Below are 143,157 nucleotides of genomic sequence, written 5' to 3' on the forward strand. Positions count from 1 at the left end.
GATTAACGTTTTACATTAACGCAGCTACCTTCACAGAAAAACTGACAAACATGTACATGTGTACTAAGAAATACATACATACAAGGGCATAAAAACATGCATAAGTATAGCCTGTATGTATATATATATATATATATGAAGGAAAACCAGTTTAACTGGTTATAAATAATAATTTTGTTGATAAATGTTAAGCCCCATTTTTATTACCTATTATAATGAGGTTTAATGCAATATTCTTTACCAGACTATTTTAAAAATCTAATTTAAAAAAAAAAAACAATGAAATGGTTAAGTTATCACCTCAGACTTCAGTTAACAGTTCGGCGTGACGAGCCAGCAGCTTGGAGCGCGACAGAACTGCGACCTGGCGTTGCTCGCCAATGAAAGTCGTCTTTTTATCGGCGAAGAAAAGAAAAATGTAACGCCGCTGAACACGTCAGTTCGCAGGAGGGCTCCACGATTAGATAGTGATAAAGCATACCGTATATCCGTCTAGGTTCTCACCCGCAGGGTTAAATGGCAGGAGTTGTAAGCGCGAGGTATCAGCAAAAAGCAGTCGTTTCAAAAGACAAGAAACTGCTTCATAGACCAAATATATCCCGGTTAATGTGCTTATTTTACGATCTCATATTCAACCTCAAAGAGTTTTTCGTTACTGTTCAAATAAAGTCTTTCAATTGTGCGGCTACCGGTCAAAGGTCAAAGTCATCCAAGATGGCCGCCGTGACGTCACAATCCAAGATGGCGGTCGGCTCCCGGCTCAACACTCTGAACCCTGTGCCCGGAGCCCTTTTATATACTACTAATGTCTATTTTCACCAAACTTCAATGAAGAGGAGTCATTTAGTCCCGAATCACCATTGTAGAAGAAGTTTTTTTAAAATTAATTCAAAATTCACTTAAATTGATATGCTGGACTCTAACTGATTGGTAGGCTGTGGGAATAAACGATTTTGTGTGTATTAATTGTGCTGTTACATGACTATCCCGTGCACAGAATGTGTATTGTTTTTATTATAAATAACATTTTTTATAATATTATTATTTGTTTACATTTTCATGTCTATGTTCTATTGTTGTTTATTGGACGTATCTACGAGTGCTACACTCTATGGCGTAGCCCAAGAGACTTTGAGGCCTCGATTGCAAGACCCTTCTAGGGAACTAATGACTTTCACGGCAAATTGAACTCTTTGCACGTAATTTGCATAAAAGAATTTTCATTGTTGAAAATTCACGTTTTAAATTTGAGACATTTTAGTGTTTTAAGATGTATTGTTAAATGTCTGTATTTTGTTTTGATGTGTTAATTAAGTCAACGATATTTGTGTCTCGGCCAATGAGAGGCCATGTTGCTTAAGTTAAGCGTCGTTAATTAAGTTAAGAAAACAGTTTGGAATGACTACGGCGTTGGCTAGACAGCCTGGGTTGCAATCGCCTTAAAAATCTGACAATTCTACGAGCTAAACAGATCATCCAGTTGAAGGGATGTTTTAAATCGCCGTTTAAACATATTTATATGTAATTTATATAGGGCACATCCTATATGATGTGTAATTAGGTGTGAAATTAACGTGAGTAATATTGACTCATAATGCTATTTTGAACGGACCGTATTTCTGCATAAACGTAATTTGATTCTGCTAACACGCATATAAACATTGAATTTTGTGTCGAACACAGTAAAGCCCTGCAAAGACAATCAGTTTTACAACCAATTACCATTCTGATTTACACGTTCTTAGTTCTAACCCAGAGGTGAAATGAGACGGAGTTCTCATGATGTTCTACCATACCTACATACTGAATTCAGCCTAGGTATACTAAAACCAAACTAAAAAATAGAAAATCAAAAAAGTATATTGTTGACAATAATCATAACCCACTCTCACTTTGCATTTAATTAAATTTTACTTTTCATTTAATTAAATGTCACAATATTTAGTAGACTTTGTTTATATCGCGCCAAAGACAAACAGAAAGAAAAGAGTTCGCACATGAGCGAAATGGTTTTCTTTACAATGTGCGAACTCTTTTCTTTCAGTTTGTCTGTGGCGCGATATAAACAAAGCCTACTAAATATTGTGAAATTATATAAATTGACGAAAATCTTATTTTGCAAATGTAATCTATCTATATAAAAAACAAAGTCGGGTTAGTTACACCATTTATAACTCAAGAACGGCTGGGCCTATTTTAATTATCTCTGATTTGTTGGATTCGTCTCCGCCCCGAATAGCAGAATAACTATATAAAATGTTGATAAAATTCACAGAAAAAATAATAACTTTTAAATAAATTAGGTTTTTGACTCCTCCATATTCCGCAATTGACAACTCATGTCACGCAGGTTGGCCATAGACATACAAAGTTACAGACGTACAAAATGTGAAAGTTATTTCTCTATGTCCGCCAAACAATAGCCGCGAAGCTATTCTAACGAATAAAGTAGAGAGAGTAAGAAAAACTAAAGCTCTAAACCTTTTGTCGTTGCCATGTTTGGGACAATTGTTTTTACCCATTTTGTGATTTATTGTTTTCTTTTATCATTAAAATTAATTAAAATGAATCACCCAATCGCATTAACACTACAGCACTACCACATAAAAAAACAGAGTGACAGCACCTGGGATGAATGCACAATGGCGCATAAACGTGCATTGGAAGCACTTAACCGAGCATTGAAAGATCTACGCAATGACTCGAGATGTTTTGGAGGCGCAATGATTTTACTGTCTGGCGATTTCCGTCAAACACTACCAGTAATTCAAAGATCAACTGCTGCCGACGAAATAAACGCTTGCCTCAAATCATCGAATCTATGGCGCTATGTGAAGAAACTTCAGCTGACAACAAACATAAAAGTTGCATTGCTGAACGATACATCTGCTGAAGATTTCTCTGAGCAATTGCTGACTATCGGTAATGACCGTGTTCCTGTCGATGAATCACGCGGATTGATTTCATTTCCTCCGAATATTTGCGTTTTCGTCTCATCGAAAGACGAGCTCATCAACAAAGTTTTCTCGAACATTATTGCTAAACACAAAAATAACAAATGGTTGAGTGAGCTAGCAATTTTGGTGGCTAATAACAAGTATGTGGATGACTTAAACTTCGTAATTCAGAATCAAATCGTTGGTACTCTGCATTCATTCAAATCTATTGATTGTGCAACAAACGAAAATTAAGCCATCAATTATCCAACTGAATTTTTAAACTGCTTGGATGTGCCTGGCTTACCACCGCACAATTTATAACTGAAGGTTGGCTCGGTAGTCATCATGCTTCGAAATCTAAACCAACCAAAACTATGCAATGGAATGCGTTTAGTGATAAGAAAACTGATGATCAATCTGATTCACTCCATGATACTCAAAGAAAAATTCAAAGGTGAGGAAGTTCTCATTCCGAAGATTCCGATGATTCCAACCTATATGCCCTTTGAGTTTAAACGATTTCAATTTCCGATTCGTCTTGCATACGCCATGACGATTAACAAATCACAAGGCCAATCCTTAAGTGTTTGTGGTCTGAATATAGAAAATGCGTGTTTTTCTCATGGTCTATTTTACGTGGCATGTTCACCTGTCGGCATCCCCTCCACTTTATTTGTTCTTGCGTCTGATAACAAAACGAAAAAAATGTCGTATATAACAAGGTGCTTTACTGAAGAGAATCAACCCGAGTGTAACCTATGCAGCAAAATACATAGCTCCAATAAAGCAAATGTCTTGCTGACACACCATTAAAATACTTGATTTTTGAACTTTTATTGAATTTTGAGTATTCATTTTATTATGTTAATAAAATCCTAAATTAGGTTTAGCTAAAAGTTAACACAACATTCATTGAATGTTAGGCGGTACGAAGTTCGCCGGGTCAGCTAGTTAATTTTATAAATGTGTAAAGACAAGCTATCAGTGAATTTACTTTTAGTTCCAATCATAAGAAATTACTTAAACAAAACAATAAAATGATTTGGACTTGATATATATAAATTTGTAAGTTCCTGTTACTTAAGTTCACATCTTCCTATCGGTCCGTAAGCTGACACTCTTAAGCTTGTTTTCACTCACGAATCGTTGACAATTTGGTGGGGGATGGATCAAAAAGGTGGCAATAGGCCTTAGAGGACCAGGGCGGTAGTCTCTAGGTCATCGCAGGAAGCAGCACTGGGAAGACTCCGAAAAATACTACCAAAGCTCCAGGGCTGGCAATAGGAGTGTATCTTGAAACAGTTTCTTGGACTGACTGGTACTTGGGGTTGGTTTCCCGGACTTGGGCTTTTGGATAAGTATCTTGGTCCCTGCCAAAGCAGGGTGGATGATGCCGTCACTCAGGATGGTGTCACTTCTTGGCTGGCTGAATCCCGATACGGTAGATATAAAATAATTTCTTAATTTAATTTACATAAAAGAATAAGTACTGAAAACATAACTCTAAATTTTACTACTCGCTAGCTATATTATACTATCTAGTCCAGGCATCTCATCCCTTGTAGCATGTTGACTACATAATGCGACAATCTCTGCCGGAACCCGCGTCGATGATTACCGTTTACCAGCCAGAAAGAGGTCGCGCGCAGAAGTGACGTGGCGCGCGGAGAGTGTCTTAATTAATTCAGCCCTGGAACAAAGGTTGGGGGGCGGGGGTGTACCGAAGGTACCCGAAGATACCCGAAGGGGCGGGATGAGAACAAAACACAACCCGAGTGGTTAACTCGAAGTTCGCGCGACCACTGTGCTATCTAGAGAGCAACTCCGAAAACAACCGCCTATCGACTCTAGCCAGGTCGAGATGGTGAAGCCTGTGTTCTTATGCTGTAGCCAGTGCTGCGCTCTGGCGGTCTAACTGAGAGAGGGAATGGAAGTACTCATCTCAAGAGCCCAGGGAGCGCTGGGGGCCTTTCTCTGTCAGCCACGAGGTGGTTAGTTCTAAAGGAGCTCGTCAGATGTTGTGGTTGTCTCCAAATCGCACCGCAGCTCTGGAGGCTGAACGGCCTTGACTCAGGCCACTCGCCCTTCTGGGTTCAAGAACTTTCAATGACACTCACTAAGGGGCGGGGTAAGAGGGAGGGACTAAACGACACCACTCGGCATGGGAAAATGCGCCCTAACATTACTTTCTATGAGTGAACCTAAGACGTGTGCGTGACGGGAAGAGCTGCTCTAAGCTGGGCTCTAACAGTGGTAACCACTCATACAGAGCTGTTGTATGCAAATTTAATCATGCAGGGAATTAATGTTACAGGCCCCGGGCGTGACTGCAAGCGGGGGAAATTTCATCCAGGCTGCTAACGTCGTCTTTAGACTGGCAAAATATTAGATTAGCCTCTGTGAAAAGGTGCCTCGGGCCACTGCAGCAAAGTTAAACAAAGTGGAGTACACCAGCCTAACAAAGTGTAACTCACCCTTTTGTAATCAATATACATGGAAAATAAAATTTCCAAATAAAATTTAAATTTATAATAAAAATAACGTGCTTAAATACCTAATTTCCGGCACTTTGTAAATAATTAAATGTTAGAATAAAGTAAAGTATGGAAATAAAAACGTTGATATTCTGAATCGCTTCAAATAAATAAAGTGGAAACGTAAACAAATCGGAAACAATGTTAATTTGGCCATGTTTTGAAAAGTAAAGTTCTGCGTGATGCACAGCTAAGTCATTAGGCTTATATACTTAAACAAAATCACGTACATCATAATTTTTTTGATTACAAAATCAGCATTCATTAAAAGTCAAGATTTTAAAATTTGGTATTCTACAATAGTTTTAATTGACTAATCATATCTCAGAAAATAGACAGAAACCGCATAAGGAATACCTGTACAATATATACATTGGTTTTTTTTGGTCGTACATTTAATTATTTATATTTATACATTTTTGTATAACATACTTGGGGGTAAAGGTTTTTCTTTTGTTATTTTTTTTTTCATTTTTGAACATACATAAAATAAATATTAAGCAGAAGCTCTTTTAATTAAAATTTTACTAATTAATTTTTTGTAAACTTAAAGTTTTCCTCATAAAATCGAATAATAATTACATGTTTCCAAGATGGTGACCGAACCGAAAATCACAATGCTAGGAGTGGGTCATTAGATTTCAAGATGGCGGAACATTATAATCAACAAAGTAGTGAAAAAACAAATTGGAAGATCTGAGATATCCCTATATAAATCTCCATTTTCTCTCTCTCTCTCTCTCTCTATATATATATATATATATATATTTATATATATATTTATATATATATCTTTCCAAATCATAGTATCTTTCGCTATATATCTCTGTGTAATTATATCCCTAAATATCTCTCTATGTCTTTCGCTATATATATATAAATATATATATAAATGTTAATATCTCTCCTTCTCTATATTTTTATTAATCTCTGTCTCTATGCGTATATAGTGTTCTTTATATCTTTACCTTTGTATGTCTATATCTTCCTATGTATACCTTTAACTTTTAAAAACATAAACAATCACACAGGCATTATTTATTTTAAAAAATTATACTTATCTATATTTTTGTCCATATTTTTAACTGTCGCAGTGTGACATATATAAAAACATGGGCGTATTTAAATGCAACGTGTTTCTAAAGTCCAAAGCAAATTGTGAACTTTCTGTGAGTTAAGATTAAGAACGAACATTTACACTGTTATTTATATAGTTATATTGTCTCAAGATTTTAACTACTAACATTATGGTGAACTCCGAACAACTGGAGATGATAACATGTGCTCATATGCCATTGTGGAGGCAGAACCCTACTGGACACTCACCCTTGTGGTCGAGCGCTTTTCCAACAGTCCATCAGACTTCAGCTCTCATTTCTTACGTGTCATAGCACGGCTTTGCGAATCATTTGAAGCAATCATGTAAAGGTAAGTTCGAAAATGAAACGGAGTTGGATCTCATGAAACGAGTACCTGCAATTACACGCATGCCGACACGGACCCGTACAAATAGCTCGTCAATGCTCAGCTCTTCCGCTTACGTTACTCTGTGCGACCATTCGAAGCCGAATATTTCGTCGGGGTGGTAGCCAAGGGTAGTAGGTATAGGTATGGCAGACCGGGGACATGGTTCAGGGTGTGGTTAGTGTTGAAGATCGGCATCTTGGATAAGTGATATCACGGCGGCCATCTTGTATGGCCTTGACCTTCAAACTTTGTCAAAATAGTCCAAAATTTGTCAATGTCCGCCAAACTTTCCAGTTTTTGTTTTGGAAAAACCTTCCTAAAATTAAATCGAAAAATAAAAAAATTCTCTTTTTTGAGAAAAAATTTCCCGTTTTATTCCTCAAAAATTCAAAAATTTAGAATAAAAAACCTCAAAAAAATGTCCTTAGAAATAACACAAATTCGTTATTGAGACTTAAGAATCCATGTCTACAGTCTCCGATAAGCCTCATCTAGGATTATGACGTCACTGTTGCAATTTCCATTACATCCACCATCTTTAAAATCTTTATTTACTACAGGATTTTAATAAAAAAATATGAAATTTATGAAAAATTTAATTAATTAAATTCTTACAAAATATATAATTACTATAAACGACGTTACGCAGATCGTTACGCCTCGCCATCTTGGATTCTAGAAACGTTGCATGTTTCGTTAGACCGCCATTTTAGATGTGTATGACGTCATCATTTAATTTTTCTTTACGGCTGCCATCTTGAAAATCGGTATTTTTAATGTTAGAAAATCGGGAAAAACCTCAAAATGTAAAAAAATTTAATTAATCATTTTTAATAAAGTATTATTTTATAAATGCACTTTCATCATGAAGTCCTAGGTTCAAATCCCGTGAGGGACAAAATTAAAAAATGGTCGCTAGATCCTTCCTCCACGGTAGCCGCCGGCAGACTGACCTCCCACCACTAATGCCAAGGAATATATCACCAGCTAGTATGACGTCAAGCCCGCCATCTGGTTATCGTCTGCTGGAGATCACCATCTTGTTTAAGTCCGCTAGAGAGCGCTACTGCCATTGTAAGTTTAATTTTTACCTGCTAGAGTGCATTAATCATTTACTATTACTGTGGCTCTCGACATCTTGATAATTGGGTGCCATATTGGAATTGTGATATTATTTAGCTATAAATTAAGAAAACATTCCAAAATTCACCAAAACAACTGTATTAAAAATACTGATTTATTCGATGAGATCCTGTCCTCATTTCAATCCCTTGACTATGCAAAAAAAATTGTAAAATATGTCCTTTTCAATAAATATGGTGGAAAGCCATAAAATCAGCTTAAGGTCCTCATATACCAGCCTCTAGTAAGCCGATAATGTCTACCACCTTGGAAAACTGTGATTACAGATCTATAAATTCTGAGAAAAAAAATCTTAATTTCATCAAAAAATCACTCATTAATATACACATTAAATCGACACTTGATTAATACTTGGTCATTACAAAAAATAGGTAATTTAATTTAAAATACTACAAAAGGGACAGATTCATCAAATAAAACACAAGTTCTTTTACATACATAAAAATTATTACATAATTTATATTATACTACAGGAACATTTGCTAAGGTTTTTACTGACACAAATGAAGTATAAGAAGATAACGAGTTCTTTGAAATTATTAATGAATTGGGAATAAACAGTCTAAATATGTACAGTTTTATGTTTGTTTTTTATTTATCTAATTTTTATAAAACTTATGTACTTTTTTTAATAAAACCTTTTCATTCTCAAGTTACTTATTAAAAAACTATGAAGGTAATTTAAATAAATATATTTTTAAAAATTTGTACTATGTAATTATATTTTTAACCTAATTTAACTAATTATGCTAATCAATAAAATGTTACTAATTGAAACTGTATAAATTGATTAAAATTTTATGACATTCGAAGTAAGGGTATTTATTGGTAATTTAGTCTGAATTTTAGTGGATTGTGAAATAGGTTTGGGGGGTGGGGGAAAATTTCAGCCAATTGGCGTCACTGCTTTCACCTTAAACAAATTTATTATTAGGTATTTATAAATATCAGTTGTGCTGAATCAATTTCAATGGAACTAAACGTGAAATATTAATTTATATAATAAATTTGAACATGTCCACGAAAATGAATATCATAAATTTCTTGGTTTAAACAGACCCCTAAAACTATTTCGGTGAAAAAATATATAAAAAACATATTTATGTTTGCTACATAATTTTAGGATCAGTTTTAAGTAGTATGAAAATGGCGGAGCTGGCTGAGGTGCCAGGTGCTGGTGCCTGGTGCCGACTGCTTTTTTTGATTTTTGACGTCACGGAGGCCATCTTGGACTCAAAAATGACTCAAAATGATTTGAAATTTCCCGTTTTCGAGGGAAAAATTCCCGTTTTTAGGGAAAATTTCCAGTTTTTGTCCTGAAAAATTCAAAAATTCGGAATTCGAAAAACCTCAAAATACTTTTGCATTATAAAGAACACATATTCCCCAAGACGGCTTAAATTCCCTATGAACAAGCCGCCCCCAAGCCGCTGGTGGGGAGCATTAAACTTGACCTCGACCATAAAATTAAAATTAATTAATTTTTTACCAAAGAATTACGAAGAAATTCCCAAAAAAAAAAAAAAAAAAAAAACAATTAAAATTGCCTATTTCATATATTTAGTTACTTAATCGAGTGCGGTCATGGGTTCGATTCCCGGCGAGGGTAAACCACTAATTTATTAATATATTAAAAAAATTACCAATAAAAAGTAAGATAATGTCTTACGTCACACACATTATTTTGAATTATGACGAAACCATTGCAACTTCCGTTACGGTCGCAATCTTGTAAATCTTTATTTTTATCCGATTTTAATGAAAAAAAATTAAAATTAATAAAACATTTAATAAAATTTTAATAAATCAACTTTTAAAAAAATACCGTTGCAAATATCGTTACGGCCGCCATCTTGGGCTCAATAAATGTTGCATGTTTATTTACGCATCATCATCTTGGTTCAGTACGATGTCTTCGTTACACTTTTCGTTACGACCGCCCTCTTGAACATAAATAATAAAATGCTAGAAATTTCGAAAAAAAAAATTATTAATTATAATAAAATTTTATTAATAACTTTTAATAAAATACTATATAAAATGCAATTAGGCCATGGAGTCCTTGGCTTGAACCCGGTAAGAGCAAAAAAGTAAACAAAAATTCGATAGATCCTTCTTCCACAGAAGTTGCCCTCAGACTGACCTCCCAAAACCAATTCCAAGGTATATATAATCAGCTGGTATGATGTAATGTCCACCATCTTGTTTAGATCTGTTGGAGGCCAACATCTTGTTTTCGGCTCCTAGAATGCGCTGGCGCAATGTTAGTTTATTCTTAGCCGCTAGAGTACAATAATCATTTATTACTGAGGCACCCGCCATCTGGTCATTTTAGCACCATCTTGGAAATTTATATTTATTGACCTAGCAATTCGGGAAAAATTCCAAAATTAATCAAAAAATCACTCTTTAATTTAAAGTATTTTGACTCGATACGTGGTTCGATCTCTGGATAAAGCAAAACTATTACTTTAATAATAAATACTACAAAAGTGACAGTTCGAGAAATAAAACACCACAAGTTCTTTTATAAATGTAATATTTATTACATAATTTCTATTCTACTATAGGAACACTTGCGAACGTTAACAATCTTATAAACATTTAAGCTTGCATAGGCATGAAATGACTAATTCCTAGCTCCAATCTGTTTATACTAGACAGAGACCAGCCAGAATCTTTACAGACATAGTCTTCCTGTTCTTGATAGGATTTTCTGGATACCGTGATTGATAGTTTGCTTCACATCGTCAGAACTGTAAAATACTGCAACCGATGTCTTGAATGCACACTTCTTCACTTTGTCATCGAAAATATATGACTTTCGATGTTGCTACGTCATCAGTAAGCTTATTTATAATATTCTGCCTGATAACACCAAGAAAAATAAAAATATATTTGGCTTCAAATGCTCCAAATCTCCAAATGCTCCAAAGCTCCAAAAGCTTAAAATGCTCCAAAGCTCCAGAGATCCAACAGCTCGAAAGCTCCAACAGCTCCAAAAGCTCCTATTTTCCAATTACTCCAAAAGCTGATATGTTCCAAATGCTCCAAAGATCGTAGGCTCCAAAGCTCCACAACAGCTCCAAAGCTACAACAAATCCAAAGCTCCAAATCTCCATTAGATTCAAAGTTCCAAAGTTCCAACACCTCCAAAGCCACAACACCTCCTAATCTTCAAATATCAACCAAAACTCCAGTGCTTCAACAGCACCTATGTTCCAATTGTTCCAAAAGTTCCATAGCTCCAAAGCTCCAACTGCTCCAAAGCTCCAAATGCTCCAAAACTCTAAAAGTTCCAACATCTCCAAAGCTTCAATTGTTCCAACAAAAAGATCCCGGGTGTAATTTGAATTATTAGGTGTAACTGTTAAACACCATTGTTCGTTAAAAACGTATTTGAATATTCAACATTACTTTTAACTAACCGTACCGATTGTGCTGAAAATCGGTGGACGATCGTTAAATTACATAATAATAATAATTCAAATGACGAAAACTTGATTGAAAAGTCAAATCGATGGTTGTTCCAATCGAGTGGAAGAGAGATGCCACGCATGCGTACAATGAGCATAACAGGACACATCCGTAGTGGGACATCCGTAGTGGGACAATGCGTTACGGGACACTTTTTCGTGCGTGCAGCCGGCGTTCATCGATTTATTAGACGTTGTCACGTCAAAAAGAGTGATTAAATGACGCCACGTGTGTTTCAAGATAATTCCCGCTGGGAATATAATAGTTTGGCGGACTATTATTAAGTGATTTTACTACGAATTATACGTTTTTCCGATGGGAAAAACGTGAGTTACCACAACTATTGAAGGCAAGTTGTGGGACGCATTTTACCGTGAGTTACGACGGTAATATAACTGGCAACTTTCTACTATCAACCATGTATGGCTGTCGTGGTTAATCACTAGGGACACCAACGTATTTTTGCAGTAATCGGAGCGCCGAGACTGTAAACTTTGACTATCCGACGGTAAATAAGCGATGTGCATTGAGTAAACATTATTTTTAATAATTTTTTTTCTACAACACAAACAGTCTTATTCACACAGGTCCAGAGGTCCTGAGTGCTAGGATCTCATGCTTGAGCTAACTGTAACATTTATAATTAACAATTAGACTCTGACATATTTAAATAAATTAAATAGGTAATTAATTTAATTTTTTTGTTTTCTGAAATATCTGGACTTTCTACAAACTGTTCTATAGATTGTGATCAACATTAGTTAGTTAATATTTGAGCTTAATTTATTCCTATTTATTAACTGGAGACTGATTGTACTTTTGATTTGTTTAATCAATAAAATAAATCTTTCATATTTATTTGTGAATTAACATTTGTTGTATGTAATTTCTATGATTTTCCCAGCTCAGTATTATAGTTGAACAAGCGCCCAGGGTATTTAATTACTTATTTATGTTCAGTCCTTTTAATTTTCTTTTTTTAAGTACGTTTGTGTACAGAAATGTGTACGAAATACACGTTTTCTTTACGAGACCATTCTACCTATTGTCAACAATTTGTGTACTTCAGACGAGAACGGGTATGTAGACCTACTTTCAAGACATCACGCGTATTATAAATAAAGTTTGGAGTCCTCAAATAGTCAAAAACTGTGTTTTCAGACAGCCCTATTTCAAAATATAACAATATTTTCTTGCATTGAACTTTTATACATATTAAGAGAAGGCTATGCCTTAACATCGCCATTCCAAAGACAAATAAATAAATATTTTATTATTTAGTTGCTACTGATAGTCACGTATTAGGCAAGAAAAACACATCGAAAAAACACTAAGTTCAGAGCCTTGCGTGTTGAGGCGAAGGTACACTTGGTGCGGATAACCGTGTCGCCTTATCGCTCCCTCGTCCCAATACCTCGCACGCAAAAAATAAACACATTAACCTCAATTGTGCCGTTTTTTCTCAAATTAAATAATTTACATTCAGCATTTCTTAAACATTACTATCATTAACAGTGGGTCTATAATAATCAATACTAATATTGTAAATGCGAAAGTAACTCTGTCTCTCTGTCTGTCTGTCTGTATGTATGTATGTCTGTTTGTTTGTTTGTTACCTTTTCCCGGCTGAACGGCTGAACGGATCGTAATGAAATTTGGCAAGAAGATAGATTATATCCTGGGAATGGACATAGGCTATCTTTTGTCTAAAATAAATCTTTAAACGGGTTATAGAGGTATTTGAGAAGACCTCAATAGAAAGGAATTTTATTTTTATTATTTTTACTTCTTACCTCTATGACTTTGTCTTAGCCCTGTTATGAATTATATTTACAAGTATTGTTTCTCTATGGTCAGGTCAATTTTGTTTTACTCTTTAATTTTTTTTATGTTTTATCTTGTTTTATCTAAGTACTAACTTTATGAAATGTCTTTGCAAACATTTGTTAAACGGCGACGAATAGTAAATGAGCTTGCACATTTTAATATTGTTTTTGGGTCATGACTGAGTAAAGAGGATATGTGATTGGACGCTTGACTGCGCATGTATTTAATTTAAACAATTTAGTAATTTCCAGTGAGATTTCGGAGTGTGTTCAATACAGTAAACTTTAACTGTTTTAAAAAAAAATTGGAACTTTAGTTTCTGTTCTACTATCATGGGAGAATGATTAGAGAGAGAGAGCTCCGTGATTTAGTCATAAAAGAATGTAAGAATATCACGTAAAACATTGGAACGACGACTGAATAGCTAGAATATACGTGAAAATGATGATTTTGTAAGAAATGCCCGGAACTACGCAATGAAGAAAAGATAGTTACCGATGTTCGGAGCTCTACTTAAGAATCGACGACGACGATAGGTTTTTTGACTAATAGCCTAAATAGAACTAGATCAACGAATAATTAAGAAGAAAAAGGAATTGACTATCAATCTTCGAGATGGAAGGAGTTCAACGGCTGTAGACGGCATCGTAGACGGTGTACCGGAGGGCATCAGCCTTCTGGACGACTCCAGGTGACCGACGCCAGTCCTGCGGGAGTACCAGCAGCACGAGAGGAGGTGCATCGAGACGGAGACCCAACCAGCGACATCGGAGGAGAGACTGAGATCTAACCAGCAACATCGGAGTAGAGACAGAGGTTCGGAGAGGTTTTCCACAGCCTCTTGGTCTTGTAACGACGCGACGAGGTTTGTCTGCCCCATCCCCGAATTAACAAGAACAGCGAGAAGGTACCTGTACTATTCTAATGGCAAGATATCTTAAACCATGATGTTTACGATAAAGACTTAATTTGAAACTCGCAAAACCAACTTAATACGACTTAACTACTTAAAGACTTGTAGATTGTACATACTGGACCTGGTTAACTTACATTGATCAGTAATATGTACGAGATCGAAGTTAAAGTCTGTTAAAGTCATTAATTGTCTTGAATGTTTAAAGAATAGCCCCAGGTCCAGAAGTCTTGAGATAGGTATTGATCTACCGAAAGAAACTGAGCTAGTAGCAACAAAAAAAAAGACTAATTTGCCAGGTAAATGTGTTCTATAAGATTTAAAATATTGACTGATAACCAAACCACTATTCAGTGATTCAATTACGTAAAACGTAATTAATTCTGAAAGACATTTAAGTATGACTGATATTGAAATTTTGTTTAATGAAAAACCTATTTAAATATGAATAATTGTCCCAAAGGTGTTTGGATGTTGCTCGCTAATCATTGACTCTGTCACTTTTCATGTTACATTTGAATATGTTGCAAAAGAGTATTGTCACCCATACAACCATACTTTTGACCCTAGTAAAAAGTTAAATTTTCATTATATCTTTTATTTTTCCGATTGATAACCATACTTGCATATCATGTGTATGTTAAACCAGAGAGAAAGAATTATTTAGCTTTGGCTGTCTTGAAAAGAATAATTAATTTTTATTACACTGAGATCAGCATTCATAGAGAAGTTAATGCTTTTAAGCACACTACCAGTTAAAGAATATTGTTTTAGTCATTATATTTGTTGATTTTAAGGTCAGAAAACTTACACCAAAGAGAAGGAGACATACTGCTAAGAAAATATACGACATTTTATTTTCTAATATTCACACAGAGTCAAACTACACCAGTACATACAACCTGAGAATAATTTATTTTCATTACCAACGTAACAAGACATATTTTATTTAATATTATGTAGAGGTTAGCAGTTGTGCTACATACACAATCACAACACTAGTACTTTATAGAGTTTTACAGGCGCCCAACTATAACACATTTTACATCAGAGATTTTGGCATTTTAGGAAATATACTCAATAGAGTAATTCTGGTCACTCAACGGTGGCGCACCCTTTTAGAAATGTTGGTCACTCATCCTTGGTGTTGTCTGAAAAGAAAAAAAAGGGTAAATTCTGAATACACTTCAGGGTTAAAAAAAATATCTTAAATTTATGTAATGTGTGTCATAGATATACAAACTGTTAGTGCCATTCCTCTATGCCTGCCGAGCAATAGCTTTCAAGCCATTACCTACGTTACGTTTTTCTATTGTAAGGAACTAAGTAGAGAGTAAGAAAAAAAAGATCTTGACAGTTTGCAGTGTCGCCATATTTGTTTCAATTTTCAATAACGTTTTTGTATATTACAATTTAAATTGCAGAAAAAAATAATGTTTCATAAACACATAAATAATGAGTGTGTGTCATTCATTTCTCTATGTCCACGAGGTCTCGCCGCGTCAATTTTCTCCTTGGGGCGAACCCGTCCGCTTAGTTAAATAAACAGCTTTTATCGTTGAAAGATTTCATGATTTATTTCATGAAAATCTGCTCTCATAAAATAAGTTTTATAGACATTTAATAGGTGTCTCTCTCTCTGAAGATCAATCTATGAATCGTTACAAATTTATTTCCTTTATTTTTTTTAGTTTGATTTGAAACAATATGATTTCACTTAAAATCAATGTCTACCCCTTCCTATTTTCATTTCCACATTACGAAGTTTCACTTCTTCCGCGCGGAGGGACTCCACGCAATATTTTTGCATGCAATTAAAAACTATTGTTTAATGATGCCAAAGATGTATAACTTCTCATGCGCGTACCTAAGTACACGCACCCATTTTTTGACGTGACAACGTCTAATAAATCGATGAACGCCGGCTGCACGCACGAAAAAGTGTCCCACTACGGATGTCCCACTACGGAAGTGTCCTTTTTGCTCATTGTACGCATGCGTGGCATCTCTCTTCCACTCGATTGGAACAACCATCGATTTGACTTTTCAACCATATTTTGGTCGTTTGAATTATTAATATTATGTAATTTAACGATCGTCCACCGATTTTCAGCACAATCGGTACGGTTATTTAAAAGTAATGTTGAAAATTCAAATACGTTTTGAACCAACAATGGTGTTTTGCAGTTACACATAATCATTCAAATTACACCCGGGATCTTTTGCACAATGTTTTAAAAAATATTGCAACTCATTATAAATAAGTTTGGTGTATTTGGAATGCGTATTTGTTATAAAATCGTGTTAATATTATTCCCCTACCGTGAACAAAATTTTTATAAATATATATATAACATCTGAAACTATATAACTTTAGTATGGCCTCGTGGGCGTGTGGTTAGCGTACCTAATTCTTTAATTAAAGTTGTCGGTTCAAAACCTGGCAGCTGCGAATTTTTTTTGTACTTGTAAAAATAAATACGGCGCACGCAACATTTCAAAAGTAATAAATATATTTGAATTAATAAATGCAAATAAAAGTAAATTTATTAATTCAATTGCACATTTCATTTTACTCCTTTGTATCCATACAAAATAGTGATAATTCAATAAAAATGATTCAATTTTATTCATAAAAGTATACAGAGGTAGATTTTATCGTGCAAAAGATAGAAAAATTTAAAAAAAAATTCTTCCTCAAAGAATATAATATTTTTAATGCCTAAATGGTTTGGTTGCAAAATCCTATTACGGCCCAGTCTCAGGCCGAACATGATATTTCCTATTCTTCTGGATCAATCATTTCATCAATGTTTGGTTATGACGTTGTCACGTTAAACTATCGTCCGTAAACCGGCTTTACAGACAACCAATTTTTTTAAATTTAATTTCTTCTATATGTATTTTTTCGCCCTACCTAGGACACTCATAATTCTTTTAAATTTCACGTGTATGTTTTCAATGTCATTTCAGTTGTACATTTTTTTGTCAAATTGGTCATTATTTATACTTTGTTTCATTTTGGAAACATACATATTTTTTTAGGTATTATGACAAAAAAAATTAGTTACACTAACATTCTTAGGTTTTTATTGTGTGGATAGTTTCAAGTTTCATATTATGTGGGTATATAAATTCTTAAACATAGAGTTATTTATTAACTTATTTAGAAAATTATTCATAGGTAGGTAATAAGTTTTCCTTTATATCTCTTTCGATTTGGAGTGTTTCCGAGCCATTAGGGGTCCTCAACATCACCACCTCCCACCGCCCCCCCCCCCCACCCCCAGGTGGTTAAAGCCCAAAATTTCGAAAGTTTAAAATTTTTAAAAATCTTTCTCTTTCGATTTTAAGCGTTTTCGAGCCATTCAGGGTCCTCGAACCCCCCGCCCTCTCTGGGAAAGAGCCCCAAAATTTCGATAATTTTAGGAATTTCATATATCTATTCTTTCGAGATGGAGTGTTCCGAAACATTCGAGGACCTGAACCTCCACCCCCCTCCCCCTTCCACAATAGTGAAAGCCACAAAATTTCGAAAAAATTGGAGGAAATTGTATTAAAATTAAGTCATTACGAACTAAAGTGTCCGGGGCATGGTGGAACTTTTACCCAAAGTCGACTTCGCACCCAATTTTGTGGGAAGGGGGGGGGATAGCAAAACCCCAAAATTACGAAAAATTTCAAAAATTTCCTAAATAAAGTATACTTTTTTACTATTTGGAGTGTTTCCGAGCCATTCGGGGTCCTCAAACTACCCTAACCCCACAAGGAGTCAAAGACACAATAATAAAATAGTTTCCCAAACTTTCGAAAACCTATTCTCTTTCGGTTTGGAGTGTTTACGAGCCATTCGGGGTCCTCAAAATCATCCCCCCCCCCCTTTTTCTCAACGGGTCAAAGCCCCAAAATTTAGAAAATTTCAAAAATCATTCGCTTTCGATTTTTAGTGTTTCCCTGCCATTCAGAGTCCTCAAAATCACCCCTCCCCCTCTGGGGACAAAGCCCCAAAATCTCGAAAATCTCAGGAATTTCAAATATTTCTTTCGAGATGGAGTGTTCCGAACCATTCGAGGTCCTGAACCTCCACCCCCCCCCCCCTCCCTTTTCTCAAAAGTGAAAACCATAAAATTTCGAAAAATTGGAGGAAATTGTATTAAATTAAGTCATTACTAACTAAAGTGTCCGGGGGATGGTGGGACGTTTACCCAAAGACGTGTTCTCCAACAAATTTGTGGTAAGGGGATTGGAGGAATGCAAGACCCCAAAATTTCGAAAAATTTCTTAAATTAAAGAATACTTTTTTATTATTTGGATTGTTTCCGAGCCATTCGGGGTCCTCAAACTACCCTCCCCCCACAAGGAGTAAAAAACCCAATAATTAAAAAAATTCCCAAAATTTCCAAAAATCTATTCTTTTTCGATTTGGAGTGTTTACGAGCCATTCGGGGTCCTCAACATAACACCCCCCCCCCCCCCTCAGGGGTCAAAACCCCAAAATTAAAAAAATTCCCAAAATTTCCAAAAATCTATTCTTTTTCGATTTGGAGTGTTTACGAGCCATTCGGGGTCCTCAACATAACACCCCCCCCCCCTCAGGGGTCAAAACCCCAAAATTAAAAAAATTTCAAATATCATTCTTTCGATTTTTTAATGTTTCCCAGCCATTCAGGGTCCTCAAAATTACCCCACCCCCTCTGGGGACAAAGCCCCAAAATTTCGAAAATTTCAGGAATTTCAAATATCATTTCTTTCAAGATGGAGTGTTCCAAACCATTCAAGGTCGTGAACATCCACTTTCCGCAAAAGTGAAAGCCCCAAAATTTCGAAATATATAAATATATATAATTGGATTTTGGTATGTATGACGTCGATAAACTCTTACACCGTTTGACCAATCGCCATGAAAGTTGGCACATCGAAGTGTTTTTATCACGAAGAAGGTTTTTATGCTATCCATTTTTTTTGTAACTCGCCGCTAGATGGCGCTGTAGCGCATCAACTTCTAAACCTTTCAACCGATCGCTATGGGTAAACAGAAAATCATAGGTCACAGATACACAAACAGTAATTATGTGTCATTTCTTAATGTACAACACACTGGACATATCGCTATCCATTTTGCTGTAACTCGCGGACAATATATCACCCGGTGTTCAGCCCGGGCAAAGCCGGGTACTGCAGCTAGTGATACTATAATTAGGCGCTTAGAATTACTTAACTTTGAAACACAAATGGTCATACCGTTCACATTATTGCAAAAAAAAAAAAAAAAACTGGAGTGCGATTAACTTTTGTGTCACTCCCGACTTTTCTTTTTAGCAAAAGAAGTATAGGCTGCTGTTAACTAGTGAATAGATTCGGTTCTTCCATTCCGCCATCCCTTCATTACAACATCAGGTGTCACGATACGTAAATGCCTCGTAGATGAGCATACATGTTAAAATACGAAACACGTGGCGTAGCCCGACTCGTTCTTAGGCGTGTTCTACAATGACACAGACACGTAAAAGCTCCGACACGGATCACGTAGCAAACTAGACGGCTGGGACAAAAATTTCTTTTCTACAACACAAAGGTAATGAATGGCAACCTTTGAAAAACCAAAGATAATTGTTTTGATAACAACCAAAATCCTACGTTTTATAAAATATTCAACGTGCTTCTGAAATTTGTTTATTGTTTTATAATTATAAATAATATTTAATTAATATACTAATGCTTTTACGATTACAAAATACATCAAAAACCATGCATATTACTTTATGTTTTTAATGTGTATATCAAATACTATAACTCTTTGTTTACCTTATTAATATTTAAAAAAAATACAAAGTGCCGAAAACTTACTTTGTTCAGTTGTTTATCTCCACCGTTTTCTTCTAAACCAAAATGGTGCCGAAATACTTGCTTCCTATTGGCTATATACGGATTCACGGGCACGCAATAGTTGGGAGTTGACGAGCTTTCTTCCGCGAATCCGTAAGTTTCCGTGACCGGATACGTCCCACTGTGGAATGAACACAGACTACTTTACGTTTCGGCTTACGTGATCCGTGTTCCGCATCCGTGGAATTGTAGAACGGGCCTTGCAGAGACCGAGATAGATAACGGCAGCCATAACAAAGAAGTCACCCTAACAGATAATTAAAAATGTACAATAAACCATTATATTATTGACTTAGCCATTTCTTAGCTATAGGCTATTCATTTTAAATCGATATAATACTATTACATACACAGTTACTTTACGTGTTAAGTAATTCACATTGTGATTTATTGAAGTTTTATGTTATTGTGATGTTGGTATACGAGGATGTGTTAATGCTAAATAGGAACATTGTAGATTGAGTCTTAGCTGGTCTGCAAACACTAAACAGTCTTTTTGTGCTAGCCAGCAAGTTCACCCCACCTTGTTTTCACTCCACACTCCCAATGCCCTTATTCGCCAACACTTTAAACACGAGGCTGGCAGCGAATTAGTGCAACAATTACGTGACTCATCCCCATCCAGGTGAAATCACAGGTCTGTGTGAGATGCTGACTTCTTGTTTATTTAAGACCCATTGGGGAGGGGGGTGGAGGTAGGAAGAAAAAAAGTCATGCAACGGTTTTGATACTTCAATGGATTATGGATTTCTAAAAGCAAATAAATTACATTTGATTAAAAATTCATATGCAACTGACTTGTGCAAGCGATCGCTCGTGTATAGTTAACACTGCTGCCATCTAACGACGGGAAATGAGTCAACTGCACGCCATCACAGGATAGTTTTCAGGATTATTAAGAGATGTGCACCAGCGGCGAAAACGGGAATTTGTTCACCCCACATAGATTAAAAAAAAAAAAAATAAAAAAATGGGCTTGTTGTATTGTCAAAGAACTTGTATGGATAAAAGTACAACAAGCCCCTTACAAGGCGCAACAGCTTAATCTGAACATTAAATGTAATCTTTAATTCCATTTATCGGAATAAGGGAGAAACCGATGATATTTCGGCATTTTTCAAGTGGAAATGCCATTGAATAAGAAGAGTTGGTTGGTGGTTGAGGTTGTTGCTGAGGGGTGCGACTGGCATTCGGTTGGCTGCTACAAATAACTGAGGCGTGGTTTAAATTCGTATGGGGAACGTCGCTGGCAACTGCTTCCAACAGCCGGAAATGACAATTCGCAAGGTGGGGTCTAGGCAACTAGTCGCACTGTAGAAACTGGTAATATAGTAAGGATGGTAGAGGTAACTAACAGCGACGTTGCCATAATCCCTGGGTGGACATATTGACGAAAGGAAACATGTTTAATCTAACCACAAGTTACAGATTTATTTCAGGTCATTTTAAATTTCCAAATGTTTTTAAGGGAACGACACCAACGAACTGTCTATATCAATTTACCATACGCCTAAAATATTATGAACTAGCGGAAGTCAAGCCAGTTTTCAAAACGCGTTCATATTTTTATCGTTTTCGTGGCATTATTATATTCAAATTTCGTGAAAGAATTTTAACTGTTCCGTTGTGTGCCAAAAACCTTGAACTCTTTTCAGTAACTTACCGGTGAACAAAAAAAAATCAAGCAAGTGGATTGATTGTGAAAACACGCAGAAATATAGTAATAGTGAAATTATAAGACATCCGCCAAAGGTTTGAGAATATTTTATTAAACGTTAATAAATTAGTGTTATAAGATAAAACAAAGATTAAATAACCTACTGATATTAATCAATATTGTTTATTTTTACATTACTTCTTGAAAATGAAATTTAGACAAAAATCTTATTACAATATTAAACTGTTCATTATGTTTATTATGACAAGTAACCATCCCCTGTATCCCCACATTCACCTTTTAAAGCAAACATAAGTTAAGTGAAACGTCAGTTAAGTTACCAATTTCGTTGTGATCATTTGTAGAAGTATTTAATTTTTTTAAAATTTTAATGAAATAAGTAATTGATCATACTAATAATATGGTACATTTTAAAAGTTTGCAAAGGAATACATACACAAGAAGGATAAAAAAGTAATATTATATTGTTGTAGTTTTCCGAAAAACATATTTACGAAAATAAACACCAGAGGAGGTGAAAGTTGGGCGCGGGTGTATCGAAAATTAAAATAATAATAATTTTTTTAACTAATCCTGAAGACTTGTTTGACCTACCAATATCAGGCAATAAGTATTAGTAATTAAGGATACTTTCCAAGATTTTACACACAGAAATCTGATGACAATTAATTTGGAAGCAGTGCTAACGTCAAAAGCACATTAAAATATGTAGTGCTATTGAATTTTTTTCATTACGCAACGTGAAAATATAAACTAAAAAAAAAAATAACCACGTCCAGCAATATATGTGTTAGATTTTCTGTTAAAATTCTTTTTGTTTTTTAAACTATAATTTATTTCTTGATGACAGGTATCCTATGTCATTTTATGCACCTCTGACAACGAGTAAGAAAAATTGATGTTTATCGGTTGAGTAGTTAAGGCGTAAAAGCATAACAAACAAACAAACTCACATTTCCATTTATAGTATTAGTGGGCTAGTAGGATTATCAGTGTTAATGGCAAGCTTTAAACCCAGATTCCACAGCACAGACAACCTTGGTGATAAGACTGCCGATTTACTCATTCCAGACCCAGGTTCAGACCGGTTCCAAGTGTTACAATGTAGGAAGTAATGGTTTTAACGAAAAAAATTGGTTGTCTGTAAAGTCGATTTACGGACGGTAGTTTAACGTGACATCGTCATAACAAAACATTAATGAAATGATTGCATACTTTTATGAATAAAATTTAAACATTTTTATTGAATTATCACTGTTTTGTATGGATACAAGGAGTGAAATGAAATCTACAATTTAAGTGAAAAATTTATCTACTTTTATGTGCACTCATTAATTCAAATATGTTTATTAATTTAACGAACAGATTACTTTAACTATAACTTTTATACATATTTGCTATTTCACTTCTTCCAATCTGTGTTATTCTGTTAAGGATAGGACGATAATAGGAATAGTAGGAAACAAATGGGAGTGTTTCAAGTTTAATGTGCCTCGAAAAAGTCAAATCGATGGTTGTTCCAATCGATTGGAAGAGAGATAGATGCGGCGCAAGCGTACAATGAGCGTAACGGGGCAATGAGTCATACTTTTTCGTGCGTGCAGCCGGCGTTCATCGATTTATAAGACGTTGTCACGTCAAAAATATATTTGTGTTGATGAGCAAGTTGTTATTGAATTCTTTCTATTACCTAGCCTTCAAATGAAATTTTTAAAAATTCGTTGTTAAGTAAACAATAGTTTACATGCTCAGATTTGTGTGTGCTAGCACTGTTATTACATTGATGACCGAAATGTTGGCTGTATCCGAATACCTAGGGATGCGTCCATTAAGTTCACGTCCCTACATCCCTACACAAATGCACCCACAATTTAAAGGTACATTCTAAAGTATTTACGATATCCGAATAGTTATACAGCTAGCACTGCCTGTTGGTTTGTCATTGTACTAATGTGGATTGGCCTTTTATATTCATGACATCTAAAGGTGGGCAAGTAAAACGTAAATGAACATTCAAATTTCTAAACAATTTCAGATGATTTAAATTATTGTTGGGAATTAAAATATAGAAGAAAATTTGAATCGGGCACTTGTTGTTCCTACAAATAAAATTAATTTACTGTTTATGTGAATTATGTAACATATACTTGTAGTATAAGTATTTATAAGTACCATAGTTACATTTTACATGATTATCTTCAAGTTAAAAATCCATTTTTATTAACTGTCTCGTATCACACTCTCGTTTTCAAAGGGTTATGGTCACAATAACAAAGCTAAGGGATGTATGGACATATCAGTGGATGTGAGGGTCGCGTCCCTTTAAAATCTCGAACTAGTGGACGCATGAGAGGATGCATCGACATCCCTTGTGAGAATTCGGATATAACTTAAAGATGGCCGCGTCCATTACGATGCACTATCTATGGATCCCTTAGCTAAGGGATCCATTAAGCCACTATTCGGATACAGCTATTATCACTTATGTACTTTCTGCCATTGCCCAAACAAAATTGATTTTAAGAACTCCATTAGTGTAGATATTTTTGTATTCATGAACACTCAAGTATAATTTGCCAGTACGCATATTATTTATGAAAATTAAAATTAAATTTAAACTACGTACAATGTTTTTAATTGCGTGTTTTTAGAATAAAGACAAGTCCAGTCCGGTAAATCAAAATACATTTTCAGAGATATTTTAAAAAACATATTGATCACACTATATATTTATTTTCAGTTGACATCCAGTTATTCGCAACACAGATATTATCTAACAGAAAATATATTATAATTGATCATAAATGCATATATACAAATTTTTTATGCACGCCATCTCTCGTGTACAGATAACACTGCTGCCATCTAGCAACGGGTAAATTAGTCAACTGCACGCCCTTAGTGAATACTTTTCCAAATGGATAGTTTTCAGGATTATTATGAGATGTGCAACAGCGGCGAAAATGGGAATGGTAACCATTCAGGCTGCGGGTATTTTTCAGGATTTTTAAAGTAAGTGCATTGTCAAATAAACCCGGAATGGTACCCATTTACACTGCGGGAACTTTTCAGTATTTTTAAATTAAGTGCATTGGCAAGGAAAACCGGAATGGTTACCATTCAGGATTTTAGGAGCTCCTTTTATATCAGCGCACACAAAACTGGAATGGTTACCATTCCGACAGCGGATACTTTTCCGTATTTTGCAGACGAACACGGAAAACTATCCAATCCGGAATGGTAACCATTCACACTGCAGACACTTTTCCGGATTTTTTCTAGCAGCACATTTGCAGTAAAAGCCGGAACGGTAACCATTCATACAGTGGATACTTTTCAGGATTTGCAATTATACGATATTAGCCAGTAAATCCTGAATGGTAACCATTCCAGATTGTTCTGGGCACATGAGGATGTATAATTTACGGAATTGTAACCATTCCGATTGGATACTTTTCAGTCGCCCCATCGAAGGCACAGGTCAACGCTCCATTGCCTCTTCAAACCAAATCCTGAGGAGGAATACATCGGCAACCTCTCACTCGACCCTCATGGTCAACTCGGCATTGAAACGTGCAGCAATGAACTTTGAGTGGAGATAGAACCGTCGGTATTTTTCGCGTTTGTTTAGTGTTTGAATTCCACCCAGATTTTAAATTGTTTAAACATATACATTATTTTTAAATTCAGTAGTAGAAAATCAGTTTTATTATCTTCTGAATGCTTTCAATAGCTAAACTGTTTTACTAATAATGTTTTAGACATTTTCAACACTTGAGCTACTTCTGAATTTAATCATTTAAACGGTTTTTTTAATTTTATATTTTGCAGTAGCTATCCAGTTTTTAAATTGCTTTAAACAACACACAATTTAAATTCTACACTATAACACTTCAAGTATGCTGGGAAAGGATGCTTGAATTTTGTGAAGTTTTAAATTACCATAATGGATACGTTTTCAGAGCACCTGGCTTCTTCATTCTCTGAGGAGTTGGTAATGGAAAGCATTACTACCAAAATAGCAGCGTCATTCATCGAAGTGGATTTTCGGGAAGCGACGCCGGTAACGTGCCCCCCCCCCCCCCCCCAGTCCTTTTTTTAAAAACCGCTGACAGGCCACCGCCACGCCACTGCCGTCGAAGATTACGTTGATGTGTTGGTATTGAACAGGTTGTTGCCAGGCCCATGGCATGATCTCCCGGGGGCATGGGAGAGTTTATGGACTACGCCTTGTATATTACCTTCCTCCCCTTAGCCAAAAAAAAGAATAACTATATTTATATATTTAAAGATGAATGGGTGTTGCCTATCTAATTTCAAGTACCTACGAGATTTTAAAGTTTTTTTTTTTTAACCTGACAGCTTACTCACTGCAGACAGAGTGTCATCCACCGCTTCGGGAAGAAGTGATTGTATACATAACACAATTATCATATATATTTTAAATATTAATAACAATATAAGAGAAAAAAATACTAAGTAACATATTATTTTAAAAGCCAACACTACAAATAATTATCTATGTTCAAAATGAACATATAATATTCTTATAGGAGCGCACCAGAGTTTTCTTTACAGGGCGTGACGTCACCTCAGGGCAGAGGCAACAGCAGGATTGCCAAACAGGGTCAACCCGGGGTGCTACCAAAGCTCTACAATGACAGACGTGGTTCAGTTACCAGTGGCTTTATTGCATGAAACTGATTTACAAAACTCTTACGCGTTCATGCTAATACTAAAACAAATTGGTGCACAGCCCATAGGGCGAATATCCTGTTACGTAACTCATCAGTTAAATGCAGCCACCAACCAACCTCATAAACTAGTATCCAAAACAACTGTCTCAGTCTCAGGCCTCGTAAAGTTCTGTTTGATATAGTTTCCTACAACTCTCCCTGATGTACCAAGACCCAGGAAACAGCAAGCAGGATAAATAACTGTGCAATGTCGTGTCATCTAGTTCCACTAGTCAGGTGTCCATATTTACTTTGGACAGGTGCTTTACCTAACACTGGGGACACGAGTGGTTGATGATCATACCACTTGCCTTCCACCAATGCTATCCGAGTTCTATTCCTAGCAGGGTTGAATCCGGATATTTTACAAGCTGGGAAACAAGATGTCATTCACGCCATGAGCCCGTGGTTTTCCTCAAGGTACTCCCGTGTTTCCCACCCATCAGTTCTGACAATGCTGCATTTCTATATCATCAACCCTCGTCATCTGTAGTGTCATAGATGTCGGCGAGATGTTAGACCATTGTTCATTTATTTATTCACTCCTTAACTAAGATTATTAAGGAAAGTAACAATTAATTAAAAAAAACTTCCAGTTTAATAAATCACCAGTTGGTTAAAATAATTTAACTCGCCGTAGACATTTACGTCTCTCTACAGCCTTGTCACTTATTCCAACTTACAGCATACTTCAAATTTATTTGGGTAATGTGGATATGTGCATCTGTTTAAGAAGAAACTACACGCTTCTAGGTTTTATATTAAAATTTCAATGATGTTAATAATGAGAAAATATAAATAATTGATTCATATTTCTACTTTTTCAAAGAAATCAGCTAAAAAATTTGTAGGTTTTTTAATACTACTGAGACCTAGCTATGAAATACTTAATGATAGAGGTTCCAAATCACATGAAAAAAATACTCTTAAGATAAGCCTATCTTTATAGTTTTGGCACTAAGCCGTCTGCATTTTGTGAGAAGGTAAAAGAAAAAGGTGATTTATTAATGCTATATAAATGGAATGGCTATTTTCCATTGTCTAACATTATCTAATAAGAAACAAATGGCAGGCCACTACAAATAAAACTACAGGACAACTTAACGATGAAGGCTTAAGAATAAAAAAGACTATAGTAGTTAAATATGCATAAATAAATGGTAGTAAACAAGAAAATACAATAAAATCAGTTAAATTCACATTACAAGTAAATTAGGGCAATAAATCATTTTCAAAGAAATAATATCGAAAGAATACATTAAGCAGTCTTGTGTTGTCTCTTCTGTCATACTTCTATTTTCTCTGCATATTCGGTAATTAAAAGTTGTTTATCATGTTGTTTAAAGGTTTTTCGTTTTTTATTTGTTTACTGTATTAGGATACTTTTTTGGCCACAATCACCATTTATTGGTTAACAATTTTTCTTAATTCATTGCTATTATTCTTTGACATTGATCTTCTGTCTAATCCATATTTCATGTGAATGCAGCTGGTTTGTATAGCATTGTGTTAGTCTGCTATTATTTCAAAGGGTATACCTATAAATGTTTTAAAATTAAGTTTTATTTAATAGTCTCTTTCCATCGTTTGCTATATGTGTTGTACTCAGTACAACAAACTGAAAAGCTGGAATCTTAAACGTTCACGGTATATTTAAAGTTATATACTAAATAAATAAGTAATTATCATGCTTCAATGTGCATTTATTCGTAGTGCAAAAAGTAAACATACAATCTATATTAGAGTCATTTAAATTTCAGCTATGATTAATGATTACATCCCATAACCTGAATTTTTCTCTCAGAAATAGCATATGCTGTAAGCTGTAGTCAATCTTGTAAAATTTCATAATTTCTAGCACGAACTACAATTCCTGAAACACAAGAAAGTAGTATTATATTATGGTGTATTCACCAAAAAACTAGCTTACCTTTTTATCTCAAGCTGTTATATTGCTTGTCATGGATAATACACTACAACACCTTATCAGAAATAAAAAATTATGAAAAATATTTACATTTATCAAGTCATACCAAGGAATAAACTAAATATTGTGACAAAATGTTTACCTTTTATTTCGGAAGATAGACAGATATATATATGTGAATTTAATATTTTTAATTTAGCACAAGTTTTTTTACTAGGTATGTTTTCTTTAAAAGTAAATATTTAATATTTACTTCCTAACAATATTCAACATTTTTTCCCGGGTTCCTGGTCTGTCAATTGTGATACATATTCGGGGTCTGTAAACCTCACTGTCAAAGAGACAAAACTTAACCGAAGTAGAAGCCCGTATACCTTGGAAGGTTTCTTATATGCTCCGATAAAAAGCTTTCAACATTTAAGTATATAAGCATCTAAGGAGTTATGAAGATTTATATTAAGAACCCTAAGAGCTCAAGAAGCCAAATATTTCACTGTGGTAATTGGTTCTTAAAAATATAATAAATTGAGAAAACTAACCAGAGATTCCGGATTGAAATTTTACTTTACAAACAAATTAAGCTCTGTAGTATTTAAATTCACATTAACGACATATCTTATCAATTGGAGCATCACACAGACAGTATAGAATTCGTAAAAAAATCAGTGTAGAAAATCTGTTATAAAATCACACAGACGATTAATGACCGAAACTTCCATAAAAAATGTGTTTTGTCAGCGTAACCTATCACGTAACCTTCAATGTAACACTTAACATTAGCAGTGGCTAGGGTTGGCAGGTAAATTCAGTAATTGTAAAAAACACATTATGTATGTATACATAAATACATTTATATATAAAGGAACATCTGATGCTGTGAAAAATAATACGTTTTCTTAGAATTTCTGTTGGGAAAATAACAAAGAAGAATTATTTATCTAACTTACTGGATACATTTGATGTAGTTTTTCGCCATATTGCAGTTGGAAGAATCCATATTCTTTGCTGGAAACATAATAAAACAAAATAAACCTTCAAATACAGCTCTTTAAATTATGTCGATGAATTTGGAGATGAATATAAAGAATACTAAAATTTTAATCAGAAGATATGAATTAGATGTTTGTAACTAAAACTAGGATTTTATATAAGAACATGAAGATAAAGAGTAAAACAAGATGTTGATAATAATGACAAAGATTAAGGTTACGACAAAGATGAAGATTAAGTTAATATGAAGAAGTTAATGATTATTAAGTGATAAGTTCCGAATTCTTGCTTGTCAAGATGGCCATGGTGTGGCTAGGGCGGACTAAAGTGAGGGGAAGCTGCAACGTTTCACCTTTACCTTCTGCAATATTGGGGTGGTGAAGATACAAACAACTCACAATCCTGGACACAAGAAAGAAACCAAACCCTGTCAGGAACCAAACCCGAGACCCTTGGGCACTATAAACATTTAACAGTACACAGATATAAGAAAACTGTGTGAATCAGTAAGGAGGTATATTTTATAATTAAGTTTCAGTGAAACAACTACATTCAATTTGTTTTTCGTACTATTGTGTACAACGGGTCAATATCAATTTATTTTAATTATATCAATAAATACATGCATGTGTTCGTATAACTGGATGTTATAGTGATATAATTTTTTCTAAATTTAAATAACTATCACTTGTATTAAAACTGTTTTTGACGTGCGTTGACGGTAGTTTATGTGTTTTATATTATTGTGCAAAATTGGACAATGTCATAGTTTAATGCATGCATTTCTATTTAAAAAATTTGTTATATGAATGTAGAATCTGTATATAGTGTTAATGTATTTTTTGTATGTTTGACATATCTTACATCTTACAGAGTCTACGATATCTTTTTTTACAAACGTTGCATATAAAAGTAAAACAATCATTATTTTTTTCTTGTATAATCATTGATTAAATTATCTTTTAAATATAATTTATTCATATTTATACTTATCTCAAATTAAAGGTTCACGAGAATATCATTTGATACATGTCACATCTTCTTTGCACACGATTATTCTTACCTCGATCTGCACATTCTAAATGCTGTTTGGAAGACACGCACTCTGGTTTCGAAATATACCGATGGATAAAATCATCCACCGCATCCAAGTCGATTATCCCGTTCTTTTTGATCATACCTAGAGCGGTGGCGTAACAGAAGAGAGCGCACTGCAATGCAAAAAAATTACACAGATATATATTTGTAGAGTTAAGTTTACCTGTAAGAAAAATATAACAATTCGAGGGCACATCAAAGTAGGACACAATTATTACATGGACCAAATTTTATTAGATATGATACATATACTTAATTGAATCGGCAAATGAAATATTTGTGAGTCAAGAATGTAAAATTTTCTGTGTTCTCCTGAAATCAAAACTGCTGAGGTCAATCATAATATTTTATATTACCAAAAACAGATTGTTACATCAATAAACAATGCTTGTTCTGAAAAATGTTGGTAACTGTAGGTCAGTAATCGATAAGTCCCTTATATTACGGCACTTTTTTTGCTTTATTTATGAATAGCTTGGAAATATAGGGAGAAAGTGTTATTGGATCTGTGCCAAGTTATATCATTATGATTAAAACTATCTGCAAACTGGAGGTTGAAAAGGTAACTCTCTTATTTTTGCACCTCCTCAAAACGTTTTGGGATGGAAGTATCGGTGTGTTAGAGCTCTCACACACTATTAAACTCTCCGTAAAATTGCTTTAATTCAGACTACGAGAAATTCCGACGACTGTAAAGCCATTGAACATTTTTTTTTCATTTTAAGAGTATACCTTAAATTTTTTATTTCATGTTTTAGCCCATGTCTGGCGCAGAGCACTGCTGCAAGGGAATGTCATGGAACTGTGTCCCACGGTGCGTCAGCTGCACGCGCGGCCAGTCCGTTAGAAATTGTTCCAAAAGTTTATAATTTCCTTGCATGTTCCTTTACGACGTTTGTTCACAGCTACAAGAACCAAAATGTAGGAAGATAAAAAGCGATATTTGTGTATAGACGAGGATTCGAAAAGTAAATAGTGTTCTAAGATAGCCATGTGTTAAAAAGTTTATTATTAGCAGCAGAGTTCTTAGTTATTTTTTTAAAATAATAATAAATAATACGCTAAGTGAAATTCATAAACCAATAAAAATATATTTTTGGGGGATACAACATCAAAAAATCACTGTATTATTTTTACTTTGTTAGATAATTTATGATTTTGATGCTATTAAATAGAAAGTATTTTCAAATGTTTAACCTTTAACAAGAGTTATTTAATTTGATGTTTAAAACAACCTTATATAGCGAATATTTTGAAAAATCAAGTGTTGATTCAAGATATTTTCCATGCATAGTTTCAGTATATTTTCTTTTAATTATATTTCTAATACTTACATAAAGCAGCAAACCGAGCACAGTCATCCTTCCAGTACCAGGACCGGACGGAGACTGACGCTATATAGGATCTCCATCCATGTGTCAGCCGTGCTGCGTCAGACGCACTACGTCTGATGATTGCATCAGGGGCTGCTTTGGAATCGCACGTTAAGTGAGGAACAAAATGATGGAAGGATGGGGACAATCATGAAGGAGTGGATGTCTGTTCTGAAGTTGAAGTTCCTCTGTTTAGCAATTGGTTAACATAACAAAATAAAGACTAATGTTAGAAGTTGGTTTAATAGCTGTAGTGGAACTCTCTATAGGAAGAATCTAAAAAAAAATACCAACATGAAGTTAGTATTGTTAAACAAAGATGTTAACAACATATCAGCAAGTAAATACCGCTAAACTTTCGTTACAAACAAACATGTTTTCTATCCAATTGGGAGAAAAAAATTAATTATTAACACTAATTTGCACACACCCACGCTGTAAATTCTTAACTCCATAGGCACAATATTATAATAGAACAGTACACATAAAACGTTTTTCAAACCTCACTAAAGTAGAGAGAGCTAAGAAATTATTCGTAGCAAAATATTTACACTATAGCCATTATTAACTTAAAAAATTACTTTCATGAAGTTTTTTTACTTACATTTGATTGGTTATTGTTTGGATCCGCCCTTAAGATTATCGGTGTGTATTTGGCTCTGAACTGATCGGCAGCTAGAAAAAAGCAAATCAAAGTGTTCAATTTCGGTATATAATTGCATCACTACTTAGCTACTAGTAAGCTCGATTCATGGTGGGAAGGAAAATTTAACTGTTTTCCGTCTTTAAAGTTCTCAAACCATTAACCACACTTTTAGGAGTAAAATAATTCTTTAACATTCAACTAGAGTTAAATAATTGACTTTATTTACATAACCAGCCAAAATTCAAAATTGCATATACAAAATCATTTTTGGAAGATACCCTCTTGATAGTTAGTGGCAGATATCCAATATACACGTTTTAGGCCTTGTGCCGAATCAGTGCTACTTTAGGCACGGATTTTTTTTATTTTCTTAGTTTTACAAAATTTTAAATTTTTTTATATCTTTAATTTTCCTCTTTCGCCCGCTGCTTTCACCCCATCCAAACTTGTTCGGTCGAGTGTACCGGCAGGTTAGCTTGTTGAGCAGTTTAGTGCTCTCACCGCCGTTTCCCACCAAATTTGCTGGGTCTAGCCGACTACAGGGCTATCATCAGCAACGGTATCCACTGGCCGTCGCGTCTCGTCACGAGTTTAGTGCTACGCGTGACGAAAGTAGCCGCCCTAAGCATCCCATGGTCACCTCCACCCCTTCTCGGAGGTGTGCTGAAGTTTGCGGTCTCTAACACGTTTTGGTGTCCTTTTTTCAAGCTCCGCCGCACGTCCCAACGTCTGGACGGCGAACTCTCCCAGGGCAGGTCATTCACCAGGTGTTCCCCCCTCCCCCCCATTGCAAAATGGCGGCCACCAAGTGCCGCAATGGTCTCTGCGAGACTCCGATCCGCATGCCCACACCATCTATCGGCGAAAGGACGAACCAGCTGAGAGCGAGAGCGCACTACTGACCATCCTATCCCCACCAGGAGAAACAGTCGACCTCACACTCAGTCGATAGGTCGCAGAAGCCCTTTCTTTCTTTCGGAGCCCTTCGGAGCACTTCGGGTTTCCCGATACCCTCCTCCAGAGGAACAGACGACCGGGCTTAATTTTAAGTTAGCGTCCCCGCGCCATTTCAGGGATTTTTAGGGCAGCTCTCGTCCAGCGCGCATCTTCGCAACAGGTCGCAGTAACGACCAGAAGCTATCGTGATCCGCTTTCGGCATGTCCATGTCGCCTAGATTTTTTTAGTTTTTCTTCGTAGCTGCCCAAATAGTTAAGCTTAACTTTAGTTTTTTTTTTTTTTTTTTGGTTTTCGGCATAATTATTTCTTCTATGGCTACCGCGTACTCCCGCGCCGCGCGTCCCCGGATCACCCCCAGGGACAGCCACTATCTACTTCACCCTGCCAGCTAAGGTAAGCTGCACTTCGTCCCACACAAACCTGTTAGGTTGCCTTTTTTTGGGCTTAACTTCGCCTGGCATATACTGCCTGCTAACCAAGCTAATCCAGGTGGATTATTGGTTATAGGCAGGGTTCCATAATCCCAGAGGGTTCCAGAATCCCAGAGTACTCAAGAATTCCAGAGTGCTTCAAGGACCCCAGACCAGTTCAAGATGGCGGCCCAGTTCCGGCGCCACATTTTGCACCTCAAAATGTAACTCGTGAGCCTCTATAACGGAGTCTCCCTCCATCTTTCGGCACCCCTCAAAAAGAAGTGAAGAACAGCTTTATAACTCCGCCAGTTTTAGGACATTTTCCTTATTATTAAAAATTGTATTTTAAACATATATATTTGTTTTATGAGCCTGCGAGCTCAATGTTCCTAAACAGTTGAACTTAGTATAGCATGAAATAGTGTTCCCCCCCGCCCCCCTTTTTTTCTATTTTATGCGTTAGTGTACTCAATGTAATGTATCAAAAATAAGAATCTAACATTGTTACCTGTTTTGTTTGTAATGGCTGTAATGCCGTAAGATATTTTCAAATGTAAGAAACCGGCAATGAAAAAGATACTAAACTACTAATCAACAGTAAAAGCATCTAATAAACCCAAACCATATGATTGTTTTCATTTGCTGCTACTTGGAACCACAATCCACGTAACCTTTCCTACTGTCAGGGAGGTTAATTTTAAATTGTGTTTTGTAAGTGGGCTGTGCCCCTCTGGCAAGTCCTTTTAGATAATTAGCCTGACGCTTCCACCGGACATTTATTATTAATAATTATGGTTTTATCCTGAGCACAGCACCACGATTACAGCCTCTTAAATTGTCGCGATTATTACAACCTTTACTACTATATATCGTACCTGTTTTTTTTCGGGAACAGGGTTTACATGGACGTATTTGTTCTGAGCAGGAAGAAAATAAATAATATATTTAAAAAAAATGAAACTTCAGAAATCCCTTGCGTCCAATATACATGCCAAAACCCCATAAAAAGGCATCGCCTACGTGTTAACATATACTTATCCAATCATTACTCTTTGTGTAAAGCATACCTATAATTTAAACAATTTCGTGAAAATATAACTACTGTAAATTCTAATTTCATGGGGTATGTTTATCATTTGCGAAAATATATTAGTTAATACCAAGGCAGTAATGCCAATGAATCTGAGTTCGTGATTGCTTTTTTCAAGACGACTGAATTTTTCTGCCGGATTAAAAAAAAGTAAAGGCAATTCTTTTCGTATATGAAAATTACTAACACTTTCTGACACAATTTAATTTGCTCCTAACTCTTACAACGTCTACATATCCTAGGGAACAATTATACGGCAAATAAAACAAACAAAATTACCACTGCACGACCCAGTTTGCTCTCGGGTTACTAATAACATATTATGAGTAATTTCAGTTATATTAAGAAAATTCTTCCTTACCGAAAACATTGAATGGTCGAAATCTTGAACGTCTCACCTAAAAGCCTACACTGCAAACCCAGAAGTACGCTACTAACAATATTAGTCAGTGTCTCTAATAAACGACGTGATTAAAAGACACGTTATATGTTTCATCCTAACTGGCTCACGAGATATACTCACTTAAGTTACTGTTGTACTTTTTGGAACATGCAGCGAATTCGGCGTCATCAGCAACCTGTGAATAAAAAATAAGGCAATTTTTTGTCACTTTTTGATAATTTTTAACGCAATTGCTTTGCTTTATGTATTTATAAAATACCTACCGAACTTTATAGGTTATTGTATTGATATTTAAAACCTATTATACATCAATAGTCGGAAGTAAAACACATTGATTGGTGCGACCTATCAAAATACAGCACAGTTGTGGGATCTAAAGAGTCCTTTGGTGAAGAGGATTATTATTAAAAAATTAATTTTAGGCGTGCCGGGATGGTTGATGTTTATTATTCACAGATATTCAAATCCAGTACAAAAGTCAATCATCAAAAGTCATACATTTCACATTTGAAACTAAATATATTTAAAGTATTTAACCGAACCCCTTGGTAAAATGTTCATACTAAAATATTATAAAGTTAAAATTTAAGGTAAACAAACACATTTAGTAATATATTTAATTTTTTAATTTTTTTTAATTCAACTAACTTATGACTTTCACTAGTTAATGATGTTACTGCAGATAAGCCATATTTATTTTATTTAGTAAAAGTTAATTTTAAAGTTATCATTTTTAAAAAGGAAGAAATTTCCGATCGAACTCTATTCTCAATTATTTTTAAATCCTTATCCTTATCTGCCTTGAAGTTGCATGCTGAAATTTATTTTAAAATATCTGTTCGTACAACTAATTTATCAATATTTAAGTTCAACTTCATTAAGAATCAAATAACTATGCAGATTTTTTCACAGACTAACTTTTAAACCATTACTTGACAAGCAATTACTTATATCTTAACTTTTTAGATTTTGGAAACACAATCTTAAACAAAGTTTACAAAACTAACTTACTACTTCGTGCCCTTGGTACAGCAAGCTTTTGGAAACAAAAGAAGTCTAGTTGACCTTATGTCTGTCTAAACATTGAAACTACAGTCAATTTATGGATTTGATTTTAAACAAAAATTCTAAATAAAATAAAACTTATTGAAAATTCGTCGTTCCAGATAAATATATGTTTGCAGAAACCCTACTTATTCCGACTTATGAGTTCTGTGTTCCGTTTTAAAACCGGTAAGACATGCCCTGGAACGCAGAATAGCATGTTTACTGTAGACTTAACAGTTTATTAAAAATATTTTTGACGCCAATATGGATCACATGTCTTCATCTTTTGGTAAGATTATTAAGGGGAATATTTAATGATTCCCCTAGAATTTAGGTCGCTGTTAATTGGCTCATGGGAGGAAATAGCATTTTTTTTCTAACTCAAGTGACTAAAATTTTCATAAAATGTTATACTGTTATGATTACAGCATTATGAAACAAATATCAAAATATAGTGTATTTTAATTAAGTTTTTTCTGAAACAATTAAGTATTAAAATATCATGGCAAGAAATCACAAAAATATGCTTCTCTTTATGCGTCTTTATTTAAGTTATTATTAGTTTTGACTTTTCTGTTCAACTTTACGAGAAATATTTTATGTTTATTTAAGCCAATGGTTATCCGAGTTTATTCTCAACATGGTTATCACACATCAACAGGACAGAATAAAGTCAAGATATTACCGTAATCACAATGAGTGTTGTAACAACAGCGATGCACAGAGCAGCAACTAATGGATGACAATTCATTCCGTAGCTTCAGTTAGTAAGTTGTGGTGAAGAATTACTGAAAAAAAAATATTCAAATCATAAAATGTTTAGTTTCTCAATCAAAAACAGTGATGATAATTATTATAATAAATAAATAAAATAAAATTTAACCTTTCGAGTTAATTTAGCGAAATAAATATATTTGGCAATGTGGAAGGATGAAAAATTTATTTTAGAAAATATATCCCACTTTAAGTTATTCATCTCCTCAACACTTCATAATCAAATAAGTTACTACACAAAAATTGAAAGTGTGACTGGACCTTTAGATGGATATTTTTATAATTAATTATTTTGGATTTTTAAATTCAGCCACGCAGTCGTAAGACCTAAAGTGATTGACGTTTAACACTAACACAACTACCTTCACAGAAATACTGACAAGCACATACATATATACTAAGAAATACACACATACAAGGGCATAAAAACATGCATAGTGTTATGACCCTCCTGCAGCAACGTGCGTTGCGGCAACAGCGGCGTCAGCGCGAAGTACTGGGACAGCGCTTCGGAGCGAGGCTGGCCACCGCTGCGGGAAGCGAAAGGGATCGAGAGGGGGTAGGAACGAGGACTGTCGAGGTCTCAAACACGGCAGCCACGCCCAGGGGGTGGTCGTGCCCAGACGGAGCCACGTGACTCTCGCCGCCGCTTCCCGCCTCGCCCAGAGGTCTGCCGCGAGCGTGACAAGAGAGCGGAGGTAGGAGACTCACAGGTGTGATAGCGAGGCACGTAGATTGACTCAAGTATATTTTATAGATTAAACTCAACGGTTGACGGCGTTGACAATTGTAATAGTTAGTAGTAAATTGAAGTGGAATTGAAGATAATGTCGAGACATTATTTTATAAACCTTTATTCCCTTCAAGCCCCATTTAAGAAAGAAGGTAATAAGGCTTTCCTTAGGAGAGAACTCGTCATAACAATATGTATGACCTATACATATATGGAGTAAAACCCTTTTAACTATTTATAAATAATAATTTTGTTGATATATGTTATGCAACAGTTTGACTATGTATTATAATGACGTTTTATGCCATATTCCTTACGATACTATTTTCAAAAACTAAATTGAAAAAAAAAAACAATGAAAATGTTTAGTAATCACCTCAGTCTTCAGTTACCAGTTCGGCGTGACGAGCCAGCAGCTTGGAGCGCGACGGAACTGCGACTTGGTGTTTGTGATACTGTGTTTCTCGACGATGCGAGTCGTCTTTTTATCGGCGAAGAAAAAAAATGCAACGCCACTGAACATGTCAGTTCACCGGAGGGATCCACGATTAGCATGCGACAAAGCATACATTAAATTCGTTAAGGTTCTCACCCCCACTGTTAAACATCAGGAGTGGCAAGCGCAACTATCAGCAAAATGCAGTCGTTTCAAAAGACAACAACAAACTGCTGCATAGAACCATATATTTCCCTGATAGTGTCCTTATTTTATGATCTCATATTCAACTGATAGATTTTTTTTTAGGTATTTCAAAGAAACCATCAATTGTATGGCTACCGGTAATTTTTCAGCAAGTATTTTTTTTCCTTTTTTTGTATCTATGAGGCGTCTTGGGCTATGTCCACTAAATAAGCCAGGGGCAACCGCATGGAAATACTTTTAAAGCGCAGTCTGAACAAGATACGATGAAAGGAAAAAAATTAATAAAATTACCATGCATCAACCAGAAAGTTAAATTCACTAAACTATTCCACAAGAACATCAGTGGCACAGTTGATTCGTGTATTTCCAAAACCGGCCATCTCCACAAAAAAAAATTGTTTTGTTCTAGAAAATCAAATTCTATGGTAACCCACAGTGAATAAGGAGCAGTTTATTACAAAAGCGGCCATATTCATTTAATAAACCGTCTTGTAATCCCTGGGTTAATTTCCACAACCGGCCATGTGTTACAATATATTAGTTCCAAAACCGGCCATGTGATATTTTCGCCAAAATAGTTCCAAAATCGGCCAAGTGATTTGCGCCACTGTTGTATTGTCTCAGCAAAGTCGCAGTTGCATACCAGTAAGTTATAGATATATTATCTATGGAGTGATCGTTTTGTTTGTTTGTATAGGTTGTGGTGGTTGCAAGACTTAGATTTTGTTCTTAAAAAGTATAAATTTCCAAAGCAAATTGAAGAAGGTAAAGGAAGAAAACGAACAAGAAATCCGGACAGATGGAAGAAAAATAAAGAGAAAAGGGAGAGGTGAGTGTGTTACAATTGCATTTGTTTATGTTGTTGTACAGTTTTCTCTTTTATGTTAGTTGCTAACTCCATGATGTTACTAACTAGCAGATACAAAAGCCGAATTTTACGACAAAGTATTGAAAATAAAAATGTGTTGTGGTTTCTGGTATTCTGCCCAAGGCTTTCTAAAAATGCTGAAGTGTCGTCATAAGAATCCAACATTCAATTGTGCAACACTTAACCAGAATGATGTCAAGTACTTCCATGAATGTTTCCACGGCCACCGTAATAAACAACGACAGGATGCATTCTTAGTGAAGCTCACAAAAACAAAGGAATCAAAAAGGCATGGTTCAGAAGGTAAATGGGAGCCTTAACAGGTAACCATAAAATATGTTATACCAAAGAAACCATTTGGCAGGATGGTCCGTGTGTGCAGAGAAACATTTTAAAAAATTCTGCAAATTTCTAAACACAGAGTGCAAGGAGTCGTTTCCAGGTACAGGAAAACAGGCAAAATTTCTCATGAAGGACGGGGAGGGGACCATAGAACGAAATCGTATGTTCCAAAGCTCAACGCAGTTAAAGAATTCATTGAGAGATTCAAAACTACTGAAGTGCATTATTGTAGAAGTAAAACTCAGGAGCGTGTCTATCTAAGCAGTGATATCAATATTAAAAAATATGGCGTATGTATCAGAGACAGAATAAGAGCCCTGATTTATCAGTAAAACAAAGTAATTTCACTCTGTTTTTAGGAAGTTTTACAACATAAGGTTTGGAACACCTAGGACAGATGCATGTTCGACATGAATTGAACTAACATACGGAATTAAACATGAAACCAGTATAAAAAAAAAAAATGAGCTGATGACACAACAAAGAGTACACAGGTTATAAGCAAAAGCATTTTATTCAATTCTTAGATGTACAGCTGATGGTTTACTGACGATGTCTTTTGACTGCCAGAAAAACCAAGTTATGCCACGAGTGACAGATCAGGCCACATGGCCCCAAAGAGTGTTGAAAATATTGAAATAATTTTTCCTATCGTGTGTCATTCTTTTCTCCCACCAGACAGAGTGTTTAGTAAATTAAAGAAACAAATTCCTTCTCACGAGGTGATTTGTTATCAAACGGAATATGTTGAAATATTTGCTGAGCATAGGTCTACCATTCATGTAGGGACACAATGTGTAGTTTATGATTGGAAAGCCTTAACTAAAGAACTCGCTAAACCAATAGGACAGTGGCACTTCCAGTTTGCTGCCTCTAAACGGCTGTCCCTCATCAAGAACAAGGCCGGAAACAGCATTTTAGTATCAGGAGAGATGCATTATCGCACTGACCTCTGTGGCTACAAAACAACAATGAAGAGAGCCAAAACTTTGAAAGGTGTCTTTCCTAGTGTAGTCAAACCTGGTGTTCAAGTCAATCCACTTAAAATAAGGGATGTTAACAACTTACTGACAAAACATTTTGGTGCTAAATGGCAGGAGATCAAGCACTTAGAATTTTATAAAAATGTCCTGCAACTGCATGATCTACATGAAGAAGAGGCACCAGAGGAAGCATCTAATGATGGCTGTGATCTAATGACAGAGGTTGCTGCATCATTTGTGTAGTGTAAAGTACTGTAAAACTCAAAGGTGAAACAGTGCTGAAGTGGTATGTCCTGGGGTCATAGTTTTAATTTAACGTATTTCATCTGTCAGTAACAATAATTTTATGTATAAAATGTTTTTAAACAAGTATGTACTTTACAATGCATTGTTAACACGTCAGTCAAGTACTAGGCATATTATATACACAATGTAACCACCTACAATGTATCACAATAAACATTTATGTTCTTTACACCCTTGGTATTTTCAACAGGTTTGGTTCCAAAAGTGGCCAAGTGACATGGATAGTTCCAAAACCAGCCAAGTTCAATAATTAAACTTTAATAACTGACAAAGTTATTAATTGTGATTTGTAGGACTTTTACTAAATATTGTTTGCATTTTTTAACACACTTCTACATTACAACATCTTCAATGCCACATCATGGAATTGAGTAAACAGTTTTCCTCGATTTCTCGCAAAACTGTTCTGAGGGAGACGGTCAGTTTTGGAAATACACGACTTAGTTATGGCTATGTTAATGGCAAGGCTTTTCCCAGAAATTACCCATTTGGTGTACCAGCTTACTTGCATTTATCATAAAAACACCAGCATTATATACAAATTTTTGAATTAGGCTATATGCCAAATTCCTACCATAGTTTATTAATAAGTTAACTGTAATAATACATATCAGGGAAAAAAATTGTGGCACGAGAAAAAGATTACATTACTTAAAACCATGTATAAAATGGTTTATAAAATTTCATGTTCAATAAGTTACTGCAAAAATCTGCCCAAGTCCTTGCCACAGAGAGATTTATTAAACGGTGCGCTGCAAAATTTGAAAGTTTGGTGACAAAACGTTCTTAAGAACTACCGGCATCAATACTACAAATAACCATACCTAAGCGCAAATGTGTTGAGTTTGTTATGTAGATAACTTCCTAAGTGTTTCAGAAAGGTTCTGAGTTTTTCTTATAGTTCCAATACAAGGTAAAAAAAACTTTCCTTAAATTATTTAGCTCTAGTAGGATAAATTTTGCGAGTTCATTTCCAAGATAAACAAGGCGTTAACAACATACAAAAAAGGAGGTGAGCAGTATCGCTACACTACCATATATATATGTATATTTATATATATATATGTGTGTGTGTGTGTGTGTGTGTGTGTCTTGAAAACCTGTCTGCTAGATCATGAGGTATAATTTAAGAGGAAAGAAATTAAACTCACCTTTTCATGAATGTATTTATTTTGTATTTTTTTCAGGTTAATCTAAAAATGATATTTTACATTTTTCAAGTGTAAATGAATACTTACATTACATTTAATACATTTAAAACGGTGTAGTGAAATGAGATATACGAGATGTTTGGTTTGCAAATCAAATACATTGCACGCGCTCAGAAAAGATCCAGACAAGTCCTTGCCAGTGAAGTAATTCTTAAGCTCGAGCCTGAATTGTTTGTCTATGTATTCTGTAATTTTGTGTCTATCGTCCTCAGTGTGATCGAAGTCACCAGGAAGCACCGTTGGAACTCCCGAGTCGCCGACTAGGCCCCCGCATTCGACCAACTAGCTACAGGGATAGAGGTTAGCGGTAAGGAAGAGCGCTGCCCGTACGTAACGCCGTCGTAGTTTTGTACTGGTCGACGACACAATCGGTGGCCCTGCAACAGCGTCCAGCGCTTCAAGTCTGCGCCGCTCACGTAGGCGCCTCACTCGCTCTGCTGGTGAGTTCTGGCGCTGCTCTGGCTCGGCGCGAACCTGTCCGAGCACTCTGCCCTGTCCCGCCGCCTCTGGCGCTGAACACTTCTGTAACCGCGCGGCATTGCCCGAAGGAAGCAATTTTAGAACGTTTTGTAAACTTTCATTCAGTTTAAAATTTTCACCTGACAACTTATTTTTTCTGTTTAGATATACATTTAGAGCACTTCATTATCAACAAGACGACGGACAAATAACTCGTGTAACCATTTCCGTTGCGGAGATATGACTAATTATTTTTCGCGCAGTGTGAATTTTGAGTCACTTTATCAATCCCCTCCCCCTCAATTTAATGAAGTAGTCGTACGATGGTGTAAGTGCAGTAAACGGCAATGTAAATTGGTCTATTTCCAGAATATATACAACACTTGGCGATACAAGCATTGAGTCACGACATATACAAACATTGTTTGGCGACAACAAAAGTGTTTCAATGCTAACTCTGGCTGGATCTTAGTATGGAAACCTTTTTAAAACCATTCACGTTTAAATGCGTTGGTTTGTTTCACAGTGATAGTTGTGCGATAAAATTAACAGCCACGGGTGGGTCCCTCGAAGATACACACCCAAAACTGCATCAAAGAACTTACACACAGCTTGAAAAAATCTCTTTACACAAAATCACACAAATTTGTCTCTAAATGTTTTATAAAAGTCTCCAGAATGATATATAAGATAAAGGTGGAACTATCAAGGCAAATTAAACTTTCCAAATGGCGTTTTGCTGGTGATGTTTTAGTCCATAGTTTATTTTTATTGTGCTATTGGTTGAAGCGCTGAAACAACTACAGGCCTCTCGTAGCTCGGTGACCCGCATGTAGTTGTGGAAAGGATATCGAAAGTGTAATGCTGTGTACTGTCTTGGGAAGGACAGCACTGAATATCCTTCAATGTTACGCTCAGCAGTCGACCACAAAAATGTGTGTGAAGCAGCAAAACTTGCAACAACAAAAAATTGCGTTGATTGAAAGAAAGTTTCATGAAGCTAAAGTTTTAAAATTTTCAACCTTAATGAACCTCGCCCATCACCAGCCCAGGTTCCGGCCATTGTTCACGTCCCTCACTACTCTTACTTGTCAGTTCGCTGGTGACGGCCGGGTGCAGGGCCCGAGCAGGCGCGAGGTCCCTGGTCTGCTCCAGGTGGTCGCGAGGTGAAGTCTCGCACAGGAGCCCGCCAGGCTGGCACCCTCCTCGCCCCGCACTCGCTCGCTGCGGAGTAGCCTCGAGCCGATGATAGCGCCGCACCGTGCCCAGGGACAACACAGCCCGCATTTGTGCATCTAAAATATTTGTTTGTTTAACTACTGGGCTATTATTGCTTTGAATCGACATAACAATGTAGTTTGGCACACTCGTCGGACTTGCGTACTGGATTTGTAGTTTTGTATACTTAAAAATCATAATCGCATGAACGCTAAGGATTCATAAAACTTATCCAGAACATTATTTAGCAATATCTCATATAGTAAAACTGAATAATAAGTAAGGATATGAATCCTACGCTCTGCTTCCTTCGATATGAGCACTTAATTTCAATACATATCACTAAATATCTAGCACCGAACTAAGTCAATAAACTTCATCACTTACGGAAAATTTCTGTCAGGAAAGATTAACCTAGCTGAACAAATACTGCTCCCTTCTATAAAAAATTTGAATTATATATCACTTAGAGACCAGTGTTATTTCTTGAAACATAATAATATGTCACATTATTTTAGAACAAATTAAATTTTTTGATAAACAACTGTTATACGTAGTCTCCTTTTACAAACTTTATTTATTTCAAGGCTGTCATCAAATAATAAAACTCTGTGGCAAGAAAATGTTTCTATATTTGATCGACAAGAATCCTTGTTATTTTTTCTGCTTAAAGAATAAAAAAGATCTTACAATATCCGTATTGAAAACATTACTTTTAATCAGCGAGAAATAGGAGCAGGTTTGGTTATAACCTTTTTTTCTGCAACAATTGTTTTTAGTATAATAAAAATTGCTTCTTTAAAGGTAAGTATATATTTTAAAACCTATCTGAAATTGCATTGACTAAGTGCCTATTTAACCCTCTCACTTTAATATTTTTAACCCGTTTAAGGAACTGTCACACTGTCAAATATTTTTCTCTAAGGTCGGTTTTCTAAGACACAAAAAAAGGTCTAAATTGTTGAATATCCTACATCTGTACCCTACCAGAATTCCAACTGCACGTTAGGACACAAACAGTGCTTTATATCATGGGCATAGATTTCGGTGTCTCATCCATTGCCGATCTATTTCCCAAATTCCGCGCAAAGCAGAGGTCACTTTTTTGTTAGTTTCGTCCAAATTGCGTACCCTCATCTGACGCCATTAACTCGTATTTATTCAATTTTATACATATTAGGGAATGTAACAAAAATTATTGTTGTGCCAAATGAAACTTTATAGTAGTGAAACTATTCTGGAATAAATTTTGTACACTTAAATGGTGCTCCTCTGCCTCACATACCGTTATGCTATATCAACGCAAGACCTATAATATTAGGGTAGTGCTGTCATCACTTAGAAACACAAAAGATAGAATATTCTAGGTTATGCCTGTTATAAGTTGTTTGTTTCTAATTTATGATAGTTCTAAGTTATTTGGTTCGGCGTTGTGTGATTCTAAGTTACATGTATCTAAGTTGAGATAGTTCTACGATTTGTGATTCTGCGTTGCGCGTTTCTAAGTTATGACAGTTCTAAGTTGTGTGGTTCTAAGTAATGTGTGGTTCCCGCATTAGTCTACTACAGTGCATTTAGGTGCAGCGAGGTGAACGACTCGAATGTCGAAGTGTCAATAGCCACCCGCGTGGCTATCGAAAGTTGTCTGCCAGATATAGTACTATAATAATTTTATTGTATGATTCTTTAAGTGTAAGTGTTAATTAAAATATCATCATAATTTGTCTTTAATAATCAAAACAGTTTTATTCACTATGCGACTACACCGCAAATCTCGGTCCGAGTCGTTCCTGTGCTCCGTGGAAAACGAGGTCAGGGGTCGGATGCATCAAAGTGCCACGGGTTCTCAATGCTTTTTCCTCAACACAGGTAACCACTTGTGGCCGGCAGGGCCACATTTTTACTTGTAATTTATTTTTGTTGCTGGTCTCTAGTTTTATATGGTTTTTATTTCACGTATTTTTACGCCTTTTTTAATTAATGTTAATTTATCTGTAAATTTTTTTAATTATATTTGTTTCTGTTAATTAGTTATACGCAGTTTGGTAGCTATCGATTATGAGTTTAAGAATATCGATTGTGTTTCACGTAAATACCACTTGGTGAGCGCCCGGCGGTTGGCTGATGACGTCAGACATTCGGCTTGCCGGGAAGAAAAATTCAGCTGGGGCCGCGGGGAGAGTGTGCCGAGCGACCGTCGAGGACAGAGCCATGTGACGGCGCGGACTGGTGTGCCGGATGGCAACGGGCGGCGAAGAGTATAGGGATGGAGGCTCCACGCTGGGTGACAGGGCAATGGTTTGCCCTGTGATACTGGACTTATCAAGGTAAAGAGAGGCCGCAATTTTGATTTTTACCCTCGTGGTGCTGCACTGGTTTTTGGCAAACCTAGTGAACTGTGTATTTTCCCATACTAAATTTTATTTGGACGGAACTTTTATTAGCCAGTTTGGTGAAGAGGCCCATTTGTTTCACACGTTGTTCCAGTGTGGGATTTTTTTAAAAGGTCGCCCGTTTGCCTGTAGTTGTAATAAAAGTATAAGTTTGGAAGAAACGAACATTTTGCAATTTGTTTTTGAGACTTTGTCTTCGGAATTTGCATACTTAAAGTTGCATTTAGCTAATATATCAGCTTGTGCAGTATTATTAAATGTATGCGATCGGTATTGGACTACAGGCGCAGCCTGATGTTGGTTGGTGCGGCCATTCTACGTTTTTATGAAATCATTGGCAAGTTAATAAAGAAGTAAGACTTTGTTTGAAGTATATGATAAAAACTTCGGTGGTAACATAGTTATGTTACGTGAAGAGTTTTTGCTACATTTCCCTTAAAAAAAAAAATAAGATAATTTTTTTTTGGTCATCGTTCACGCCTTTGTGAATTCGTACCTATGGCCCGGCGTGGCATTAGACTCTGGAGTTGGTGAGGAAGGTCAGGAAGCCAGCGCACGCCTAGGATATTAACTTTGTTTTTTTGGCAAGTCTTTAGCAACGAACATCTGAAGAAAGACTAAACCGTTGATTGAGAGTTTAAGAACTTTATTTAAATAATTTGTTTGTACTTCAGTATTATTTTTGTAGATTTTTTATATATTTGTATTGATTGTCTTGTTTGATTTTTGGTATTAGGGCAGTCAGTAAATTTTGATATTTTATAGTGGCCACGCCTCACGCCCTTATATATTTTTATACTTGTTGTTATCAGTATTTATATTTTTACGATTTTTTAAAGGTTATTGTTAGTATCGCAAATGGGGATAAGATGCTGCCATTATTAACGTCAGCTTTTGTAACTAAGCTTGTATGGTTATGTATAGTAAAAATTATTTTTGCAAATTTCTATTTTTTAATAACATACGTCCAAAGTCTTGCCTCTTGTTTGTTTAATGGTTACTCTGCTATTATATCCTTTAAATTTTTTGGCCTGACCCCTGGGCAGTGGTGTGGGGAATTTATATTGTTTAGCTTTTTATGCCTGGTTTTAATATTTATTTTTTCCCTTCGCGCCCAGAGTGAGTCGGGGACGCAACCCCTCTTCCAATTAAGGAGGAAGAAGGGTTACAACCTGCGCCACTCTGCTAGGCAGAGACTTTGGACTTTTGCGATTTTGCTGACTTTTTTGATTTTTTTAATAATGGCAGTTTCTTGGATTTATAAACTTCCCAAAGAACAGGTTTACGCTAATTTGCAAGCAGCGGGAGTAGAGAGTGGTCTGGAGGATGACATTGATACCTTACGCAGGAAATTAAGTACCCACATTAAAGAAGGGAGGAAAAAACCTGTTGAGGAAAATGTGGAGAATTCGGAGATCAGCCAAGTAAATTCATTGAATACTGCTATGCAAAGTAAATTACTTTTCAAAGAACTGGATAGGTTGCCATCTTTATGTTCCGGTGGGCCAAGAGATTTAATAAAGTTTTGCTTGGGAGTAGATAGTTTGAAAACTAATTGTTGTTTACAAAATGAGCAAGAATTGTTAAGGTGTATTTCGACTAAATGTAGCGGGATCGCTAGAGACGTGATTACGTCAGGTATAAATAAGTCTGTTGGATGGTCGGTAGTGAAAGAGAATTTGTGGGAATATTTGTGCCCTAAGAGGGTGAAGGACGATCTAATTAAGGAATTGATTTTCCGTTTTCAACGGGAAAATGAAAGCACCTTAGAATTTATACAGGATATTAGAAATCACGTTAATGTATTTGGTCTGCAGTTAGATGATCACCGTTTTGTAGCTATTATTTTGGAAAATCTAAATCCTGCCATCAGACACGAATGCGCATTTATTGGCAGACCTAATAGTGTGGAGGAACTCAACACTTGGGCTATCCAGGTAGATAATATTTTTTACGCTAAATGTGAATTCGATAAGTGTAAAGGCAAAATCAATTTTAAACCGGTTTGTTTTAAAACGCCGGGTAATGAAAAAATTGATAAGACTTGTTTTAAGTGTAATAAGGTAGGGCATTTTGCTAAGGATTGCTCGGTTTCGGAGGTTAATAAATTTGTTTGTGGTTTTTGTGGCAAATATGGTCATTTAGAAAAATTTTGCTTTAAAAAGAAACCGGAGCAGGAAAGACACAAGACATGTTTTAGGTGTGGCAGCATGGACCATTTGATAAAAAAATGTAATCGCAAGAAAAAATTAGTTTGTGGTTTTTGTAATAAAGATGGTCATAATAGCGGGAAATGTAATTTCCGTAAGGAAGTTAAGAAATATCGATTTAACAATAAGCATAGTTTGGCGGTCATTCAGGCAAAAAGAGGTTTATGTGTCAAAGTTTGGTTGTATGATCGTGAGATAGAAGCTTTACTTGATACGGGGGCTAGTTGTAGTTTCATCCAGCAGAAATTTTTGAGTAATTTGGTGCGCGATCATAAATTTTTGAAAACTAAGATCGTAAGTAGTCAAGGCATTAATGTGGCCATGGCGGACGGGCAAAAGGTTCAGGTAAAGGTAAAAGTATTTTTACATTTTAAATTGGAACATTTATCTTGGACACGTGAATTCTGGGTAATGCCCGATTTGATCCATGAAGTAGTTTTGGGAATGGATTTTTTAAATGATAGTAAGGCTATAATAGTGTGCGGCGAGAAAGTAATGAGGTTCGATTTTAATGATAAAATTAAGATAAAATTGTGGGAGAATAAAAAAAAAAGAAAGGTGGTTTGTGGTGGTATCGAAGGGTTAGAGCAAAGGTTGGGTGAGAAGGAAAAATTGCAGATACAGCAATTAAGCGAGGAATATAAGGATGTTATCACTACTAAAATTGGCAAATGTACGCTAATGCCATACAAGATCGTGCTGGTAGATGAAACCCCTATTAAATGTGTGCCGTATCAATGTGCCCCGCCTAAAATGAAAGCCTTTCGAGAAATTATTAATGATTTACTTGATAATAAGGTAATAGTCCCTTCTAAATCCAATTTTGCCTCACCTGCCTTTTTAGTAGATAAGAAAAATAAGGGCAAATATCGTTTGGTCCTTGACTATCGCCTCCTTAATGACAGGGTAAAACTAGATCCGTTTCCCATGCCTAAAGTTGAAATTGTTTTGCAATATTTGGGAAAAGCCAAGTTTTTTACGGTGCTTGATTTGAACTCGGCGTTTCATCAATGTGAATTAGAAGCAAGTAGTCAGAAATTTACCGGGTTTGTCACTCCTTGGGGGCACTTTGAATGGACTAGAGTGCCTTTTGGGGTGAATTTTGGGGCCCAATGTTTGTCACGAATTTTAGGGCACATATTACAAGAATATCAGTATAAATTTGTAATAAGTTTCTTGGATGATATTTGTGTTTTTTCAAATAGTTTTGAAGAACATATAGAACATATAAGAAAAGTACTTGAGAAACTAAAGGGAGCCGGCTTTACCGTAAATCCGTAAAAAATAGTTTGGGCCCGTAGCGAGATAAAATTTTTAGGATACATAATCCGAGAAGGTGAATTGGTCATGGACCAAGATAAGATAAACCCCATAGTTAATTTCCCGGCCCCCCGTAATGTTAAGGGAGTGATGCGCTTTTTAGGAATGCTTGGTTATTTTTCCCGTTTTATACCGAATTACGCTAACCTATGCGCGCCTTTAAATAATTTGAAAAGGAAAGATGTTAAGTTTGTATGGGGGGAAGAGGAAGAACAGGCCTTTAGGAATTTAAAGAAAGCCATAGCTCAACCCCCCATTTTAATACTTCCGGATTTTGAGCAAAAATTTATTGTGCAAGTGGACGCTTCGGGAGTAGGTCTGGGGGCGGTTTTGTTGCAAGAACGTGAGGGAGGTTTAAAACCGGTTATGTATGCTAGTAAATCCCTAAATAAGCACGAGTTAAAATACAGTGTATATGAGAAGGAAGCATTAGCGTGCATATTTGCGTTGGAGAGATTTGAGAGTTTTCTTGAACATGAGAAATTTGAATTATGGACTGACAACCAGGCTTTGACATGGCTTTTTTCCCACCCGCGGCAACTAGGGAAAATAGGGCGGTGGATCATGCGGTTGACGCGTTTTCGTTTTGACCTCAAACATATGAAAGGACAGGATAATGTAGTGGCCGATGCCTTATCGCGCATGTTTGATGAACATGAGTTTCAGTGTAAAGACGAAATGAGAACTGAAGACAAGGAAGAATGTAACATCCTGAGGGAATTCCCTCAAGGATTTATTGATTTGCGCGAAATACAAAAAGAGGATCCTGAGACTAAAGATTTAATAACGCGTTTGGGACAGGATACTACTATAGACTTAGGAATGAAAGGCGGGCTTTTGTGTTGGATGAAAGATGGAGAACATAAAGTTTTTGTTCCTAAGGGGGTAAGGAAAATGATAATGCGGTATTACCATGATTCTAATATAGGCGCGCATGGCGGAATCGAAAAAACTATAGATAAAACCTCTAAAGACATTTTTATTCACCCTTTCAACCAAATTAGGGTTGGGATAATAGGGGCTGGTAGTAATATGTTTTATACCCCAATCTAAACACATCACTTCAAAACACTTACTCTTAAAATATGTAGCATTATCTGATACTACTTGCTCCGGGCTACCAAACAAACCCCACACTTTAGTTTCTAAAGCCTTAATAATATTCTCGCTTTTCATATTACGCAAAGGCAAAAAAAAAACAAAATTTAGAAAAACCATCTACCGCTATAAGTAAGCAATTATTCCCCCCTAATGATCTAGGTAGGGGCCCAAAAATGTCCAAATAAACCCTTTCCCAAGGTCTAGTCAGAGCTTCAACAGAGTATTTACCTATCTTACTATGTCTAGATTGCTTAGCGCGCTGGCAATCTTCACAGCTTACAACATGATCTTTTACGTCTTTTTTCAAACCTGGCCAAAAAAATTCTTTAGAGGTTTTATCTATAGTTTTTTCGATTCCGCCATGCGCGCCTATATTAGAATCATGGTAATACCGCATTATCATTTTCCTTACCCCCTTAGGAACAAAAACTTTATGTTCTCCATCTTTCATCCAACACAAAAGCCCGTCTTTCATTCCTAAGTCTATAGTAGTATCCTGTCCCAAACGCGTTATTAAATCTTTAGTCTCAGGATCCTCTTTTTGTATTTCGCGCAAATCAATAAATCCTTGAGGGAATTCCCTCAGGATGTTACATTCTTCCTTGTCTTCAGTTCTCATTTCGTCTTTACACTGAAACTCATGTTCATCAAACATGCGCGATAAGGCATCGGCCACTACATTATCCTGTCCTTTCATATGTTTGAGGTCAAAACGAAAACGCGTCAACCGCATGATCCACCGCCCTATTTTCCCTAGTTGCCGCGGGTGGGAAAAAAGCCATGTCAAAGCCTGGTTGTCAGTCCATAATTCAAATTTCTCATGTTCAAGAAAACTCTCAAATCTCTCCAACGCAAATATGCACGCTAATGCTTCCTTCTCATATACACTGTATTTTAACTCGTGCTTATTTAGGGATTTACTAGCATACATAACCGGTTTTAAACCTCCCTCACGTTCTTGCAACAAAACCGCCCCCAGACCTACTCCCGAAGTGTCCACTTGCACAATAAATTTTTGCTCAAAATCCGGAAGTATTAAAATGGGGGGTTGAGCTATGGCTTTCTTTAAATTCCTAAAGGCCTGTTCTTCCTCTTCCCCCCATACAAACTTAACATCTTTCCTTTTCAAATTATTTAAAGGCGCGCATAGGTTAGCGTAATTCGGTATAAAACGGGAAAAATAACCAAGCATTCCTAAAAAGCGCATCACTCCCTTAACATTACGGGGGGCCGGGAAATTAACTATGGGGTTTATCTTATCTTGGTCCATGACCAATTCACCTTCTCGGATTATGTATCCTAAAAATTTTATCTCGCTACGGGCCCAAACTATTTTTTACGGATTTACGGTAAAGCCGGCTCCCTTTAGTTTCTCAAGTACTTTTCTTATATGTTCTATATGTTCTTCAAAACTATTTGAAAAAACACAAATATCATCCAAGAAACTTATTACAAATTTATACTGATATTCTTGTAATATGTGCCCTAAAATTCGTGACAAACATTGGGCCCCAAAATTCACCCCAAAAGGCACTCTAGTCCATTCAAAGTGCCCCCAAGGAGTGACAAACCCGGTAAATTTCTGACTACTTGCTTCTAATTCACATTGATGAAACGCCGAGTTCAAATCAAGCACCGTAAAAAACTTGGCTTTTCCCAAATATTGCAAAACAATTTCAACTTTAGGCATGGGAAACGGATCTAGTTTTACCCTGTCATTAAGGAGGCGATAGTCAAGGACCAAACGATATTTGCCCTTATTTTTCTTATCTACTAAAAAGGCAGGTGAGGCAAAATTGGATTTAGAAGGGACTATTACCTTATTATCAAGTAAATCATTAATAATTTCTCGAAAGGCTTTCATTTTAGGCGGGGCACATTGATACGGCACACATTTAATAGGGGTTTCATCTACCAGCACGATCTTGTATGGCATTAGCGTACATTTGCCAATTTTAGTAGTGATAACATCCTTATATTCCTCGCTTAATTGCTGTATCTGCAATTTTTCCTTCTCACCCAACCTTTGCTCTAACCCTTCGATACCACCACAAACATCTTCCAATTAAGGAGGAAGAAGGGTTACACACTGTAGTGTAAGATTTTCTCAATCCCTTTCCATCAGGTCCGAGGCCGACCCCATCTGTGAGGTAGTTTCAACGAACTCATCCCATGACTTAATTATATCGTTCGCAACTGCGCATTCGCGAGTTTTTGTCTTTTTACCTTCGTAGTCGATAGGTCACTTGCATGCACCCACCCTCAAGTAGTGATATTTGCTCGTGGAAATTCTAACATCACCTTCACTGGGCCATCTATGGACTTAACTTGCTAACTTGCTATGTTAACTGTTAACCAATTCACTTCCATGGGAATTTGCTGTAGGCCGTGGCCGCCCTCGTGAGAAATATTACCTTTGAGAGCCTTCACCCATGCTTAAAACCAAAGACATACTTTCTCTTGTGTAATATCACCACCGTTTTGACAGATATATTCCCTGCGAAACTTTCCAACTATTGTAAATTGTTATAGGTACCGTCTCAGAGACCTTCACGGGCATGTACATAACAACTCACAAAAATTTCATTGCAATCGGATGAATGGGTTAGGAACGCATACGGCACAAACAAACTAAAATTAAACACACGACAATCATACGCATATAACGATGGTGCTTTTAAAATTCAAGGCAATTCTATCTATTAACGAAGTTAGGAACAAAACTGTTATTAGCGTCTTTATTTTGCTAGCCGCTGCGAAATCACTAAGCGGGCTGGTCTCACCAAGAAGAAAAAAATATGAATTTGCCAGACCTTACTATGTGCATGATAGTGTAGCAGACATAGAGAAATAACACTCACTCACTATTTGTATGTCTATGAACTATGATTTTTTCTTTTATAAAATGAAATTATCACTTTTTCAGTCCTTTATGGATAATATTTCATATTAATATGTGGTCTATGTGTTAATCCAGGTTATGAGCTCGCTGTACGCCAAATTTCATCTAGGTCAGTTTAGACATTCTGGCGTTATTATGTAACAAACTCCATCCAAACTTTCACATTTATAAAATTAGTGGTATTGTATTTAACAATTTTTTTTTTAAATTTTAATAAATACTTAAATTCCATGATTTCTCTCGCAGAGAATCGAATCGAGGACAGAGATGGATTTGATAACTAAACATTTGAAATAAGCAATTTTTTTTTTATATTTTTGGGAATTTGTTTTCGAACTTTCGGTCAAAATTTTAAGTATTTCTGGTTTATGCTCAAGGTCAAGGTCATGACCTCGGCGGCTTAGGGCAGATTATGTTTAGGAGTCTTAAGCCGCTTTTAGGAAATTTGATTCTTTCAAAGGAAAATGTGTTTTGAGGCATTTTAAATTTAAAATGTTTCAATTTTTGAGGAATATAATGGGCAACTTTATCTAAAAATGGGAATTTTTCCCTCAAAATAGGTTTTTTTTGTGGGTATTTTGGTAATATTTAGGAATTTTGAGGAATTTGACACCAAGATGGCCACTGTGACGTAATCAGATATGTATGTTCCAAGGCAGCAGACACCACCGCCATCACCACACCCTGACCCCCGTCCCACCCTGAACCAAGCTATACCACTGTCTGTATTTGATTTAATGGTAATTGTCTGTATTTGTTGTTATCACTGCAGATGTGTGGTACTCCATTCTCGTGCGATGGCCATATGCGGCTGTCCCGCCTGCTACAGTGCCGACGTGAGTAGGAGTCCTTTCATTCGTAGTGATAACCTTGTATTTTTCTATATGAGTTGTGCCCACCTCTAAAAATGAATGTCTGTCGGTGGGCAGGTCACAATAAAATAATTAATAAATAACTTGAATTTCAAAACTACAAAAACTTCAGATTGTTTCTCAAAGTTGTTACTCAGCTGATTAATAAAGAAATAATTAAATTGTAATTTAGGATTTATCTTATTCATAATATACAAAGCTAAAAATATGAAGCTGCTGTAAATATCATGACAGAGTACGTGGGCCTTCGCTTGAAGCTTTATTCATTTAAGATAGAGGATGGTTATTCTACTCGTAAAGCAAATGATGTCAGGGCCAACATACTCCAATCACTTATTTTTCCCTCAATACCTGGATTGATAGCTTCAAAATTCCCGGATATTCGACACTCACATTGTCGATCGGGAGGCCACACCGAGTTTACGGAGAGAGTTTGAAAAGGTTGTACTTTCTTCGGGAGATAATTAGAGTTGACTTTTTAAAGATGGTGTCAGCATTTGGCTTGGGAGCATATAACACTTCGTTCTATCCCAGCTCGTACCTCGCCTCGTCCCCTTTACATTTTATATTTTATTTCATTTAAGGGCTTTTTTTTTAACGTACAACAGTCAGTTGCTGTTCCGAGTGTAGTTCTAGGAAAACGACAGTGATCCAATAACCCTCAGTTCGGAGTGGCCACCCGGATCGAAGGCACACGTCATCGCTCCATTGCCTCTCCAAACCAAATCCTGAACATGATCTCCCGGTGGTAGGGCAGAGTTGGTGGACTACCGCCTTGTATTTACTTCGCCCCTACTGCCAAAAAAAAAGAATGAATATTTTATATATTTAAATATGAATGGCTGCTGCCAACCTAATTTTACGAACCATATTTATTGTTTTTTTTTCTCCTGACAGCTTACTCAGTGCAGACTGTCTTCCACCGCTACGGGAAGAAGTGATTGACCACATAACTCTATTACCATATATATTTTAAATATAACACTGGAAAGTAAATATTACTAAGTAACACATTGAATTTAAAGCCTACACTACAATTGAAGAAGAGAGACGAGGGATATACATGTACTAATGTTTTATTAGTAAACAGAACAAATAATATACTATTTTCAAAAAAAAATATAACATTATTATAGGAGCGCACACAGATTTCTTCACAGGGCGTGATGTCGCCACAGGGCAGAGGCAACAGCAGGTTTGCCAAACGGAGTTTCCCCAGGGTGCTACCAACGCTCATACAATGACAGACGTGGTTCAGTTACCAGTGGCTCTATTGCATGAAGCTGCTGTACAAAACTCTTTCGCGATGATGGCCCACACAATGTAGTACGTAGCCTGTGCGTAATAGCGTGGGCGGATTCACCGAAAATCAACAGGTGGTCACTCCAGAATCCTTTAATTGCTCGAATAATTGTTCGTGGTCACACTAAAACAACTTGGTGCTCAGCCCGTAGGGCGAATATCCTGTGATGTGACCCATCAGTAAAAGGCAGCGAGGGACATCCGTAGAACATTGCAACCAACAACCTCCATAACCTAGTATCCAAAACAACAGTCTCAGTCTCAGGCTTCGTAAAGTTCTGTTTTATATGGTTGTGTACAACCCTCCTTATTGTACCAAAGTTAGTTCACACGAACCAGGAAACAGCAAGCAGGGTAGATAACTGTATAGTGTTATGCCAACAAGTCCCACTAGTCAGGTGTCGATGTTCACTTGGGACAGGTGCTTTACTTAACACTGGGGACACGAGTGGTCGAGGGTCATGTCACTTGACTTCCTCCAATGCTATCCGAGTTGTATTCACAACAGTGTTGAATCCGGATATCTTACAAGCTGGGAAACGAGATAGCCTTCACGCCATTAGCCAGTGGGTTTCTTAGAAAGTATCAATTAATTTAAAAAAAAAACCTGTCAGTTTAAGAAATCAACCGTTGGTTTTAAATATTTGTCTCGCCGTATTGAACCTCAACACATTAGCGTCTCTCTAAACCCTCTTCCTCTTATTCCTACTTTAACATACTTCATATTTGTTTGGGTAATGTGGATTTTTGCATCTGTTGAAGAAGAAACTACGCGCTTCTAGATTTTCTATTTAAATTTTAATGATGTTAACTATGAGACCATAAAAATACTTCATTCATATTTCAACTTATACTACTTTTTCAAGGAATTCAGCTAAAAAAAAAGTTGAATTTTTTTTAATAATTTTGTGCCCTATCTATGAAATACTTAGTGGAAGAGGTTCCAAACCTACATTAAAAAAATACTCTTAAGTTAACCTTTTTTTTATTTTTGGCAATAATCCTGTCTCCATTTGGTGAGTAGATAAAAGAAAAAGGTGATTTATTACTGTTATATAAATTTGAATGGCTATTTTCCATTGTCTAACATGATCTAATAAGAAACATATGACAGGCCACACCAACTAAAACTACAGGACAACATAACGATGAAGGCTTAAAATAAAAAAAGTCCTTAGTAGTTAAATATGGATAAATAAATGGTAGTGAACAACAAAATAAAATAAAACCAGTTCAATTCACAGTACAATTAGATTAGGGCAATAAATCATTTTCAAAGAAATAATATCCAAAGAAGACACTAATCAGTCTTGTGTTGTCTTTTCTGTCATACTTCTATTTTCTTTGCATATTCTGTGATTGAAAGTTGTTTATCATGCTGTTTAAAGGTTTGTCGATTTTTATTTGTTTACTTTATTCGGATATTATTGGACCACAATCACCATTTATTGATTAACTGTTTTTCTTATTTCTTTGCTATTATTCATTGACATTGATTTACAGTTTAATCCACATTTCATGTGAATGTAACTGGTGTGTATAACTTTGTGTTAGTCTGCTATTATTTCAAAGCGTAAATAAATGTTTTTAAAATTAAGTTTTATTTTTTAGCCTTTTTCTAATGTTTGTTATATCTGTTGACTTGCATTTAGCAATAGAAAACTTTTATTTAAAATCATATAGTTATACCAGATTCAATCATGCACCAAGCACATCAAACAAAGAAGGTGGAATGTTAAACTATGTTACCGGTATAATTTAAGTTATACACAGAATAAATAAATAATGGTTTTTCTTGAATGTGCATTTATTTGTAATGCAAAATGTACAACAATCTATATTAAATGACTTTTAAATCTCAGCTATGATTAATGATTACATCCCATAACCTGAATTTTTCTCTCAGAAAAAGCATATACTGCAAGCTGTAGTCCAACTTGTAGAATGTCATAATTTCTAGCACGAAATATTATTCCTGAAACACAAGAAAATTTTATTGTATTTTGGTGAATTCACCAAAAATCTAGCTTACCTTTTTATCTCAAGCTGTTATATTGCTTGTCATGGATAATACATTACAAAAAGTTATCAGGAAAAAAAGTATGAAAAATATTTACATATAATAAGTCATGCCGAGAAATAAACTGAATATTGTGACAAAATGTGTACCTTGTATTTCGAAAGAAATATAGATAGATATTAGTGAATTTAATTAATGTTTGAATTTCAGCACAAGTTTTTTACTAGCTATGTTTTCTTTAAAAGTAAATATTTAATACAAACCTTCTACTCATTCAACTCTGTTTCCCGTTTTCGAATCCTGGCCTCTCAATGGTGACACATATTCTGAGTCTGTAAACTTCACTGTCAAAGAGTCAAAACTTAACCTAAGTAGAAGCCCGTAAACCTTGGAAGGTTTCTTATATGCTCCGATAAAAAGCTTTCAACATATAAGTATATAAGCATCCAAGGAGCTGTGAAGATTTATTATTAAGAACACTAAGAGATCAAGAAGCCAAATATTTCACTGTGGTAATTGGTTCTTAAAAATATAATAAATTGAGGGAACTAACCAGAGATTCCGGATTGAATTTTTACGTTACAAACAAATTAAGCTCTGCAGTATTTAAATTCACTTTAACGACATCTCTTATCAAATGGAGCATCACACAGACAGTATATAATTATTGAAAAATGAGATTAGAAATAGTCTGTTATAGAAATATGCATACGAATAATGACCGAAACTTCCATTAAAAATTGTGTTTTGTCAGCGTTACCTAACACATAACCTTCAATGTAACACTTAACTTTATCAGTGGCTTGAGTTAGCAGGTAAATCCGGTAATTGTAAAAAACACAGTGTGTATATATATATATAAAGAAACAACTGATGTTGTGATAAATAATGATTTATGAGAATATATGTTAGGAAAATAACAAAGAATTTTTTTTCTAACTTACTGGATACATGTGAGGTAATTTTTCGCCAAATTGCAGTCAGAAGAATCCATTTGGTTTGCTGGAAACATAATAAAACAAAATTAACATACAATAAAGCTCTTTAAATAATGTCGATGAAAATGGAGATGAATATAAAGAATACAAAAATATGAACAAGAAGAAATGATTTAGATAATTGTAACGAAAAAGACGATGTAAAAGAACATGAAGATAGAGTAAAACAAGATGTTGATAATAATGAAGAATATGAAGGTTACGAGGAAGATGAAGATAAAATAAATGTGAAGAAGTTGATGAATATTAAGTGATGAGTTCTGAAGTCATGCTTGTCACGATGCCCATGGTGTGGCTAGTGCAGACTAAAGTGAGGGGAAGCTGCAACGCTTCACCTTTGCCTTCTGCAATATTGGGGTGGGGAAGGGATAAACAACTCGCAATCCTGGGCCGAAGAAAGAATCTAAACCTGTCAGGAACCAAACTCGAGACCCTTGGGCACTATAAACATTTAACAGTACACAGATATAAGAAAATTGTGTGAATCAGTAAGGATGTATATTATATAATTAAGTTTCAGTGAAATGACTACATTCAATTTGTTTTTCGTACTATTGTGTAGAACGGGGAAATATCAATTTATGATACAAATATCCATAAATACTTACATGTGTTCATATAACGTGATGTTATAGTGATATAAATTTTTCTAAATTTAAATAACTATCACTTGAATTAATACAGTTTTTTTTCGTGTGTTGACTATAGTTTATAGGGTAAAACTGGAAAATATCAATGTTTTATGCATGTATTTCTATTTACGATTTTTTGTTATATGAAAGTAGAATCGTTATATTTTGTTAATGTATTTTTGTATTTTCGACATATCCTACACCAGTTACAGCCTACGAAGACTTTCATACCATCGTTGCATATAACAAAACATGAAAAATGACTCAACCATTATTTTGTTTGGCTACTTATTGATTAAATTATTTATTTAATATAATTTACCATACATAATTATATTTAGCTCAAATTAAAGGTGTACGAGAATATCATGTATTACATTACACTAAAGATTAAATATTCCTTGCACACGATTATTCTTACCTCGATCTGCACATTCTAAACACTGCTTGATAGACAAGCACTCTGGTTGCGAAATATAACGATGTTTAAAAACATTCAAAGCATCCAAGTCGATTGTCTCGTTCTCTGTGATCAGACCAAGAGCAGTGGCGTGACAGATCAGAGCGCACTGCAATGCAAAAAAATTACACAGCTAAACATTTGTAGATTTAAATTTACCTTGAAAGAAAAAGAACGACAATTCGAGGCCATGTCAAAGTATGACACAATTATTTCATGGACCAAATGTTATTAGATATTATGGATATACCTAATTGAATCGGTAAATGAAATATGTGTTATCCATGAATGTCAAATTTTCTGTGTTCTCCTGAAAACAAAACTTCTGAGGTCAATGATAATATTTTATATTACAAAAAACAGGTTTTTACATCAATAAACTAAGTTTGTTCTGAGAAAAGTTTGTACTGGGAGGTAGGTAAATTTTAAGTCCCTTGTTTTGCTATCTAATTTAGGAAAACAACTTTTATTATTAACACTAGAATGAACACACCCATGTTCCAAATTCCTACTTTCATATTGACAATATTATAATAGATCAGTATAAGATAAAACGTTTTTCAAACCTCAAAGCAGGTAGAGCTTAAAAATATGATGTTACTTTCACATGTCCGAAACAAAATATCTACACTAAGGCAATAAGTAACTTAAAAAATTACATATATGAAGTTTTTTTACTTACGTTTGATTGGTTATTGTTTGGATCCAAGCTTAAGAGTATCGGTGTGTGATTGGCTCTGAACTGATCGGCAGCTACAACAAAGCACATTAAAGTGTTCACTTGCGGTATGTAATTCCAACATCACTACTTAGCTACCAGTAAGCTCGATTCATTGTATGAAGGAAACTTAAACTGTTTTCCGTTATTTCATAGGTGAGTGCATTAAAATTTTGTCTAAATTCAAAAAATTGCTGATAAAAATAAATAAATGATATTAAAAAGTAATAAATTTAACATGTGCATTTATTCCAGCTTTAAACGTACAACGAATAAACATGATTTTTAAATTTCATGTTTTCTTATTATATTAAGACTAAAAATTAGGGCGCGAAGGGAAAGACGGAATAGTTAAACTACAACATTATAGAAGTCTAGTTTATAAATTACACGAGACACAAAAACACAAAGCTATTAGTCCACATTCATCCCCTTGCGTTTCGGCTTGCGTTTCCGCGTTCTATTTTTAAAGTTAGGTGTGCCGAGAACTTTGACAGATGCTAACGTTATGTATATAAAAGTTGACAGTTTTTCTTTTATTGCATGTCTTACGTTTACTTTTGCTAAAATTTCTTGCCATACAAATAAATAACACTTAAAAATAAAATTATTGAGAATTCCACATTTTTCAAGATAATCATTAATTATCGATAGAAGATCGAGGTAATTTTTTTGTTTTCTACTACATTTTCAAGTTGTAGTTTTGGTGACGTATTGTGACTATCTTCCTCTTTAAACGACTGTGCGTCCTAGAGCCTTTTCGTTAACTGTCAAGTTCATTTACCCAGCCTAAATGTTAATGTTGGTTTAATCTTATATACGATATAAAAATTCTTAAGGAAGTATTTAAGAAAACAAATCGTATCACCTTACTTTGTTGTACAGTTCTAAATATGACGATTGCTTGGTGAGTTTTTTTGGTTCCTATAATTCAACTCTTGAGTTAAATGATGAAAGCATTTGAAAATAAATGAAGAGAAAGGGCCCAAGATTATAAAAAAAAAATTCATCGAATACTAAAAACTCCGAATCCAATACTCAGTGGAAACAATCTATGTAGGTATATCAGGGGGAAAATGTAAGCTAAGCAGATTTTACACCCATATCTGGCAAGATATAACCTGTATCTTAATGCCATTCCTATCTTAACAAAATATTTCTATGGTGGACAGCAGCGAATTCAAAAGTAAGGCACGTGTTTCTCTTCTGTTCCTCCAGAAGGACAAAATATGCGCCGGATAATTTTTTGAGCTATTTGTTTATTTTAAATACTTATCAAATACGTATGTAACTAAGTCGGGATATTTTACCGAGACTAAGTTATTACTCTCTCAATGTTACGGCACTAAAGAGCAATATCATTAAAAAAATTCTGAAATGTATTCCTATCGTATAATTAATTACCGTCCTATTATTTTTAATGTAATGTAATTAACGCGGTAAAGAGTATCCGTGAACTTAAAAGATTATTTCTCTTTAAAATTTCAAAAATTTGCCGAGAGAACTTCCCTAGGCCGCCGGTTTTATTGCGGAGGGGAGGATTGCAGACTCCCGATGCCCCCTCCCCCCAACCCTCCAGGGGCAACCCCTGACGGAGGCGCTCTTCCACTACCACGTCTTTACTGCGAAATGCAAGAAGACTTCATTATAACTAAATAAACATGAATATTTAAGATATAAAAAGACTTGTGTAATTATTTTAGAATATGATAGTAATCAAGAACTAATGTTTCATACTTTTCAGTTCTCCTTTGTAGGGTTAGAGTTTTTAAAATTTATATTTAATTAGGTTATTATTCGTATATAAATAAATAATTTGTTTTCCAGAGTTTTTGGCATACCAATTTATTATTAATTAATTTTTGATATTCTAAAAGAAAAGAAAGGCTATAGGCCTATACAGAAGGTCAATTCAAAATTGTATAAAAAATGATCTCATGCTATCATATTACCTTATGATTTAAAAATAAACAGGCCTTTAAAGTTCTCAAAGTAACTAAACCACACTATATGGAGTTAAATAATTCTTAAACTTTAACAAGAATTATATTAAAAGACCATATAATAGTTAGTGGCAGATGTCCAATTTACTCGTTGTTAGCCTCTCGAATTGTCGCGATTATAACAACGTTAACTGCGATATATCGCACATGTTTCCTCGGGAACAGGAGGTTACATGGGCGTATTTGTTCTGAGCAGGAAAAACTAAATAATTTATTTGAAAAATGAAACTCCAGAACTCCCTTGGGATCAAGATACACGCCGAAAACCCAATTGCCACAAGTAGATCTGAAAAAAGGCATCGTGTACACGTTTACATAGATTTATCGTATTATTAAAGGTTGCGTAAATCGTATAGTTTAAACGATTTGGTGTAAAAATAACTATTATAAATTCTAGTTTCGTGGGGCATAATTTATCATTTGCGAACATGTATTAGGTAATGCCAAGGCAGTAATGCCCATGAATCTGAGTTCGTGATTGCATTTTTCAAGGTGGCTGAATTTTCTGCCGCATTAAAATATTAAAGAAAATTATTTTGGTATACGAAAATTACTAACTTTTTCTGACACCGTTTCATTTGTTCCTATTTCTTACAACGCCTACATATCCCAGGGAGAAAGAAAAAGACGGCATTTAAAAAAAGCAAAATGGCCACTCACAAACCAGTTTGCTCTCCAGTTACTAATAACGTATTATGAGTATTTTCAGGTAAATTAAGGGAATTCTTCACTGCTGAAATCATTGAATGGTCGAATTCTTGAACGTCTCACGTAACAGCTCAAACTGCAAACCCATAAGTATGCTACTATTAATATTGGTCAGTGTCTCTAATAAGTGACGTGATTCAAGACACGATATATGTTTCATCCTAATTGTAGCCCACGTTATGTACTCACTTAAATTACTGTTATACTTTTCGGAACATGCTGCAAATTCGGCGTCATCAGCAATCTGTGAATAAAAAATAAGGCAATTTATTTGTCACTTTTTAATCATTTGTAACGTAATTGCTTTGTTTTATTTATAAAATACATACAGAACTTTATGGGTACTTGTATTGATATTTGAAACCTATCATATATCAATAGTCGAAAGTAAAACACATTTAATTGGCGCATTTTATCAAGATCCAACATAGTTGTGGGATATAAAGAATCCTGGGGTGACGGATAACTTTATTAAAATAAAAATGAATTTTTGGCGTGTCTGGATGGATGATGTTTATTATTCAAGGATTTTCAAAGCCAGTACAAAAGTCAATCAACAAAACGTCATACATATGTCATTTGAAACTAACTAAATTTAAAGTACATAAGAACCGAACCCCTTGGCAAAATTTGTATACTAAGATGTTATCAAGTTAAAATTTAAGCTAAACAATCACATTTAGCAATATATTTAATTTTTATTTTTATATTTAAATTTTTACTTACTTATAACTTACATTAGTAAATGATTTTACTGCAGAACAGCAAATTTTATTTTATTTAGTTAAAGTTAATTTTAAAGTTTTCATTTCTAAAAAGTTGGAAATTTCCGAGCAAACTCCACTCTCAATTTTTTTTATCATTATCCTTGTTTGCCCTGAATAAGCATGCTGAAATTTATGGTAAAATATCCGTTCGGTTAACTAATTTATCGAGATTTAGGTTCAATATCATTCAGTTTTTTTCACAGACTAACTTTAAAACTATTTCTTTTCAAGCAATTAATTTTATTTTAACTGTGTTAGATTTTGGGAACACAAAATTAAACTTAATCTGAGTAAGTTTGCCAAACTAACTTACTACTTCGTGCCCTTGGTACAGCAAACGTTTGGAAACAAAAGAAGTCTATTAGACTTTATGTCTCCTTCATCTAAACATTAAAAATTGCAGTCAATTTATGGATTTTATTTTTTCACCATGACTCAAAATAAAATAAAACTAATTCATAGTTCTTCGTCATACCAGAAAAATGTATGTTTTCAGAAACTCTACCATTTTCCGACTTATAAGTTCTTGTTCGGTTTTTAAAACCGGTAAGACATGCCCTGGAAGGCAGAATAGTGTTTTTACCGTGGACTTAACGGTTTATTGATTATATTTTTGGCGCCAATATGTATCTCGTGACTTCATGTTTGTGGGTAAGATAATTTCGGGGCAAAATTTTGATTCCCCTAGAATTTAGGTCCCTATTAATTGTCTCGTGGGAGGAAATAGCACTTTTATTTCTCACTCAAGTGACTACAAGTTTCATAAAATGTAACACTGCTATGATTATACCATAAAGAAACAAACATCAAAATATAGTGTATTTTAAATGTATATTCTTTCTGTAGCTATTTAGTATTAAAATATCATTAAGAGAAATGACAAAATATGATTATCATAGTGCGTCTTTATTTACATTATTAGTAGTTTTGCCTTTTCTGTTCAAAATTACTAGAAATATTCTGTTTATTTAAGCCAATGGTTTATTCTCAACATGGTTATCACACATCAACAGGACAGAATAAGGTCAAGTTATTACCGTAATCATAACGAGTGTTGTAATAACAGCGATGCACAGAGCAGCAACTAATGGATGACAATTCATTCCGTAGCTTCGGTTAGTAAATTGTGGTGGAGAATCTCTAAAAAAACAAAAATTCAAATCATTAAATGTTTTGTTTCTCAATCAAAAACAGTGATGATAATTATTATAATAAATAAATAAAATAAAAATTAACCTTTCGAGTTAATTTAGAGAAATAAAAATCTTTGGCACTGTGGAAGGATGAAACATTTATGTGATAAAATGTATCCCACTTTAAGTTACTCACCTCCTCAACATTTCGTTATCAAAAAAGATACGACACAAAAATTGGCATTGTGACAGGGCTTTGAGATGGATTTTTTATATTTAATTATTTTGAATTTTTAAAGCCAGCCACGCAGTCGTAAGACCTAAAGTGATTGACCTTTTATATTAACACAACTACCTTCACAGAAAAACTGAAAAACACATGCATATATTCTAAGAAATACACACATACAAGGGCATAAAAACATGCATATGTATGACCTATACATATATGAAGGAAAACCCTTTTAACTATTTATAAATATTAATTTTGTTGATACATATTATGCAACAGTTTTAATACGTATTATATTGAGGTTTTATGCCATATTCTTTACGAGACTATTTTCAAAAACGAAATTTAAAAAAAATTGGTTTTTCTGTAAAATCGGTTTACGGACGATAGTTTAACATGACAACGTCATAACAAAACATTGATGAAATGATTGCATACTTTTATGAATAAAATTGAATCATTTTTATTTTAATAATAAAAGAATAAATACTTGAAATTATACTAGTAATCAGATTTTTAAAATGCAAGTATAATTGACCTTTATTGCCGAAATTGTTGTTGTAATAAGCAATGAAAACCACATTAACTTTTCACTTCACTTTATAAACAGTCAACGAAACAGTTCACGTGTAGATGACTTGTAATTAATTTTATAAACTGGCATTTAGCTATAAAGTTTAAATATAATTATGAACAAGTTTTCATATGAATAAACTATAATCAAATATCTAAGATTACCTATTATTACTATACTCGCTGACAATAAGAAAATAAATACTTGAATTTATAATAGTAATCAGATTTTTAAAATGCAAGAATAATTAACCTTTATTACCGAAATTCTTGTTGTACTAAGCAATCAAAACCACAGATTAAAATTAATCGATAATATTTTACATTTTTATGTCTTCCAGTGCTCAAAATTATATACAATTATGGCCCCGGGCACGAAATTTTATTTATAATTCATTAATAATAACGCTCCTCGCGATAAACAAAGGAAAAAATGTATTAAGGAGTGCCTGTTTCCCGCAATACTGGATATATATCGCGATGCATTTTGTTCGCGTCCGTCCCTGTAGATGGCAGCACGGTATGGGAATAATATTATAATTTTGTTTTTATAACACGATTTTATAACAAATACGCATCCCAAATACACCAAACTTATTTAATACTAGCTTTAGTACCCAGCGTTGCCCGGGCTGAACACAGGGTGAAGGGGAACTGTTTAGAGATCAGATGTCGTTAGTAATTGTCTTCTTAATTTGAATGCCAAGTGTGCAAAATAATTTATATCACTTTCAGATCCCGACAGACGTTGTTCTGCCAGTTTATAGTTATTTACCTGGTCTGTATGTAATCTAGACTATAGAGCAATATAGAAAATAAAACTGAAAAATAAGGGATTACTAATATTGAAAAGATTCCATTATCTAGCTAATGCTCGTCATGCATTGCAATGCCTCATTCTGTTTTGTTTTGTAATATGTTTGAAGTAGTTACACATTTACAAATAATCTATCCCTGTCTCTAAATATATTTTTATCTCTATCTACATCTATAGTCCTAAATATCTATGTATCTCTCTATCTGTATTTATCTCTTGATATATATATATATATATATATATATATATATATATATATACCTCACACAATCTCTATGTATTCTATATGAGGGTACTGATTGCTTCGTTGTTAATATCAGACGGGTGTTTTTTACTTGTATGGGAAAATTAAGAATGATAAGGCATCTAGTGCGTGGCAACAATGTTAATAGGCAATAGGAAATAAACTTCCAGCGCCTGCGGCATTGTCAACACACACTTCGTACATGTACTGCATGTTGTATCTAACCCCCTCGAACGCATTTGATTCTAAATTGGACTTTTAGTAAGGATCCCTAATGTTATTGACAATATAATATAGCCTATAGCCTTCCTCGATAAATGTACTATCCAACACTGAAAGAATGTTTCAAATCGGAGCAGTGGTTCCTTAGATTAGCCCGTTCAAACAAACAACCAAATAAAAAAATCTTCAGCTTTATAATATTAGTATAGATGTGTTACAATATTTTCTAAAACATTTTGCAAAAGATCATGGGTGTAATTTGAGTTATTATGTGTTACTGTAAAACCCCATTGTTCGTTAAAAACGTATTTGAATATTCCACATTAAGTTTAAATAAACGTACCGATTGTGCTGAAAATCGGTGGACAATCGTTAAATTGCATAATATAAATAATTCAACGACAAAAATATGATTGAAGAGTCAAATCGATGGTTGTTCCAATCGAGTGGAAGAGAGATGCCACGCATGCGTACAATGAGCATAACAGGACACATCCATAGTGGGACATCCGTAGTGGGACAATGTGCGTTACGGGAAACTTTTTCGTGCGTGCAGCCGGCGTTCATCGATTTATTAGACGTTGTCACGTCAAAATGAAATCGTTAAGTAATCACCTCAGTCTTCAGTTACCAGTTTGGTGTGATGAGCCAGCAGCTTGGAGCGCGACAGAACTGCGACCTGGTGTTTGAGCAACTGTGTTTCTCGACGATGTGAGCCGTCTTTATATTGGCGAGAAAAGGAAAATGAAACACCACTGAACACGTCAGTTCACAGGAGGGCTCCACGATTAGATTGTGATAAAGCATACCTTATATCTGTCAAGGTTCTTACCCGCAAGGTTAAATGGCAGGAGTTGTAAGCGCGAGGTATCAGCAAAATGCAGTCGTTTCGAAAGACGACTAGAAACTGCTGCATAGACCAAATATATCCCGGTTAGTGTACTTCTTTATGATCTCATATTCAAACTGATAAAGTTTTTAGGTATTGTCAAAGAAAGTCTATCAATTGTTTGGCCACCAGTAATTTTTCAGTAAGGGTTTTTTTTTCGTTTTATTGTATCTATGAGGCGTTTTGGTCTATGTCCACTAAATAAACCATGGTCAACCGCCTGGAAATACTTTTAAAGCCCAGTCTGAACAAGATTCAATGAAAGGAAAGTTAATAAAATTACCATGCATCAACCAAAATTTTAAATTTACCTTATTCCACAAGAATATCAGTGGCACAGTCAGGACTATGTTAATGGGAAGGCTTTTTCCAGAAATTACCCATTTGGTGCACCAGCTTACTTGCATTTTTCATAAAAACACCAGCATTATATACAAATTCTTGAACTAAATGCTAAATATCAACGATATTTGATTTATAATTTAACTGTAACAATACGTATCAAGGAAAAAAAATTGTGGTACGAGAAAAAGATTACATTACTTAAAACCATGTCTAAAATAGTTTATAATATTTCACGTTCAATAAGTTACTACAAAAATGTGCCCAAGTCCTTGCAACAGATAGATTTACCAAACGGTGCGCTGCAAAATTAGAAAGTTCGGTGACAAAACGTTGTTAAGAACTGCCGGCCGCAATACTATTAACAGCCATACCTAAGCGCTAATGCTTTGAGTTTGTTATGCAGTTAATTTTCCAAGTGTTGTTTAAAGGTTCCGTGTTTTTCGTGTAGTCGCAACACAAGGTAAAACAAAACTTTCAATTCATTATTTAGCTTTTGCAGAATGAATTTTGTAAAATCAGTTCCAGGATGACCAAGGTGCCAACAACATACAAAAAAAATGGGGATGGGTAGTATTGCTACATTACAATAATTTTTTTTACGTGAAATCGTTTTTGGTGGACAATGAGGTATAATTTAAGAGGAGAGAAATGAAACTCACCTTTTTATGAATGTATTTATTTATATTTTTTCAGATTAATCTAAAAATAATATTTTACATTTTTAAGTGTAAATAAATATATACTTTTCATTTAATACATTTAAAACGGTGTAGTGAAATGAGATATACGAGATCATTGGTTTGAAAATCAAATGCATGTCGCGCGCGCAGAAAATTAATATATGGACAGGTCCTTGCGAGTGAAGTAATTCTTAAACTCAAGCCCTAATTGTCTGTCTACGTATTCTGTATTTTGTCTCGATCGTTCTCAGTGACATTAAAGTAGGGTGACCAAACGTCCCGTAAAAACGGGATTGTTACGTTTTTTAACGATCGTACACGGGGTCCCGAAAAAGTCTCCCGGGACGCCTAAATGTCCCGTATTTACGTTGGGTTGAATATACACTTTTGTCGCACCTCTCCTCGGGCCGTCTTCCCCTCTCCTCGACAGTTGAACTCACCCATTTTAGTTACCTTGTTTAATTATGTTTTTAAGTATGTCAGACATACTTATAATAAATAAGTGTTCACTGCAAAATTATTGTTTTTATTTATTATACGCCTCACAATTTAAATTAAATTACATATTCATAGGTAAATTGAAATGAATTATAGGTCTCAAATAAGCAAAAAAAGGAGCATGTTTCAATGATTACGTCTCGATGGAGGCCACTCAGACCCCCTTTAGCTGGAGGGTCTCGCCCCCAAACCCTCCTTGGATGTGTCCCGTTTTTTCAAGTCTATGATTTGGTCACCCTACATTAAAGTCACCAGGAAGCACCGTCCAACTAGCTACAGGGATAGAGGTTAGCGGTAAGGAAGAGCGCTGCCCGTACGTAACGCCGTCGTAGTTTTGTACTGGTCGACGACACAATCGGTGGCCCTGCAACAGCGTCCAGCGCTTCAAGTCTGCGGCGCTCACGAAGGCGCCTCACTCGCTCTGCTGGTGAGTTCTGGCGCTGCTCTGGCTCGGCGCGAACCTGTCCGAGCACTCTGCCCTGTCCCGCCGCCTCTGGCGCTGAACACTTCTGTAACCGCGCGGCATTGCCCGAAGGAAGCAGTTTTAGAACGTTTTGTAAACTTTCTCCCGGCACAAATTTTCACCTGACAACTTATTTTTTCTGCTTAAATTAACTTTTAGAGCACTTCAATATCAACAATACGACGGACAATTTAACTCGTGTACCCATTTCCGTTGCGGAGTTATGACTAATTAATTATCGCGCAGAGTGAATTTTAAGTCTCTTTATCAACCCCCCCTACCTTCAATATAAATGAAGTAGTCGCACAATGGTGTAAGTGCACTATCAGGCAACGTTAATTGGTCGGTTTTCAAAATATATACAACACATGGCGATACAAGCATTGAGTCACGACATATAAAAACATTTTTTGGCGACAACAAAAGTGTTTCAATGCTAACTCTGGCGGGATCTAAGTATGTAAGCCTTTATAAATACTATCACGTTAATGCGTTGGTTTGTTTCAAAATGATAGTTGTACGAGAAAATTAAAAGCCATGGGTAGACGTCTCGAAGATACACACCCGAACCTGCATCGGAAAACTTACACATAGCTTGAAAAAATCCTTTTACACAAAATCACACAAATTTGTCTGTAAATGTTTTATAAATGTCTGCAGAATGACATATAAGATCAGGGTCGAACTATCTAGGGATAGAAACCAGCTAAATACAGCAACACTGCAAATTAAACTTCCCAAATGGCTTTTTGCTGGCGCTGTTTAAGCACATGGTTTATTTTGGTCGTGCTGTAGAATCAAGCGCTTAAACAGCTACAGGCCAGTCGTAGCTCGGTGACCCGCATGTAGCTGTGGAAAGTTTATCGAAAGTGTAATGCTGTGCACTGTCTTGGGAACTACAGCACTGAATATCAATGAATGATCCGTACAGCAGTCGACAACCAAAATGTGTGTTAAGCACCAAATCTTGCAACAACAAAAAATTACGTTGATTGAAAGAAAGTTTCATGAAGCTAAAGTTTTAAAATTTTCAACCTTAATGAACCTCGCCCATCACCAGCCCAGGTTCCGGCCATTGTTCACGTCCCTCACTACTCTTACTTGTCAGTTCGCTGGTGACGGCCGGGTGCAGGGCCCGAGCAGGCGCGAGGTCCCTGGTCTGCTCCAGGTGGTCGCGAGGTGAAGTCTCGCACAGGAGCCCGCCAGGCTGGCACCCTCCTCGCCCCGCACTCGCTCGCTGCGGAGTAGCCTCGAGCCGATGATAGCGCCGCACCGTGCCCAGGGACAACACAGGAGGGCGCCACAAATCCAGTACGCAAGTCCGACGAGCGTGCCAAACTACATTGTCATGTCGATTCGGAGAAATAATAGCCTGGTAGTTTAACAAACAAATATTTTAGATGCAACAATGCGGGATATTGACTAAGATTAAATGTTAATAAAGCATATAATAATTCAGGAAAATGTTGAGGCGTACGACATGACTCACCTAACCCAAAAATTACACACACACGCACACAAACACAAATACAAATACACACAAACAATGGACACAGGGACACACAAGGAGACAGTGCATCATCACACTTAAACATAGGCATTTTGGAAGCTGCTGAAGCCTACGGAATCACACTATTCTGCTTACCAAGCAACACAACACATGAGTTGCAGCCTTTTACAAACCTTATTTATTTCAAAGGTGTCACCAAATAATCAAACACTGTGGCAAAAAAAGTTCCTATATTTAATAGATTAAAATTATTGTTATATTTATACATGAAAATAAGATCTTGCATTCTCCGTATTGAAAACATTACTTTTAATCAGCGAGAAATAGGAGCAGGTTTGGTTTTAACGATTTTTTGGCCACAATTTTTTTGTTATGATAAAAAAATCTTCTTTAAAGAAAAGTTAATATTTTTAACCCGGCCTGAAATATCATTAACTAAAAACCAATTTCACCGTTCCATTTACTATTTTAAACCAGTTTAAGGAACCCTCACACTGTCAAATATTTGTCTCTATCGTCGGTTTTCAAAGGCACAAAAAGAAGGGTTAAGGTGTTGAATATCCTACATCTTGACCCTACTAAAATTCCAATTGCACGATAGGACACAGACAGTGTTTTATATTTTGTGCATAGAATTTGGTATCCATCCAATGCCGATATGTTTCCCAAATTCCGCGCAAACGCGTAGCTCATTTTCTTGTTGGTTTCGTCCAAATGGCCGACCGACACGTGGCGCAATTATCTCTTATTTATTCAAGTTAATGCATATCAGGGGATGTACCAAATGTATTGTTGTGCCAAATGAAAATTTATAGTAGTGAAACTATTCTGTAATAAATTATGTACACTTTAATGGTACTTCTTTGCCTCACATAACGTTATGCTACATCAACGCCTGCCCTATAGCATTATTAAGTGCTGTTACAAATTGTAAATACTCAACTTAGAAACACACAAGATAGAATATTATAATTTATGCCTGTTCTAATTTGTGTGTTTCTACATCATGATATTTCTAACTTATGAGGTTCGGCGTTGGGCGTTTCTTAGTTACATGTATCTAAGTTGTGTGTTTCTAAGTTGGGATAAATTTAAATTATTACTTTCTACGTTACGAAGATTCTAAGTTTTGATATTCTGCGTTGCGCGTTTCAAAGTTAGGTATTTCTAAGATATGACAGTTCTAAGTTGTATGTTTCTAAGTTATGTATGGTTCCAGCATTAGGGTTCTACAAATACGTCGTCAGTGAATTTAGGTGCAGCGGGGAGAACGACTCCAAGGTCGATGTGTCGATAGCCACTCACACGGCTTTCGAGTGTTATCTGCCAGATGTAGTACCAAAACTTTATTGTATAATTCTTTAAGTGTAAGTGTTAATTAAAATATCAGCATAATTTGTCTTTAATAATTAAAACAGTTTTATTCACTATGCGACTACACCGCAAATCTCAGTCCGAGTCGTTCCTGTGCTCCATGTACTTCGCGTGGAAAACGAGGTCAGGGGTCGGATGCATCCAAGTGCCACGGGTTCTCAATGCTTTTTCCTCACCGCAGGTAACCACTGTAATGTAAGATTTTCTCAATCCCTTTCCATCGGGCCCGAGGCCGACCCCATCTGCGAGGTAGTTTTAAAGAACTCATCTCATAACTTAATTATATCATTCGCATCCGCGCATTCGCGAGTTTTTGTCTTTTTACCTTCGTAGTCGATAGGTCACTTGCATGCACCCACCCTCAAGTAGTGATCTTTGCTCGTGGAAATTCTAACTTCACCCGCACTGGGCCATCTATTGACTTAACTTGCTAACTTGTTATGTTAACTGTTAACCAATTCACTTCCCATGGGAATTTGCTTTAGGCCGTGGCCGTCCTCGTGAGAAATATTTCCTTTGAGAGCCTTCACCCATGCTTAAAACCAAAGACATACTTTCTCTTGTGTAATATCACCACCGTTTCGACAGATATATTATCTGGACTAAATTCAGCTCCCTTCGAAACTTTCTAAGTTATCATATTCATAGCACAGACATCACACATGAACTTTCTAGAATTCGTGTTAGTAACTTTTACATAGCAGTGTAGTGTCCTATGTTTCATGTTCTATCAAACAGACAGTTTTTACCGTGACATCCATCACGGACGTGATGTTTCAGACAGACTACCTTCTTGCACTATAACCTGTCATCACCTTTGCATTCCATCTGTCATAACCATGCCACTTACTTATTATAAGTACGCAGATACATGCTCCAACACTGATAAGAAACGGGCTGAGTGCTGTGGTAGCACCATGAAAGGGTACTTTCATGTAATCAATCAGTGTCACTTTTTATTTCCATCTTTGGTTTAGTTAGTGCTGTCTCCAGCCACGTGACCAGGAACCCTCTGGAGAACTCACCGGACATTAACTATCAGACAATCCGTACGGTGACATGTTCATAACAAGAAATAATCGCAATATAAAAAGAACTTGGGAAAATTAGAATAAAACCATTTAATTCGCGCGACAGTGCTTCTACCTCCAGGATTTTTGCCGTAGCCAATGGTATTGGTTTACAAACATAGGTTGGAATGTGTTGGAACCAGTTTATAGCCTCGCGCAGGTAACTGTTTATTGAAACAGTTACTTTCCTGTTCTCTCTTTTATATTTCAATAAAAATTGTCATTTTTGCGCACTTATACCAAAAAAACAGACGAAGTGCCGCTATATAATATGATTTAAACACTGTTTTGAAATGATTTAAGCTCCAACTATTGTAAATTGTTATATGTACCGTCTCAGAAACCTTTACAGGCATGCGCATAACAAATCACCAAAATTTCATCGCAATCGGATGAATGGTATATGAACGTATACGGCAAAAACAAACAAAAAATAAAGGCATGACAAACACATCAAACGAAGGTGCGTTTAAAATTCAAGGCAACTCTATCCATTGACGAAGTTAGGAACAAAACTGTTATTAGCGTCTTGGTTTGCTGCCGCTGCGAGCTCCAATAAGTGGGTTGTTCTCACCAAAGAGTAAAATATGAATTTTGCAGACCTTTCTATGTGTATGATCGTGTGGCAGACATAGAGAAATAACACTCACTCACTATTTGTATGTCTATGAACTATGATTTTTTTCTGTTATAAAATGTAATTATCACTTTTTTACTTCCTTATGAATGGAATTTCATATTAATATGTGGTCTACGTGTTAATCCAGGTTATGATCTCGCTGTAGGCCAAATTTTATCTAGGTCAGTTTAGCCGTTCTAGCGTTATTACGTAACAAACATCCATCCTAACTTTCACATTTATGAATTTAGTGGGATTGTATTTAACAATTTTTTTAAATTTTTAATTAATATATTCCATGTTTTCTCTCGCAGAGAATCGAACCGATGACTGAGATGGATTCGATTACTAAACATTTGAAATAAGCAATTTTTTTTATATTTTTACAATTTTTTTCCGAACTTTCGGTCAAAATTTTAAGTATTTCTGATTTATGCTCAAGGCCAAGGTCTTGACCTCGGCGGCTTAAGGCGGATTATGTTTAGGAGTCTTAAGCCGTTTTTAGGAAATTTGGTTCTTTCAAAAGCAAATGTGTTTTGACGCATTACGAATTTGGAATTTTTAATTTTTGAGAAATGAAATGGGAAATTTTATCTACAAATGGGAATTTTTCCCTCAAAATAGGTATTAGGTTTTTTTTATTTTTTGGGGGTATTTTTGTAATATTTAAGGAAATTTGAGGAATTTGACACCAAGATGGCCGTCATCGGAGATGTATGTTCCAAGGCGCAGACACCACCGCCATCACCACACCCTGAACCCTGTACCCGGAGGAACCAAGCTATACCACTGTCCGTATTTGATTTAATGGTAATTGTCTGTAGCTGTTGTTATCACTGCAAATGTGTGGTTTTCCCATTTTCGTGCGATGGCCATATGCGGCTGTCCCGCCTGCTACAGTGCCGACGAGAGTAGGAGTCCATTCAATCTTAGTGATAACCTTGTATTTTTCTATATGCGTTGTGCCCACCTATAAAAACAAATGTCTGTCGGTGGGCAGTTCACAATAAAATAATTAATAAATAACTTGAATTTCAAAACTACAAAAACTTCAGATTGTTTCTCAAAGTTGTTACTCATCTGATTATTAAAGATATAATTAAACTGTAATTTATGATTAATCTTTTTCATAATACACAAAATCTAAAAATACGAAGCAGCTTTCAAGATCATGACAGAGTACGTGGGCCATCGCTTGAAGCTTTATTTATTTAAGATGGAGGATGGTTCTGGTACTCGTAAAGCAAATGATGTCAAGGCCAACATACTGCAATCACTTCTGTTCCCCCAATACCTGGATTGCTTGCTTCAAAATTCCCGGATATTCGGCACTCTCATTTTTGATCGCGAGACCACGTCGAGTTAACGGAACGAGTGAGAAAAGGTAGCACTTTCTTCAGGAGATAACAAGCGTTGACGTTTTGAAGATGGTGTCAGTATTTGGCTTGGGAGCATAAAACTCTTCATTCATTCTAACTCAGCTCGTACTTCGTCTCATCCCCTTTAAATGTATTTTTTTAGAGAATTTTTTTAACGTTCAACAATCAGTCACGTGCTGTTCCAAGTGTAGTTATAGGAAAACGACAGTGATCCAATAATCCTCAGTTCGGAGTGGCCACCCGGATCGAAGGCACAGGTCAACGCTCCATTGCCTCTCCTAACCAAATCCTGAGGAGGAAAACATCGGCAACCTCTCACTCGACCCTCTTGTCAAGCAGCATTGAAACATGCAGCAATGAACTTTGAGTAGAAATAGAACCTTCGGTGTTTTTCGCGTTTGTTTAGTGTTTAAATTCCACCCAGTTTTAAAATTGTTTTAACACATACAATTTTTTTTTAAATGCAGCAGTAGAAAAAAGTTTTATTAACTTCTGACTGCTTGCAATAGCTAAACTGTTTTATTAATAATGTTTCAGACATTTTCAACACTTGAGCTACTTCTGAATTTAATAATTTAAACGGTTTTATTAAACTTTGTCTTTTCATTAGCTATCCAGTTTTTAAAATAGTTTTAAACAACACAAAATTTTATTTCTACACTAAAATATTTCAAGTATTTTGTGAAAGGATACTTAAATATAGTAAAGTTTTACAGTTCCATAAGGGATAAGATTTCAGAGCACCTGGCGTTTATATTCTCTGAGGAGGAGGTGGTGGAAAGCATTCCTACCAAAATGTCAGCCTCATTCTCCGAGGTGGATTTTCGGGAAGCGACGCCGGTGACGCCCGCCCACACAACCACTGACCGCCGCCGCCGCTACCGTCGAAGATTACGTTGATGTGTTGGTGATTGAGCAGGTTTTTGCCAGGCCCATGGCATGATCTCTAGGGGGCATGGCAGAGTTGGTGGACTACCGCCTTGTATTCCCTTCCCCTCTACTGCCAAAAAAAAGACTATATTTTAATATTTAAATATGATTGGGTGTTGCCTGTCTTATTTCACGAGCAATATTGTTATGTTTTTTTATTTCTCTCCTGACAGCTTACTCACTGCAGAGAGTCTTCCACCACTTCGGGAAGAAGTGATTGTCTACATAACACTATAATCATATATATATATATTTATATATGTATAACACTATAATGTATTAATAAGTAACATATTGGATTAAAAGCCAACACTAAAAATAATTTACTATTTTCAAAAGTAACATATAATATTATTATAGGAGCGCACACAGATATTTCTTTACAGGGCGTGTCGTCACCTCAGGGCAGAGGCAACAGCAGGATTGCCAAACAGGGTCAACCCGGGGTGCTATCAAAGCTCAAACAATGACAGACGTGGTTCAGTTACCAGTGGCTTTATTGCATTAATTATATGTACCAAACTGTTACGATTTCATGCTCACACTAAAACAAATTAGTGCACAGCTCATAGGGCAAATATCCTGTTACGTAACTCATCAGTAAATGGCAGCCACCAACCAACCACATAACCTGATATCCAAAACCACTGTCTCAGTCTCAGGCCTCGTAAAGTTCTGTTTGATATAGTTTCTTACAACCCTCCTCGATGTACCAAGACCCAGGAAACAGCAAGCAGGATACCATAATGTCCCACTAGTCAGGTGTCCATGTTGACTTGGGACAGGTGCTTTACCTAACACTGGGGACACTAGTGGTTGAGGGTCATGTCACTTGCCTTCCACCAATGCTGTCCGAGTTGTATTCCCAGCAGGGTTGAATCCGGATATCATACAAGCTGGGAAACAAGATGTCCTTCACGCCATGAACCCGTGGGTTTCCTCAAGGTACTTTCGTGTTTCCCACCCATCAGTTCTGACAATGCTCCATTCCTATATCATCAACCCACGTCAACTGTAGTGTCATAGATATCGGCGAGATGTTAGACCCTTGTTCATTTATTTATCCACTCCTTCACTAACATTATTAAGGAAAATAATATTCAATTTAAAAAAAAATTGTCAGTTTGAGATATCTCCAGTTGGTTTCAATAATTTGTCTCGCCGTATTGAACCTCAAGACATTTACGTCTCTCTTTACCCTTGTCACTTATTCCAACTTACAGCATACTTCAAATTTGTTTGGGTAATGTGGATTTGTGCATCTGTTTAAGAAGAAACTACACGGGTCTAGATTTATATTAAAATTTCAATGATGTTAAATATGAGAAAATAAAAATCATTCATTCATATTTCTACTTTTTCTACTTTTTCAAGGAATTCGGATAAAAAAGTTGTAGGTTTTTAATAATCCTGAGCCCTAGCTATGATATACTTAGTGAGAGAGGTTCCTAATCACATTAAAAAAATACTCTTAAGATAAACCTATCTTTTTATGTTTGGCACTAAGCCGTCTGCATTTGGTGAGAAGATAAAAGAAAAAGATAATTTATTACTGCTATATAAATTCCAATCGCTATTTTCCATTGTCTAGCATGATCTCATAAGAAACAAATGACAGGCCACTACAAATAAAACTACAGGACAACATAATGATGAAGACTTAAGAATAAAAAAGACCATATTAGATAAATATGCATAAATAAATGGTAGTGAACAAGAAAATACAATAAAATCAGTGAAAATCACAATACAAGTAGATTAGGGCAATAAATCATTTTTAATTAAATAATATCGAAAGAAGGAATTAAGAAGTTTTTTGTTGTCGCTTTTGTCATAATTCTATTTTCTCGCATTTTCTGTGATTAAAAGTGGTTGTTCATGCTGTTTAAAGGTTTATCGATTTTTATTTGTTTACTGGATTAGGATATTTCTTTGACCACAAACACCATTTATTGGTTCACTATTTTTCTTAATTCTTTGCTATTATTCTTTGTGATTGATTTACTGTCTAATACATATTTCATGTGAATGCAGCTGGTTTGTATGAATTGCGTTAGTCTGCTATTATTTCAAAGGGTATATAAATGTTTTTAAATTAGGTTTTATTTAATAGTCTTGTTCTATTTTTGTTATATGTGTTGACTACATGTAGCAATAGATAACGTTTTTTTAAAAAACATACAGCTATACCAGATTCAATCATATACCGAGTACACCAAACAGAAAAGGTGGAAAATTGAGCTATGTTAATGGTTTATTATAGTTATGTACAAAATAAATAAGTAATTTTTATGCTTGAATGTGCATTTATTTTTAGTGCAAAAAGTAAGTACAAATACAATCTAAATTAGAGTCTTTAAATTTCAGCTATGAATAATGAATACATCAAAAAAATTGAATTTTCTCTCAGAAATAGCATATGATGCAAGCTGTAGTCAATCTTGTAGAATGTCATAATTTCTAGCACGAACTATTATTCCTGAAACACAAGACAGTAGTATTATATCATGGTGTATTCACCAAAAAACTAACTTACATTTTTTTTATCTCAAGCAGTTATATTGCTTGTCATGGATAATACATTACAACACCTTATCAGAAATAAAAAAGTATGAAAAATATTTACATTTATTACGTTATGCCAAGGAATAACCTGAATATTGTGACAAAATGTTTACCTTTTATTTCGGAAGATAGATAGATATTAGTGAATTTAATTAATATTTTTAATTTAGCACAGGTTTTTTTCTAGTTATGTTCTCTTTAAACGTTAATATTAAATATTAATTTCCTAACATTATTCAACTTTGCTTCCCGGGTTCGAATCCTCGTCTGTCAATTGCGATACATATTCCGGGTGTGTACACCTCACTGTCAAAGAGACAAAACTTAACCTAAGTTAAAGCCCGTATACCTTGTAAGGTTTCTTGTATGCTCCGATAAAAAGGTTTACAACATATAAGTATATAAGCATATAAGGAGTAATTGAGATTTATATAAAAGAACCCTAAGAGTTCACAAGCCAAATTATTTCTCTGTGGTGATTGGTTCTTAAAATATAATAAATTAAGAAAACAAAACATATTTCGAATTGAATTTTTACGTTTCAAACAGCTAAATTCTGCAGTATTTAAATTCACATTAACGACATCTCTTATCAATTGGAGCATCACACAGACAGTATATAATTAGTGAAAAATGAGATTATAAAAAGTCTGTTATTAAAATATGCAAACGAATAATGACCGAAACTTCCATTAAAAATTTGTTTTGCCAGCGAAACCTATCACATAACCTTCAATGTAACACTTAACTTTAGCAGTTGCTTGGTTTGGCAGGCAATTCCGATAATTGTAAAAAACACAGTGATTGTGTGTGTGTGTATGTATATATATATATATGTATATATATATATATATTAATATATAATGGAACAACTGATGCTGTGAAAAATAATGTTTTTTGAGAATTTTTGCTGTTCAAATAAAAAAGGAAATATTTTTTCTAACTTACTGGATACATGTGATGTATATTTTTGCCATATTGCAGTTGGAAGAATCCAATTGATTTGCTGGAAACATAGTAAAACTAAATTAACATACAATTACAGCTCTTTAAATTATGTCGATGAATATAAAGAATACAAAAAATATGAACAAGAAGATATGATTAAGATGATTGTAACTAAAAAGATGATGTAGAAGAACATGAAGATAAAGAGTAAATCAAGATGTTAATAATGAAGAACATGATGGTTAAGAGAAAGATGAAGATAAAGTTAATATGAAGAAATTAATGAATATTAAGTGATAATTTCCGACCTCATGCTTGTCAAGATGTCCATGGTGTGGCTTGGGCAGATTAAAGCGAGGGGAAGCTGCAACGGTTCACCTTTACCTTCTGCAATATTAGGGTGGTGAAGAAACAAACAACTCGCAACCCTGGACCCAAGAAAGAAACCAAAACCGGTCCGGTACCAAACCCGAGACCCATGGGCATTATAAACTTTTAACAGTACTCATATAAAAAAAAAACTGTGTAAATCAGTAAGGATGAATCTACACCAATATTATAAAGAGGAAAGATTTGTTGGTTTGTTTGTATTGAATAGGCTCCGAAACTACTAGACCGATTTGAAAAATTATTTTTCCATTAGAAGCCGACATTATCCCTAATGAACATAGGCTACATTTTACCGCGTTATTTATTAACCACATTATTTAAGCAACATATTTTAATATTTCTATCTTTGTAATTCAGTAACTAGCAACTGTCCGTCGTCGTCGTGTCTCTCTTGACGCTCGCGGTCCCACCACCGCCTGCCTCTGCTCCCGCGCCCCGCCCACACCCCGCTCGGCAAGCAGGCAGCAGCATTTGACCTAAGCGTTACTGGGGTGCGGGATGGGAGTCAATATCACACAATAAAGTGCCGCGCGGTCGGCTCCCTACGCAGCGGTTGTGTGCTATATCGTATATATTTCCTTGGAAATATTTTGAATTTTTTATAATTTTTCAATCACCACTTCATATACAGGCTAATTCCTGTTCAACATGTAAGCAAATGATTTAGTATTAGTTGATGTAGTATTAAGTTTTTTTTATCATTTTAAAATGCCCAAAAGATCAATATTCAATAAATTAAGTGTTTCCGACGCGGACGAAGACGCGGGTTTCAGCTATGTATCATACAGTCGTTAATTTTTGCAAATATATTTCCCAATGAAGTACTATTTGTAATCATTGAATAAATCCCACGCGGACGAAGTCGCGGGCCACGGCTAGTATTATATAATTAAGTTTCAGTGAAACAACTACGTTCAATTTGTTCTTCGTACTATTGTGTAGAACGGGTCAATATCAATTTATTTTAATAATATCCATAAATACATACATGTGTTCATATAACGTGATGTTATAGTAATATAAATGTTTCTAAATTTAAATAACTATCACTTGTATTAAAACAGTTTTTGACGTGTGTTGACTGTAGTTTATGTGTTTAATATTATTGTGCAAAACTGGACAATATCAATGTTTTATGCATGCATTTCTATTTAAATTTTTTTTAATGAATGTAGAATTTGTATATTGTGTTAATGTATTTTTGTATGTTTGACATATCTTACAACTTGCACAGCCTACGATGTCTTTCTTTACAAACGTTGCAAATAAAACAATCATTAATTTTTTCTTATCTACTCTTTGATTAAATTATTTATTAAATATCATTTATCCATATTTATATTTAGCTCAAATTAAAGGTGCACGAAAATATCATTTGATACATGTCACATCTTAATTGCACACGATTATGCTTACCTTGATCTGCACATTCTAAATACTGCTTGTAAGACACGCACTCTGGTTGCGAAATATAGCGATGGTTAAAATCATCCAACGCATCCAAGTCGATTTTCCCGTTATTATTGATCAGACCTAGAGCGGTGGCGTAACAGATGAGAGCGCACTGCAATCCAAAAAAATTACACAGATATATATTTGTAGAGTTAAGTTTACCTGTAAAAAAATTACAATTAGAGGGCATATCAAAGTAGGAAAAAATTATTACATCGACCAAATGGTATTAGATGTGATACAGATAGCTAATTTAATCGGCAAATGAAATATTTGTGAGCCGTGAATGTCAAATTTTCTGTGTTCTCCTAAAATCAAAACTTCTGAGGTCAATAATAATATTTAATATAACCAAAAAAAGATTTTTACATCAATAAACTATGCTTGTTCTTAAAAACTTTGGTAACTGGTAGGTCCGTAAACCATAGGTCCCTTATATTACAGCACTTGTTTTACTTTATTTCTGAATAGCTTCGAAATAAAGGGAGAAAGTGTTATTGGATCTGTGCCAAGTCATATGATTATTATTAAAACAATCTGCAAACTGGAGGTTGAAAAGGTATCTCTCTTATTTGTCCACCTCCTCTAAAAGTTTCGGGACGGAAGTAACGGTATGTTAATGCTCTCCCACGATATTAAACTCTCCGTAAAATTGCTTTAATTCAGACTACGAGAAATTCCGACGACGTGTAAAGCCACTGAAACCTGTTTTTTTTTTGGGATGTACCTTAATTTTTTTTTTATTTCATGTTCAAGCCCAAACACACTTACTCAGGATTCCTCTTTAGCCAACCGCTCCACGGGGACTGCAGGGGGAAAAAATAATAATCAGAATTGTGTTACACGAGAATGACAATTAGTGGAAAGTAAAGGTAGGAATCCTATGCAGCGTCCGCAGAGCACTGCTGCAAGGGAATGTCATGTAACTGTGTCCCATGGTGCGTCAGCTGTACGCGTGGCCAGCCCGTGATAATTTGTTTCAAAAGTTTATAATTTACTTGCATGTTTCTTTACGACGTTTCTTCACAGCTACAAGGTTTAAAATATTAAATTGTGTTCTAAGTTAGTCATGTGTTAAATATTTTAATTTTTACAGCAGTATCATTAGTTATTGTTTTATAATAATAATAAAGAATACGCTATGTGAAATTCATAAACCGATAAAAATATGTTTTTGGGGAATCGAACATCAAAAAATCACTGTATCATTTTTACATTATTACATCATTTAAGATTTTGATGCTATTAAATAGGAAGTTTTTTAAGTGTTTAACCTTTAACAAGAGTTATTTAAATTGATGTTTAAAACAATCTTATATAGCCCTTATTTTGAAAAATGAAGTGTTGATTCAAGATTTTTCCCTTGCATAGTTTCAGTACATTTTCTTATAATTAAATTCCTATCATTTACATAAAGCAGCAAAACGAACTCACTCATTCTTCCAGTTCCAGGACTGGACGGAGACTGACGCTATATAGTATCTCCATCCATGCGACAGCCGTGCTACGTCAGACGCACTACGTCTGATGATTGCATCAGGTGCTGCTTTGGAATCGCACGTTAAGTGAGGAACAAAATTATAGAAGGATGGGGACAATCATAAAGGAGTGGGTGTCTGTTCTGAAGTTGAAGTTCCTCTGTTTAGCAATTGGTTAACATAACAAAATAAAGACTAATGTTAGAAGTTAGTTTAATAGCTGTAGTGAAACTCTCTATAGGAATAATCTAAAAAAAAATACCAACATGAAGTTAGTATTGTTAAACAAAGATGTTAACAACATATCAGCAAGTTAATACCGTTAAACTTTCGTTACAAAACAAACATGTTTTCTATCCAATTTGGAGAAAAAAAATCATTATTAACATTAGATTGCACACACCCACGCTCTAAATTCTAACTTCCATACGGAAAATATTATAATAGAACAGTACACATCAAACGTTTTTCAAACCTCATTAAATTAAGGAGAGGTAAAAATTTATATATAGCAAAATATTTACACTATAGCCATTATTAACATAAAAAATTACATTTATGAAGTTTTTTACTTACATTTGATTGGTTATTGTTTGGATCCAAGCTTAAGATTATTGGTGTGTGATTGGCTCTGAACTGATCGGCAGCTACAACAAAGCAAATCAAAGTGTTCAATTGCGGTATATAATTGTATCACTACTTAGCTATTAGTAAGCTCGATTCATAGTAGGAAGGAAAATTAAACTGTTTTCCGTTATTTCATAGCTGGGTGCATTAAAAGTTTGTCTAAGTTCTAAAAATTGCCGAAAAAATAAACAAATGATAATCAAAAGTAATAAATTAAACATGCGCATTGATTCCAGCCTTAAACCTACAACGAATAAACATGGCTTAAAGGTTCATGTTTTCGTATTATATTTAGATAACATAAAACCAAGACTAAACATTAGAGCGAGAAGGGCAAGACGGAATAGTTAAAACACCACATTTTAGAATTCTAATTGATAAATTACACAAGACACATAAACGCAAGGCAAGTAGTCCTCATTCATTTCCTTGCGTTTCAGCTTGCATTTCCGCGTTCTGTTTTCAAAGTTAGGTGTGAAGAGAACATTGACAGATGCTGACGTAACGTATATAAAATTTGACAGTTTTTCTTTTATTGCATGCCTAACGTTTTCGTTTGCTAAACTTTCTCACCATAAAAATAAATTACACTTTAAAAAAAATTATTGAAATTTCAGTCTTTTCAAGATAAACCTTAATTATCGGTAGAAGATCAAGGTAATTATTTGTTTTCTACTGCATTTTCAAGTTGTAGTTTTGGTGACGTATTGTGACTATCGTCCTCTAAAAACGACCGTGCTTCTCAGAGCTTTTTCGCTAATTGTCAAGTTCATTAACCCAGCCTAACTGTTATGTCCGTTTAATATTCTATAGGATGTAAAATGCTTAAAGAAATTATTTAAGAAAACAAATCGTATCACCTTAATTTGTTAAACAGTATTACATATGTCGATTGCTTTGCAGATGTTTTTGGATTCCTATAATCCTACTCTCGAGTAGAATGATGAAAGCATTTGAAAATCAAATGAAGAGAGAGGGCCCAAGAGTATTAAAAAAAAGAACTACATTGAATTCTAAATATTTCATATCCAATACTCAGTGGACAAAATCTATGTATATCAGGGGGAAAATGTAAGCTGAGCAGATTTTACACCCATTCTCTGGCATTATATTACCTGTATATTATTGTCATTCCTATATTAACAAAATAGTTCTATGGTGGACAGCAGCGAATCCTTTAAAAAAAAAGGGGGAGGGGGGAAAGCCACGTGTTTCACTTCTTTTCCTCTTGAAGGGCAAAGATGCATAATTTTTTGTGCTATTTGTTTATTTTAAATACATATAAAATACATATGTGTAGTTAGTAATACTTAGTCTGGATCTAATACCGAGACTAAGTTATTACTCTATCAATGTTACGGTAATAAAGTTCAATATTATAAAAAACAATGCAGAAATGTTATCCTATCGTATAATTTATTGCCGTCCTAATATTTTTGAATGTAATGTAATTAACGCTGTCATTATCTTTAAAATTTCAAAAATTTCCGAATATCCTTCACTAGACCGCCGGTTTTATTGCGGAGAGGAGGATCCAGACACCCGATGCCCCCTCCCCACACCTAGAGTCATCCACCGATGGAGGCGCACTCCTAATGCCACGTCATTAAGGCGAAATGCTAGAAAACTTCAATACAACTAAAAAAAATGAATACTTAACATATCAAATGACTACAATAATTCTTTTAGAATATTATAGTAATCAGCAACTAATATGTTTCTTACTTTTTTAGTTCGCCATTGTTGGTTTTAGTTCTATAATCTTATATTTTATTAGCATATGATTCGTAAATAAATAAACAATTCGTTTCTCCAAAAGCTTAAAAACCTAATTTTTTTCAGAGTTTAAGGCATTCCAATTTTAATTGTTTATCTTTGCTATTCTGAAATAAAGTTCAAACACAAAAGCTACATACAAACGGTAAATTCAAAATCGTATAACACATGATCCCATGCTATCAGTTTACCTTCTGATTGAATAATAAACTGGTCTTTAAAGTTCTCAAAACCATTAACCACACTTTTAGGAGTAAAATAATTATTAAACTGTCAACAAGATTTATATTATAGACTTTATTTAACTAACCAGCAAAAATTCCAATCTTAAGATGCAACATAATTTAGGAAGCTACCTTCTTAATAGTTAGTGGCAGATGTCCCATTTACTATTTGTAAGCCTCTTAAATTGTCGTGATTATAACAACGTTTACTGCGATAAATCGTACCTGTTTTTTTCGGGAACAGGGGGTTACAAGGACGTTATTGTCATGAGCAGGTAAAACTAAATAATATCTTTAAAAAATGAAAATTCAGAACTCCCTTGCGATTAATTTACATGACGAAACCCTTATTGCCACAAGTAGATGTGTAAAAAGGCATCGCCTATGCGTTTACATATACTTATCCAATCATTACTCGTTGTGTAATTTAAACTATTTAGTGTAAAAATAACTACTATAATTTCTAATTTCATGGGGTATGTTTATCATTTGCGAAAATATATAAGTTAATGCCATGGCAGGAATGCCAATGAATCTGAGTTTGTGATTGCCTTTTCAAGGCGACTGAATTTTTCTGCCAGATTAAAAGAAAAGTAAAGGCATTTTTTTTCGTATATGAAAATTATTAACTCTTTCTGACACACTTTCTTTTTCTCCTAACTCTTACAACGTCTACATATCCCAGGGAGCAATTATACGGCAAATAAAACAAACAAAATTGCCACTGCACGACCCAGTTTGCTCTCAGGTTACTAACAACATATTTTGAGTAATTTCAGGTAAATAAAGGGTATTATTTACTGCCGAAATCATTAAATGGTCGAAATTTTGAACGTCTCACCTAATAGCATTAACTTTAAACCCATAAGTATCCTACTTACAATATGGTTCAGTGTCTCTAATAAGTGACGTAATTAAAATACACTATATATGTTTCATCCTGATTGTAGCTCACGGGATGTACTTACTTAAGGTACTGTTGTACTTTTCGGAACATGCTGCGAATTCGGCGTCATCAGCAACCTGTGAATCAAAAATAAGGCAATTTAATTGGCACTTTTTGATCATTTTAACGCAATTGCTTTGCTTTATTTTAAAATGCATACCGACCTTTATAGGTTATTGTTTTGATATTTAAAACCTAATATATATTAATAGTCGGAAGTAAAACACATTTGATTGGCGCGACCTGTCAAGATCCAGCACAGTTGTGGGATCTAAAGAGTCCTGTGGTGAAGAGGATCATTATTATTAGGCGTGCCTGGATGGATGATGTTTATTATTCACAGATATTCAAAGCCAGTACAAAAGTCAATCATCAAAACGTCATAAATATGTCATTTGAAACTAACTATATTTAAAGTTGTTAACTGAACCCCTTGATAAAATGTGCATACTAACTTATTATAAAGCAAAAATTTAAGCTAAACAATCACATTTAGCAATAAATTTAATTTTGCCTTTATTTTTAAATTCAACAAACTTATGACTTACACTAGTTAATTATGTTACTGCAGAAAAACCATTTTTATCAAATTTTTTATCCTTATGGTAATTTTCTTAAAATTGCATGCTGAAATTTATGGTAAAATATCTGTCCGTTCAACTAATTTATCGAGATTTAGGTTCAACATCATTAAGAATAAAATAACTATTCAATTTTTTTTCACAGACTAATTTTTAAACCATTACTTGACAAGCAATTACTTATATCTTAACTTTTTAGATTTTGGGAACACAAACTTAAAAAAACTAACTTACTTCTTTGTGCCCTTGGTACAGCAAGATTTTGGAAACAAAAGATGTCTAGTTGGCCTTATGTCTCCGTCTAAACATTAAATTGCAGTCAATTTATGGATTTGATTTTAAACATAAACCCAAAATAAAATAAAACTAATTAAATGTTCTTCGTTGTACCAGATAACTATATCTAAGCAGAAACCCTGCCTTATTCCGACTTATGAGTTCTGTGTTCCTTTGTAAAACCGGTAAGACATGCCCTGGAAGGCAGAATAGCCTTATTACTGTAGACTTAACAGTTTATTGAATATATTTTTGACGCCAATATGGATCTCATGACTTCATCTTTTGGTAAGATAATTAAGGGCATATTTAATGATTCCCGGAGAATTTAGGTCTCTATTAATTGGCTCATGGGAGGAAATAGAATTTTTTTTTCTCACTCAAATGACTAAAAGTTTCATAAAATGTTACACTGATATGATTACACCATTACGAAATAAATATCAAAATATGGTGAATTTTAATGTAGGTTCTTTCTGTAGCAATTTACTATTAAAATATCATGACAAGAAATTACAAAAATATGCTTCTCTTTAAGCGTCTTTATTTAAATTATTATTAGTTTTGCCTTTTCTGTTCAACATTACGAGGAATAGTTTCTGTTTATTTAAGGCAAAGGTTATCCGAGTGTATTCTCAACATGGTTATCACACATCAACAGGATAGAAAAAAGTCAAGATATTACCGTAATCATAATGAGTGTTGTAATAACAGCGATGCACAGAGCAGCAACTAATGGATGACAATTCATTCTGTAGCTTCAGTTAGTAAATTGTGGTGGAGAATCACTGAAAAAAATACAAATCATTAAATGTTCAGTTTCTCAATCAAAAACAGTAATGATAATTATTATAATAAATAAATAAAATAAAATAAAACCTTTCAAGTTAGTTTAGCGAAATAAATTTATTTAGCACTGTGGAAGGATGCAAAATTTATGTGAAAAAAATATACCCACCTTAAGTCATTCATCCCCTCAACACTTCATAATCAAATAAGTTACTACACAAAAATTGACAGTGTGACTGGACCTTTATATGGAATGTTTATGTTTAATTATTTTGGATTTGAAAAGCCAGCGACGCAGTCGTTTTACATTAACACAACTACCTTTAGAAAAACTGACAAACACATACATATATACTAAGATACACACATACAAGGGCATAAAAACATGCATACGTATAGCCTATATATATGAAGAAAACCCTTTTAACTATTTATAAATGATATTTTTGTTGATATATGTTATGCAACAGTTGTACTACTATTATAATGCGGTTTTATGCCATATTCTTTACGAGACTATTTAAAAAAAAATAAAACAATCAAATCGTTAAGTAATCACCTCAGTCTTCAGTTACCAGTTCGGTGTGATGAGCCAGCAGCTTGGAGCACGACAGAACTGCGACCTGGTGTTTGAGAAACTGTGTTTCTCGACGATGTGAGCCGTCTTTTTATTGGCGAGAAAAGGAAAATGAAACGCCACTGAACACGTCAGTTCACAGGAGGGCTCCACGATTAGATTGTAATAAAGCATACCTTATATCTTTCAAGGTTCTTACCCGCAAGGTTAAATGGCAGGAGTTGTAAGCGCGAGGTATCAGCAAAATGCAGTCGTTTCGAAAGACGACTAGAAACTGCTGCATAGACCAAATATATCCCGGTTAGTGTACTTCTTTATGATCGCATATTCAAACTGATAAAGTTTTTAGGTATTGTCAAAGAAAGTATATCAATTGTTTGGCCACCAGTAATTTTTCAGCAAGTTTTTTTTTTTTTTTTCGTTTTGTTGTTGTATCTATGAGGCGTCTTGGGCTATGTCCACTAAATAAGCCATGGGCAACCGCCTGGAAATAATTTTAAAGCGCAGTCTGAACAAGATACAATGAAAGGAAAGTTAATAAAATTGCCATGCATCAACCAAAATTTTTAATTTACCTTATTCCACAAGAATATCAGTGGCACAGTCAGGACTATGTTAATGGGAAGGCTTTTTCCAGAAATTACCCATTTTGTACACAGGATTACTTGCATTTACCATAAAAACACCAGCATTACATACAAATTCTTGAACTATATGCTAAATATCAACGATAGTTGATTTATAATTTAACTGTAATCATAGGCGTGCGCACAGTAGGTGCCACAGGTGCCTTGGCACCACCATTAGGGTTAACATTATTTTATTTTTTACAAGCAGAAATAATACATACTTACAAAAAAACCGTATTATTTCCAAAAAAAAAAATGTTGTTCCAATCGTGTCGAGTTACAGATATGTGCTCATAACAATATCAGTATATCAATTATCAATCGAACCAACTATACACACGGAAACAAGCCAGGTGCAATTACTAGAGTTGTGCGCCGACAAAACATTTTTGTTGTATTCCAAAAGTTAAAACTTTTGACAACTCTTATTTGCGTATCTTTATTATTTTAATATTTTACTTATTAAAGGTATGTTACAAAAACTCCCTTGATTTGTTGATTTTAAAACTTAACATTTGAGAATGTTTTTTCTAGCATTTATTTGGCGTTTTCAGAAAACATGTAAGTACTGTTTTTCAAAGCCACCAGCATGAATTCCGTGCAAACAAATTGTGCAATTTACTTTATGGCTCAACAAATCTTAAAACTGTAAATAGTTTAGTAGTTTTCCTGGTGATTATAACGTTCTAAGCCATAATTTGTCATAAAAATGTTAAAATTTTTACATCTGTGTATTTAATGTTTTTGTTCGGAAACACCTTAAATAGCACCATTTTGCGCTTTCAAATCCAAATTTTTCCGGGGGAGGAAATGATAGGGCTGTTGAGTAATCTGGCACCACAACTATTGAAGTCCTGCGCACGTCTATGACTGTAACAATACGTATCAATGAAAAAATTTGTGGCACGAGAAAAAGATTACATTACTTAAAACCATGTCTAAAATGGTTTATAATATTTTATTTTCAATAAGTTACTACAAAAATGTTCCCAAGTCCTTGCAACAGATAGATTTACAAACGGTGCGCTGCAAAATTTGAAAGTTCCGTGACAAAACGTTGTTAAGAAATACCGGCCGCAATACTACTAACAGCCATACCTAATGCTTTGAGTTTGTTATGCAGTTAACTTTCCAAGTGTTGTATAAAGGTTCCGATTTTCGTTTAGTCACAACACAAGGTAAAACAAAACTTTCAATTCATTATTTGGCTTTTGTAGAATGAATTTTGTAAAATCAGTTCCAGGATGACCAAGGTGCAAACAGCATACAAAAAAAATGGGGATGGGTAGTATCGCTACATTACAATAATTTGTTTTACGTGAAAACATTTTTGGTGGACCATGAGGTATAATTTAAGAGAAAAGAAATGAAACTCACATTTTTATGAATGTATTTATTTATTTTTTTTCACGTTAGTCTAAAAATGATATTTTACATTTTTCAAGTGTAAATAAATATTTACTTTTAATTTAATACATTTAAAACGGTGTAGTGAAATGAGATATGCGAGATCTTTGGTTTGCAAATCAAATGCATGTCGCGCGCGCAGATAATAATATAGACAGGTCCTTGCGAGTGAAGTAATTCTTAAGCTCAAGCCCGAATTGTCTGTCTACGTATTCTGTATTTTGTCTCGATCGTTCTCAGTGACATTAAAGTAGGGTGACCAAACGTCCCGTAAAAACGGGATTGTTACGTTTTTTAACGATCGTACACGGGGTCCCGAAAAAGTCTCCCGGGACGCCTAAATGTCCCGTATTTACGTTGGGTTGAATATACACTTTTGTCGCACCTCTCCTCGGGCCGTCTTCCCCTCTCCTCGACAGTTGAACTCACCCATTTTAGTTACCTTGTTTAATTATGTTTTTAAGTATGTCAGACATACTTATAATAAATAAGTGTTCACTGCAAAATTATTGTTTTTATTTATTATACGCCTCACAATTTAAATTAAATTACATATTCATAGGTAAATTGAAATGAATTATAGGTCTCAAATAAGCAAAAAAAGGAGCATGTTTCAATGATTACGTCTCGATGGAGGCCACTCAGACCCCCTTTAGCTGGAGGGTCTCGCCCCCAAACCCTCCTTGGATGTGTCCCGTTTTTTCAAGTCTATGATTTGGTCACCCTACATTAAAGTCACCAGGAAGCACCGTCCAACTAGCTACAGGGATAGAGGTTAGCGGTAAGGAAGAGCGCTGCCCGTACGTAACGCCGTCGTAGTTTTGTACTGGTCGACGACACAATCGGTGGCCCTGCAACAGCGTCCAGCGCTTCAAGTCTGCGGCGCTCACGAAGGCGCCTCACTCGCTCTGCTGGTGAGTTCTGGCGCTGCTCTGGCTCGGCGCGAACCTGTCCGAGCACTCTGCCCTGTCCCGCCGCCTCTGGCGCTGAACACTTCTGTAACCGCGCGGCATTGCCCGAAGGAAGCAGTTTTAGAACGTTTTGTAAACTTTCTCCCGGCACAAATTTTCACCTGACAACTTATTTTTTCTGCTTAAATTAACTTTTAGAGCACTTCAATATCAACAATACGACGGACAATTTAACTCGTGTACCCATTTCCGTTGCGGAGTTATGACTAATTAATTATCGCGCAGAGTGAATTTTAAGTCTCTTTATCAACCCCCCCTACCTTCAATATAAATGAAGTAGTCGCACAATGGTGTAAGTGCACTATCAGGCAACGTTAATTGGTCGGTTTTCAAAATATATACAACACATGGCGATACAAGCATTGAGTCACGACATATAAAAACATTTTTTGGCGACAACAAAAGTGTTTCAATGCTAACTCTGGCGGGATCTAAGTATGTAAGCCTTTATAAATACTATCACGTTAATGCGTTGGTTTGTTTCAAAATGATAGTTGTACGAGAAAATTAAAAGCCATGGGTAGACGTCTCGAAGATACACACCCGAACCTGCATCGGAAAACTTACACATAGCTTGAAAAAATCCTTTTACACAAAATCACACAAATTTGTCTGTAAATGTTTTATAAATGTCTGCAGAATGACATATAAGATCAGGGTCGAACTATCTAGGGATAGAAACCAGCTAAATACAGCAACACTGCAAATTAAACTTCCCAAATGGCTTTTTGCTGGCGCTGTTTAAGCACATGGTTTATTTTGGTCGTGCTGTAGAATCAAGCGCTTAAACAGCTACAGGCCAGTCGTAGCTCGGTGACCCGCATGTAGCTGTGGAAAGTTTATCGAAAGTGTAATGCTGTGCACTGTCTTGGGAACTACAGCACTGAATATCAATGAATGATCCGTACAGCAGTCGACAACCAAAATGTGTGTTAAGCACCAAATCTTGCAACAACAAAAAATTACGTTGATTGAAAGAAAGTTTCATGAAGCTAAAGTTTTAAAATTTTCAACCTTAATGAACCTCGCCCATCACCAGCCCAGGTTCCGGCCATTGTTCACGTCCCTCACTACTCTTACTTGTCAGTTCGCTGGTGACGGCCGGGTGCAGGGCCCGAGCAGGCGCGAGGTCCCTGGTCTGCTCCAGGTGGTCGCGAGGTGAAGTCTCGCACAGGAGCCCGCCAGGCTGGCACCCTCCTCGCCCCGCACTCGCTCGCTGCGGAGTAGCCTCGAGCCGATGATAGCGCCGCACCGTGCCCAGGGACAACACAGGAGGGCGCCACAAATCCAGTACGCAAGTCCGACGAGCGTGCCAAACTACATTGTCATGTCGATTCGGAGAAATAATAGCCTGGTAGTTTAACAAACAAATATTTTAGATGCAACAATGCGGGATATTGACTAAGATTAAATGTTAATAAAGCATATAATAATTCAGGAAAATGTTGAGGCGTACGACATGACTCACCTAACCCAAAAATTACACACACACGCACACAAACACAAATACAAATACACACAAACAATGGACACAGGGACACACAAGGAGACAGTGCATCATCACACTTAAACATAGGCATTTTGGAAGCTGCTGAAGCCTACGGAATCACACTATTCTGCTTACCAAGCAACACAACACATGAGTTGCAGCCTTTTACAAACCTTATTTATTTCAAAGGTGTCACCAAATAATCAAACACTGTGGCAAAAAAAGTTCCTATATTTAATAGATTAAAATTATTGTTATATTTATACATGAAAATAAGATCTTGCATTCTCCGTATTGAAAACATTACTTTTAATCAGCGAGAAATAGGAGCAGGTTTGGTTTTAACGATTTTTTGGCCACAATTTTTTTGTTATGATAAAAAAATCTTCTTTAAAGAAAAGTTAATATTTTTAACCCGGCCTGAAATATCATTAACTAAAAACCAATTTCACCGTTCCATTTACTATTTTAAACCAGTTTAAGGAACCCTCACACTGTCAAATATTTGTCTCTATCGTCGGTTTTCAAAGGCACAAAAAGAAGGGTTAAGGTGTTGAATATCCTACATCTTGACCCTACTAAAATTCCAATTGCACGATAGGACACAGACAGTGTTTTATATTTTGTGCATAGAATTTGGTATCCATCCAATGCCGATATGTTTCCCAAATTCCGCGCAAACGCGTAGCTCATTTTCTTGTTGGTTTCGTCCAAATGGCCGACCGACACGTGGCGCAATTATCTCTTATTTATTCAAGTTAATGCATATCAGGGGATGTACCAAATGTATTGTTGTGCCAAATGAAAATTTATAGTAGTGAAACTATTCTGTAATAAATTATGTACACTTTAATGGTACTTCTTTGCCTCACATAACGTTATGCTACATCAACGCCTGCCCTATAGCATTATTAAGTGCTGTTACAAATTGTAAATACTCAACTTAGAAACACACAAGATAGAATATTATAATTTATGCCTGTTCTAATTTGTGTGTTTCTACATCATGATATTTCTAACTTATGAGGTTCGGCGTTGGGCGTTTCTTAGTTACATGTATCTAAGTTGTGTGTTTCTAAGTTGGGATAAATTTAAATTATTACTTTCTACGTTACGAAGATTCTAAGTTTTGATATTCTGCGTTGCGCGTTTCAAAGTTAGGTATTTCTAAGATATGACAGTTCTAAGTTGTATGTTTCTAAGTTATGTATGGTTCCAGCATTAGGGTTCTACAAATACGTCGTCAGTGAATTTAGGTGCAGCGGGGAGAACGACTCCAAGGTCGATGTGTCGATAGCCACTCACACGGCTTTCGAGTGTTATCTGCCAGATGTAGTACCAAAACTTTATTGTATAATTCTTTAAGTGTAAGTGTTAATTAAAATATCAGCATGATTTGTCTTTAATAATTAAAACAGTTTTATTCACTATGCGACTACACCGCAAATCTCAGTCCGAGTCGTTCCTGTGCTCCATGTACTTCGCGTGGAAAACGAGGTCAGGGGTCGGATGCATCCAAGTGCCACGGGTTCTCAATGCTTTTTCCTCACCGCAGGTAACCACTGTAATGTAAGATTTTCTCAATCCCTTTCCATCGGGCCCGAGGCCGACCCCATCTGCGAGGTAGTTTTAAAGAACTCATCTCATAACTTAATTATATCATTCGCATCCGCGCATTCGCGAGTTTTTGTCTTTTTACCTTCGTAGTCGATAGGTCACTTGCATGCACCCACCCTCAAGTAGTGATCTTTGCTCGTGGAAATTCTAACTTCACCCGCACTGGGCCATCTATTGACTTAACTTGCTAACTTGTTATGTTAACTGTTAACCAATTCACTTCCCATGGGAATTTGCTTTAGGCCGTGGCCGTCCTCGTGAGAAATATTTCCTTTGAGAGCCTTCACCCATGCTTAAAACCAAAGACATACTTTCTCTTGTGTAATATCACCACCGTTTCGACAGATATATTATCTGGACTAAATTCAGCTCCCTTCGAAACTTTCTAAGTTATCATATTCATAGCACAGACATCACACATGAACTTTCTAGAATTCGTGTTAGTAACTTTTACATAGCAGTGTAGTGTCCTATGTTTCATGTTCTATCAAACAGACAGTTTTTACCGTGACATCCATCACGGACGTGATGTTTCAGACAGACTACCTTCTTGCACTATAACCTGTCATCACCTTTGCATTCCATCTGTCATAACCATGCCACTTACTTATTATAAGTACGCAGATACATGCTCCAACACTGATAAGAAACGGGCTGAGTGCTGTGGTAGCACCATGAAAGGGTACTTTCATGTAATCAATCAGTGTCACTTTTTATTTCCATCTTTGGTTTAGTTAGTGCTGTCTCCAGCCACGTGACCAGGAACCCTCTGGAGAACTCACCGGACATTAACTATCAGACAATCCGTACGGTGACATGTTCATAACAAGAAATAATCGCAATATAAAAAGAACTTGGGAAAATTAGAATAAAACCATTTAATTCGCGCGACAGTGCTTCTACCTCCAGGATTTTTGCCGTAGCCAATGGTATTGGTTTACAAACATAGGTTGGAATGTGTTGGAACCAGTTTATAGCCTCGCGCAGGTAACTGTTTATTGAAACAGTTACTTTCCTGTTCTCTCTTTTATATTTCAATAAAAATTGTCATTTTTGCGCACTTATACCAAAAAAACAGACGAAGTGCCGCTATATAATATGATTTAAACACTGTTTTGAAATGATTTAAGCTCCAACTATTGTAAATTGTTATATGTACCGTCTCAGAAACCTTTACAGGCATGCGCATAACAAATCACCAAAATTTCATCGCAATCGGATGAATGGTATATGAACGTATACGGCAAAAACAAACAAAAAATAAAGGCATGACAAACACATCAAACGAAGGTGCGTTTAAAATTCAAGGCAACTCTATCCATTGACGAAGTTAGGAACAAAACTGTTATTAGCGTCTTGGTTTGCTGCCGCTGCGAGCTCCAATAAGTGGGTTGTTCTCACCAAAGAGTAAAATATGAATTTTGCAGACCTTTCTATGTGTATGATCGTGTGGCAGACATAGAGAAATAACACTCACTCACTATTTGTATGTCTATGAACTATGATTTTTTTCTGTTATAAAATGTAATTATCACTTTTTTACTTCCTTATGAATGGAATTTCATATTAATATGTGGTCTACGTGTTAATCCAGGTTATGATCTCGCTGTAGGCCAAATTTTATCTAGGTCAGTTTAGCCGTTCTAGCGTTATTACGTAACAAACATCCATCCTAACTTTCACATTTATGAATTTAGTGGGATTGTATTTAACAATTTTTTTAAATTTTTAATTAATATATTCCATGTTTTCTCTCGCAGAGAATCGAACCGATGACTGAGATGGATTCGATTACTAAACATTTGAAATAAGCAATTTTTTTTATATTTTTACAATTTTTTTCCGAACTTTCGGTCAAAATTTTAAGTATTTCTGATTTATGCTCAAGGCCAAGGTCTTGACCTCGGCGGCTTAAGGCGGATTATGTTTAGGAGTCTTAAGCCGTTTTTAGGAAATTTGGTTCTTTCAAAAGCAAATGTGTTTTGACGCATTACGAATTTGGAATTTTTAATTTTTGAGAAATGAAATGGGAAATTTTATCTACAAATGGGAATTTTTCCCTCAAAATAGGTATTAGGTTTTTTTTATTTTTTGGGGGTATTTTTGTAATATTTAAGGAAATTTGAGGAATTTGACACCAAGATGGCCGTCATCGGAGATGTATGTTCCAAGGCGCAGACACCACCGCCATCACCACACCCTGAACCCTGTACCCGGAGGAACCAAGCTATACCACTGTCCGTATTTGATTTAATGGTAATTGTCTGTAGCTGTTGTTATCACTGCAAATGTGTGGTTTTCCCATTTTCGTGCGATGGCCATATGCGGCTGTCCCGCCTGCTACAGTGCCGACGAGAGTAGGAGTCCATTCAATCTTAGTGATAACCTTGTATTTTTCTATATGCGTTGTGCCCACCTATAAAAACAAATGTCTGTCGGTGGGCAGTTCACAATAAAATAATTAATAAATAACTTGAATTTCAAAACTACAAAAACTTCAGATTGTTTCTCAAAGTTGTTACTCATCTGATTATTAAAGATATAATTAAACTGTAATTTATGATTAATCTTTTTCATAATACACAAAATCTAAAAATACGAAGCAGCTTTCAAGATCATGACAGAGTACGTGGGCCATCGCTTGAAGCTTTATTTATTTAAGATGGAGGATGGTTCTGGTACTCGTAAAGCAAATGATGTCAAGGCCAACATACTGCAATCACTTCTGTTCCCCCAATACCTGGATTGCTTGCTTCAAAATTCCCGGATATTCGGCACTCTCATTTTTGATCGCGAGACCACGTCGAGTTAACGGAACGAGTGAGAAAAGGTAGCACTTTCTTCAGGAGATAACAAGCGTTGACGTTTTGAAGATGGTGTCAGTATTTGGCTTGGGAGCATAAAACTCTTCATTCATTCTAACTCAGCTCGTACTTCGTCTCATCCCCTTTAAATGTATTTTTTTAGAGAATTTTTTTAACGTTCAACAATCAGTCACGTGCTGTTCCAAGTGTAGTTATAGGAAAACGACAGTGATCCAATAATCCTCAGTTCGGAGTGGCCACCCGGATCGAAGGCACAGGTCAACGCTCCATTGCCTCTCCTAACCAAATCCTGAGGAGGAAAACATCGGCAACCTCTCACTCGACCCTCTTGTCAAGCAGCATTGAAACATGCAGCAATGAACTTTGAGTAGAAATAGAACCTTCGGTGTTTTTCGCGTTTGTTTAGTGTTTAAATTCCACCCAGTTTTAAAATTGTTTTAACACATACAATTTTTTTTTAAATGCAGCAGTAGAAAAAAGTTTTATTAACTTCTGACTGCTTGCAATAGCTAAACTGTTTTATTAATAATGTTTCAGACATTTTCAACACTTGAGCTACTTCTGAATTTAATAATTTAAACGGTTTTATTAAACTTTGTCTTTTCATTAGCTATCCAGTTTTTAAAATAGTTTTAAACAACACAAAATTTTATTTCTACACTAAAATATTTCAAGTATTTTGTGAAAGGATACTTAAATATAGTAAAGTTTTACAGTTCCATAAGGGATAAGATTTCAGAGCACCTGGCGTTTATATTCTCTGAGGAGGAGGTGGTGGAAAGCATTCCTACCAAAATGTCAGCCTCATTCTCCGAGGTGGATTTTCGGGAAGCGACGCCGGTGACGCCCGCCCACACAACCACTGACCGCCGCCGCCGCTACCGTCGAAGATTACGTTGATGTGTTGGTGATTGAGCAGGTTTTTGCCAGGCCCATGGCATGATCTCTAGGGGGCATGGCAGAGTTGGTGGACTACCGCCTTGTATTCCCTTCCCCTCTACTGCCAAAAAAAAGACTATATTTTAATATTTAAATATGATTGGGTGTTGCCTGTCTTATTTCACGAGCAATATTGTTATGTTTTTTTATTTCTCTCCTGACAGCTTACTCACTGCAGAGAGTCTTCCACCACTTCGGGAAGAAGTGATTGTCTACATAACACTATAATCATATATATATATATTTATATATGTATAACACTATAATGTATTAATAAGTAACATATTGGATTAAAAGCCAACACTAAAAATAATTTACTATTTTCAAAAGTAACATATAATATTATTATAGGAGCGCACACAGATATTTCTTTACAGGGCGTGTCGTCACCTCAGGGCAGAGGCAACAGCAGGATTGCCAAACAGGGTCAACCCGGGGTGCTATCAAAGCTCAAACAATGACAGACGTGGTTCAGTTACCAGTGGCTTTATTGCATTAATTATATGTACCAAACTGTTACGATTTCATGCTCACACTAAAACAAATTAGTGCACAGCTCATAGGGCAAATATCCTGTTACGTAACTCATCAGTAAATGGCAGCCACCAACCAACCACATAACCTGATATCCAAAACCACTGTCTCAGTCTCAGGCCTCGTAAAGTTCTGTTTGATATAGTTTCTTACAACCCTCCTCGATGTACCAAGACCCAGGAAACAGCAAGCAGGATACCATAATGTCCCACTAGTCAGGTGTCCATGTTGACTTGGGACAGGTGCTTTACCTAACACTGGGGACACTAGTGGTTGAGGGTCATGTCACTTGCCTTCCACCAATGCTGTCCGAGTTGTATTCCCAGCAGGGTTGAATCCGGATATCATACAAGCTGGGAAACAAGATGTCCTTCACGCCATGAACCCGTGGGTTTCCTCAAGGTACTTTCGTGTTTCCCACCCATCAGTTCTGACAATGCTCCATTCCTATATCATCAACCCACGTCAACTGTAGTGTCATAGATATCGGCGAGATGTTAGACCCTTGTTCATTTATTTATCCACTCCTTCACTAACATTATTAAGGAAAATAATATTCAATTTAAAAAAAAATTGTCAGTTTGAGATATCTCCAGTTGGTTTCAATAATTTGTCTCGCCGTATTGAACCTCAAGACATTTACGTCTCTCTTTACCCTTGTCACTTATTCCAACTTACAGCATACTTCAAATTTGTTTGGGTAATGTGGATTTGTGCATCTGTTTAAGAAGAAACTACACGGGTCTAGATTTATATTAAAATTTCAATGATGTTAAATATGAGAAAATAAAAATCATTCATTCATATTTCTACTTTTTCTACTTTTTCAAGGAATTCGGATAAAAAAGTTGTAGGTTTTTAATAATCCTGAGCCCTAGCTATGATATACTTAGTGAGAGAGGTTCCTAATCACATTAAAAAAATACTCTTAAGATAAACCTATCTTTTTATGTTTGGCACTAAGCCGTCTGCATTTGGTGAGAAGATAAAAGAAAAAGATAATTTATTACTGCTATATAAATTCCAATCGCTATTTTCCATTGTCTAGCATGATCTCATAAGAAACAAATGACAGGCCACTACAAATAAAACTACAGGACAACATAATGATGAAGACTTAAGAATAAAAAAGACCATATTAGATAAATATGCATAAATAAATGGTAGTGAACAAGAAAATACAATAAAATCAGTGAAAATCACAATACAAGTAGATTAGGGCAATAAATCATTTTTAATTAAATAATATCGAAAGAAGGAATTAAGAAGTTTTTTGTTGTCGCTTTTGTCATAATTCTATTTTCTCGCATTTTCTGTGATTAAAAGTGGTTGTTCATGCTGTTTAAAGGTTTATCGATTTTTATTTGTTTACTGGATTAGGATATTTCTTTGACCACAAACACCATTTATTGGTTCACTATTTTTCTTAATTCTTTGCTATTATTCTTTGTGATTGATTTACTGTCTAATACATATTTCATGTGAATGCAGCTGGTTTGTATGAATTGCGTTAGTCTGCTATTATTTCAAAGGGTATATAAATGTTTTTAAATTAGGTTTTATTTAATAGTCTTGTTCTATTTTTGTTATATGTGTTGACTACATGTAGCAATAGATAACGTTTTTTTAAAAAACATATAGCTATACCAGATTCAATCATATACCGAGTACACCAAACAGAAAAGGTGGAAAATTGAGCTATGTTAATGGTTTATTATAGTTATGTACAAAATAAATAAGTAATTTTTATGCTTGAATGTGCATTTATTTTTAGTGCAAAAAGTAAGTACAAATACAATCTAAATTAGAGTCTTTAAATTTCAGCTATGAATAATGAATACATCAAAAAAATTGAATTTTCTCTCAGAAATAGCATATGATGCAAGCTGTAGTCAATCTTGTAGAATGTCATAATTTCTAGCACGAACTATTATTCCTGAAACACAAGACAGTAGTATTATATCATGGTGTATTCACCAAAAAACTAACTTACATTTTTTTTATCTCAAGCAGTTATATTGCTTGTCATGGATAATACATTACAACACCTTATCAGAAATAAAAAAGTATGAAAAATATTTACATTTATTACGTTATGCCAAGGAATAACCTGAATATTGTGACAAAATGTTTACCTTTTATTTCGGAAGATAGATAGATATTAGTGAATTTAATTAATATTTTTAATTTAGCACAGGTTTTTTTCTAGTTATGTTCTCTTTAAACGTTAATATTAAATATTAATTTCCTAACATTATTCAACTTTGCTTCCCGGGTTCGAATCCTCGTCTGTCAATTGCGATACATATTCCGGGTGTGTACACCTCACTGTCAAAGAGACAAAACTTAACCTAAGTTAAAGCCCGTATACCTTGTAAGGTTTCTTGTATGCTCCGATAAAAAGGTTTACAACATATAAGTATATAAGCATATAAGGAGTAATTGAGATTTATATAAAAGAACCCTAAGAGTTCACAAGCCAAATTATTTCTCTGTGGTGATTGGTTCTTAAAATATAATAAATTAAGAAAACAAAACATATTTCGAATTGAATTTTTACGTTTCAAACAGCTAAATTCTGCAGTATTTAAATTCACATTAACGACATCTCTTATCAATTGGAGCATCACACAGACAGTATATAATTAGTGAAAAATGAGATTATAAAAAGTCTGTTATTGAAATATGCAAACGAATAATGACCGAAACTTCCATTAAAAATTTGTTTTGCCAGCGAAACCTATCACATAACCTTCAATGTAACACTTAACTTTAGCAGTTGCTTGGTTTGGCAGGCAATTCCGATAATTGTAAAAAACACAGTGATTGTGTGTGTGTGTATGTATATATATATATATGTATATATATATATATATATTAATATATAATGGAACAACTGATGCTGTGAAAAATAATGTTTTTTGAGAATTTTTGCTGTTCAAATAAAAAAGGAAATATTTTTTCTAACTTACTGGATACATGTGATGTATATTTTTGCCATATTGCAGTTGGAAGAATCCAATTGATTTGCTGGAAACATAGTAAAACTAAATTAACATACAATTACAGCTCTTTAAATTATGTCGATGAATATAAAGAATACAAAAAATATGAACAAGAAGATATGATTAAGATGATTGTAACTAAAAAGATGATGTAGAAGAACATGAAGATAAAGAGTAAATCAAGATGTTAATAATGAAGAACATGATGGTTAAGAGAAAGATGAAGATAAAGTTAATATGAAGAAATTAATGAATATTAAGTGATAATTTCCGACCTCATGCTTGTCAAGATGTCCATGGTGTGGCTTGGGCAGATTAAAGCGAGGGGAAGCTGCAACGGTTCACCTTTACCTTCTGCAATATTAGGGTGGTGAAGAAACAAACAACTCGCAACCCTGGACCCAAGAAAGAAACCAAAACCGGTCCGGTACCAAACCCGAGACCCATGGGCATTATAAACTTTTAACAGTACTCATATAAAAAAAAAACTGTGTAAATCAGTAAGGATGAATCTACACCAATATTATAAAGAGGAAAGATTTGTTGGTTTGTTTGTATTGAATAGGCTCCGAAACTACTAGACCGATTTGAAAAATTATTTTTCCATTAGAAGCCGACATTATCCCTAATGAACATAGGCTACATTTTACCGCGTTATTTATTAACCACATTATTTAAGCAACATATTTTAATATTTCTATCTTTGTAATTCAGTAACTAGCAACTGTCCGTCGTCGTCGTGTCTCTCTTGACGCTCGCGGTCCCACCACCGCCTGCCTCTGCTCCCGCGCCCCGCCCACACCCCGCTCGGCAAGCAGGCAGCAGCATTTGACCTAAGCGTTACTGGGGTGCGGGATGGGAGTCAATATCACACAATAAAGTGCCGCGCGGTCGGCTCCCTACGCAGCGGTTGTGTGCTATATCGTATATATTTCCTTGGAAATATTTTGAATTTTTTATAATTTTTCAATCACCACTTCATATACAGGCTAATTCCTGTTCAACATGTAAGCAAATGATTTAGTATTAGTTGATGTAGTATTAAGTTTTTTTTATCATTTTAAAATGCCCAAAAGATCAATATTCAATAAATTAAGTGTTTCCGACGCGGACGAAGACGCGGGTTTCAGCTATGTATCATACAGTCGTTAATTTTTGCAAATATATTTCCCAATGAAGTACTATTTGTAATCATTGAATAAATCCCACGCGGACGAAGTCGCGGGCCACGGCTAGTATTATATAATTAAGTTTCAGTGAAACAACTACGTTCAATTTGTTCTTCGTACTATTGTGTAGAACGGGTCAATATCAATTTATTTTAATAATATCCATAAATACATACATGTGTTCATATAACGTGATGTTATAGTAATATAAATGTTTCTAAATTTAAATAACTATCACTTGTATTAAAACAGTTTTTGACGTGTGTTGACTGTAGTTTATGTGTTTAATATTATTGTGCAAAACTGGACAATATCAATGTTTTATGCATGCATTTCTATTTAAATTTTTTTTAATGAATGTAGAATTTGTATATTGTGTTAATGTATTTTTGTATGTTTGACATATCTTACAACTTGCACAGCCTACGATGTCTTTCTTTACAAACGTTGCAAATAAAACAATCATTAATTTTTTCTTATCTACTCTTTGATTAAATTATTTATTAAATATCATTTATCCATATTTATATTTAGCTCAAATTAAAGGTGCACGAAAATATCATTTGATACATGTCACATCTTAATTGCACACGATTATGCTTACCTTGATCTGCACATTCTAAATACTGCTTGTAAGACACGCACTCTGGTTGCGAAATATAGCGATGGTTAAAATCATCCAACGCATCCAAGTCGATTTTCCCGTTATTATTGATCAGACCTAGAGCGGTGGCGTAACAGATGAGAGCGCACTGCAATCCAAAAAAATTACACAGATATATATTTGTAGAGTTAAGTTTACCTGTAAAAAAATTACAATTAGAGGGCATATCAAAGTAGGAAAAAATTATTACATCGACCAAATGGTATTAGATGTGATACAGATAGCTAATTTAATCGGCAAATGAAATATTTGTGAGCCGTGAATGTCAAATTTTCTGTGTTCTCCTAAAATCAAAACTTCTGAGGTCAATAATAATATTTAATATAACCAAAAAAAGATTTTTACATCAATAAACTATGCTTGTTCTTAAAAACTTTGGTAACTGGTAGGTCCGTAAACCATAGGTCCCTTATATTACAGCACTTGTTTTACTTTATTTCTGAATAGCTTCGAAATAAAGGGAGAAAGTGTTATTGGATCTGTGCCAAGTCATATGATTATTATTAAAACAATCTGCAAACTGGAGGTTGAAAAGGTATCTCTCTTATTTGTCCACCTCCTCTAAAAGTTTCGGGACGGAAGTAACGGTATGTTAATGCTCTCCCACGATATTAAACTCTCCGTAAAATTGCTTTAATTCAGACTACGAGAAATTCCGACGACGTGTAAAGCCACTGAAACCTGTTTTTTTTTTGGGATGTACCTTAATTTTTTTTTTATTTCATGTTCAAGCCCAAACACACTTACTCAGGATTCCTCTTTAGCCAACCGCTCCACGGGGACTGCAGGGGGAAAAAATAATAATCAGAATTGTGTTACACGAGAATGACAATTAGTGGAAAGTAAAGGTAGGAATCCTATGCAGCGTCCGCAGAGCACTGCTGCAAGGGAATGTCATGTAACTGTGTCCCATGGTGCGTCAGCTGTACGCGTGGCCAGCCCGTGATAATTTGTTTCAAAAGTTTATAATTTACTTGCATGTTTCTTTACGACGTTTCTTCACAGCTACAAGGTTTAAAATATTAAATTGTGTTCTAAGTTAGTCATGTGTTAAATATTTTAATTTTTACAGCAGTATCATTAGTTATTGTTTTATAATAATAATAAAGAATACGCTATGTGAAATTCATAAACCGATAAAAATATGTTTTTGGGGAATCGAACATCAAAAAATCACTGTATCATTTTTACATTATTACATCATTTAAGATTTTGATGCTATTAAATAGGAAGTTTTTTAAGTGTTTAACCTTTAACAAGAGTTATTTAAATTGATGTTTAAAACAATCTTATATAGCCCTTATTTTGAAAAATGAAGTGTTGATTCAAGATTTTTCCCTTGCATAGTTTCAGTACATTTTCTTATAATTAAATTCCTATCATTTACATAAAGCAGCAAAACGAACTCACTCATTCTTCCAGTTCCAGGACTGGACGGAGACTGACGCTATATAGTATCTCCATCCATGCGACAGCCGTGCTACGTCAGACGCACTACGTCTGATGATTGCATCAGGTGCTGCTTTGGAATCGCACGTTAAGTGAGGAACAAAATTATAGAAGGATGGGGACAATCATAAAGGAGTGGGTGTCTGTTCTGAAGTTGAAGTTCCTCTGTTTAGCAATTGGTTAACATAACAAAATAAAGACTAATGTTAGAAGTTAGTTTAATAGCTGTAGTGAAACTCTCTATAGGAATAATCTAAAAAAAAATACCAACATGAAGTTAGTATTGTTAAACAAAGATGTTAACAACATATCAGCAAGTTAATACCGTTAAACTTTCGTTACAAAACAAACATGTTTTCTATCCAATTTGGAGAAAAAAAATCATTATTAACATTAGATTGCACACACCCACGCTCTAAATTCTAACTTCCATACGGAAAATATTATAATAGAACAGTACACATCAAACGTTTTTCAAACCTCATTAAATTAAGGAGAGGTAAAAATTTATATATAGCAAAATATTTACACTATAGCCATTATTAACATAAAAAATTACATTTATGAAGTTTTTTACTTACATTTGATTGGTTATTGTTTGGATCCAAGCTTAAGATTATTGGTGTGTGATTGGCTCTGAACTGATCGGCAGCTACAACAAAGCAAATCAAAGTGTTCAATTGCGGTATATAATTGTATCACTACTTAGCTATTAGTAAGCTCGATTCATAGTAGGAAGGAAAATTAAACTGTTTTCCGTTATTTCATAGCTGGGTGCATTAAAAGTTTGTCTAAGTTCTAAAAATTGCCGAAAAAATAAACAAATGATAATCAAAAGTAATAAATTAAACATGCGCATTGATTCCAGCCTTAAACCTACAACGAATAAACATGGCTTAAAGGTTCATGTTTTCGTATTATATTTAGATAACATAAAACCAAGACTAAACATTAGAGCGAGAAGGGCAAGACGGAATAGTTAAAACACCACATTTTAGAATTCTAATTGATAAATTACACAAGACACATAAACGCAAGGCAAGTAGTCCTCATTCATTTCCTTGCGTTTCAGCTTGCATTTCCGCGTTCTGTTTTCAAAGTTAGGTGTGAAGAGAACATTGACAGATGCTGACGTAACGTATATAAAATTTGACAGTTTTTCTTTTATTGCATGCCTAACGTTTTCGTTTGCTAAACTTTCTCACCATAAAAATAAATTACACTTTAAAAAAAATTATTGAAATTTCAGTCTTTTCAAGATAAACCTTAATTATCGGTAGAAGATCAAGGTAATTATTTGTTTTCTACTGCATTTTCAAGTTGTAGTTTTGGTGACGTATTGTGACTATCGTCCTCTAAAAACGACCGTGCTTCTCAGAGCTTTTTCGCTAATTGTCAAGTTCATTAACCCAGCCTAACTGTTATGTCCGTTTAATATTCTATAGGATGTAAAATGCTTAAAGAAATTATTTAAGAAAACAAATCGTATCACCTTAATTTGTTAAACAGTATTACATATGTCGATTGCTTTGCAGATGTTTTTGGATTCCTATAATCCTACTCTCGAGTAGAATGATGAAAGCATTTGAAAATCAAATGAAGAGAGAGGGCCCAAGAGTATTAAAAAAAAGAACTACATTGAATTCTAAATATTTCATATCCAATACTCAGTGGACAAAATCTATGTATATCAGGGGGAAAATGTAAGCTGAGCAGATTTTACACCCATTCTCTGGCATTATATTACCTGTATATTATTGTCATTCCTATATTAACAAAATAGTTCTATGGTGGACAGCAGCGAATCCTTTAAAAAAAAAGGGGGAGGGGGGAAAGCCACGTGTTTCACTTCTTTTCCTCTTGAAGGGCAAAGATGCATAATTTTTTGTGCTATTTGTTTATTTTAAATACATATAAAATACATATGTGTAGTTAGTAATACTTAGTCTGGATCTAATACCGAGACTAAGTTATTACTCTATCAATGTTACGGTAATAAAGTTCAATATTATAAAAAACAATGCAGAAATGTTATCCTATCGTATAATTTATTGCCGTCCTAATATTTTTGAATGTAATGTAATTAACGCTGTCATTATCTTTAAAATTTCAAAAATTTCCGAATATCCTTCACTAGACCGCCGGTTTTATTGCGGAGAGGAGGATCCAGACACCCGATGCCCCCTCCCCACACCTAGAGTCATCCACCGATGGAGGCGCACTCCTAATGCCACGTCATTAAGGCGAAATGCTAGAAAACTTCAATACAACTAAAAAAAATGAATACTTAACATATCAAATGACTACAATAATTCTTTTAGAATATTATAGTAATCAGCAACTAATATGTTTCTTACTTTTTTAGTTCGCCATTGTTGGTTTTAGTTCTATAATCTTATATTTTATTAGCATATGATTCGTAAATAAATAAACAATTCGTTTCTCCAAAAGCTTAAAAACCTAATTTTTTTCAGAGTTTAAGGCATTCCAATTTTAATTGTTTATCTTTGCTATTCTGAAATAAAGTTCAAACACAAAAGCTACATACAAACGGTAAATTCAAAATCGTATAACACATGATCCCATGCTATCAGTTTACCTTCTGATTGAATAATAAACTGGTCTTTAAAGTTCTCAAAACCATTAACCACACTTTTAGGAGTAAAATAATTATTAAACTGTCAACAAGATTTATATTATAGACTTTATTTAACTAACCAGCAAAAATTCCAATCTTAAGATGCAACATAATTTAGGAAGCTACCTTCTTAATAGTTAGTGGCAGATGTCCCATTTACTATTTGTAAGCCTCTTAAATTGTCGTGATTATAACAACGTTTACTGCGATAAATCGTACCTGTTTTTTTCGGGAACAGGGGGTTACAAGGACGTTATTGTCATGAGCAGGTAAAACTAAATAATATCTTTAAAAAATGAAAATTCAGAACTCCCTTGCGATTAATTTACATGACGAAACCCTTATTGCCACAAGTAGATGTGTAAAAAGGCATCGCCTATGCGTTTACATATACTTATCCAATCATTACTCGTTGTGTAATTTAAACTATTTAGTGTAAAAATAACTACTATAATTTCTAATTTCATGGGGTATGTTTATCATTTGCGAAAATATATAAGTTAATGCCATGGCAGGAATGCCAATGAATCTGAGTTTGTGATTGCCTTTTCAAGGCGACTGAATTTTTCTGCCAGATTAAAAGAAAAGTAAAGGCATTTTTTTTCGTATATGAAAATTATTAACTCTTTCTGACACACTTTCTTTTTCTCCTAACTCTTACAACGTCTACATATCCCAGGGAGCAATTATACGGCAAATAAAACAAACAAAATTGCCACTGCACGACCCAGTTTGCTCTCAGGTTACTAACAACATATTTTGAGTAATTTCAGGTAAATAAAGGGTATTATTTACTGCCGAAATCATTAAATGGTCGAAATTTTGAACGTCTCACCTAATAGCATTAACTTTAAACCCATAAGTATCCTACTTACAATATGGTTCAGTGTCTCTAATAAGTGACGTAATTAAAATACACTATATATGTTTCATCCTGATTGTAGCTCACGGGATGTACTTACTTAAGGTACTGTTGTACTTTTCGGAACATGCTGCGAATTCGGCGTCATCAGCAACCTGTGAATCAAAAATAAGGCAATTTAATTGGCACTTTTTGATCATTTTAACGCAATTGCTTTGCTTTATTTTAAAATGCATACCGACCTTTATAGGTTATTGTTTTGATATTTAAAACCTAATATATATTAATAGTCGGAAGTAAAACACATTTGATTGGCGCGACCTGTCAAGATCCAGCACAGTTGTGGGATCTAAAGAGTCCTGTGGTGAAGAGGATCATTATTATTAGGCGTGCCTGGATGGATGATGTTTATTATTCACAGATATTCAAAGCCAGTACAAAAGTCAATCATCAAAACGTCATAAATATGTCATTTGAAACTAACTATATTTAAAGTTGTTAACTGAACCCCTTGATAAAATGTGCATACTAACTTATTATAAAGCAAAAATTTAAGCTAAACAATCACATTTAGCAATAAATTTAATTTTGCCTTTATTTTTAAATTCAACAAACTTATGACTTACACTAGTTAATTATGTTACTGCAGAAAAACCATTTTTATCAAATTTTTTATCCTTATGGTAATTTTCTTAAAATTGCATGCTGAAATTTATGGTAAAATATCTGTCCGTTCAACTAATTTATCGAGATTTAGGTTCAACATCATTAAGAATAAAATAACTATTCAATTTTTTTTCACAGACTAATTTTTAAACCATTACTTGACAAGCAATTACTTATATCTTAACTTTTTAGATTTTGGGAACACAAACTTAAAAAAACTAACTTACTTCTTTGTGCCCTTGGTACAGCAAGATTTTGGAAACAAAAGATGTCTAGTTGGCCTTATGTCTCCGTCTAAACATTAAATTGCAGTCAATTTATGGATTTGATTTTAAACATAAACCCAAAATAAAATAAAACTAATTAAATGTTCTTCGTTGTACCAGATAACTATATCTAAGCAGAAACCCTGCCTTATTCCGACTTATGAGTTCTGTGTTCCTTTGTAAAACCGGTAAGACATGCCCTGGAAGGCAGAATAGCCTTATTACTGTAGACTTAACAGTTTATTGAATATATTTTTGACGCCAATATGGATCTCATGACTTCATCTTTTGGTAAGATAATTAAGGGGCATATTTAATGATTCCCGGAGAATTTAGGTCTCTATTAATTGGCTCATGGGAGGAAATAGAATTTTTTTTTCTCACTCAAATGACTAAAAGTTTCATAAAATGTTACACTGATATGATTACACCATTACGAAATAAATATCAAAATATGGTGAATTTTAATGTAGGTTCTTTCTGTAGCAATTTACTATTAAAATATCATGACAAGAAATTACAAAAATATGCTTCTCTTTAAGCGTCTTTATTTAAATTATTATTAGTTTTGCCTTTTCTGTTCAACATTACGAGGAATAGTTTCTGTTTATTTAAGGCAAAGGTTATCCGAGTGTATTCTCAACATGGTTATCACACATCAACAGGATAGAAAAAAGTCAAGATATTACCGTAATCATAATGAGTGTTGTAATAACAGCGATGCACAGAGCAGCAACTAATGGATGACAATTCATTCTGTAGCTTCAGTTAGTAAATTGTGGTGGAGAATCACTGAAAAAAATACAAATCATTAAATGTTCAGTTTCTCAATCAAAAACAGTAATGATAATTATTATAATAAATAAATAAAATAAAATAAAACCTTTCAAGTTAGTTTAGCGAAATAAATTTATTTAGCACTGTGGAAGGATGCAAAATTTATGTGAAAAAAATATACCCACCTTAAGTCATTCATCCCCTCAACACTTCATAATCAAATAAGTTACTACACAAAAATTGACAGTGTGACTGGACCTTTATATGGAATGTTTATGTTTAATTATTTTGGATTTGAAAAGCCAGCGACGCAGTCGTTTTACATTAACACAACTACCTTTAGAAAAACTGACAAACACATACATATATACTAAGATACACACATACAAGGGCATAAAAACATGCATACGTATAGCCTATATATATGAAGAAAACCCTTTTAACTATTTATAAATGATATTTTTGTTGATATATGTTATGCAACAGTTGTACTACTATTATAATGCGGTTTTATGCCATATTCTTTACGAGACTATTTAAAAAAAAATAAAACAATCAAATCGTTAAGTAATCACCTCAGTCTTCAGTTACCAGTTCGGTGTGATGAGCCAGCAGCTTGGAGCACGACAGAACTGCGACCTGGTGTTTGAGAAACTGTGTTTCTCGACGATGTGAGCCGTCTTTTTATTGGCGAGAAAAGGAAAATGAAACGCCACTGAACACGTCAGTTCACAGGAGGGCTCCACGATTAGATTGTAATAAAGCATACCTTATATCTTTCAAGGTTCTTACCCGCAAGGTTAAATGGCAGGAGTTGTAAGCGCGAGGTATCAGCAAAATGCAGTCGTTTCGAAAGACGACTAGAAACTGCTGCATAGACCAAATATATCCCGGTTAGTGTACTTCTTTATGATCGCATATTCAAACTGATAAAGTTTTTAGGTATTGTCAAAGAAAGTATATCAATTGTTTGGCCACCAGTAATTTTTCAGCAAGTTTTTTTTTTTTTTTTCGTTTTGTTGTTGTATCTATGAGGCGTCTTGGGCTATGTCCACTAAATAAGCCATGGGCAACCGCCTGGAAATAATTTTAAAGCGCAGTCTGAACAAGATACAATGAAAGGAAAGTTAATAAAATTGCCATGCATCAACCAAAATTTTTAATTTACCTTATTCCACAAGAATATCAGTGGCACAGTCAGGACTATGTTAATGGGAAGGCTTTTTCCAGAAATTACCCATTTTGTACACAGGATTACTTGCATTTACCATAAAAACACCAGCATTACATACAAATTCTTGAACTATATGCTAAATATCAACGATAGTTGATTTATAATTTAACTGTAATCATAGGCGTGCGCACAGTAGGTGCCACAGGTGCCTTGGCACCACCATTAGGGTTAACATTATTTTATTTTTTACAAGCAGAAATAATACATACTTACAAAAAAACCGTATTATTTCCAAAAAAAAAAATGTTGTTCCAATCGTGTCGAGTTACAGATATGTGCTCATAACAATATCAGTATATCAATTATCAATCGAACCAACTATACACACGGAAACAAGCCAGGTGCAATTACTAGAGTTGTGCGCCGACAAAACATTTTTGTTGTATTCCAAAAGTTAAAACTTTTGACAACTCTTATTTGCGTATCTTTATTATTTTAATATTTTACTTATTAAAGGTATGTTACAAAAACTCCCTTGATTTGTTGATATTAAAACTTAACATTTGAGAATGTTTTTTCTAGCATTTATTTGGCGTTTTCAGAAAACATGTAAGTACTGTTTTTCAAAGCCACCAGCATGAATTCCGTGCAAACAAATTGTGCAATTTACTTTATGGCTCAACAAATCTTAAAACTGTAAATAGTTTAGTAGTTTTCCTGGTGATTATAACGTTCTAAGCCATAATTTGTCATAAAAATGTTAAAATTTTTACATCTGTGTATTTAATGTTTTTGTTCGGAAACACCTTAAATAGCACCATTTTGCGCTTTCAAATCCAAATTTTTCCGGGGGAGGAAATGATAGGGCTGTTGAGTAATCTGGCACCACAACTATTGAAGTCCTGCGCACGTCTATGACTGTAACAATACGTATCAATGAAAAAATTTGTGGCACGAGAAAAAGATTACATTACTTAAAACCATGTCTAAAATGGTTTATAATATTTTATTTTCAATAAGTTACTACAAAAATGTTCCCAAGTCCTTGCAACAGATAGATTTACAAACGGTGCGCTGCAAAATTTGAAAGTTCCGTGACAAAACGTTGTTAAGAAATACCGGCCGCAATACTACTAACAGCCATACCTAATGCTTTGAGTTTGTTATGCAGTTAACTTTCCAAGTGTTGTATAAAGGTTCCGATTTTCGTTTAGTCACAACACAAGGTAAAACAAAACTTTCAATTCATTATTTGGCTTTTGTAGAATGAATTTTGTAAAATCAGTTCCAGGATGACCAAGGTGCAAACAGCATACAAAAAAAATGGGGATGGGTAGTATCGCTACATTACAATAATTTGTTTTACGTGAAAACATTTTTGGTGGACCATGAGGTATAATTTAAGAGAAAAGAAATGAAACTCACATTTTTATGAATGTATTTATTTATTTTTTTTCACGTTAGTCTAAAAATGATATTTTACATTTTTCAAGTGTAAATAAATATTTACTTTTAATTTAATACATTTAAAACGGTGTAGTGAAATGAGATATGCGAGATCTTTGGTTTGCAAATCAAATGCATGTCGCGCGCGCAGATAATAATATAGACAGGTCCTTGCGAGTGAAGTAATTCTTAAGCTCAAGCCCGAATTGTCTGTCTACGTATTCTGTATTTTGTCTCGATCGTTCTCAGTGACATTAAAGTAGGGTGACCAAACGTCCCGTAAAAACGGGATTGTTACGTTTTTTAACGATCGTACACGGGGTCCCGAAAAAGTCTCCCGGGACGCCTAAATGTCCCGTATTTACGTTGGGTTGAATATACACTTTTGTCGCACCTCTCCTCGGGCCGTCTTCCCCTCTCCTCGACAGTTGAACTCACCCATTTTAGTTACCTTGTTTAATTATGTTTTTAAGTATGTCAGACATACTTATAATAAATAAGTGTTCACTGCAAAATTATTGTTTTTATTTATTATACGCCTCACAATTTAAATTAAATTACATATTCATAGGTAAATTGAAATGAATTATAGGTCTCAAATAAGCAAAAAAAGGAGCATGTTTCAATGATAACGTCTCGATGGAGGCCACTCAGACCCCCTTTAGCTGGAGGGTATCGCCCCCAAACCCTCCTTGGATGTGTCCCGTTTTTTCAAGTCTATGATTTGGTCACCCTACATTAAAGTCACCAGGAAGCACCGTCCAACTAGCTACAGGGATAGAGGTTAGCGGTAAGGAAGAGCGCTGCCCGTACGTAACGCCGTCGTAGTTTTGTACTGGTCGACGACACAATCGGTGGCCCTGCAACAGCGTCCAGCGCTTCAAGTCTGCGGCGCTCACGAAGGCGCCTCACTCGCTCTGCTGGTGAGTTCTGGCGCTGCTCTGGCTCGGCGCGAACCTGTCCGAGCACTCTGCCCTGTCCCGCCGCCTCTGGCGCTGAACACTTCTGTAACCGCGCGGCATTGCCCGAAGGAAGCAGTTTTAGAACGTTTTGTAAACTTTCTCCCGGCACAAATTTTCACCTGACAACTTATTTTTTCTGCTTAAATTAACTTTTAGAGCACTTCAATATCAACAATACGACGGACAATTTAACTCGTGTACCCATTTCCGTTGCGGAGTTATGACTAATTAATTATCGCGCAGAGTGAATTTTAAGTCTCTTTATCAACCCCCCCTACCTTCAATATAAATGAAGTAGTCGCACAATGGTGTAAGTGCACTATCAGGCAACGTTAATTGGTCGGTTTTCAAAATATATACAACACATGGCGATACAAGCATTGAGTCACGACATATAAAAACATTTTTTGGCGACAACAAAAGTGTTTCAATGCTAACTCTGGCGGGATCTAAGTATGTAAGCCTTTATAAATACTATCACGTTAATGCGTTGGTTTGTTTCAAAATGATAGTTGTACGAGAAAATTAAAAGCCATGGGTAGACGTCTCGAAGATACACACCCGAACCTGCATCGGAAAACTTACACATAGCTTGAAAAAATCCTTTTACACAAAATCACACAAATTTGTCTGTAAATGTTTAATAAATGTCTGCAGAATGACATATAAGATCAGGGTCGAACTATCTAGGGATAGAAACCAGCTAAATACAGCAACACTGCAAATTAAACTTCCCAAATGGCTTTTTGCTGGCGCTGTTTAAGCACATGGTTTATTTTGGTCGTGCTGTAGAATCAAGCGCTTAAACAGCTACAGGCCAGTCGTAGCTCGGTGACCCGCATGTAGCTGTGGAAAGTTTATCGAAAGTGTAATGCTGTGCACTGTCTTGGGAACTACAGCACTGAATATCAATGAATGATCCGTACAGCAGTCGACAACCAAAATGTGTGTTAAGCACCAAATCTTGCAACAACAAAAAATTACGTTGATTGAAAGAAAGTTTCATGAAGCTAAAGTTTTAAAATTTTCAACCTTAATGAACCTCGCCCATCACCAGCCCAGGTTCCGGCCATTGTTCACGTCCCTCACTACTCTTACTTGTGAGCTCGCTGGTGACGGCCGGGTGCAGGGCCCGAGCAGGCGCGAGGTCCCTGGTCTGCTCCAGGTGGTCGCGAGGTGAAGTCTCGCACAGGAGCCCGCCAGGCTGGCACCCTCCTCGCCCCGCACTCGCTCGCTGCGGAGTAGCCTCGAGCCGATGATAGCGCCGCACCGTGCCCAGGGACAACACAGGAGGGCGCCACAAATCCAGTACGCAAGTCCGACGAGCGTGCCAAACTACATTGTCATGTCGATTCGGAGAAATAATAGCCTGGTAGTTTAACAAACAAATATTTTAGATGCAACAATGCGGGTTATTGACTAAGATTAAATGTTAATAAAGCATATAATAATTCAGGAAAATGTTGAGGCGTACGACATGACTCACCTAACCCAAAAATTACACACACACGCACACAAACACAAATACAAATACACACAAACAATGGACACAGGGACACACAAGGAGACAGTGCATCATCACACTTAAACATAGGCATTTTGGAAGCTGCTGAAGCCTACGGAATCACACTATTCTGCTTACCAAGCAACACAACACATGAGTTGCAGCCTTTTACAAACCTTATTTATTTCAAAGGTGTCACCAAATAATCAAACACTGTGGCAAAAAAAGTTCCTATATTTAATAGATTAAAATTATTGTTATATTTATACATGAAAATAAGATCTTGCATTCTCCGTATTGAAAACATTACTTTTAATCAGCGAGAAATAGGAGCAGGTTTGGTTTTAACGATTTTTTGGCCACAATTTTTTTGTTATGATAAAAAAATCTTCTTTAAAGAAAAGTTAATATTTTTAACCCGGCCTGAAATATCATTAACTAAAAACCAATTTCACCGTTCCATTTACTATTTTAAACCAGTTTAAGGAACCCTCACACTGTCAAATATTTGTCTCTATCGTCGGTTTTCAAAGGCACAAAAAGAAGGGTTAAGGTGTTGAATATCCTACATCTTGACCCTACTAAAATTCCAATTGCACGATAGGACACAGACAGTGTTTTATATTTTGTGCATAGAATTTGGTATCCATCCAATGCCGATATGTTTCCCAAATTCCGCGCAAACGCGTAGCTCATTTTCTTGTTGGTTTCGTCCAAATGGCCGACCGACACGTGGCGCAATTATCTCTTATTTATTCAAGTTAATGCATATCAGGGGATGTACCAAATGTATTGTTGTGCCAAATGAAAATTTATAGTAGTGAAACTATTCTGTAATAAATTATGTACACTTTAATGGTGCTTCTTTGCCTCACATAACATTATGCTACATCAACGCCTGCCCTATAGCATTATTAAGTGCTTTTACAAATTGTAAATACTCAACTTAGAAACACACAAGATAGAATATTATAATTTATGCCTGTTCTAATTTGTGTGTTTCTACATCATGATATTTCTAACTTATGAGGTTCGGCGTTGGGCGTTTCTTAGTTACATGTATCTAAGTTGTGTGTTTCTAAGTTGGGATAAATTTAAATTATTACTTTCTACGTTACGAAGATTCTAAGTTTTGATATTCTGCGTTGCGCGTTTCAAAGTTAGGTATTTCTAAGATATGACAGTTCTAAGTTGTATGTTTCTAAGTTATGTATGGTTCCAGCATTAGGGTTCTACAAATACGTCGTCAGTGAATTTAGGTGCAGCGGGGAGAACGACTCCAAGGTCGATGTGTCGATAGCCACTCACACGGCTTTCGAGTGTTATCTGCCAGATGTAGTACCAAAACTTTATTGTATAATTCTTTAAGTGTAAGTGTTAATTAAAATATCAGCATAATTTGTCTTTAATAATTAAAACAGTTTTATTCACTATGCGACTACACCGCAAATCTCAGTCCGAGTCGTTCCTGTGCTCCATGTACTTCGCGTGGAAAACGAGGTCAGGGGTCGGATGCATCCAAGTGCCACGGGTTCTCAATGCTTTTTCCTCACCGCAGGTAACCACTGTAATGTAAGATTTTCTCAATCCCTTTCCATCGGGCCCGAGGCCGACCCCATCTGCGAGGTAGTTTTAAAGAACTCATCTCATAACTTAATTATATCATTCGCATCCGCGCATTCGCGAGTTTTTGTCTTTTTACCTTCGTAGTCGATAGGTCACTTGCATGCACCCACCCTCAAGTAGTGATCTTTGCTCGTGGAAATTCTAACTTCACCCGCACTGGGCCATCTATTGACTTAACTTGCTAACTTGTTATGTTAACTGTTAACCAATTCACTTCCCATGGGAATTTGCTGTAGGCCGTGGCCGTCCTCGTGAGAAATATTTCCTTTGAGAGCCTTCACCCATGCTTAAAACCAAAGACATACTTTCTCTTGTGTAATATCACCACCGTTTCGACAGATATATTATCTGGACTAAATTCAGCTCCCTTCGAAACTTTCTAAGTTATCATATTCATAGCACAGACATCACACATGAACTTTCTAGAATTCGTGTTAGTAACTTTTACATAGCAGTGTAGTGTCCTATGTTTCATGTTCTATCAAACAGACAGTTTTTACCGTGACATCCATCACGGACGTGATGTTTCAGACAGACTACCTTCTTGCACTATAACCTGTCATCACCTTTGCATTCCATCTGTCATAACCATGCCACTTACTTATTATAAGTACGCAGATACATGCTCCAACACTGATAAGAAACGGGCTGAGTGCTGTGGTAGCACCATGAAAGGGTACTTTCATGTAATCAATCAGTGTCACTTTTTATTTCCATCTTTGGTTTAGTTAGTGCTGTCTCCAGCCACGTGACCAGGAACCCTCTGGAGAACTCACCGGACATTAACTATCAGACAATCCGTACGGTGACATGTTCATAACAAGAAATAATCGCAATATAAAAAGAACTTGGGAAAATTAGAATAAAACCATTTAATTCGCGCGACAGTGCTTCTACCTCCAGGATTTTTGCCGTAGCCAATGGTATTGGTTTACAAACATAGGTTGGAATGTGTTGGAACCAGTTTATAGCCTCGCGCAGGTAACTGTTTATTGAAACAGTTACTTTCCTGTTCTCTCTTTTATATTTCAATAAAAATTGTCATTTTTGCGCACTTATACCAAAAAAACAGACGAAGTGCCGCTGTATAATATGATTTAAACACTGTTTTGAAATGATTTAAGCTCCAACTATTGTAAATTGTTATATGTACCGTCTCAGAAACCTTTACAGGCATGCGCATAACAAATCACCAAAATTTCATCGCAATCGGATGAATGGTATATGAACGTATACGGCAAAAACAAACAAAAAATAAAGGCATGACAAACACATCAAACGAAGGTGCGTTTAAAATTCAAGGCAACTCTATCCATTGACGAAGTTAGGAACAAAACTGTTATTAGCGTCTTGGTTTGCTGCCGCTGCGAGCTCCAATAAGTGGGTTGTTCTCACCAAAGAGTAAAATATGAATTTTGCAGACCTTTCTATGTGTATGATCGTGTGGCAGACATAGAGAAATAACACTCACTCACTATTTGTATGTCTATGAACTATGATTTGTTTCTGTTATAAAATGTAATTATCACTTTTTTACTTCCTTATGGATGGAATTTCATATTAATATGTGGTCTACGTGTTAATCCAGGTTATGATCTCGCTGTAGGCCAAATTTTATCTAGGTCAGTTTAGCCGTTCTAGCGTTATTACGTAACAAACATCCATCCTAACTTTCACATTTATGAATTTAGTGGGATTGTATTTAACAATTTTTTTAAATTTTTAATTAATATATTCCATGTTTTCTCTCGCAGAGAATCGAACCGATGACTGAGATGGATTCGATTACTAAACATTTGAAATAAGCAATTTTTTTTATATTTTTACAATTTTTTTCCGAACTTTCGGTCAAAATTTTAAGTATTTCTGATTTATGCTCAAGGCCAAGGTCTTGACCTCGGCGGCTTAAGGCGGATTATGTTTAGGAGTCTTAAGCCGTTTTTAGGAAATTTGGTTCTTTCAAAAGCAAATGTGTTTTGACGCATTACGAATTTGGAATTTTTAATTTTTGAGAAATGAAATGGGAAATTTTATCTACAAATGGGAATTTTTCCCTCAAAATAGGTATTAGGTTTTTTTTATTTTTTGGGGGTATTTTTGTAATATTTAAGGAAATTTGAGGAATTTGACACCAAGATGGCCGTCATCGGAGATGTATGTTCCAAGGCGCAGACACCACCGCCATCACCACACCCTGAACCCTGTACCCGGAGGAACCAAGCTATACCACTGTCCGTATTTGATTTAATGGTAATTGTCTGTAGCTGTTGTTATCACTGCAAATGTGTGGTTTTCCCATTTTCGTGCGATGGCCATATGCGGCTGTCCCGCCTGCTACAGTGCCGACGAGAGTAGGAGTCCATTCAATCTTAGTGATAACCTTGTATTTTTCTATATGCGTTGTGCCCACCTATAAAAACAAATGTCTGTCGGTGGGCAGTTCACAATAAAATAATTAATAAATAACTTGAATTTCAAAACTACAAAAACTTCAGATTGTTTCTCAAAGTTGTTACTCATCTGATTATTAAAGATATAATTAAACTGTAATTTATGATTAATCTTTTTCATAATACACAAAATCTAAAAATACGAAGCAGCTTTCAAGATCATGACAGAGTACGTGGGCCATCGCTTGAAGCTTTATTTATTTAAGATGGAGGATGGTTCTGGTACTCGTAAAGCAAATGATGTCAAGGCCAACATACTGCAATCACTTCTGTTCCCCCAATACCTGGATTGCTTGCTTCAAAATTCCCGGATATTCGGCACTCTCATTTTTGATCGCGAGACCACGTCGAGTTAACGGAACGAGTGAGAAAAGGTAGCACTTTCTTCAGGAGATAACAAGCGTTGACGTTTTGAAGATGGTGTCAGTATTTGGCTTGGGAGCATAAAACTCTTCATTCATTCTAACTCAGCTCGTACTTCGTCTCATCCCCTTTAAATGTATTTTTTTAGAGCATTTTTTTAACGTTCAACAATCAGTCACGTGCTGTTCCAAGTGTAGTTATAGGAAAACGACAGTGATCCAATAATCCTCAGTTCGGAGTGGCCACCCGGATCGAAGGCACACGTCATTGCTCCATTGCCTCTCCAAACCAAATCCTGAGGAGGAATATATCGGCAACCTCTCACTCGACCCTCTTGTCAAGCAGCATTGAAACATGCAGCAATGAACTTTGAGTAGAAATAGAACCTTCGGTGTTTTTCGCGTTTGTTTAGTGTTTAAATTCCACCCAGTTTTAAAATTGTTTTAACACATACAATTTTTTTTTAAATGCAGCAGTAGAAAAAAGTTTTATTAACTTCTGACTGCTTGCAATAGCTAAACTGTTTTATTAATAATGTTTCAGACATTTTCAACACTTGAGCTACTTCTGAATTTAATAATTTAAACGGTTTTATTAAACTTTGTCTTTTCATTAGCTATCCAGTTTTTAAAATAGTTTTAAACAACTCAAAATTTTATTTCTACACTAAAATATTTCAAGTATTTTGTGAAAGGATACTTAAATATAGTAAAGTTTTACAGTTCCATAAGGGATAAGATTTCAGAGCACCTGGCGTTTATATTCTCTGAGGAGGAGGTGGTGGAAAGCATTCCTACCAAAATGTCAGCCTCATTCTCCGAGGTGGATTTTCGGGAAGCGACGCCGGTGACGCCCGCCCACACAACCACTGACCGCCGCCGCCGCTACCGTCGAAGATTACGTTGATGTGTTGGTGATTGAGCAGGTTTTTGCCAGGCCCATGGCATGATCTCTAGGGGGCATGGCAGAGTTGGTGGACTACCGCCTTGTATTCCCTTCCCCTCTACTGCCAAAAAAAAGACTATATTTTAATATTTAAATATGATTGGGTGTTGCCTGTCTTATTTCACGAGCAATATTGTTATGTTTTTTTATTTCTCTCCTGACAGCTTACTCACTGCAGAGAGTCTTCCACCACTTCGGGAAGAAGTGATTGTCTACATAACACTATAATCATATATATATATATTTATATATGTATAACACTATAATGTATTAATAAGTAACATATTGGATTAAAAGCCAACACTACAAATAATTTACTATTTTCAAAAGTAACATATAATATTATTATAGGAGCGCACACAGATATTTCTTTACAGGGCGTGTCGTCACCTCAGGGCAGAGGCAACAGCAGGATTGCCAAACAGGGTCAACCCGGGGTGCTATCAAAGCTCAAACAATGACAGACGTGGTTCAGTTACCAGTGGCTTTATTGCATTAATTATATGTACCAAACTGTTACGATTTCATGCTCACACTAAAACAAATTAGTGCACAGCTCATAGGGCAAATATCCTGTTACGTAACTCATCAGTAAATGGCAGCCACCAACCAACCACATAACCTGATATCCAAAACCACTGTCTCAGTCTCAGGCCTCGTAAAGTTCTGTTTGATATAGTTTCTTACAACCCTCCTCGATGTACCAAGACCCAGGAAACAGCAAGCAGGATACCATAATGTCCCACTAGTCAGGTGTCCATGTTGACTTGGGACAGGTGCTTTACCTAACACTGGGGACACTAGTGGTTGAGGGTCATGTCACTTGCCTTCCACCAATGCTGTCCGAGTTGTATTCCCAGCAGGGTTGAATCCGGATATCATACAAGCTGGGAAACAAGATGTCCTTCACGCCATGAACCCGTGGGTTTCCTCAAGGTACTTTCGTGTTTCCCACCCATCAGTTCTGACAATGCTCCATTCCTATATCATCAACCCACGTCAACTGTAGTGTCATAGATATCGGCGAGATGTTAGACCCTTGTTCATTTATTTATCCACTCCTTCACTAACATTATTAAGGAAAATAATATTCAATTTAAAAAAAAATTGTCAGTTTGAGATATCTCCAGTTGGTTTCAATAATTTGTCTCGCCGTATTGAACCTCAAGACATTTACGTCTCTCTTTACCCTTGTCACTTATTCCAACTTACAGCATACTTCAAATTTGTTTGGGTAATGTGGATTTGTGCATCTGTTTAAGAAGAAACTACACGGGTCTAGATTTATATTAAAATTTCAATGATGTTAAATATGAGAAAATAAAAATCATTCATTCATATTTCTACTTTTTCTACTTTTTCAAGGAATTCGGATAAAAAAGTTGTAGGTTTTTAATAATCCTGAGCCCTAGCTATGATATACTTAGTGAGAGAGGTTCCTAATCACATTAAAAAAATACTCTTAAGATAAACCTATCTTTTTATGTTTGGCACTAAGCCGTCTGCATTTGGTGAGAAGATAAAAGAAAAAGATAATTTATTACTGCTATATAAATTCCAATCGCTATTTTCCATTGTCTAGCATGATCTCATAAGAAACAAATGACAGGCCACTACAAATAAAACTACAGGACAACATAATGATGAAGACTTAAGAATAAAAAAGACCATATTAGATAAATATGCATAAATAAATGGTAGTGAACAAGAAAATACAATAAAATCAGTGAAAATCACAATACAAGTAGATTAGGGCAATAAATCATTTTTAATTAAATAATATCGAAAGAAGGAATTAAGAAGTTTTTTGTTGTCGCTTTTGTCATAATTCTATTTTCTCGCATTTTCTGTGATTAAAAGTGGTTGTTCATGCTGTTTAAAGGTTTATCGATTTTTATTTGTTTACTGGATTAGGATATTTCTTTGACCACAAACACCATTTATTGGTTCACTATTTTTCTTAATTCTTTGCTATTATTCTTTGTGATTGATTTACTGTCTAATACATATTTCATGTGAATGCAGCTGGTTTGTATGAATTGCGTTAGTCTGCTATTATTTCAAAGGGTATATAAATGTTTTTAAATTAGGTTTTATTTAATAGTCTTGTTCTATTTTTGTTATATGTGTTGACTACATGTAGCAATAGATAACGTTTTTTAAAAAACATATAGCTATACCAGATTCAATCATATACCGAGTACACCAAACAGAAAAGGTGGAAAATTGAGCTATGTTAATGGTTTATTATAGTTATGTACAAAATAAATAAGTAATTTTTATGCTTGAATGTGCATTTATTTTTAGTGCAAAAAGTAAGTACAAATACAATCTAAATTAGAGTCTTTAAATTTCAGCTATGAATAATGAATACATCAAAAAAATTGAATTTTCTCTCAGAAATAGCATATGATGCAAGCTGTAGTCAATCTTGTAGAATGTCATAATTTCTAGCACGAACTATTATTCCTGAAACACAAGACAGTAGTATTATATCATGGTGTATTCACCAAAAAACTAACTTACATTTTTTTTATCTCAAGCAGTTATATTGCTTGTCATGGATAATACATTACAACACCTTATCAGAAATAAAAAAGTATGAAAAATATTTACATTTATTACGTTATGCCAAGGAATAACCTGAATATTGTGACAAAATGTTTACCTTTTATTTCGGAAGATAGATAGATATTAGTGAATTTAATTAATATTTTTAATTTAGCACAGGTTTTTTTCTAGTTATGTTCTCTTTAAACGTTAATATTAAATATTAATTTCCTAACATTATTCAACTTTGCTTCCCGGGTTCGAATCCTCGTCTGTCAATTGCGATACATATTCCGGGTGTGTACACCTCACTGTCAAAGAGACAAAACTTAACCTAAGTTAAAGCCCGTATACCTTGTAAGGTTTCTTGTATGCTCCGATAAAAAGGTTTACAACATATAAGTATATAAGCATATAAGGAGTAATTGAGATTTATATAAAAGAACCCTAAGAGTTCACAAGCCAAATTATTTCTCTGTGGTGATTGGTTCTTAAAATATAATAAATTAAGAAAACAAAACATATTTCGAATTGAATTTTTACGTTTCAAACAGCTAAATTCTGCAGTATTTAAATTCACATTAACGACATCTCTTATCAATTGGAGCATCACACAGACAGTATATAATTAGTGAAAAATGAGATTATAAAAAGTCTGTTATTGAAATATGCAAACGAATAATGACCGAAACTTCCATTAAAAATTTGTTTTGCCAGCGAAACCTATCACATAACCTTCAATGTAACACTTAACTTTAGCAGTTGCTTGGTTTGGCAGGCAATTCCGATAATTGTAAAAAACACAGTGATTGTGTGTGTGTGTATGTATATATATATATGTATATATATATATATATATATATATATATATATATATGTATATATATATATATATATATATATATATATATATTAATATATAATGGAACAACTGATGCTGTGAAAAATAATGTTTTTTGAGAATTTTTGCTGTTAAAATAAAAAAGGAAATATTTTTTCTAACTTACTGGATACATGTGATGTATATTTTTGCCATATTGCAGTTGGAAGAATCCAATTGATTTGCTGGAAACATAGTAAAACTAAATTAACATACAATTACAGCTCTTTAAATTATGTCGATGAATATAAAGAATACAAAAAATATGAACAAGAAGATATGATTAAGATGATTGTAACTAAAAAGATGATGTAGAAGAACATGAAGATAAAGAGTAAATCAAGATGTTAATAATGAAGAACATGATGGTTAAGAGAAAGATGAAGATAAAGTTAATATGAAGAAATTAATGAATATTAAGTGATAATTTCCGACCTCATGCTTGGGCAGATTAAAGCGAGGGGAAGCTGCAACGGTTCACCTTTACCTTCTGCAATATTAGGGTGGTGAAGAAACAAACAACTCGCAACCCTGGACCCAAGAAAGAAACCAAAACCGGTCCGGTACCAAACCCGAGACCCATGGGCATTATAAACTTTTAACAGTACTCATATAAAAAAAAACTGTGTAAATCAGTAAGGATGAATCTACACCAATATTATAAAGAGGAAAGATTTGTTGGTTTGTTTGTATTGAATAGGCTCCGAAACTACTAGACCGATTTGAAAAATTATTTTTCCATTAGAAGCCGACATTATCCCTAATGAACATAGGCTACATTTTACCGCGTTATTTATTAACCACATTATTTAAGCAACATATTTTAATATTTCTATCTTTGTAATTCAGTAACTAGCAACTGTCCGTCGTCGTCGTGTCTCTCTTGACGCTCGCGGTCCCACCACCGCCTGCCTCTGCTCCCGCGCCCCGCCCACACCCCACTCGGCAAGCAGGCAGCAGCATTTGACCTAAGCGTTACTGGGGTGCGGGATGGGAGTCAATATCACACAATAAAGTGCCGCGCGGTCGGCTCCCTACGCAGCGGTTGTGTGCGATATCGTATATATTTCCTTGGAAATATTTTGAATTTTTTATAATTTTTCAATCACCACTTCATATACAGGCTAATTCCTGTTCAACATGTAAGCAAATGATTTAGTATTAGTTGATGTAGTATTAAGTTTTTTTTATCATTTTAAAATGCCCAAAAGATCAATATTCAATAAATTAAGTGTTTCCGACGCGGACGAAGACGCGGGTTTCAGCTATGTATCATATAGTCGTTAATTTTTGCAAATATATTTCCCAATGAAGTACTATTTGTAATCATTGAATAAATCCCACGCGGACGAAGTCGCGGGCCACGGCTAGTATTATATAATTAAGTTTCAGTGAAACAACTACGTTCAATTTGTTCTTCGTACTATTGTGTAGAACGGGTCAATATCAATTTATTTTAATAATATCCATAAATACATACATGTGTTCATATAACGTGATGTTATAGTAATATAAATGTTTCTAAATTTAAATAACTATCACTTGTATTAAAACAGTTTTTGACGTGTGTTGACTGTAGTTTATGTGTTTAATATTATTGTGCAAAACTGGACAATATCAATGTTTTATGCATGCATTTCTATTTAAATTTTTTTTAATGAATGTAGAATTTGTATATTGTGTTAATGTATTTTTGTATGTTTGACATATCTTACAACTTGCACAGCCTACGATGTCTTTCTTTACAAACGTTGCAAATAAAACAATCATTAATTTTTTCTTATCTACTCTTTGATTAAATTATTTATTAAATATCATTTATCCATATTTATATTTAGCTCAAATTAAAGGTGCACGAAAATATCATTTGATACATGTCACATCTTAATTGCACACGATTATGCTTACCTTGATCTGCACATTCTAAATACTGCTTGTAAGACACGCACTCTGGTTGCGAAATATAGCGATGGTTAAAATCATCCAACGCATCCAAGTCGATTTTCCCGTTATTATTGATCAGACCTAGAGCGGTGGCGTAACAGATGAGAGCGCACTGCAATCCAAAAAAATTACACAGATATATATTTGTAGAGTTAAGTTTACCTGTAAAAAAATTACAATTAGAGGGCATATCAAAGTAGGAAAAAATTATTACATCGACCAAATGGTATTAGATGTGATACATATAGCTAATTTAATCAGCAAATGAAATATTTGTGAGCCGTGAATGTCAAATTTTCTGTGTTCTCCTGAAATCAAAACTTCTGAGGTCAATAATAATATTTAATATAACCAAAAAAAGATTTTTACATCAATAAACTATGCTTGTTCTTAAAAACGTTGGTAACTGGTAGGTCCGTAAACCATAGGTCCCTTATATTACAGCACTTGTTTTGCTTTATTTCTGAATAGCTTCGAAATAAAGGGAGAAAGTGTTATTGGATCTGTGCCAAGTCATATGATTATGATTAAAACAATCTGCAAACTGGAGGTTGAAAATGTATCTCTCTTATTTGTCCACCTCCTCTAAATGTTTCGGGACGGAAGTAACGGTATGTTAATGCTCTCCCACGATATAAAACTATCCGTAAAATTGCTTTAATTCAGACTACGAGAAATTCCGACGACGTGTAAAGCCACTGAAACCTGGTTTTTTTTTTGGGATGTACCTTATTTTTTTTTTATTTCATGTTTAAGCCCAAACACACTTACGCAGGATTCCTCTTTAGCCAACCGCTCCACGGGGACTGCAGGGGGAAAAAAAAATAATCAGAATTGTGTTACACGAGAATGACAATTAGTGGAAAGTAAAGGTAGGAATCCTATGCAGCGTCCGCAGAGCACTGCTGCAAGGGAATGTCATGGAACTGTGTCCCATGGTGCGTCAGCTGCACGCGTGGCCTGCCCGTGAGAAATTGTTTCAAAAGTTTATAATTTACTTGCATGTTTCTTTACGACGTTTCTTCACAGCTACAAGGTTTAAAATATTAAATTGTGTTCTAAGTTAGTCATGTGTTAAATATTTTAATTTTTACAGCAGTGTTATTAGTTATTGTTTTATAATAATAATAATGAATACGCTATGTGAAATTCATAAACCGATAAAAATATGTTATTGGGGAATCGAACATCAAAAAATCACTGTATTATTTTTACATTATTACATAATTTAAGATTTTTATGCTATTAAATAGGAAGTTTTTTAAGTGTTTAACCTTTAACAAGGGTTATTTAAATTGATGTTTAAAACAATCTTATATAGACCTTATTTTGAAAAATGAAGTGTTGATTCAAGATTTTTCCCTTGCATAGTTTCAGTACATTTTCTTATAATTAAATTCCTAACATTTACATAAAGCAGCAAACCGAGCACAGTCATCCTTCCAGTTCCAGGACCGGACGGATACTGACGCTATATAGGATCTCCATCCATGTGTCAGCCGTGCTGCGTCAGACGCACTACGTCTGAGGATTGCATCAGGTGCTGCTTTGGAATCGCACGTTAAGTGAGGAACAAAATGATGGAAGGATGGGGACAATCATGAAGGAGTGGATGTCTGTTCTGAAGTTGAAGTTCCTCTGTTTAGCAATTGTTTAACATAACAAAATAAAGACTAGTGTTAGAAGTTAGTTTAATGGCTGTAGTGGAACTCTCTATAGGAAGAATCTAAAAAAAAATACCAACATGAAGTTAGTATTGTTAAACAAAGATGTTAACAACATATCAGCAAGTAAATACCGTTAAAATTTCTTTACAAAACAAACATGTTTTCTATCCAATTGGGAGAAAAATTCATTATTAACATTAGATTGCACACACCCACGCTCTAAATTCTTACTTCCATACGGACAATATTATAATAGAACAGTACACATAAAACGTTTTTCAAACCTTATTAAATTAAGGAGAGCTAAAAATTTATATGTAGCAAAATATTAACACTATAGCCATTATTAACATAAAAATTTACATTCATGGAGTTCTTTACTTACATTTGATTGGTTATTGTTTGGATCCAAGCTTAAGATTATTGGTGTGTGATTGGCTCTGAACTGATCGGCAGCTACAACAAAGCAAATCAAAGTGTTCATTTGCGGTATATAATTGTATCACTACTTAGCTACTAGTAAGCTCGATTGATGGTTGGAAAGGAAAATTAAACTGTTTTCCGTTATTTCATAGCTGAGTGCATTAAAAGTTTGTCTAAGTTCTAAAAATTGCCGAAAAAATAAACAAATGATAATCAAAAGTAATAAATTTAACATGCGCATTGATTCCAGCCTTAAACCTACAACGAATAAACATGGCTTAAAGGTTCATGTTTTCGTATTATATTTAGATAACATTAAACCAAGACTAAAAATTAGAGCGAGAAGGGCAGGACGGAATAGTTAAAACACCACATTTTAGAATTCTAATTGATAAATTACACAAGACACATAAACGCAAGGCAAGTAGTCCTCATTCATTTCCTTGCGTTTCAGCTTGCAATTCTGCGTTCTGTTTTCTAAGTTAGGTGTGCCGAGAACTTTGACAGATGCTGACGTTATGTATATAAAATTTGACAGTTTTTCTTTTATTGCATGCCTAACGTTTTCGTTTGCTAAACTTTCTCACCATGAAAATAAATAACACTTTAAAATAAAATTATTGAAATTTCAGTCTTTTCAAGATAAACCTTAATTATCGGTAGAAGATCAAGGTAATTATTTGTTTTCTACTGCATTTTCAAGTTGTAGTTTTGGTGACGTATTGTGACTATCGTCCTCTAAAAACGACCGTGCTTTCCAGAGCTTTTTCGCTTATTGTCAAGTTCATTAACCCAGCCTAACTGTTATGTCCGTTTAATCTTCTATAGGATATAAAATGCTTAAAGAAAATATTTAAGAAAACAAATCGTATCACCTTAATTTGTTAAACAGTATTACATATGTCGATTGCTTTGCAGATGTTTTTGGATTCCTATAATCCAACACTCAAGTAGAATGATGAAAGCATTTTAAAATCAAATGAAGAGAGAGGGCCCAAGAGTATTAAAAAAAAGAACTACATAGAATTCTAAATATTTCATATCCAATACTCAGTGGACAAAATCTATGTATATCAGCGGAAAAAAGTAAGCTGAGCAGATTTTACACCCATTCTCTGGCAATATATTACCTGTATATTATTGTCATTCCTATATTAACAAAATAGTTATATGGTGGACAGCAGCGAATCCTTTAAATAAAAGGGGGGAGGGGGGGAAGGCCACGTGTTTCACTTCTTTTCCTCTTGAAGGGCAAAGATGCATAATTGTTTGTGCTATTTGTTTATTTTAAATACATATAAAATACATATGTGTAGTTAGTAATACTTAGTCTGGATCTAATACCGAGACTAAGTTATTACTCTATCAATGTTACGGCAATAAAGCTCAATATTATAAAAAAAATGCAGAAATGTTATTCTATCGTATAATTTATTGCCGTCCTAATATTTTTGAATGTAATGTAATTAACGCTGTCATTATCTTTAAAATTTCAAAAATTCGCCGTGCGATCCTTCACTAGACCGCCGGTTTTATTGCGGAGGGGAGGATTCCAGACACCCGATGCCCCCTCCCCCCTTCAAGAGTCCACCCTGACGGAGGCTCTCTTCCAATGCCACGTCATTACTGCGAAATGCAAGAAAACTTCAATACAACTAAAAAAAAAATGAATACTCAACATATCAAATGACTCCAATAATTCTTTTAGAATACTATTGTAATCAGCAACTAATATTTTTCTTACTTTTTTAGTTCGCCATTGTTGGTTATAGTTCTATAATCTTATATTTTATTAGCATACTAGATAATGCCCGGCATGCGTTGCAATGCCTGAATCAATTTTTTAAACGTATACTAAGCATCTCTCTTTATCTCTCTAATTCTCTATCTCTCTATGTATATCTCTATAACTCTCTCTATCTTTCTATTTATATCTCTATCTCTATATATCTTTCTACATATATATCTCTATATATCTTTCTAGCGGACCCGACAGAAATTGTCCTGCCCAAATATACATATGGCGGTAAGTATTTCTACGCTGGACATTTTGTATCTTCTCATTATACATACCCCTCCTCTTGGGCACGCCACTGCCGTTACCAAAAACCTTTCCCATGGTTACGCAGAAGGCAACAACAATGCAAAAGCCCGTTGCCATGGAGGCTAATTATCAACAATGCTAATTTTTTTTTGCTTTTAAAGCGTGTATTTTTAGTTTTTCTTAACCCAGAATCGAGATAAAATATCCAATTGTGAATCTAAACCATCCTCGAATCCCCGTGAACTCACACACAAAATTTCATCAAAATCGCTTACAAACAGACAGACAGAAAAAGTACTGTTTTATTATAGTAAGATAGATAGATTATTCTTACATGTTCGCATCCATGCAGTATATGAAAAATCAGCATGCATAGCCCCACACCTATAACTATGCGTATCTGCTGCCCACGACTTTTTCCGCATGGAATTTTGTATTATCTTGCACCATTTAGAAATTTAAACATTATAACATAACAGTTGATACAGTTGTAGTAGTTTTCTTATGTTCACAAATGATAATTTTTCTCACCTCTATTTCAGACTTTGCAATAAAAATATTTTACTACCTAAATTTTGAGTAAATATGTTTCTACTTTCAAATGTAATGATGGGAAGACACTTCATAAAATGTCTTTGTAAACCACATTTACTGTTTTTTCCGTCTTGAGCTAGAATGTAAAGATTGTCTGCATTACTGACCCGCGATCAAGCTACATACATTTCAGAGAGAGAGAGTGAGAGAAAGACACCTATTGAATGTCTATCTAACTAATTTTTTTATGAGAGCATATTTTCATTAAGTAAATCATGAAATCATTCAACGATAAAAGCTGTTTATTTAATTAAGCGGACGGGTTCGCTCCAAGGAGAAAATTGACGCGGCGAGACCTCGTGGACATGGAGAAATGACACACACTCACTATTTGTGTGGCTATGAAACATGATTTTTTCTGCAATTTAAATTGTTATATACATCTACTTAAAATGTTGGTTTGTCCTGAATTTTTCCTGAATTTTCTTTGCTATAAACCTCACGGAGCCCGAGACCTTTCCAGCGACTGCAAAACCGTGGAAATCGGTTCGTGCGTTCTGGAGTTATAGCGTCAGGAAGGAAAACCCGACTTATTTTTATATAGTAGAAGATGATTCGTAAATAAATAAACAATTCGTTTCTCCAAAAGCTTAAAAACCTAATTTTTTTTTCAGAGTTTAAGGCATTCCAATTTTTTATTTGTTTATGTTTGCTATTCTGAAATAAAGTTCAAACACAAAAGATACATACAAACGGTCAATTCAAAATCGTATAACACATGATCCCATGCTATCAGTTTACCTTATGATTGAAAAATAAACTGGTCTTTAAAGTTCTTAAAACCATTAACCACACTTTTAGGAGTAAAATAATTCTTAAACATTCAACTAGAATTATATTATTGATTTATTTACATAACCAGCCAAAATTCAAAATTGCATATGCAAAATAATTTAGGAAGCTACCCTCTTAATAGTTAGTGGCAGATGTCCAATTTACTCTTTGTAGGCCTCTTAAATTGTCGTGATTATAACAACGTTTACTGCGATAAATCGTACCTGTTTTTTTCGGGAACAGGGGGTTACAAGGACGTTATTGTCATGAGCAGGAAAAACTAAATAATATCTTTAAAAAATGAAAATTCAGAACTCCCTTGCGATCAATATACATGCCGAAAACCCCATTGCGACAAGTAGATGTGTAAAAAGGCATCGCCTACGCGTTTACATATACTTATCCAATCATTACTCGTTGTGTAATTTAAACTATTTAGTGTAAAAATAACTACTATAATTTCTAATTTCATGGGGTATGTTTATCATTTGCGAAAATATATAAGTTAATGCCATGGCAGTAATGCCAATGAATCTGAGTTCGTGATTGCCTTTTTAAGGCGACTGAATTTTTCTGCCGGATTAAAAAAAAAGTAAAGGCATTTCTTTTCGTATATGAAAATTACTAACTCTTTCTGACACAATTTCATTTGCTCCTAACTTTTACAACGTCTAAATATCCCAGGGAACAATTATACGGAAAATAAAACCAACAAAATTACCACTGCATGACCCAGATTGCTCTCGCTTACTAATAACATATTATGAGTAATTTAAGGTAAATTAAGAGAATTCTTTACTGCCGAAATCATTAAATAGTCGAAATCTTGAACGTATCACCTAATAGCATACACTGCAAACCCATAAGTATGCTACAAACAATATTAGTCAGTGTCTCTAACAAACGACGTGATTAAAAGACACGTTATATGTTTCATCCTATTTGTGGCTCACGAGATATACTCACTTAAGTTACTGTTGTACTTTTTGGAACATGCTGCGAATTCGGCGTCATCAGCAACCTGTGAATCAAAAATAAGGCAATTTAATTGGCACTTTTTGATCATTTTTAACGCAATTGCTTTGCTTTATTTTAAAATGCATACCGACCTTTATAGGTTATTGTATTGATATTTAAAACCTATTATATATCAATAGTCGGAAGTAAAACACATTTGATTGGCGCGACCTATCAAGATCGAGCACAGTTGTGGGATCTAAAGAGTCCTGTGGTGAAGAGGATCATTATTTAAAAATTAATTTTAGGCGTGCTTGGATGGATGATGTTATTATTCACAGATATTCAAAGCCAGTACAAAAGTCAATCATCAAAACGTCATAAATATGTCATTTGAAATGAACTATATTTAAAGTAGTTTACCGAACCCCTTGATAAAATGTGCATATTAACATATTATAAAGTAAAGATTTAAGCTAAACAATCACATTTAGCAATAAATTTAATTTTTCCTTTATTTTTAAATTCAACAAACTTATGACTTACACTAATTAATTATGTTACTGCAGAAAAACCATTTTTATCAATTTTTTATCCTTATCGTTATTTTCCTTGAAGTGTCATGCTGAAATTTATGGTAAAATATCTGTCCGTTCAACTAATTTATCGAGATTTAGGTTCAACATCATTAAGAATAAAATAACTATTCAATTTTTTTTCACAGACTAATTTTTAAACCATTACTTGACAAGCAATTACTTATATCTTAACTTTTTAGATTTTGGGAACACAAACTTAAAAAAACTAACTTACTTCTTTGTGCCCTTGGTACAGCAAGATTTTGGAAACAAAAGATGTCTAGTTGGCCTTATGTCTCCGTCTAAACATTAAATTGCAGTCAATTTATGGATTTGATTTTAAACATAAACCCAAAATAAAATAAAACTAATTAAATGTTCTTCGTTGTACCAGATAAATATATTTTTGCAGAAACCCTTCCTTATTCCGACTTATGAGTTCTGTGTTCCGTTGTAAAACTGGTAAGACATGCCCTGGAAGGCAGAATAGCCTTATTACTGTAGACTTAACAGTTTATTGAATATATTTTTGACGCCAATATGGATCTCATGACTTCATCTTTTGGTAAGATTACGGGGCATATTTAATGATTCCCCGAGAATTTAGGTCACTATTAATTGGCTCATGGGAGGAAATAGCCATTTCTTTCTCACACAAGTGACTACAAGTTTCATAAAATGTTACACGTTTATGATTATACCATAACGAAACAAATATCAAAATATAGTGTATTTTAAATGTAGGTTTTTTCTGTAGCAATTTACTATTAAAATATCATGACAAGAAATTACAAAAATATGCTTCTCTTTAAGCGTCTTTATTTAAATTATTATTAGTTTTGCCTTTTCTGTCCAACATTACGAGGAATAGTTTCTGTTTATTTAAGGCAATGGTTATCCGAGTGTATTCTCAACATGGTTATCACACATCAACAGGATAGAAAAAAGTCAAGTTATTACCGTAATCATAATGAGTGTTGTAATAACAGCGATGCACAGAGCAGCAACTAATGGATGACAATTCATTCTGTAGCTTCAGTTAGTAAATTGTGGTGGAGAATCACTGAAAAAAATACAAATCATTAAATTTTCAGTTTCTGAATCAAAAACAATAATGATTATTATTATAATAAAAAAATAAAATAAAATTTAACCTTTCGAGTTAATTTAGCGAAATAAATATATTTAGCACTGTGGAAGGATGCAAAATTTATGTGAGAAAATATATACCCACTTTAAGTTATTCATCTCCTCAACACTTCATAATCAAATAAGTTACTACACAAAAATTTACAGTGTGACTGGACCTTTATATGGATTGTTTATGTTTAATTATTTTGAATTTCTAAAGCCAGCGACGCTGTCGTTTTACATTAACACAACTACCTTTAGAAAAACTGACAAACACATATATATATACTAAGATACACACTACAAGGGCATAAAAACACGCATACGTATAGCCTATATATATGAAGGGAAACCCTTTTAACTATTTATAAATGATAATTTTGTTGATATATGTTATGCAACAGTTTTACTGCTATTATAATACGGTTTTATGCCATATTCTTTACGAGACTATTTTCAAAAACAAAATTTAAAAAAAAAAACAATGAAATCGTTAAGTTATCACCTCAGTCTTCAGTTACCAGTTTGGTGTGATGAGCCAGCAGCTTGGAGCGCGACAGAACTGCGACCTGGTGTTTGAGCAACTGTGTTTCTCGACGATGTGAGCCGTCTTTTTACTGGCGAGAAAAGGAAAATGAAACGCCACTGAACACGTCAGTTCACAGGAGGGCTCCACGATTAGATTGTGATAAAGCATACCTTATATCTGTCAAGGTTCTTACCCGCAAGGTTAAATGGCAGGAGTTGTAAGCGCGAGGTATCAGCAAAATGCAGTCGTTTCGAAAGACGACAAGAAACTTCTGCATAGACCAAATATATCCCGGTTAGTGTGCTTCTTTATGATCGCATATTCAAACTGATAAAGTTTTTAGGTATTGTCAAAGAAAGTATATCAATTGTTTGGCCACCAGTAATTTTTCAGCAAGTTTTTTTTTTTTTTTTCGTTTTGTTGTTGTATCTATGAGGCGTGTTGGGCTATGTCCACTAAATAAGCCATGGGAAACTGCCTGAAAGTACTTTTAAAATGTAGTCTGAACAAGATACGATGAAAGGCAAAGTTAATAAATTACCATGCATCAACTAGAATGTTAAGTTTACTTAACTATTCCACAAGAATATCAGTGGTACAATTATGACTATGTTAATGGGAAGGTTTTAACCAGAAATTACCCATTTGGTGCATAGGCTTACTTGAATTTACCATAAAAACACTAGCATTTCATACAAATACTTAAATTATATGTCAAATGTCAAAGATAGTTGATTATTAAGTTAATTACACTAACTGTAAAAATGCGTATCACAGAAAAAAAATTGTGCCACGAGAAAAAGTCTACATTACTCAAAACCATGTCTAAAAATGGTTTATTAAATTTCAGGTATAATAAGTTACTACAAAAATCTGCCCAAGTCCTTGCCACAGAGAGATTTACCAAACGGTGCGCTGCAAAATTTTAAAGTTCGGTGACAAGACTTTGTTAAGAACTGCCGGCATCAATACTACTAACAGCCATACCTAAGCTCAAATGCTTTGAGTTTGTTATGTAGATAACTTCCTAAGTGTTGCATAAAAGTTCTGTTTTTTTCTTATAGTCGCAATACAAGGTTAAAAAAACTTTCCTTAAATTATTTAGCTCTAGTAGGATAAATTTTGCGAGTTCAGTTCCAAGATAAACAAGGCGTCAACAGCATACAAAAAAGGAGGTGAGTATTATCGCTACACTACCATATATATATATATTTTTTGTCTTGAAAACTTGTCTCCTGAAACATGAGGTATAATTTAAGAGCACAGAAATGAAACTCACCTTTTTATGAATGTATTTAATTATATTTATTTTTCTGTTTATTCTTTAAATATTTTACATTTTTCAAGTGTAAGTAAATATTTACATCACGTTTAATACATTTACAACGGTGTAGTGAAAAGAGATACACAAGATCTATTGTTTGTAAATCCAATGCATGTAGAGCACGTAGGTCAGATTCAGACAGGTCCTAGCGAGTGAAGTCTGTTCACCCGGGTCATTCTTAAGCTGAAGCCTGAATGACGAACACTGAAGGTTTCCAATGACAACAGTTGCGGCGTTTCGGAATCTGACATCTGTTACCGTCATCAGGCACAAACAGACTTTTAATAATACTTGTTTGGTTTCATCGATGGTACCGTTTGTCCATCAGCTGATTCAGTCTTGTTTTATGTAAATGTTTTATCTTCGTAAATTTTTTTTCGGAATTTTTACAAGCCAAACAGTGCAAAACTGCAATGGCTTATGTCCAAAAATCTGCATTAAATCAAAATTCCCTATTGCATGAATCATTTAAAGAAAGATGAAAGTTTCTTATGTCGACTGCGGCACCTCGTCCCCACCCAGTCAAGGTGATGGGGAACAGCGAGTCAGTTGCAATGTCCTCTATGTGCGCGGCCGAGACTCTACGCATTAAAACTGCATACGGTGATAGAATGATATGAAAAGAGATAGAAATAAATAATCATAGAGAGATATATAGAGAGAAAAGGGAGATTTATAGGGGGATGTATAGATAGAAATAGAAAGAGATGCTTTATATATTTGTATCTACTTCAAACAAAAGTAATATAGTAAAGTATGTCCGGGTACTGGGTCCTGGGTGTGGAGTTGGTCTGGCATATTTGATTGTAACGTCACTGCGGCCATCTTGAAAACCGCCATATAGAAATTACCCATCTCAGATCTGCCATTTTGTTTTTTAACCACTTTATTATCTTAAATGATTCGCCATCTTGGAATCGAATGCCCCATTCTCTAGTATTGCAATTTTATATCGCCATCTTGAAATCACGTAATTATTATCAAATGTTGGAAAATTATCACATCTATAAAAATTAATTAAATTTTAATGAAAAGAACTCCCGCCATTTTGAAAATGGTTTGCCATCTTGAAAATTCATATTTTTAATGCTAGAAATTCGGAAAATTTTTCAAAAATTTATAAAACATTAATAAATACATTTTAAATTTAAAACACACACTTGCATCATGGGTTCCAACCCACCAAGGGCACATCAAAATGGCGACAAATCCTTCCTCCATGCAACCCATCAGCAGACTGAATTCCCACCACTTATTCCAAGTCAGATATAATGGCAGCTAGTATTATGTCATGGCGCTATATTGTTTTCGTCTGCTAGAGGTCACTGTCACCATCTTGTGTTTGCCTGCTAGAAAGTGCTGTTGTTATATTAGTTTCATTTTTTCCTAATAAAGTGCATTAATTATTTATTGCCAGGTCACCGGCCATCTTGTTGACCGTCTTAGCTACCATTTTACAAATCTGTAATTTGTAAGCTAGAAATTAGGGGAAAAGTCCAAAATTCATCCAAAAAAATTACTTATTAATGTAATGATTGATACGAATACCTCGGTTCGACAAAAAAAAATAATTAAAATTACCAAAAAATGACAGGCTTGAGAAATAAAACACCACAGTTATTATAAATAAAATATTTAACACATATTTCTACATGTAAGAAAACCAAACTAATTACTAGCATTTATTGATATATACTGTTTTCTTTAAGTACGAAGCAAGTACTTTACATGTCTTGACATATCTTTTCAGTTTATCAGGTTGACTCATTGGTACACCACATATTTCACAAAGAGAAAAATTGTCAGTTTCATTAAAAGGACAGTGGTATATTTCATGATGTTTTTGCACTTGTAATATTTGCTAATGCTTTCTCACAGAATATACAGTTTTATTCTGATGGATGTTCAATCAGTCCTTTGTAAAACCACATGTGCTTTTTCAAGTTTCCGAAGTGTATAAACTGACTGCACCTGTTGCTCTAATAGGTAATGCGTTCAGAATTTTTATTCCGATTGTGTATTACATAATCGCGAATATTCAAGTTTTTGATGCTGTCACAATATGTAGGCTACACTCAGGTGATCGAACGCCGTAAGTCGATGCTTTTTTTTATCGTTGTCATTGGCACTGTGGACAACCATTGCACTGGTGAAACATCAGCCACGAAAGTCTTCAAGGTCTGCCCCGCTGTCGATACCGAATGCATTGAAATCTCCTACAGTGTTGGAAGAGTAGATGCTACTGTTGACACCGTCGCTAACAGGATCTGCGGCTTCGTCACCTTTGACGTCGCTGCCATCAAGGTCTCTGTTGATGGCAGGCCTTCCATCGAGGCCGTCGTTAATGATGGTAGAGATGGCATCGAGATCACAATAACTTCCAGATACCGGACTAACATGTGATTTGAGTCAAACTAGTCAATCTGCACTGCACCAGAGCCAAATGTGGACTGAAAGTCTCATCGTCCAACCTACGCTTATATAATTGTAGCGACAGGCATGAGACACGAGTCAAAACAACAGCCAGTTTAATTTTTACAAACAGGTTCTTGCTTGCACTTAACTGATTCAGTGCAGACTTCATAATGTCGATTTATACATCGCAAAATTAGTTTTCTACATTCGATGTAATGAAATACTATTCTTTATGGATTATTCCGGCATCCACTTATTTCATGCCAACGAGCACTTGAAGTTGTGGTGAATAATTTACTACAGTATTTGCGCTGACGCCTCAAATATGTTAATGGTCTTCCAACATTCGTTGAAGTCTCCGAGGTTGCTGGCAAACCTACAAACAATGGAACAGCACCTGCTGATTTCAAATGTGTAGTCGATATCACAGATGCCATGGGGATTTTCGATGCCATCAGAATCTCTGGTGATGTCAGAGTCGCAGCCATCTGCCATCTAAGCCTTCCACCAAGATATACGCAGCTTTTGGCGTTGCTTCCATAGACGTCTGCGCTACCATCGAGGTCTCCGCTGCCGTCGCCGTTGCCAACGGAGTCTACTCCATCGATGGTAGTCCGTCCATCCGGGTCGACGTTAAAGATGCCATCGAGTTCACAGGACTAGGTAATTACTCGACTTATGCACCAGACTAATCAATCTAGCTGATCCGCACTGCACCAGAGGTGGACTGAAATTTATGTCGCCTGGACCTCACTTATATACCCACGGTTGCTGGTATACTACGTGAGTCAAATTAACATTTTTATGTTTAGTTTTTTAACAGATTAAAATAGAGCTATTTCAAAATTCTAATTTTTCTATGCAGACTCTGGTGTGTATCTTCGAGGTGTCCACCCGTGGCTTTTAATTAGCTCGTACAACTATCATTTTGAAACTAACAAACACATTTTAACGTGAGAACCTTTTTTAAAAAGGCTTCCATACTAAGGTCCCGCCAGAGTTAGCAAAGAAACGCTTTTAATATATGTCGTGATTCAAGGGTTGTATGGCCAAGTGTTGAATATATTTGGAGGAGGGGGGTGTGTGTGTTGTTTGTGTGTTTGTTAAAGAGCCTCAAAATTCACACTGCGTGACTACCGAATTAGTCATATATCCGCAACGGAAATGGTAACACCAGTTAGGTATTTGTCCGTCGTCGTGTTGATATTGAAGTGCTCCAACAGGTTAACTAAGCAGGAAAAAAAAAATGTTGGGTGAAAATTTGTGCCGGGTGAAAGTTTACTAAACGTTCTAAAAAGGCAATGCCGCGCGGTTACAGAAGTTTTCAGTTCCAGAGGCGGTGGGACAGGGCAGAGTGCTCGGGCAGGTTCGCGCCGAGCCAGAGCAGCGCCAGAACTCACCAGCAGAGCGAGTGAGGCGCCTTCGTGAGCAGCGCAGACTTGAAGCGCTGGACGCTGTTGCAGGGCCACCGATTGTGTCGTCGACCAGTACAGAGGCTAGGATGGCTGAAAATCAACTCCAACTACGAAGACCCGACACGAAGCAAATGAAACACCTCGAGCTGATACGCGGGGCAGTAAGGACCCTCATATTCTCAGGTATTCCTGTACAAGTCCACAGCCGAGCGAGCTCGTTCCATTCCAGCGCCCGGCTCACAACCGTGCTCTCTGGCAGTGCGCCGATGATCATTTTAGCCGCCAGTTTTTCGAGAATGAAATTTATATATAAATTGTGCGCCTCTTGGATGCGACTTCCTCAGGTTCGGGAAAGATACCCGGGCTGTTCAGGCCACCCGGGGCGCCTTATAAATAACTGGTAAACGAATTGACACGACACTGCACTTTATTCAGAACCGATACACTTATTGGTCCAGGTACTGGCCGCGTCTGTTGTCTGACCGCTGCGACACGCGTATCTCTCTTCGTCAACGGTATGCGCGACCAGGATAGGTTGCAAAGTGGTGTACAGGGACTTATACAGTGGCCGATTATAAATGTGAAAGGTGCGGCGGATAGTCCCAGATCTCCTGTGCTGCAAGAGCTTCTAAAGGTAGTTACGTTAACATGGAAAACAGCACATACAAACAAAGTTATTTGCAATCTAACCTGTGGCGAAATATTGAGGTCCCAAAAAGTACGTAACCCGGTACGCTGGAATCATACACGTGCCGTCGTCTGGGGTCTCGGGCTCGAGTCCCGGTGCGGTTCCTAGCGGGAGTGGCTGTTGCAAATGTAATGAGTCCGGGTGGGCGCCAGACTAGCTCTGGTGCTAGTCGGTAGTTGGGTCGTGGGGTCGATTGCCCTGCGTGGCCCACTAGGACCGTCGGCGGTGTTGCGTGGGTTTGAGGAGTTCCCTACTCGGCGGTGGTTGGGAATAGCAGGTTTAAAGAAGCGTACGCTGAAGTGAGGTAATAAATGACGTGCGTCATTTATTCAGTCGACAGTGGCTCTGGTGTAACGTTGTTGGTTACACGCCACGTCGTACAATAGGTGACGTTACAAGATACAAATTACACAATTACACGCAACTAAGTCTGAGAGTTTCTGAATTACCGTAGCACAAGTTTACAAAAGGAATGTTACACGAGGTTGCGTTATACAAGTTTACGAATGTTACGTGGAGAGATGCGTCGCACAAGTTTACAAAAGAAATGTTACACGAGGTTGCGTTGCACAAGTTTACAAAAGAAAATGTTACACGAGGGTGCGTGGCACAAGGTTACAAAGAAATGTTACAAAGTCACTAATTATTCCGTATTATCGTGCCCCTAGGCGTTTCTGAGCCTGGCTGCTCAACGAGGGGTGAGGGTGATTGGAGGCGGCCAATCCCGTAAATCTGCGTACTGAGGCGGTGCTCGCGTCCACGGCAGTGGAGC

At 35.2% G+C, this 143,157-nt stretch overlaps 5 protein-coding genes across 7 annotated transcripts in view; all 5 read right to left on the reverse strand.

Annotated features, from left to right (window-relative positions):
- The window catches only part of LOC134532368 (uncharacterized), an 11,581-nt gene extending 11,189 nt beyond the window's left edge, over nucleotides 1-392 (reverse strand). Inside the window, exon 1 of the mRNA XM_063368802.1 lies at nucleotides 301-392. The gene's annotated coding sequence lies outside the window, so the exon portion shown is untranslated. The remainder of the gene's footprint in view (nucleotides 1-300) is intronic.
- A 57,579-nt stretch (nucleotides 393-57,971) lies between these two features.
- LOC134531792 (uncharacterized) lies at nucleotides 57,972-68,425 on the reverse strand. 2 transcript variants are annotated; one of them, XM_063367721.1, is made up of 7 exons: nucleotides 68,325-68,425; nucleotides 65,526-65,628; nucleotides 63,911-63,965; nucleotides 60,975-61,045; nucleotides 60,254-60,401; nucleotides 59,147-59,204; nucleotides 57,972-58,157 (listed from the first exon to the last, which is right to left on the reverse strand). In XM_063367721.1, the coding sequence occupies exons 2-7, from the start codon at nucleotides 65,589-65,591 to the stop codon at nucleotides 58,139-58,141; spliced, it is 417 nt and encodes a 138-aa protein (XP_063223791.1). In that variant the 5' UTR covers nucleotides 65,592-65,628; nucleotides 68,325-68,425; the 3' UTR covers nucleotides 57,972-58,138. The 2 variants fall into 2 exon arrangements, with proteins under 2 accessions (XP_063223791.1, XP_063223792.1); XM_063367722.1 differs by having other exon boundaries at nucleotides 68,341-68,400.
- Nucleotides 68,426-79,752: 11,327 nt separating this feature from the next.
- On the reverse strand, nucleotides 79,753-90,219 carry LOC134531793 (uncharacterized). Its single transcript, XM_063367724.1, has 7 exons — nucleotides 90,078-90,219; nucleotides 89,415-89,517; nucleotides 87,895-87,949; nucleotides 84,876-84,946; nucleotides 82,786-82,933; nucleotides 80,980-81,037; nucleotides 79,753-79,945 (listed from the first exon to the last, which is right to left on the reverse strand). Exons 2-7 carry the CDS (start codon nucleotides 89,478-89,480, stop codon nucleotides 79,927-79,929), a joined length of 417 nt encoding a protein of 138 aa, XP_063223794.1. The 5' UTR covers nucleotides 89,481-89,517; nucleotides 90,078-90,219; the 3' UTR covers nucleotides 79,753-79,926.
- Nucleotides 90,220-102,249: 12,030 nt separating this feature from the next.
- On the reverse strand, nucleotides 102,250-112,719 carry LOC134531794 (uncharacterized). Its single transcript, XM_063367725.1, has 7 exons — nucleotides 112,578-112,719; nucleotides 111,915-112,017; nucleotides 110,394-110,448; nucleotides 107,375-107,445; nucleotides 105,285-105,432; nucleotides 103,479-103,536; nucleotides 102,250-102,442 (listed from the first exon to the last, which is right to left on the reverse strand). The coding sequence occupies exons 2-7, from the start codon at nucleotides 111,978-111,980 to the stop codon at nucleotides 102,424-102,426; spliced, it is 417 nt and encodes a 138-aa protein (XP_063223795.1). The 5' UTR covers nucleotides 111,981-112,017; nucleotides 112,578-112,719; the 3' UTR covers nucleotides 102,250-102,423.
- Nucleotides 112,720-124,748: 12,029 nt separating this feature from the next.
- Nucleotides 124,749-136,850, reverse strand: LOC134531795 (uncharacterized). 2 transcript variants are annotated; one of them, XM_063367727.1, is made up of 8 exons: nucleotides 136,737-136,850; nucleotides 136,520-136,631; nucleotides 135,844-135,946; nucleotides 134,315-134,369; nucleotides 129,899-129,969; nucleotides 127,811-127,958; nucleotides 126,030-126,087; nucleotides 124,749-124,941 (listed from the first exon to the last, which is right to left on the reverse strand). In XM_063367727.1, the coding sequence occupies exons 3-8, from the start codon at nucleotides 135,907-135,909 to the stop codon at nucleotides 124,923-124,925; spliced, it is 417 nt and encodes a 138-aa protein (XP_063223797.1). In that variant the 5' UTR covers nucleotides 135,910-135,946; nucleotides 136,520-136,631; nucleotides 136,737-136,850; the 3' UTR covers nucleotides 124,749-124,922. The 2 variants fall into 2 exon arrangements, with proteins under 2 accessions (XP_063223797.1, XP_063223796.1); XM_063367726.1 differs by lacking the exon at nucleotides 136,737-136,850 and having other exon boundaries at nucleotides 136,536-136,631.
- Between the last annotated feature and the right edge of the window lie 6,307 nt (nucleotides 136,851-143,157).

The sequence above is a fragment of the Bacillus rossius genome, chromosome 5 (assembly GCF_032445375.1).
Source record: "Bacillus rossius redtenbacheri isolate Brsri chromosome 5, Brsri_v3, whole genome shotgun sequence".
NCBI classification, from domain to species: Eukaryota; Metazoa; Arthropoda; class Insecta; order Phasmatodea; family Bacillidae; genus Bacillus; species Bacillus rossius.

Bases quoted from the DNA above. Each gene is read 5' to 3' on its own strand.
- LOC134531795 (XM_063367727.1), bottom strand. From the start codon at position 135,909: ATGAATTGTCATCCATTAGTTGCTGCTCTGTGCATCGCTGTTATTACA. The intron at 129,970-134,314 runs GTGAGTATATCT...GCTTTGTTGTAG, and splicing joins AAAGTACAACAGTAACTTAA to CTGCCGATCAGTTCAGAGCC. The intron at 127,959-129,898 runs GTAAGTAAAGAA...TTTGGATTGCAG, and splicing joins CAAACAATAACCAATCAAAT to TGCGCTCTCATCTGTTACGC.
- LOC134531792 (XM_063367721.1), bottom strand. From the start codon at position 65,591: ATGAATTGTCATCCATTAGTTGCTGCTCTGTGCATCGCTGTTATTACA. The intron at 63,966-65,525 runs GTAATAACTTGA...TTTTATTCACAG, and splicing joins CAACACTCGTTATGATTACG to ATTGCTGATGACGCCGAATT. The intron at 59,205-60,253 runs GTAAGAATAATC...TTATGTTTCCAG, and splicing joins TTTAGAATGTGCAGATCGAG to CAAACCAAATGGATTCTTCT.
- LOC134531793 (XM_063367724.1), bottom strand. From the start codon at position 89,480: ATGAATTGTCATCCATTAGTTGCTGCTCTGTGCATCGCTGTTATTACA. The intron at 87,950-89,414 runs GTAATATCTTGA...TTTGATTCACAG, and splicing joins CAACACTCATTATGATTACG to GTTGCTGATGACGCCGAATT. The intron at 81,038-82,785 runs GTAAGCATAATC...CTATGTTTCCAG, and splicing joins TTTAGAATGTGCAGATCAAG to CAAATCAATTGGATTCTTCC.
- LOC134531794 (XM_063367725.1), bottom strand. From the start codon at position 111,980: ATGAATTGTCATCCATTAGTTGCTGCTCTGTGCATCGCTGTTATTACA. The intron at 110,449-111,914 runs GTAATATCTTGA...TTTGATTCACAG, and splicing joins CAACACTCATTATGATTACG to GTTGCTGATGACGCCGAATT. The intron at 107,446-110,393 runs GTAAGTACATCC...GCTTTGTTGTAG, and splicing joins AAAGTACAACAGTACCTTAA to CTGCCGATCAGTTCAGAGCC.